Source organism: Armigeres subalbatus, chromosome 2 (assembly GCF_024139115.2).
Source record: "Armigeres subalbatus isolate Guangzhou_Male chromosome 2, GZ_Asu_2, whole genome shotgun sequence".
Taxonomy (NCBI): Eukaryota; Metazoa; Arthropoda; class Insecta; order Diptera; family Culicidae; genus Armigeres; species Armigeres subalbatus.
Genome location: NC_085140.1, coordinates 272,786,702 through 272,930,880, shown reverse-complemented (window position 1 = coordinate 272,930,880; position 144,179 = coordinate 272,786,702). Strand labels below are relative to the sequence as shown.

General features: G+C 39.7%; 2 protein-coding genes across 23 annotated transcripts; one reads left to right on the top strand and one right to left on the bottom strand.

Moving 5' to 3' along the window:
* Positions 1-40,070: 40,070 nt before the first annotated feature.
* Positions 40,071-143,221, bottom strand: LOC134212252 (pancreatic triacylglycerol lipase). Of its 22 annotated transcripts, none has more exons than XM_062689920.1 (6): positions 142,848-143,221; positions 141,699-142,091; positions 130,025-130,636; positions 54,284-54,988; positions 46,085-46,253; positions 40,071-46,025 (listed from the first exon to the last, which is right to left on the bottom strand). In XM_062689920.1, the coding sequence occupies exons 3-6, from the start codon at positions 130,116-130,118 to the stop codon at positions 45,908-45,910; spliced, it is 1,086 nt and encodes a 361-aa protein (XP_062545904.1). In that variant the 5' UTR covers positions 130,119-130,636; positions 141,699-142,091; positions 142,848-143,221; the 3' UTR covers positions 40,071-45,907. The 22 variants fall into 22 exon arrangements, with proteins under 22 accessions (XP_062545904.1, XP_062545907.1, XP_062545910.1 ...); XM_062689923.1 differs by having other exon boundaries at positions 130,025-130,582; XM_062689926.1 differs by having other exon boundaries at positions 130,025-130,582; positions 141,779-142,091.
* Positions 97,691-100,438, top strand: LOC134216067 (uncharacterized). Its single transcript, XM_062695084.1, has one exon. The coding sequence runs from the start codon at positions 97,691-97,693 to the stop codon at positions 100,436-100,438; it is 2,748 nt and encodes a 915-aa protein (XP_062551068.1).
* Positions 143,222-144,179: the final 958 nt, after the last annotated feature.

Sequence of the window (144,179 nt, the reverse complement as noted above, 5' to 3'; positions counted from 1 at the left end):
AACATGCAAGCATATAACAAAAATACGCAATCTTATACGCAGTTACCTACCCGAATATTCAAGCGTCGTTGGACATGTGGTCTACATACCGGCCTTCCACCTCGACGTCCATGGTTCGAATCCAGTCTGTTGCACTTTACTTTTTTTTTAAATGAAAATCAGCATTCATAAGGCAACATTTTGAAATTCATACCGATCGCGATTCCTGTGGCAAATTTTTATGAGGCGTTTGATTGAAAATCATACGTTCATTGTCCTCAGTGAGTGATTAAACGATGGAATTATTTTTATGTAGGTATACGGTGTAAAGGCAGGGCGATTATTTTTCTGAATTTTGTCTACCCTTCGATTTCAATTTGAAATAAAAAGTACAATGTTGTATCAGAGACACGACCGCAAATTCAACGTAGAATTACGTATAGTGCGGTAGTAAGTGCGGAATTTAATCAACATTTTGTACGTGTTCACACCAGATGGCTGAAAGCCGAAATGTAGGCAATTTACAACAAATAGTTAAATTTAAACATTGCCTGGCAAAATTCATTTTTTCAATAGTTTAGAGCATTTAATCCATTGTTTTTAATAGTTGGGCAAAATCTTAGGGAATTTGTCGATCGATTGATACCATAATATTTTAAATCGGTTGGAAGACGGCTGAGTTATTAGCCCATACTTCCTGACCACTTTTCGTGACGGTCTCACATTGCATTCTGCAGAATGGCCCCCCTATCTTTTCCCGAAGGACGTAATCCTACGTCAAAACAGCAAAAAGTATTGGTAATTCGAGGACGTGTAAACGACGACGTTCAATTAAATTAGATTAAATTTTACAAGCGGCGCGGTTTGAACTTATTTCGATTCTAAAAAACAGTAAGTTTGATTAAATGTTGCACTTATTTGCATGCTCCAATCATTTGCATGAAAATAATTTTAAACTACAACATACTTTTATCTGTGGAATTATTTACTAAAACTTTTTTTTTCGAACTAAAAAAACAACTTTTGATAGAAGGGCTCATAGACCAATAGTATTAAAATAACGATTGAGTTCGTAGAATGAAATCCGTCAACATAAAGTTGTTTTAAATTTACACGGTCAGTAATTCCACAGTTCATATTTTAATGAAATGATAAAAATAAGATCAATATGGAATCGAACTTTAGACCGCCAAGTTAGAGCCTATCTCCTTAGCCCCTCGGGCGTTTCCACTCCGCAGAAAAACGTTGATCAAGATGTAACAGGTTCAGCGTTTTTGTGATTCAATTGTTCTTCACCAAACTGAACGATAGTTTAAATTTACATGACACGGAAACTTCTTCGACAGGTTTGAGTTTCAGTATGCTGAATGCAGCACAGATTTCTCATCAAAATGTTTGAAAAGCATTGAGTTACAGCGATGAAATGCTGCGTCATGATGGAAACTTTATTGGCATATGCAAAAATGACGGAAAAAGTATTCGTGGTTAAAAGGTTCATGAACAAAACCCAATTGATCTCAATTTCTGTTCACTAAAACACATCATTGTTTTTGGTTTGTTTACAAAAATAGAGCAAATAACGTAAAATGTATTAAAAAGGCTAGGAAAAAAAGTAATCGCGGAAGGGCCTTTTTAATTAAAACAAAGTTTCGTAAACTAGTTTTCAGTAATCCATATGTAGTTTTTTGTCATAAATAACAACTTTCAAGTAATTGAGAATTGAATGTACCATTTTTGCCTTTCTCGTATACTTAGTACACGTAAAAGCTAAATGTACGCTCCAAAAACAAACTTTTTATAGAAGGCCCGGAGATTCATAGTGTTATATACCAATCGAGTAAATTCGGCGAATTGAGGTGATGTCTGTGTGTTTGTGTGTGTGCGCAAACTTCTCAAAAAGCGTCACTCATTTTTTGGCACTTGCCTTTAACCGATTTGCTCGTAACAAGTTGCATTCGACGCAGAATCCTGGTGCCGCATTGCGCATCTCGATTCGACAGCATTTTCGTACGAACGCTTATATGGTTTGCTCGTTTCGAGTCGAGGTGCGCAATGCCACCCCTGGTCCCATCGTTTCGTTTTATTGAAAATTAGACGAATCGGACTATGGCCTCGGAAATTACGCTCAAATTCAATTTCTTACGCAAACTCTCGTAAAAAGCGTCACTCATTGCAGATGTGAAAAATAAGTCCTATCTACCTAATAGTGTTATTTCAGACTCTACTCATATTTTTCTCAACCCTTTTGAAAGAGCGAGAAAGGCATCATCACCGCTAGGTGGATTAATTAGGGTTTTTTTTTTTTCAAATTTCCCTTGCAATTTTAAACGAAATTCCAAGGAATTTCCTATATGGACCTTCCCAAGAATTTTGAATAATTTTTCGTAGAAATTCGGCATAAATTCCAATGGAAATTCAGTGGATTTTTCGCAAAAAATTTGAATAAATTTCCATGAAAACTACAAGGGTTTTTATGCGGGAATTGCGAATAGTCTTTTCTGGAAATTCGAATGATTTTTCATAAACATGTACGTCTAAGTTTGGAAGATGATGATATTAGCATTTCCATATCATAATACCAAATAGTTTTGTCGAAAAAGCCCCTACTTTCAAGAAATTCAACGTTAGATGTCTTTCTTAGAAATTAGACATATTTTCAGGAATTCCACTGGATATTCTTTCCGGAATTCCACCGAAAATTCTTTCTGTAATTCCTCAGATAAATTCTCCAGAAATTCCTTCACAAAATCCTGGATTTCCTCCTTAAGTTCCTCCAGGAATTTCTCCTTAAGTTCCTTCAGCAATGCCTCCGGAAGTTCCATTAGCGATTCCCCGGAAGTTCCTTCAGAAAACCTTTGGATGTTCCAACAGAAATTCTCCGGAAATTCCTGCAGGAGTTCCTCCAGAAGTTCCTTCAGGAAAACCACCGGAAGTTCTATCAGGAATTTATTCGGAAGTTCCTCCAGCAATTCCTTGGGAAGTTCCATCAGAAAATCCTTTGGATCTTCCTTCAGGTATTTCACGGTAGATTCTTCTAAAGATAATTCTACTAAAAAGAAATTTGTAAGAGTTCCACGTGGAAATCCACACACTTAAAAATTCTGAAAATTACAGGCTACGGAAAAATTTGAACCTAGAATATTGTGTTCAATAGCTGCCAAATTTACATCCAACTTTTTCTTGCACGCAATATTGAATACAAGCTCCATAGTAACGACGGCCTGTAATTTTAAAAAGTGATGGAAAAATGAGTCGAATCGAATGGAGCCTTTTTGTTACATCATATATGCTGTAACATTTTTATACTGTGCAGTTTGAAAAAAGCCGGTGGAATTTTTATTAAACAGCCAGTAGAAAATCCAAAGGAAACTCGTTATTTACATTACATTCAAGCGAAAGTTAAATATGAAATTCGTTCGAATTCTATCAATTTTAATGTTAAAAAAATAAACGTTCCCACATCAAAAGAACAAGGAGATAAATGAATTCACAAACCTATTGGATTTTGAATTTTCTCGTCGATAATCATGATTTTGATATTGAAGACATTTGAAGACATTTTTACTCCAATGTGAAGACATTTGGAAATAACACCTGGCATCCCTGTTCTGAACTTGATACTAGCAAAAGACATGTAACTCTAGCGATAGATAAAAGCGCAAATAAAGGAATGTTTACAATCGATGAAGTGCACGGTTAGAAAAAAAGTACGTAATATTAGGTACTTTTCACTCAAATCGGGGGTTAGTGTGAGTAGCCAAAATAGACGAATCCAAGTAAAAATAAGTAGAAGATAACCCACGGCTCAGCATAGGGAGCTAAGTTTAAAATGCTTTTAATAAATTCTAGACAAAATTTAGTTAAAATCTGATTGATGTACGATACGGAAAAAGTTCTAAACTATATAATGGATGCATTTCCGGAATTTTTTGAAAAAATGAAATAAGCTGCCAAATATGTGCTTTTAGAATTTTTCTGTATCGTACATCAATTTCAATTATATTTAGTCTAGAATGAGCTCCCTATGCTGAGCCGTGGGATCTGTCAAAGTTTAACACCGTCGGTTGTCTTCTTCTTATGTTTACTTGGATTCGTCTATTTTGGCTACTCACACTAACCCCCGATTTGAGTGAAAAGTACTTAATATTACGTACTTTTTTCTAACCGTGCACTTAATCGATTGTAAACATCCCTTTATTTGCGCTTTTATCTATCGCTAGAGTTACATGTCTTTCGCTGGTATCAAGTTCAGAATGAATTTCGTTCAGATCATTTTACCAGCTCAGAAAGTTTTCGATCATCAAAATAATGCGTCACATGCTTTACTGCCACAAATGTGGCGAGATAAATTTTTATGAACCCCCTGCGCCAAGGGGTGGGAATAGGCGCGGGGGGGGTAGGGGGGCGGGGGGCAAGGCGCAGGTCGGCCACCTGGTTTGCGGCAGCAGGTGGTTGACCTGCGCCGTGAATTAGATGAGCTGCGCAACCAGCAGCAACAGCAGCAACAGCAGCAATAAAAGCTGAAAAATAAAAGCTGAAAAAAAAAAGCTGAAAAAAAAAAAATAAATAAAAAAAATAAAAAAAAAAAAAAAAATAAAAAAAAAATAAAAAAAAATAAAAAAAAAAACAAACAAAAATAAAAAAAAATTGATATATATATATATATATATATATATATATATATATATATACACGAAGAACAAACAGTATAGTTTGAAACAAACAAAATGTTGGTTGAATATCAAACTAACTTTTTGGTTGTTTTTAAGTCTGAGTTGTTTGATTCAAAGTTCGATAAACAGTTTGAAAGAAATTCCTTTTTTGGTTTGTTCCTAACCTCAAATGTATGATTACTACAACCTTGATTATGTTGGTTTCAATTTTTAGTTTGTTTCTACCAGAAATTGGGTTGTATTTAATTGCGGTAAGTTTCATGATCCAAATTTCGATATTAGGTTGTTTCAACTAATTTAACATATTGAATCAACTTGAATTATTGCTCAGTGAAAAACGAACCTAAAAGATAGTTTGAGATACACTAGTCTTTGAGGTTGCTTTTTAACAGCTAGCGCTCTGTCATTAAATTGTTTGTTGAACTTGCTAGTGCTGAATTCTAGTATTGAATTCCGATTTAAATCACTTTTGTACTTAAATTTGCGACAGCTTTAACGTTGATCGATATAGTGCTGCAATGGATGTCTCGGCAATCTCATCCGTCCTATCTATGTGAGTAAAACTCTCGAAGAAATAGACGGATTTACTTTTAATTTTCTGCTTACTCCAGGCAAGGTGATCTACTCACAACCGAGTAGCAGCCACTTGAACTTTTGCTGCGAAATTGGAACCCTTGGAACCAGCCGCCGGAATGTTACACCAGGAAACCGGATTCCATCGGTCCGAAGCAGTTGAACCAAGTTAAACGCAGTAGATTGTTTCATATAATCCCATAAATTACTTTTCCTGACACCCAGCAAACTAATGTCATAATAACGAACATCTTCAATTTCTTCTAGTGAAAAGGCGAACCTATATATTAAATAAAGTTAAATATAATATCATGATTTACTTGATTTGAAAAAAGGAATAAAAGTAATCTAGCATTTATTACAACCATAACATTGATTGATTCAAACAAGAAAATAATGTTGCTTCAACGTAAATTTTGTTAGTAACAAACTAATCTGTTTGGTTGAATCAACCCAAAACTATGCTTATTTCCGTAGTTGTCAAATCAAAACAACCAAAATCGTGGTTGTTTCAAACAAACGTTGGTTAAACTTAACTATAAGATCTCAAAACTGACAACATAAAACTTTAGTTAATTTCAACCAATGAATACATTTTATTCAAATTGAAGTTTTGTTTGTGCTTAATTCAACCCAAACTTTTGGTTGAAGCAACATAAACTTTGTTTGAGTTTACCATAGGGGCTGTCCACAAACCACGTAGACTCAATTTTCACATTTTCAGACCCCCTCCTCTGGTAGAGTTTCGTAGACTTTTCCAAAACCCCTCCCCCACCCCCTTGAAGTCTACGTAGACTTTTCCAAATTTTTCAAAATATTATATGTATTGTGCATTTCGAAATAATATGTAGGTTATTTGAACCGTTTGTTTGACAAACTGCATATGTAACATTTTTGCTAAAATGAGATTTTTATATATTCTGAATCCTCGTCCAAAAATACGTGTTCTGACAAAAAATACGAAAAAAAAAATTTTGTTCGGAAATGTATGAAATTTTTTTCGTTTGTTTGAGAAACTACACAAGTACACGCGCTTTGAAGAGCAATTACGGAACTCAGATGGCTATTTCCGAACTGAAAGTGCCCCAGGGGGTAGAGTTTTGCCTAAAACTATTGACCTGCATCGAAGAAATTGAAAGATTCTGTGCCAATTTGTTCAAAAACAGTATTTTGTTGTTCTCTCGGAATTATGTAAAATGGATATGTGCAGTTTCTCAAACAAATGATTCATTTACGTGTTAAGCCATTTAGTTAATTAAATCCGTTTTAGTATTAAAAACATAACAACATAAATCAAGTTTTACATCGAATAAAATAAAACTAAATAAAACGAACAAGACAAAATGAGTTGAAAACAAAATTAAATTTAATCCTCTGTCCATGGCTGCAGAACCCAGATTTCGAAGCCAACTAAAATATCCTGATTGATAACACTAAAACTTCCCAAAATACTTCAAAGAATTCTCTTAGGAAATTCCGATGTTTCCTGAAATCTCCTTGCAATACCATGTTGAAATTTCGAACAACTTTTTGTAAAAATAAGAAGAAAATTCCATCCAATGCATTTCGGGAATGAGTGAGTTCCCGAGATAATTCTCAAATATCAGCGGACATTGCAAAATATTTTCATGGTTTTGCCTTTCTCGTATACTAAGTATACGTAAAGGCTATAATATTGCTTCAAAACAAAATTTTGATAGGAGGCCCGGAGGGCCGATTTTCATATACCAATCGACTCAGCTCGACGAATTGAGGTGATGTCTGTATGTGTGTATGTATGTATGTGTGTGTGTGTATGTGTATGTGTAAAATTTTGTAGACACATTTTTTGAAGTTCCCATTGTCCGATTTGCTCGCAACAAGTAGCATTCGACGCGGAATTCAATCCCATTGTTTTCTATTGAACATTAGTTCAATAGCTCATTGCAATTTGGAGTTATGTCTGGAGTCGGAAAACTGTTTTTGCTTATAAAAAAATTGCAAAATACCCTTCATTGAACTTTTCTGGATTCGAACCATTGACCTCTGGAACGGAAAGCGCTTGCCTTACCATAAAACCATCGGAACACACACGATATATGTGAATATAAATCGTATCCTATTCAACGAATTAGGTATGTGATCATTGCATTTCAATGTCACAGAGTTCATTCTGATAGGGTAACGGTTCCAATATTGGAAGTTTTATTGAACCGACGAAAGAAAGTTTATACATATATTTTCAAAATGAGTATTTTAATACAACTGGTCGGGGTTCAGCCAAATCGCACCAAGCGCCAACAAAAAATTACCCATTTTTCTGCCCAATTTTTCTTTTAGCAAATTTAGTTGATTACGAATCGTATCGGATGTCCTCAGTCCCATAACTGAGGATATCCAGCAACACATGTACGTATAAATTGATATGAAATGATTTCCGTTTGCTTTTTACGAACAAAATATCAAAAGTCAGTTGAAAAGCCGCTTGGTGCGTTGTGGCTGAACCCCGACCAACTAATACTTTGTGCAATGTACCTGAATTAACTTGAATTAATTGAATTTAATATGAAATTATTGACTTTTAAATGATTAATTCAATTAAAAGTACTTTTATTGAGGTACGTTGGCATGCCATGCAATTGTGACAAACTTGGAGTATCCTAGAATGTCCCCCATGGGTCAGAAGGACATTTGAGGTCGATTTGTGCAATGTACCTGAATTAACTTGAATTATATGAATTTAATATGAAATAATTGACTTTTAATTGATTAATTCAATTAAAAGTACTTTTATCGAGGTACGTTGGCATGCCATGCAATTGCGACAAATTCGGGGTATCCTAGAATGCCCCCCATGGGTCAGAAGGACATTTGAGGTCGATTTGTGCAATGTACCTGAATTAACTTGAATTAATTGAATTCAATATGAAATAATTGACTTTTTAATTCATTATTTCAATTAAAATTACTTTCATCGAGGTACGTTGGCATGCCATGCAATTGTGACAAACTTGGAGTATCCTAGAATGTCCCCCATGGGTCAGAAGGACATTTGAGGTCGATTTGTGCAATGGACCTAAGTTAACTTGAATTAATTGAATTCAATATGAAATAATTGACTTTTTAATTCATTATTTCAATTAAAATTACTTTCATCGAGGTACGTTGGCATGCCATGCAATTGTGACAAACTTGAGTATCCTAGAATGTCCCCATGGGTCAGAAGGACATTTGAGGTCGATTTGTGCAATGTACCTAAGTTAACTTGAATTAATTGAATTCAATATGAAATAATTGACTTTTAATTCATTAATTCAATTAAAATTACTTTCATCGAGGTACGTTGGCATGCCATGCAATTGTGACAAACTTGAGTATCCTAGAATGTCCCCATGGGTCAGAAGGACATTTGAGGTCGATTTGTGCAATGTACCTAAGTTAACTTGAATTAATTGAATTCAATATGAAATAATTGACTTTTTAATTCATTATTTCAATTAAAATTACTTTCATCGAGGTACGTTGGCATGCCATGCAATTGTGACAAACTTGGAGTATCCTAGAATGTCCCCCATGGGTCAGAAGGACATTTGAGGTCGATTTGTGCAATGGACCTAAGTTAACTTGAATTAATTGAATTCAATATGAAATAATTGACTTTTTAATTCATTATTTCAATTAAAATTACTTTCATCGAGGTACGTTGGCATGCCATGCAATTGTGACAAACTTGGAGTATCCTAGAATGTCCCCCATGGGTCAGAAGGACATTTGAGGTCGATTTGTGCAATGTACCTGAATTAACTTGAATTAATTGAATTTAATATGAAATAATTGACTTTTTAATTCATTAATTCAATTAAAATTACTTTCATCGAGGTACGTTGGCATGCCATGCAATTGCGACAAATTCGGGGTATCCTAGAATGCCCCCCATGGGTCAGAAGGACATTTGAGGTCGATTTGTGCAATGTACCTGAATTAACTTGAATTATATGAATTCAATATGAAATAATTGACTTTTTAATTCATTATTTCAATTAAAATTACTTTCATCGAGGTACGTTGGCATGCCATGCAATTGTGACAAACTTGGAGTATCCTAGAATGTCCCCATGGGTCAGAAGGACATTTGAGGTCGATTTGTGCAATGGACCTAAGTTAACTTGAATTAATTGAATTCAATATGAAATAATTGACTTTTTAATTCATTATTTCAATTAAAATTACTTTCATCGAGGTACGTTGGCATGCCATGCAATTGTGACAAACTTGGAGTATCCTAGAATGTCCCCCATGGGTCAGAAGGACATTTGAGGTCGATTTGTGCAATGGACCTAAGTTAACTTGAATTAATTGAATTCAATATGAAATAATTGACTTTTTAATTCATTAATTCAATTAAAATTACTTTCATCGAGGTACGTTGGCATGCCATGCAATTGCGACAAACTTGGGGTATCCTAGAATGTCCCCATGGGTCAGAAGGACATTTGAGGTCGATTTGTGCAATGGACCTAAGTTAACTTGAATTAATTGAATTCAATATGAAATAATTGACTTTTTAATTCATTATTTCAATTAAAATTACTAAATAAACTAAATAAAATAAACTAAACCACTTGGGACCTTCATAGTACTTCCCTTGATGAGGCCACGGTGTGACTGAAGTGCCTAAAACGCTCTAACTATCGATTATTTGCAATAGTTGTCCTATCTCCATATACCGGTGCTATGTCAATTATGCGACTATTTCTCAGCCCCTTAGGCCTAGCCCGGTAAACTAAACCACTTGGGACCTTCATAGTGTTTCCCTTGATGAGGCCACGGGGTGACTGAAGTGCCTAAAACGTTCTAACTGCCGATTATTTGCAATAGTTGTCCTATCTCCATATACCGGTGCTATGTCAATTATGCGACTATTTCTCAGCCCCTTAGGCCTAGCACGGTAAACTAAACCACTTGGGACCTTCATAGTACTTCCCTTGATGAGGCCACGGTGTGACTGAAGTGCCTAAAACGCTCTAACTATCGATTATTTGCAATAGTTGTCCTATGTCCATATACCGGTGCTATGACAATTATGCGACTATTTCTCAGCCCCTTAGGCCTAGCCCGGTAAACTAAACCACTTGGGACTTTCATAGTGTTTCCCTTGATGAGGCCATGGGGTGACGGAGGTGCCGAAAACGCTCTAACTATTGATTATTTGCAATAGTTGTCCTATGTCCATATACCGGTGCTATGTCAATTATGCGACTATTTCTCAGCCCCTTAGGCCTAGCCCGGTAACCCAAACCACTTGGGACCTTCATAGTACTTCCCTTGATGAGGCCACGGTGTGACTGAAGTGCCTAAAACGCTCTAACTATCGATTATTTGCAATAGTTGTCCTATGTCCATATACCGGTGCTATGACAATTATGCGACTATTTCTCAGCCCCTTAGGCCTAGCCCGGTAAACTAAACCACTTGGGACTTTCATAGTGTTTCCCTTGATGAGGCCATGGGGTGACTGAAGTGCCTAAAACGCTCTAACTATTGATTATTTGCAATAGTTGTCCTATCTCCATATACCAGTGCTATGTCAATTATGCGACTATTTCTCAGCCCCTTAGGCCTAGCCCGGTAAACTAAACCACTTGGGACCTTCATAGTACTTCCCTTGATGAGGCCACGGGGTGACTGAAGTGCCTAAAACGCTCTAACTATCGATTATTTGCAATAGTTGTCCTATGTCCATATACCGGTGCTATGTCAGTTATGCGACTATTTCTCAGCCCCTTAGGCTCAGCCCGGTAAACTAAACCACTTGGGACCTTCATAGTGTTTCCTTGATGAGGCCACGGGGTGACTGAAGTGCCTAAAACGTTCTAACTGCCGATTATTTGCAATAGTTGTCCTATCTCCATATACCGGTGCTATGTCAATTATGCGACTATTTCTCAGCCCCTTAGGCCTAGCCCGGTAAACTAAACCACTTGGGACTTTCATAGTGTTTCCCTTGATGAGGCCATGGGGTGACTGAAGTGCCTAAAACGCTCTAACTATTGATTATTTGCAATAGTTGTCCTATCTCCATATACCGGTGCTATGTCAATTATGCGACTATTTCTCAGCCCCTTAGGCCTAGCCCGGTAAACTAAACCACTTGGGACCTTCATAGTGTTTCCCTTGATGAGGCCACGGTGTGACTGAAGTGCCTAAAACGCTCTAACTATCGATTATTTGCAATAGTTGTCCTATGTCCATATACCGGTGCTATGACAATTATGCGACTATTTCTCAGCCCCTTAGGCCTAGCCCGGTAAACTAAACCACTTGGGACTTTCATAGTGTTTCCCTTGATGAGGCCATGGGGTGACTGAAGTGCCTAAAACGCTCTAACTATTGATTATTTGCAATAGTTGTCCTATGTCCATATACCGGTGCTATGTCAATTATGCGACTATTTCTCAGCCCCTTAGGCCTAGCCCGGTAAACTAAACCACTTGGGACCTTCATAGTACTTCCCTTGATGAGGCCACGGTGTGACTGAAGTGCCTAAAACGCTCTAACTATCGATTATTTGCAATAGTTGTCCTATGTCCATATACCGGTGCTATGTCAATTATGCGACTATTTCTCAGCCCCTTAGGCTCAGCCCGGTAAACTAAACCACTTGGGACTTTCATAGTGTTTCCCTTGATGAGGCCATGGGGTGACTGAAGTGCCTAAAACGCTCTAACTATTGATTATTTGCAATAGTTGTCCTATCTCCATATACCAGTGCTATGTCAATTATGCGACTATTTCTCAGCCCTTAGGCCTAGCCCGGTAAACTAAACCACTTGGGACCTTCATAGTACTTCCCTTGATGAGGCCACAGGGGTGACTGAAGTGCCTAAAACGCTCTAACTATCGATTATTTGCAATAGTTGTCCTATGTCCATATACCGGTGCTATGTCAGTTATGCGACTATTTCTCAGCCCCTTAGGCCTAGCACGGTAAACTAAACCACTTGGGACCTTCATAGTACTTCCCTTGATGAGGCCACGGTGTGACTGAAGTGCCTAAAACGCTCTAACTATCGATTATTTGCAATAGTTGTCCTATGTCCATATACCGGTGCTATGACAATTATGCGACTATTTCTCAGCCCCTTAGGCCTAGCCCGGTAAACTAAACCACTTGGGACCTTCATAGTGTTTCCCTTGATGAGGCCACGGTGTGACTGAAGTGCCTAAAACGTTCTAACTGCCGATTATTTGCAATAGTTGTCCTATCTCCATATACCGGTGCTATGTCAATTATGCGACTATTTCTCAGCCCCTTAGGCCTAGCCCGGTAAACTAAACCACTTGGGACTTTCATAGTGTTTCCCTTGATGAGGCCATGGGGTGACTGAAGTGCCTAAAACGCTCTAACTATTGATTATTTGCAATAGTTGTCCTATCTCCATATACCAGTGCTATGTCAATTATGCGACTATTTCTCAGCCCCTTAGGCCTAGCCCGGTAAACTAAACCACTTGGGACCTTCATAGTACTTCCCTTGATGAGGCCACGGGGTGACTGAAGTGCCTAAAACGCTCTAACTATTGATTATTTGCAATAGTTGTCCTATCTCCATATACCAGTGCTATGTCAATTATGCGACTATTTCTCAGCCCCTTAGGCCTAGCCCGGTAAACTAAACCACTTGGGACCTTCATAGTACTTCCCTTGATGAGGCCACGGGGTGACTGAAGTGCCTAAAACGCTCTAACTATCGATTATTTGCAATAGTTGTCCTATGTCCATATACCGGTGCTATGTCAGTTATGCGACTATTTCTCAGCCCCTTAGGCCTAGCCCGGTAAACTAAACCACTTGGGACCTTCATAGTGTTTCCCTTGATGAGGCCACGGGGTGACTGAAGTGCCTAAAACGCTCTAACTATCGATTATTTGCAATAGTTGTCCTATGTCCATATACCGGTGCTATGTCAATTATGCGACTATTTCTCAGCCCCTTAGGCCTAGCCCGGTAAACTAAACCACTTGGGACCTTCATAGTACTTCCCTTGATGAGGCCACGGTGTGACTGAAGTGCCTAAAACGCTCTAACTATCGATTATTTGCAATAGTTGTCCTATGTCCATATACCGGTGCTATGACAATTATGCGACTATTTCTCAGCCCCTTAGGCCTAGCCCGGTAAACTAAACCACTTGGGACTTTCATAGTGTTTCCCTTGATGAGGCCATGGGGTGACGGAAGTGCCTAAAACGCTCTAACTATCGATTATTTGCAATAGTTGTCCTATGTCCATATACCGGTGCTATGTCAATTATGCGACTATTTCTCAGCCCCTTAGGCCTAGCCCGGTAAACTAAACCACTTGGGACCTTCATAGTGTTTCCCTAGCCCGGTAAACTAAACCACTTGGGACCTTCATAGTACTTCCCTTGATGAGGCCACGGGGTGACTGAAGTGCCTAAAACGCTCTAACTATCGATTATTTGCAATAGTTGTCCTATGTCCATATACCGGTGCTATGTCAGTTATGCGACTATTTCTCAGCCCCTTAGGCCTAGCACGGTAAACTAAACCACTTGGGACCTTCATAGTACTTCCCTTGATGAGGCCACGGTGTGACTGAAGTGCCTAAAACGCTCTAACTATCGATTATTTGCAATAGTTGTCCTATGTCCATATACCGGTGCTATGACAATTATGCGACTATTTCTCAGCCCCTTAGGCTCAGCCCAGTAAACTAAACCACTTGGGACTTTCATAGTGTTTCCCTTGATGAGGCCATGGGGTGACTGAAGTGCCTAAAACGCGCTAACTATGGATTATTTGCAATAGTGGTCCTATCTCCGTATACCAGTGCTATGTCAATTATGCGACTATTTCTCAGCCCTTAGGCCCAGCCCGGTAAACTAAACCACTTGGGACCTTCATAGTGTTTCCCTTGATGAGGCCACGGGGTGACTGAAGTGCCTAAAACGTTCTAACTGCCGATTATTTGCAATAGTTGTCCTATCTCCATATACCGGTGCTATGTCAATTATGCGACTATTTCTCAGCCCCTTCGCCCCAGCCCGGCGAACTAAACCACTTGGGACCTTCATAGTGTTTCCCTTGATGAGGCCACGGGGTGACTGAAGTGCCTAAAACGCTCTAACTATCGATTATTTGCAATAGTTGTCCTATGTCCATATACCGGTGCTATGTCAATTATGCGACTATTTCTCAGTCCCTTAGGCCTAGCCAGTAAACTAAACCACTTGGGACCTTCATAGTGTTTCCCTAGCCCGGTAAACTAAACCACTTGGGACCTTCATAGTACTTCCCTTGATGAGGCCACGGGGTGACTGAAGTGCCTAAAACGCTCTAACTATCGATTATTTGCAATAGTTGTCCTATGTCCATATACCGGTGCTATGTCAGTTATGCGACTATTTCTCAGCCCCTTAGGCCTAGCACGGTAAACTAAACCACTTGGGACCTTCATAGTACTTCCCTTGATGAGGCCACGGTGTGACTGAAGTGCCTAAAACGCTCTAACTATCGATTATTTGCAATAGTTGTCCTATGTCCATATACCGGTGCTATGACAATTATGCGACTATTTCTCAGCCCCTTAGGCCTAGCCCGGTAAACTAAACCACTTGGGACCTTCATAGTGTTTCCCTTGATGAGGCCACGGGGTGACTGAAGTGCCTAAAACGCTCTAACTATCGATTATTTGCAATAGTTGTCCTATGTCCATATACCGGTGCTATGACAATTATGCGACTATTTCTCAGCCCCTTAGGCCTAGCCCGGTAAACTAAACCACTTGGGACCTTCATAGTGTTTCCCTTGATGAGGCCACGGGGTGACTGAAGTGCCTAAAACGTTCTAACTGCCGATTATTTGCAATAGTTGTCCTATCTCCATATACCGGTGCTATGTCAATTATGCGACTATTTCTCAGCCCCTTAGGCCTAGCCCGGTAAACTAAACCACTTGGGACTTTCATAGTGTTTCTCTTGATGAGGCCATGGGGTGACTGAAGTGCCTAAAACGCTCTAACTATTGATTATTTGCAATAGTTGTCCTATCTCCATATACCAGTGCTAAGTCAATTATGCGACTATTTCTCAGCCCCTTAGGCCTAGCCCGGTAAACTAAACCACTTGGGACCTTCATAGTGTTTCCCTTGATGAGGCCACGGGGTGACTGAAGTGCCTAAAACGCTCTAACTATCGATTATTTGCAATAGTTGTCCTATGTCCATATACCGGTGCTATGTAAACTCTGCGCCTATTTCTCAGCCCCCCAGGCTTAGCCCGGTAAACTAAACCACTTGGGACCTTCATAGTGTTTCCCTTGATGAGGCCACGGTGTGACTGGAAGTGCCTAAAACGCTCTAACTATCGATTATTTGCAATAGTTGTCCTATCTCCATATACCAGTGCTATGTCAATTATGCGACTATTTCTCAGCCCCTTAGGCCTAGCCCGGTAAACTAAACCACTTGGGACCTTCATAGTACTTCCCTTGATGAGGCCACGGGTGACTGAAGTGCCTAAAACGCTCTACCGATCGATTATTTGCAATAGTTGTCCTATGTCCATATACCGGTGCTATGTCAATTATGCGACTATTTCTCAGCCCCTTAGGCCTAGCCCGGTAAACCAAACCACTTGGGACCTTCATAGCGTTTCCATTGATGAGGCCACGGGGTGACTGAAGTGCCTAAAACGCTCTAACTATCGATTATTTGCAATAGTTGTCCTATGTCCATATACCGGTGCTATGTCAATTATGCGACTATTTCTCAGCCCCTTAGGCCTAGCCCGGTAAACTAAACCACTTGGGACCTTCATAGTGTTTCCCTTGATGAGGCCACGGGGTGACTGAAGTGCCTAAAACGCTCTAACTATCAATTATTTGCAATAGTTGTCCTATCTCCATATACCGGTGCTATGTCAATTATGCGACTATTTCTCAGCCCTTAGGCCTAGCCCGGTAAACTAAACCACTTGGGACCTTCATAGTACTTCCCTTGACGAGGCCACGGGGTGACTGAAGTGCCTAAAACGCTCTAACTATCGATTATTTGCAATAGTTGTCCTATCTCCATATACCAGTGCTATGTCAATTATGCGACTATTTCTCAGCCCCTTAGGCCTAGCCCGGTAAACTAAACCACTTGGGACCTTCATAGTACTTCCTTGATGAGGCCACGGGGTGACTGAAGTGCCTAAAACGCTCTAACTATCGATTATTTGCAATAGTTTTCCTATGTCCATATACCGGTGCTATGTCAATTATGCGACTATTTCTCAGCCCCTTAGGCCTAGCCCGGTAAACTAAACCACTTGGGACCTTCATAGTGTTTCCTTGATGAGGCCACGGGGTGACTGAAGTGCCTAAAACGTTCTAACTATCGATTATTTGCAATAGTTGTCCTATCTCCATATACCGGTGCTATGTCAATTATGCGACTATTTCTCAGCCCCTTAGGCCTAGCCCGGTAAACTAAACCACTTGGGACCTTCATAGTGTTTCCCTTGATGAGGCCACGGGGTGACTGAAGTGCCTAAAACGCTCTAACTATCGATTATTTGCAATAGTTGTCCTATGTCCATATACCAGTGCTATGTCAATTATGCGACTATTTCTCAGCCCCTTAGGCCTAGCCCGGTAAACTAAACCACTTGGGACCTTCATAGTGTTTCCCTTGATGAGGCCACGGGGTGACTGAAGTGCCTAAAACGTTCTAACTATCGATTATTTGCAATAGTTGTCCTATCTCCATATACCGGTGCTATGTCAATTATGCGACTATTTCTCAGCCCCTTAGGCCTAGCCCGGTAAACTAAACCACTTGGGACCTTCATAGTGTTTCCCTTGATGAGGCCACGGGGTGACTGAAGTGCCTAAAACGCTCTAACTATCAATTATTTGCAATAGTTGTCCTATCTCCATATACCGGTGCTATGTCAATTATGCGACTATTTCTCAGCCCCTTAGGCCTAGCCCGGTAAACTAAACCACTTGGGACTTTCATAGTGTTTCCTTGATGAGGCCATGGGGTGACTGAAGTGCCTAAAACGCTCTAACTATCGATTACTTGCAATACTTGTCCCATCTCCACAGACCAGCGCCATGTCAATTATGCGACTATTTCTCAGCCCCTTAGGCCTAGCCCGGTAAACTAAACCACTTGAGACCTTCATAGTGTTTCCCTTGATGAGGCCATGGGGTGACTGAAGTGCCTAAAACGCTCTAACTATCGATTGCGAATAATACTTAAGTCTAAATACTTAGGTGGGATGTCAAATCAGGTTTGGGTTCCAATGGCCAATGTTTATTGCGGTCTTAGGACTATTCTACGGTATTAACACAAAAGTGTACAACTTTGTAAGAAATCAGATTGTGACCACAAATGATGTGCACTTTTGTCTGAATTTCGCAACTCATGGCGGTCATTGGTATCTGTGAAACTGGTTTTGTGTATCCCACAGTATCCAAATCTGATTTGGCATACTTAGTACTTTTTGCTCATGGTGATGTTGATGACCACTTAGCAGTAATACCAAAAATTAATAGGCAGAATACTTCAGTCATACTCTGTTATTACAATACCAAACATATAACAATTTATTATTCGTTGGGTATTAAAATACCTTAGCATGTTATGCCTGAAGTAGTTTGCATATTAGTTTTTGGTATTTTACCTCTTATGCAATGCTAGTTCATATCAACTTCTGCTATCGAGGTCGTCACTCCTGCTCGGGTACTCCTAGTATGCTACCTCTATGTATCACTGCAAAATTTTCTATTCTTAATAGTATTTTGGATTTATTTGTTTCGATTAAATCGTTCTAAATTTAAAACAAAATATAATGTTTGTCGTTTCTTCCTCTTCCCATATAGCTGCGCGGAGAAAGACATTATCACCTTTTGGGTGGATTAACTTCCGGGACTCGCTTCGTTGTAAAAAGTACAACACCTTCGAAAAAAGCTCGCTTATCGTTCACAGGAGGGGCGGTCTGCATAGGTCTGCATGAGTGATCCAGGACTATGCGAGTCCCGGAAGGTCAATCATTTTTTTTGTGGATCAGTCATATCCAAATGTAGGAATAATATAGAAAAGAATGATTGGGTTTCAGTTTTATTGTACTACATCCAATTTTTATTATTATTTATTAATTTCTTTATTAATTAAACATACCTATTAGATTTAATTAGCTCAACATTGCGGCAAAATTTGAAGATTTGCGCGAGCATCTTGCATGCAAGTCATACTATGCTCGGGCACAACTGCTCGCGCACTTTATTTTGCTCGCGCACTTTCATGCTGCCCCCCCTTTTTTGTTGCTCATGGTGAAGTTGACTGCTCGCGCACTTCGACCGCTCGCGCATTTAACAGCGATGTGGGACACCTGCGGAACACTCCAACGGTACCATTTTGCTCCGTAACGAACCCGAAACACGAAAATTTTCCACTTTTCTACGTTTTCCACACGCGAACCGAGTTTTCCGCGACGACGTTGTTTTGACGTTTTCTTTTATTGTTGACCTGTATGCTTGATAGACTGGTATGAGTGGCGATGAATGAATGAAGTAATTCATCAGAGTTCATTTATTTTGAATGCGAGGGGTGCATGGATGGTATTTATTTTGTGTTAATGTTTTAGAAAAATTTCTTTGAGAATTTTGTTGTCGGGTAAAGCCCGGCGTGAAAAATTCTTTCAAGAAGATAATTTGCGTTCCGATTTCAGAATGAGCATTAATCGCGGATGTGAATCCGTGGCTGCAAATTCTGAATAGGTACAGTATTTATGGTGGGAAGAAATCGAATCTCGCACGCTCGCTTCGTGTTGGGCTTGAGGTTGCAATTTCGACCCATCGGTTCCGCGTCCACTTTTGTGGGATTTTCGTGTGCACTGTCTTCGCTAATCGGCATATGTCCTGGTGTAGAAGATAGTGTACCAGTTCGTTTCGTTTACCGCGTTAGCTCACTCATGTTTGTCGACAACATTGAGGTGATGCCTTTTAAATGTAGTTTTCGTTTATGTATCGTTATTTTTCTAATTTTGCGTGTATGTGGTCATCAACAATAAAAACAAATAAACTTCTTCAAATTATGTTCTCAATAGCTTTTTCCGTTCAAATCAAAATCCATTGTTAGTACATGTTTGTAATTGGTACATTGAGTCTTTCAAGTTCATTTTCGCTGGAGACTGGAGACTTAATGTCGTTGATAGTCAGTAGCAGGCAGGTTCCGTGATAGAAACTGTGCTGTAAGCAGAGATGGAGTTAGCCCAGGCTAACGATGAATCTATATGACCCCGAAAATTGAACAGATTGCTTCATGCACTATTGTAAATATGTAAATGAAAATGTCTTGTGGACTGTGTTTGGCCTACGAAAATTTGATTGGTAATTGTTATCTCCATTCCAATGCCAATCAAATTTTCGTACTTTTAGTGGGGAATGATGTAACGAGCATGTCCGTTCTTTAAATGTTTTCGTATTTCCTTCAGCATAAATTATCCGTATTATTAGATTAGTTTGAACCAGTCTAGTACTGGAAAGTTCACCCACTGCATGAATCTTGTTTCATATTCACGAGTAGCGTCCCACAGACAGTCATTTAAATGAGTTCCTACCCTAGCCAACTCGCACATGCTTTAACCGCCCAAAAGGGAAAAGCGATAACAGCAAATATGAAATTTGCATCGCTCGTCGCTGTCCAATGACCCCGGAGGAATGCATTCAGGGATATTGAACTTGGATCCACTCTCTCAGATTTAGCGAGCCGTTTGATGTAAGCCTTTCGGCGAAGACTAATCCCTCCCTTTAACCTTGGTCGTTTCGCGAGCGTGGGAATTATTCAACCTTCGGATTTCCGCTCCGGATTTCCCTGAAGGTTATGATTGCGAAACTAATTAATAATGCGCACCTTGATCTGAGGAAAAATTGACCTCGATCGATCACTTCGTTCTGGCTAGTGGAAGAGGCAGGAGTGATCGATTTTAAGTGTCGCGCCGTGATGTGTTGTTAAAGGTTTATATTAGCATGCTTGTCTTTGATTAATTTTAATTAAGTCTTTCCCGTTTAGATTTGTTGAGTGTAACTTGTTGAGTGCAACGTTATATTGCGTAAAGTTATTAGCAGCTTCGTGCGTGTGGTTAAAATTGTGCAGGTAATTAGTTGGTCAAATTTATGTGCAATTTGTGTGTGTTAATCGTGTCGTCGTACGACACCACGTGATTTGAACCAGGTTTGTGGCATTCTGCGGAGCCCCATTCTGCAGCTACCCCGAAAAGTGAAAATCGTGGGTTTGAATGGTGTTAAGCTGCAGATAGCTCACCACAAAAAGAAGATGCTATTAGTCAGCAACTGCAAAGCGATCCAGCGATTGGAGATCGTCTTCGGAGGCCATTTGATTGCTGATAATCGACGATCGGCTAAATTTCAACAGCCACGTTGACTATGCCTGTGAAAACTCGGCGAAGACTATGAACGCAATAGCGAGGATCATGCCAAACGTAGGCGGGCCAAGAAGTAACACGAGGCGTCTGCTAGCTAGTGTCTCATCATCGATACTGTGGTATGGGGTTCCTGCTTGGGGCAATGCACTGCAAACCAAGCGGAACCGGAAAAAGCTGAAAAGTGTGTTCATTCTGCGGAGCCGTACACATCACACCAAAAGTCAACGATCGCTTCTGACCCCACCGTCAGCGACGAGGGTTTTCCCGGAAGTTCGTCAACCGGAAGAGGGTTTGCGAACATTCATCGCGCCCTAGGCAAGGCTAGCAGATACCCGGATTCATCGCGAAATTGCGCCAATCGTCTACAGTTCATCGCCGCGACGACCGTACCCGTTCATCGCCGCCGCGTGAAGCCCACAGACCGGAGGGAATCATCTGCGTCAACGTCATCGACGCGAACATCAATCAACGCGTCCGTTCGAATGAACGACCGTTTGATTCCCGTAAAATCCCCTTCAAGCGTACGCAAACCGTGAGTAAATCATGCATGATTATTAAGTAAGTCCATGCGCATGGCTCAGTTTCCGCCGCTACCGAAACAATCAAAGTAAGTAGCGTGCCAAGCAATATTTCACGTGGCTGTCCTTAGCCCAAGCGCTTGCGCTGACAGCCACTCTGAGCACACACACCAACCGACCTGGAATGAAAACACTGCACGCATAGCACTCAACACACCCCCCGAATGAAGACAGAGGTAGATAGAGAAAGAGAGTAGCAAGGAAAGCACACAGTAGGCCTAGGCAGAAGTAGTATGTAGAAACATAAATACGAAATACATGTATGAATTGGATGAACATTTGTAGTGGGATGTTATTATTGTAATGCTGGTAGAGTAAATGCAGGGGGTAATATGCGGTACATCGCGCCTCCTCTGCATGTAGTATGAAGCAAATGTGAATAAACAATCCCACATTTTTTTTCGTTAATCAGCAGTAGTGTAGGTTAACCAATATCCTACAAGATTCCAGTTCGAAAAATGTTACACTTGCAAGCAGGGTGGCCCAGGGTGGCCTGACTTTCCCAAGCGGCGAGGCCCGGATAATACATCTTAGGTAGGCTTGATTTGTTCGTGGATGACAGGCTTACTCCCCCTGAGTAAATGCAGGCGAACCGCCGTTTAAGGAAAACCTATCCTGAATAGCATGTGATAATAAAGTTGGTTAAAGTTTAGCATGTTAATCGGTCGTTAATTTATTATTATTATTTATTATATTTTGCTGGGGCGGTTCCCCGAAACAACCACGATTTCTCCCTATTCTTTCCTAGCAGGATTCGCAGGATTGGTCAGGTCATCCAGTGATGATAAAAAGGGCGTAAGTATTGTTTCGTAATCGCCTAATTCCAACGCTTGTAAAGTCGATTTCCCTTCCCCGTTTCCCCTACATTGTTTTCCCCCCAGTCTTACGTCACCCGATTCGTTCCCACTCTGAAAACGGGAGTAACTAAACCCATTCCCTGGGGGTCTCAGCGGCCGGGCAGCCCTATATCTGGAAGGTGGTCTCCGAAAGGAGTGGCGCTTAAACCACCTATCTTATTTCCCCGGGAAACGTGCGGGTTGGCGGGTTATATAGTGCTCGAGAGTGCTGAGAAGGCGTCCAAGCAGAAGAGACGAAGAGATCGGTACTGCGCAGTGGTCACGATAGACGTGAAGAACGCGTTCAACAGCGCCAGCTTTGAAGTTATCGCGGCGACGCTGCACAGTAGACTGGCCCAGCTTAATATGGGGAGAAAAAAATGTTGTCGAATTCCACGGGGCACCCCCTAGGATTGTGTTTTAAGGTGAGAAAATCAATCTGTCAAAATTTCAGCTCAATCGCTTGTTGCATGAGCTGGCGCAATTGATTTGAAGTTTGTATGGGAATTTCAGTCAAAATGTATAGGAAAATACACCCCCGTCACTTATTCGTTCTGGAAATTGGTTCTGATTGCTCGATTGACCTCAGAATTGCAAAAACGGCAGTTGGTATGCTACAGAAAAATTTCACAGTACATTGTATGATGATTAAATGAACTTTTATATAGTTTTCGACTGATTTATTAGGAGCTAAATTGTGTATTTTTGAAATTATTGGTCGAATCGCATCAGCCGAAACCTGTATAAAAGTTCATTTAATCATCATACAATGTTCTGTGGAATTGTTCTGTAACATACCAACTGCCGTTTTTGCAATTCTGAGCTCAATCGTTCTGATTACCAATTTCCAGATCGAATAAGTGACGGAGGTGTATTTTCCTATACATTTTGGATGAAATCCCCATACAAACTTCAAATCAAATGCGCCAGCTTATGCAACAAGCGATTGAGCTGAAATTTTCAGAGATTGATTTTCTCACCCAAAGACAGAATCCTGGGGGGTGCCCTGTGAATTAGCCAACTTTTGTTTCCTGGGCCAATAGTCTACTGCACAGAATGCGGATCCCCAACTATCTGTGCAATATACTGAAAAGTTATTTTCAGGGTAGAGTTCTGATGTACAAGACGAACGAAGGACAAAAATCTATGCGCGTTACAGCGGGTGTTCCCCAGGGCTCCATACTCGGTTTTTGGAACGGGATGTATGACGGAGTGTTGACTTTGCAGCTACCCCGAAAAGTGAAAATCGTGGGTTTGAATGGTGTTAAGCTGCAGATAGCTCACCACAAAAAGAAGATGCTATTAGTCAGCAACTGCAAAGCGATCCAGCGAATGGAGATCGTCTTCGGAGGCCATTTGATTGCTGATAATCGACGATCGGCTAAATTTCAACAGCCACGTTGACTATGCCTGCGAAAACTCGGCGAAGACCATGAACGCAATAGCGAGGATCATGCCAAACGTAGGCGGGCCAAGAAGTAACACGAGGCGTCTGATAGCTAGTGTCTCATCATCGATACTGTGGTATGGGGTTCCTGCTTGGGGCAATGCGGCAAGCGGAACCGGAAAAAGCTGAAAAGTGTGTTCCGGCTGATGGCCATTCGAGTCGCGAACGCATACAGAACGATATCGTCGGAGGCAGTATGCGTTATTGCTAGGATGTTACCAATCTGCATCACTCAGGAGGAAGATATTGAGTGTTATCGGCGAAGAGACACCAGAAACGGAGGTGATTATAATTTTTATTCGGAACGTAATCCGTTCGATGGCGAGATGGCAACAAGAGTGGGACAGTGCGGAGAAATGGAGGAGGACCCACCGGCTCATCCAAACCTGTCGATTAGGGTGGCTCAAAAAACACTTTTTCACATTTTTTCATGGGCCGCCTTCTTATTCGGTTCTATTTGATGCCCTGATGCTCTGGACCAAATTTCAGCCAAATCGGTCAACGTTTAGGCGGTGCTAAACTCGTTGGAAGTTTATATGGAAAAATGTATGCAGAAACATCCAAAAACAGTGATTTACAGTTGGACGGCACAATTTACGATCAAGAACCATGATACTCATTCAGTTCTTGTAGACTTAAATACAGAATGTTATGTTGAAAACCGCGAGAAGATTAGAGTTTATTACGCAAAGATATTAGCATTTTACTGGAGTGCTGTAGGCGTGAATTTATTTCTTTTCAAAGGTAAAAGAAACGAAATTCGCTCAAACCCCACTCCAGAGAAATGCTAATAACTTAGCCGGGCAAACTCTAATCTTCTCGCGGTTTTCTGCATAACATTCTGTATTTAATTCTCCGAGATCTGTATGAGTATCATAGTTCTTCATCGTAAAATGTGTAGTCCAGCTGCAATTTACTGTTTTGGATGTTTCTGCATACATTTTTGCATATAAACTTCCAACGAGTTTAGCACCACCCAAACGTTGACCGATTTGGCTGAAATTTTGTCCAGAGCATCAGCGCATCAAATAGGATCGAATAAAAGGGCGGCCCATCAAAAAAATTGAAAAAAGTTTTTCCCATACTAATTTGAGCCACCCTACTGTCGGTGTGGAAAAACAGAAAGCATAGTGAAGTAAACTTCCACCTGACGCAGTTTCTGTCGGGTCACGGATGCTTCCGGAAGTACTCACATCGGTTTGGACATACATGGGACATAGTCGTGACGCAAATACTGTCAGAGCTGCAGAGCAGATGGAGAAGTGACCAGCGAATAAGCGTAGTCTCGGGGAAAAATCCAGGGCAGTGAGCAGTGTTTGGCCTCGGGTCGTCGAGGCACCAGCGATCCGGAAGTCTTCTGCCAACCGGAATCGTCGAACCGACCTTGGCACTCAAACAGCCAACCTGCTGAAAAAAGAAGAAGAAAGCGCTTCGGGTATGTAGGGCTCCGGCTGTGCGGACGTCATCCACCACAGGAACTGCCGGATCGCTTCTGCAACCCGAAGACGAAATAGGCGCAATGCACGAAAGCGTCCCCTGCAATAGCCGCTGGTAGTCGGAGTATCATCAGTGCGGAAGTTTCCTTCGCCAGAACTGGTGGACCACCCTTGACGTCGTGGGGAGTCAGGACCCTAGTAACATTTTGGTTTTATGGTGGTTTTATAACACTCTTGTAGAGTAGATTATGGTCTTCAAGAGCGTTATAAAACTTAAAATGTTACTTAGTTAGGAAGTTTGTGGCACGACCGCCGAGGGATCGAGTAGCAGCGGATCAGCCAGCCAGTCGGCGAACTAGCCTACGCTAGGAGCCGGAATTTTAGAAGAAGTGTATGAGCACGGACATAAATATTCGCGCGGCTACAAAGCAAGACCATGCTGAGGGTGGCTGGGTTCTATTCCCGGTGCCGGTTTAGGCAATTTTCGGATTGGAGATTGTCTCGACTTCCCTGGGCATAAAAGTATCATCGTGCTAGCCCCATGATATACAAATGCAAAAATGGTAACATGGCTTAGAAACCTCGCAGTTAATAACTGTGGAAGTGCTTAATGAACACTAAGCTGCGAGGCGGCTCTGTCCCAGTGTGGGGATGTAATGCCAATAAGAAGAAGAAGAAGAAGAAGAAGAAGAAGAAGAAGAAGAAGAAGAAGAAGAAGATATTCAATTACGAAAACTTCAGTTACCATTGACTGAACGGTTGATTAGAATACGTTTTATTGTGATTCCACTGTTATGTCAACATTAAAATGTATTGTGAATTTATGGTTAACAATAGAAATGTTACATTACGTCATATTGTTTTTCTATTATAATTTTTATTCGGAACGTAAGCCTTTTGAGCGGAAAAAATAAATTTCAAACAAAAACTTATTAAACTCACTCCAGTAACACTTGGCTTACCTTGCAATCAACACGTAGTAAACTCAATGGAATGCACTTGATACAAATGGAAGCTATAAATAACCCTTTCTTCAGGTGATACCTTTTCGTCAAAATTTTGCGCCAGAACAATAATGAAATAATAAAGACAAAGAGTTCGCGAATTTGTTGAGCTTCGCGAATTTGTTGAAAAACCGAGCATATGAAACAGTATGGAGTTAAATTCAATTCCAGTATAAATCACCAACTCTAAAAATGTAGTCAGTAAATCTGATCTTTGAATTCGAATCCTTAGATCCCATCCCCAGATCAATTCTGAAATCCAATCTACAATCCGTTTCTTTGAATACATGGGTTTCGTTAGGATCTTAATATAATAACATAATATTATAATGAGACGTGAGACACTAAAAGCCATTATCTGTTCCTCTTCATAACAAAATTGATTGTTTCTAGATTTTAAAATCAATCACGATAAACCCATCTACATTGAACAGGACAAAAAATTCCTCTCTCCTAGTGCTGTCTGGTTGCCTTGGTTAGCAAATTCCGCATTGTTACCATGTTTCACATTCCTTTCGCCATGCTCTCTATTATGTTACTCTCCTATATGTATGCAGCGAGGGAGTCGCACTTACAAATAGGTTACCCTTTCCCCTACAAACATTCGTTGGGATTCTTGGCGGGAAGGTTCCCCATATAAGGATGCAATCACAAATACCCTTCATTCGCATTCGTTATGGCAGCTTTCTCGTTTGAATGATGTCTGAAATATTTGAGATCGTTAGTTGGCTTCGCAACTCCATCCGGGGTTGGCATGAAGCCATGTGAATAAAGTACTCTCTATTAACAAGTAACAGATTTATGAGTTATGTAAGGAATTCCTCGCTGGCTATGAGTGAATGGGGCTTCATAGGGTTCGTTCGGGTGGAATTCCGCTGATTGGGAAGTTAATCGATGTCTGTTTTCCCTATTTTTACAGCCAAAATCCTGCTGGTCCACCGTGTTTATGATAGCAGCCACGGTCCATCTGGTAGGTATCACATTCTACGGTATATTCGCATCAGGGGAATTGCAACCGTGGGCTGAACCGACAATCGAGGAACAGAAAGCGTGGGATCCAATGGCCAGTGGGTACGAGAAGGAAACGACATTCAACGACACCACCGCCGGCGCAGGTGGGGCACCAATGGTTGCCAGCATGGATCCTTCGGCGCAGATCAACAGCACCAAGACGGTAAGCTACGGAGCGGTTTCGCACGTGGCAGGCAATCCGTTTGCCTACCCGAATGTGATCAACGAGGAACCGGTGCAGCCGGAAGCCAAGGACACCTACTTACACGGCAACCCGGACGAACGTTCGTATTGACCTGCGCGACTTAAGAAAACCGTAACGTTCAGTTGTAACTAGATAGAGTCGTTAGGATTTGAGGTCACCCCCGAGGTGGCTGTTGCTTTGTTCATTGTGATCTTAGGTAGACTATTGTTTCCGTACAAGTGTCTCTCTGGAACGAATTATCTGTGTTAGACAAGGTGGTGGGAAAAGCGATGAACTGCAATAAAAGTCTTGTGGGAAGAGTTCAGCATTTTATGGTATACAATATCAAATTAGTAAGTATTTCGGTTGATAATTATAATTCTAATAGTATCTTGAAACAAAATGGAAAAAATTAACCCTGCTTAAGCAATTATAACTTAGATAGTTCTAACAAATACTGGAGCAACTGACGGTGTAAGATCAAGATTATTTAAGTGAAAGTTACAAAGAATATGTAGATCGATATTATTCGCTGTATCTTATAAATAGTAATGTATTACAATTACCTAAACCAACATTGTAAATATTGCTGTGAAACGACAATAACGAAACATAGCACGCAAGTAGGGCAAAGCATTTGTTAATCTGAAGCACAATGAATGCTTGTAGTAGGCAACATAACCAATTGAAAATCTTAGAATCAATCATACATAATTGTACATTATCCCCCTGCATATTAGTTATGAAAACGATTGTAGTTCGCCTGTTCACTATCCACCCTCTCCTAATCAGGTAATACATACATTTATTAACTACATATTGATGGGATTAGTTATCTAGTGGGAGTATGCTTTCGGTTTTGTAAAATACGCGCATTTCTTTCAACTAAAAGAGTCAATTTACTAACTTGTACGTACACTTGTAGACCTAACTGATAAATGCGTTGCAGTTGAATGAAGATACACGAAGGGAAGAACATAGTTCGGAGCTGCCCGAAGGTAGCTCGTGCTGCACAACTTAGGACAAATAATATAGTAGTCAATATTGGGTATGAGTGGTAGCGCTGACAAATATTTTGTTGAAGTTCTACTCTGAATACTGTTGGACGAATGGAAGTGTGTGGTCATGGAGATTGTGGTTATTTAGACACATTTTTGGTTACGCAAAGATCATCTTAATATACATATAGTTAATGTTTTATATGTTCAATTTATTTGTGCAGTTTCAATTTTTAGGTTTATCATAAATCTTTCGAATGTTTTATTTGACCGATGATTTATTATTCCATCTGACTTGAAGCCTTAATGGTATTTTTCTTCCGATGAGGGAAACTGTATTTTGAGTTGACATTGTTGATCATACTCAAATTGGTATAAAAAGCCCATATCCTTTCTTAAATTAATTTACCATGCAGTAATCAAATATTTGTTTATTTGAATCTTCAATTTATAGATTGCACAGCATTTATAGAGCGTTCCTGTATTCTCACGACGCGGTCAACGTGAACGGAATGATACGGAGCCCTGGGGTTGGCATTGTGCACCTAAACTCGAAACGAGTAAACCATGCAAACTGTCATACGAAAGAGCTGTCGAAAGGAGATACGCAATGAGGCCCCAGTTTTGTACCTCATACTCGAGTATGCTATGAATATTGTGCATTAAACAATACAGCGATTTGAGAGCATGGGCATCATCTAACTGTACTGAGTTACGCCGTAAGAATCCCAGCATAGCGTTTGCCTTAGCGATGGTAACTAACACATCCCAAGCAACACCACTTGTTTCTCAGTGAGTAACAACAACTGTCGTGTGACTTACTAAAGGTCTGACTTATGCACAACGCGTCGTATTTGGAACTCCTTTGTGACACAAAAAGCGCAAGAGGAGAAGCCTATTTGCAACATCTTGCGGCTACAATGAAAATAAAAACACAAAAACCAACCGGGAATCGAACCATGGACCTTGAGATTTGCAACCTTGTACTATAACCATCACACCAACAATTCTATTAAGAGATTCTGCTACAAGTGCACTACATAAACAACAAAGTCATGTGTAACTTCATTGTAACTTATACGGAACATGCAGGGGACTATCAAAAATAAAATACTGCTCAGCTGAGCTCAAAGTGTTTTGCAACATATCAGAAATAATGTCGTAACAGCAATGAGTGTTATTGATTCTGAAACTCATCTGTTTTGTATCTGATATGAAACACATCGAATTTTAAACCACCCAAGAAGTCAGATGGGTAGAATATTGCGACGCCACTTAAACGGAAATGAAACATTGTGTTTTTCTGAAACTGGGAAGTGGCTTTAATGTAACTCGATGTATTGCCAGTGTCTTCAATGCAATTTATTAGGATCAAACACCCATTTCAAAGATGTTGCGCGTGCAGCTTGGGATGACCCTCCTGAAAATCAGGAACATCAGGAAAATGCCAAATTATTAAATAACATTGCAAAGCACCATTTGCGATGACATTATTAGAATGGAAATTATTTCATTTCATTTATTCAAACTAAGGCCAGTGGTCGCTGCAGGGATCTTTTGGAAAATCCGGATCATCCATTCAATCGTGAGGACAAGCACAATTTTTCTTACAATGAGTATGGAGCTGGTGTTGTAATTCATGTACGGCCCACCTATGGTGGTTAGCCATTTTTTCCTATATATATATATATATATATATATATATAAAATATATATATATATATATATTCCGGCATGAGTCCCAATACCAACGCTGTATTCAGAATGAACTTCCAAAGTTTTCAAAAAAAAATCGGTGCTTTGAAATGAAGTTCATGAATTTGCCATCTTTATGAATGTTTAATTTTGGATCGCTTAGAAAAGCGAGAAAGGCACTATCAACACTAGGTGGATTAGTCTGGCTTTTTGTTATAAGTCTGGCACATATTGGGTACGTTACGGCTGCGTTTGCCTTGGTTTTTTGTTATGTTGTGCTAAACACGAGTAATATTTTTATCTTTGTATAATGGGTAAATATATGACTTCGGATAATCCAACCATTTTCTCTGGTTAATCGAGCCTTCGGATAATCGAGTTCGCCCTGTATGACAATAAGTGCAAAAAAAAGCTTTTTCCAAAAATTGCTCTGTCGGAACCTCTAAACTATTTTTTAGAATTTTGGGTTGTTCTACAGAAATGCTCCAGATGCGATTTTCCTTCATATAAAGCTTGAGTACCATGACTTTTCAAAAATAATGCTTTTTTGGACACCCTAATATACATACGTGCAAAGCCTTGGTTGTTCTGTTAGATAACTTGGGTTCTACTCGAGAACGCTTTGGAGTTCTTCGAACATCTCGTATTCCTGAATATTGATCACTGTCTCATCGATCAGGATGACTGAACTTAATTGAGTGTTTATAATTATCAAACAATGAGGTATAGGATCCGAAAATCTCAGATTCATCTGCGTGCTCTTTGAAGCGAAATCTTCCCAAGGTTTTGGCTATCTGAGTCTTCAGGGTATAGTCAAACTTAACCTCAGACCTCCTCTTCGTAGATTTTTCACAGCCAGTCTAAAACGCTGGGCATACATGACCCATTCTTGAAAGGGTTAAGGTAAAGATAATCGCAACACTAGTCAGCAAATTTTAAAATAAAGTCTTGTTGTCTGCTGGCACTAATTACGATATCTAGATAATGCTGCTTTAAAGACAGGCTTGAATGAAGAGTTATACCCAGGTCACGTACACTGCCAAAAGGGTTTCATGCATGTCGGATTGGTAGTAGAAAAGATTCTTTTTGTGGTGGAAGATAAGAACATTACACTTGTGTACATTCAGCGTGTCAGTAAATTTATAGAACATACCGGAATACACAATTGCAAAAATCGAAGAGCGTCTCGAAAATATGATAGACTTTGAACGTTTTTTCTCAGCCGTTTATCGGCGGATATTTTTTCGACCATTCGATCAAGGAAGAGTCAACACTTATATTGTTAAAAAGTTCACAAAAAGGCAAACCAACCAATCCCGTTCATGCATCGCAAGCACAGACATTAAAACCGTACCATCAACATCGGTTGTGGTTGCTGCTGAGAGTTCAACCTCAACGTCTTCTGCAGTTGAGCGGTAAATCATCGTGTGGTCAGACGCAGCTCTCAAGTAGTAGTAGTAAAATCTTTCTTTATTTACACATTTTTGACGTAGGACTTACGTCTCTCTTTACTATACCGGGTGTCATTTCAAAATTTCTAAATCGGCCGCGTTACGCTGTGTTGAAAGATTTCAAACGTTAATAGCTTTTATCCTAGTAAACAGATTTCTGCAGTTAACCCCTCAATCGACAGCTTTCAAGTATGCCTTTCATATTAATGCTTGATAATATCCGAAAACTTGTTTCAATAGGCCTAAAACTGTTTTCAAAGTAAAACATTGAATTCACGAAAACCCTCTAAATATGGGTACCGCATCATTCTTGGATCATTCCATTACCACGTTCTGATTGGTGCAGACGTCAACGAATGAGCTCACGCTAGGTCTGCTAAGAAGGCATAAAATAGCGCAGCGCGAATTTCTCCTCTCAATCTGACCGAAACAGGCAAAGCAATAACAGCATCGCATCGTCGAAATTTTTGAACGGTTGCATCATCGTCTCAGCCACGCATTCGCAAACCTAAAGCCTTTTTAAGAGCAAGGCAGAATCGTCAGCATTCTCAGGTCAGCATCATCGGCATTTTCAGCCCGGCATTGTCGAGAAGCCAACAGTAAGCGCGGCACGGCGGTGTGTGACGATAGAGTGTCGACGACAACACTACTGATCAAGTTTTCTCGGCCGATGGCAGCAGCGGTTAAGCATTTGGTATTCCTGCAGACATCGATTCATAATGTTTTAAACAATCATCCCAGTTGAACCGCTCAAGAGGAAATTTACATCTAACATTGTGAATGGATCTTTTCAGAACCACTAATATACTTACTAAAGAATTTTTCGCATTAGAATCATTTTGAAAATGTAGTACAATCAACTAATTAGAGAGCGTTTGCGTGACAATTTTATTAATTCGCGTTCATGGCGATGAATTGTTACAAAATTCTGTCTTCCTCGCTCACGACAAAAGAAAATGCGTTTCTTATTCTAAGATTTCAACGAAAGTTCTTGAAATTTCTCCATTAGAATTCAAAAAATTGTCACTGTTTTGAGTCTAAATATTTCAATTTAAAATTTGATTTATTTGTTGATGTGCATAGGTAAATAGCTACTGATTTTTGTGTAACTTTCAAACGTTGGTATAAAGCTTTTGAATATTCTTGGTTAACGTGATTTTGTGTTTCAGCAAGTATACTCTACTACCACTATTACCACTCTAACTAATTTGAAGAGTTAACGCAGTAGCGTCGCGGTATCACAAAAGACAAGCAATGTACGAGCGCAGGCACGGTTGGGTAATTTCGAATAAGTGTGTTTTTCCACTTTTTCACAGTGTACCACGTGAATTTGACGTCACAGGCTCCTTTGCTTGGATTGAAATTGTGACGTCATGCTCGTTTGGCTACACTAACTGACAGTTCGTTTGGCTACACTCACCTTCGCCTCAGCTCGTCTATGGAACCTATAGTGTCTATAGTGAAGAGACATTGCGAGGGTGCTTAAACGTATAATTCAATGTGCAGCATAACATGTCGAAATAATGTGCTAGAAATCATCATATGATCCCATTTTGTAATCTTAGTTTAAAAATGAAATGTTGAAAAATGTAATTAAAATTTTCAAAAATTGTAAAATTAGTGTAATACTAAGGACACACCTGTGGTACTTGTACCATGGTACAAGAGAACAAGAAAATTATTCCAAGACTATCTTTGATAAAGACAATAATTGGTATGGTACTCATTTCAAGATTCTTGTACCATGGTACTTATACCACCAGTGTGTCATTAGTATAATATTTGCAATTATCGCACCCCTGGCAATCATTTTTAGGCGTTAGTCATCTTTGGTAACCCAAGATGGTGTGAATGTGCTGTCTGCTGCCCAATATATGGGGATTCTCGAAGTGGACCATGTTGTTAATATACTATACTATATACTATATATGTGACAAATCATTTTTGCTTGGTTGGTCAACGTAAAGGTAGAACCAACAAATGTTTTGCGATGTATTCATCAAAGAGGTGGAACATCGGCTTAAGTTGCAATGCTATAATGAAGAAATCATTCGCTTTATTGATCAATGTAAAGGTGTAGCCATCAGCTGATTTACAATGATATTATTCATCTTCGGCGGATTTCCTATGCTATAGTTCATCTTTTTTGGCAATTATGGCATTGAAAATACTTCGAATGTCCCATATATAATTATTCTGATAGTGAACTCTTTTATTTAATTAGTTATTATTTAGAAAATAATAATTTTGAAATGTTTTGTCACTCTCATTACCCACGACTAGCAGTGAGCAAACGATGTTCAATGGTTTTATTCATCAAAGAGGCGGAGCTTCGGCTAGAGTTCTGATAGAATGATACAATTTTATACGTTACGTTTATACAAGTCCTACGTCTACTCGCGGTTATGCTAAAAACATTACCCATTGCACGTTTTTGTTCTACAATTATTTTTAACATGTACAGTGATCGGCCGGCTTGGCCCTCCAACTTCAATTTTAATTATTATTATTATTATTATTATTATGTTTCTACTTAATTTTTAAAAAATAATGTATCATGACGGCCTTCAGGAGGCGCTAGTGTGTTTTTTTTTTAAATTTGATAACCTAACTACTATGTACACTAATATTTACAATACAAATTTGATAACCTAGATTGGAACTAGCGCCCTAAGCGCTTGTTGGTCCGAGTGCAAGCAACGGACCCTAAACTTTTCTTTACACTCACCAAAGCGTTCATGTAAGGTTTTTATTCCGGCCAGACGGTGAACCTCGGATGTTCTTGTCCTGGGAGGGGTGTTGAGGATCATCCTCAGGAATTTGTTTTGGACCCGTTGAAGTTTGAGGTGGTGGGTTTTAGCGCAGCTCTCCCAGACCGGCATGCCATATTCGATCACAGGAAGGATGATTTGCTTGTAGACAGCAAGCTTATTTTTCAGGGACAATGACGAACGGTGGTTGATCAAAGGGTACAGTAGTTTCAACAAGACGTTACACTTTGTAACCGTCTTGTAAACCTGTTGCCTGAAAATAAGCTTGCTGTCTAGGGCCAAGCAAAGGTAGTCGGCCTAAATGACCCATTCCACAGTCGTGCCATTGAGGATGATTTTACAGTCCCCAGGCGGAACATGTTTAGGGGATTTGGAGTGGGGCAAAATGATGACCTGGGTCTTCGCCGCGTTGATACAGATCTTCCAGTTGGTGAGGTACTCTGTCAGGGCTTCCAGGCCTCGTTGTTTTGCCACTAGCGCTCTGATCACTCTACCGTTGTAGACGATGGAGGTGTCATCTGCGAACAGAGACAGAATGCCGCCTTCTGGAGGTTCTGGCATGTCGGAGGTGAACAGATTGAAAAGCAGGGGCCCGAGGATACTGCCCTGGGGAACGCCTGCGACGATGTTGTGCGCATTGGAACTCGCTCCGCTGATTGAGACCCGGAAGGTCCTTGCCGACAGGTAATTGTTGATGATTTTCACCAGGTAGCTGGGAAGATTGTAGCGTTGTAGTTTGTACACCAGGCCATCATGCCATACATTGTCAAATGCCTTCTCGACATCGAGTAAGGCCATGGCGGATGTTTTCGAGACAAACTTGTTCCGTCTGAGGACGTTGGTAACTCGGGTCAGTTAGTGTACAGTTGACCGACCGCGTCGGAAACCAAACTGTTCCTCAAGCAAGATGTTGAGATTTTCGGCAGACTCAAGTAACCGGTGATGAATAGCTTTTTCGAATAGCTTGGATAATCCTGAGAGAAGGCTGATGGGACGATAGCTTTTGGGTGAGGAAGGATCCTTCCCAGGCTTCCGGATGGGGATGACTTTCGCTGACTTCCAGGCCGATGGGAAGTAGCTGAGCCGGAGACACTGATTGAAGATCAGCGAGAGGTGCTCAAAGAACGGCGCACTCATGTGTTTGAGCTCGAGATTCAGGATGCTGTCGAAGCCTGGGGCCTTCATATTCTTCGATGATTTGATATAGGCCGTCAATTCGCCAGCTGAGATCTCCAACTCCTCCGAGAAGTCGTTGGGAATCAAATGGATGTTGTTAGCATGCTCGTTGACGGCTGCTTCGTGTGGACTGACAATGTTCTGCCCAAGATTGTGTGAGCTGACGAAGTGACGACCTATTTCAGCGACCTTCTCTGCAGGAGTTATCAAGCGATCCTTAGAGCCGTTATTGTCTAGTGGGATCAAAGGTGGAATGGGCCGAGGCTTGGATTTTAGAATTTTGGTCATTTTCCAGAACGGCTTAGCATAATCTGGGAGAGTGCGGATCTTATTCGAGAAGTCGTTATTTTTGAGGTCCACCATTCTGGCCTTGATAATTTTTGTGATTCGATTGCAGCGTGCCTTAAGCTCAGGCAGTCCAGTACGCTGAAACTGCCTGCGAGTGACATTCCGCAAACGAATCAAATCTTTGGTGAGTGTATCGATGTTTAAGGAGTTGCTTACCTGCCGAGCCGTCGGTACGTGTTGCTCTCGGGCCGCCGTGATCGCCTCCTCGATAGCGCACAGCTGGCGGTCGATACTTTCCGGCGTCTCCGGACGCACCTCGTAGTCGACGGTGTTATCGACGCACTGCTGGAACCGCTGCCAGTTCACTCGGTGGTAGTTCCGCCGTAACTGCTGGTGCCGATTGACCGAGGAGCCCAGTTCCGCCACCACCGGATAGTGATCCGAACTGAGCTCCTGGTATACAACCGGCTGCGAGACGTGGTCACTCAGGTTTGTTATGTAGAGGTCGAGCGTTGCGTGGGCACCGGACCGACTCAGCCGAGTGGGGAAATCCGGGCTCAGTATCGCGTAGTGGCCTTCCTCCATGTCGTTGCTCCAGATGGTGCCGTTTCGATTACCGCGACTGTTGCCCCAGGCTTGATGTTTGGCATTCAAGTCGCCGGCAATGATATACTGGCCTTGCCTCCGCGTCAGCTTGACGATGTCCCTCCGAAGGGCAGCCGATGATCCATCGCCGGCTTTGGCTTGTGTTGGACAGTACGCCGCGATGAGCGCGATTGTGCCGACCGAAGTGGTGATTTCGACACCGATGGCCTCGATGACACTGAGCTGGAAGCTTGGAAGCAGACGACAGTTGATGTTGTAGCGAAGAGCGATGGCCACACCACCTCCCCTGGTCGGCCGGTCGAGTCGCACGATGCGGAAGTCCGGGATGTTGATGTTCACCTCCGGTTTTAGGTACGTTTCGGTGATGAACGCCACGTCTATTTCCTTCTCCTCAAGGAAATCCTTCAGCTCAATTATTTTGCTCTTGAGCGAGCAAGCGTTCCAGTTGACCAGGCCCACCCTAGCAGCCGTTTTCAAGAGTGAAGACCTGGTCGAAGCGGGTTTTGCAGCCGCGCAGTCGAGTGGCGAGCTGCGCGAAGATCGGCATCAGTTGTTCCGGAGTGTACAGCGGAGCAGATTCTTCCGATGGGACGGCTTCGTTCTCCGACTGCCGACGGAACCCAGGAGGAGGGAGGGGCCATTCGCTGGTGGATGGTGCCGACGATGTTGGAGCTTGGACCGATGCCGCTGCCGCTGCCAGTCGCTTGTGCGGCTGTAGCGGTGGGAGTAACGGAATCACACGACGGGAGCCGGGATGGCTGGAAAGTTCACCTCGTTGATTACGGGAACACGGTTCTTCTTCGGAATAGTCCTGGTGGAAGCCTTCTTCCGAATTTCCAGGAACTCGGCTCGCTTTGGGCAGCCCTTTGTGGTGGCGCGATGTTTGTCGCCACAGTTGGCGCACTTGGGATCGGCCACCTCCATTTTGTCGCACTCGTCCGTCGGATGGGGTTCGCCACACTTGTTGCAGCGCGGCTTCATGCGGCAGTTCCTGGTGCCGTGCCCGAAATTGAAGCAGTTGGTGCATTGCGTGACATCGCGGTGCACTGGCCGATATCGCTCCCAGTCAACGACGGTGTAATTTATAACGCCAACCAGCTTCAGGTCCTTCCAGGTAGTGGAGCCGTGCTCCAGATGGATCAGGTAAAGCTGGTCGCGATATCTTCTCGCCTTGTCGTGACGAGCGATCTTGTGGACGGCTACTGGCTTCAGTCCGCAACTTTCAAGCTCTGCTTGGAGCTCTTCCTCCTTCATGTCGTGAAGTCCTCGCAGCAAAGCCTTGAGCGGATTCGTGCCGGGGTGGTCATGAGTGTAGTACTCATACTTGTGGACCTCGAGGAACTCCTCGACGGATTGATGATGGTCCCTGTTGGCCGGCATCACTTCCACTCCCTCGCTGCAGAGCCGAAAAGTTCATTTCAGCCCCTTAGCGATCAGCTGGCGAATTTTTGGGCGTAAATCCGGCGGATTGCCCTTCACAAAAAACGGGCGAGCACTTCTCCTTCCGCTCCGGTTGCACCTGCGGCAGCTGCGATTGCTGCTTCTTCCTCTTTTTCGGCGGATTGCCGGCGTCATCAAGCGGCAACGGCGAGAACACGTTGCTCTGCAAAAGCTGCTTGGAGGGGTTACCCACGCCTCCAAGAGCAGTGCGCTTAGGCACTTTTCCCGCGACCGAATCGGCCACCGAGTCTCCCATGACGGGTCCGGGAGAAAATAACGCCAACGCGACAAGCGAAAACGTAAACAGCGAACGAACGAGAAAAAACACTTCGAAAAAATGCGCGAGCAAAAAACACGTCCGTACGTGTTGCTGTCTCGAACTGGAATGCAGCTCTCAAGTGAAATTTCCTTGAGAGTTGGCAGCCGTTGGCTGCGTTGAGATAGCGATTGGAAAGATGCATGATTAAAAGCAAATCGGTTCTTTTTACGTCCAAAAATTGTACAGAAGAAAAGAAAGAGTGAGAGAAAACCGGATAGGAAACAGGGTTAAGAGCCACGCAGAATAGGTACGTTTGCGTACGTTTCGACAGTTTTCCCATGAGAAAACTGTCAAAACACACGCTAACGTATCTTGGCCCATTACGGATGGAATCCCTGAAAGGGCCCCATTCCCAATACAGGCTTAAAAACCAGAGATAGAAACATTATTTTGTTAAGTAAAATTAAAGATTCAATCGTGGCCTATAGGTATAGGCCGAAGCGCAATAGTACATAGCAATTGCCTGCCGGGAATACCTGAAGATATCCTATCTTTGAAGGATCATTTTCAGAGTGGACGTAATAAAGGCGTCTTTTTCTATTTTGTGGAAAATCTTCGAGTATAGATTTCTGGCACTAGCATTCTGTTGTTTCCTAATTTTTTTTATATCTTTATTAGGAAGACTTTCAGCCCAAGGCTCTCTCGTCTCGTGTTTCTTAATTTCTTTGCCGTGAGAATGTGAGAGAGGATGTCGCTTTGTCACTGTTTTATCATCTTTTTTGCTTGACAATAAGCTTGCTGTATATGATCAGGCCAAGATCACGCGCTGATTGGCTCATTCAACTGTCATGTCATTTAGGGGGATTTCACAATCCTCAGCCGGAACAAGCCTGAGTGATTTTGAATGGGGGAAGATGATGATCTGAGTGGATACGTGGATACAGATCTTCCAACCGCTAAGATACTCTGTCAGGGCATCCAGGCCTAGTTGGAGTTTTGCTACTAACGTTCACTCTACCTTTGTAAACGAGAGAGTTGTGGTGGACGAGAGACATGTTGCTGTCTAGTGGAGGTTCTGCTGGCACGGCGGAGATAAACAGGTTTGAGAACAGTGGCCCAAGGATACTGCCTTGAGGATACCTGCGATGATGTCATGCGCATCGGATCTTGGTCCACTGATTGAGACCCGGAATGATGTGGTCGACAAATAGTTGTGACTGATTTTTACCTACCTGGTGATGACTGAAGCGTTCTGGTTTGTAAACCAGGCCATCATGCCAAACATTGCCTTTTCGACATCGAGTGAGTGCATGGCAGAGGTTTTAAAGACATACTTTGTTCCATTTGAGGATCTTGGTAACTGGGATTAGTTGGTGCACGGTTGATCGTCCAAGTCGGAATTCGAATTGTGGCTCGAGCAAGATGTTGTGATGTTCAGCTGATTCAAGTAGTCGACGATAGATCGCTTTTTCATAAAGCCCGGATAACTCCGAGAGAACCTGATTAGAAAAGGATAACAAAAACTGAACACAGTTTTAACCTATTGTGATATTTACAACTTACTAGGCGAACCTGCCAGAACTCGCTCGGGTTATATTTTCAATCTGCCAATTATTTAATTGATTGCAGCGTCGCACTCTAGATCGATACCAGTTCCAGCTTGGAGGCTTTCTTCAGACCTCATGGAACCGTTGCATTTTGACAATGTTCCAATGCATCAGTTGAAAAGCAAACTCATTTTTATATATAGAGATTTTGATAAAATAACTAAGTTGACAACATAAATAATCTTGATTGCCATTATCTTTCAAATGATGTAACAAGATTTTATCATAATATGATTTAAAAAGAAAATGCTTAACATCGTATTGCCCAATAGAAAGCAATGAAAATGGATACTAAGTCTACCAGGCATGGACATCGCAACGTAACTCCTCCGAGGAGTCGTTAGAAGTCAGATGGATGTTTTTTGCCTGCTAGTTAACTGTTGTTTCTTGTGGACTAAAGATGTTCCATGGTTGTGTAAGTTGACGGAATGATGTCCTATTTCAGCGGCTCGCAGCGATCCCTAGGGCCATTGTTGTCTAATGGGATCGAAAGTGCAATGTGCCGGGGCTTGGTATCAGGATGATGTAGTAGCCCTCATGTCCATCTTTGCACCAGATCACGCCATTTCAATTCAAGCGACAGTCTCCCCATGCTTGATGTTTGGTGTTGAGGTCTCCAGCGATTAAGTGTTGATCTATCCTTACCGCCGTGTAAGCTTGTCGATATGTCCCTTCGTAGATCATCAAATGTTCCATTGATCGGCGGCTTTAGCAGGGGGAACATTGATCACCGGGGTAACATTGATCAGTTACACCACTTTCAAGAAATTAATAGAATATTATTTCCTGTTATCACAATTACTTATTGTGAGTAAGGTATTAAGTTTTCCAGGCTTGGCTGTTTTTTTCTTCAGCTCTAATATAATTCTAATCCAATATTCATTCTGGAGAAGACGTTATACGAGGTACATGAGAAGAATATCTGCTTCTTCTTCTTCTTCTTATTGGCATTACATCCCCACACTGGGACAGAGCCGCCTCGCAGCTTAGTGTTCATTAAGCACTCCCACAGTTATTAACTGTGAGGTTTCTAAGCCAGGTTACCATTTTAGCATTCGTATATCATGAGGCCAACACGATGATACTTTTAGACTACGTTCAGATTATGAGCTATATCACTTGATATAGAGCATCTTGACATCAGTGTTTGTACATCTAGTTTTCACTGGAAATAATGCATATGGCATCTTATGTCAAGATTCGCTATACCAAGTGATATAGCTCATAATCTGAACGTACTATTATGCCCAGGAAAGTCGAGATAATTTCCAATCCGAAAATTGCCTAGACCGGCACCGGGAATCGAACAGAGCCACCCTCAGCATGGTCTTGATTTGTAGCCGCGCGTCTTACCGCACAGGAGAAGAATATACTCCACCATAGTATGACGAAGGCTTAAGGAGAAATTAAGGAATAGAAAAATAATTGATTTCCGAACCTTTAACAACACAACACGACCTGTTTGGCTCAATTTTATAAAGTGCTCATTATATTTCGACCATCGGAGAAGTAAATCAGGCCTAAAACGATCATTCCGGTAAGCTGGTAGAATGATACGATGACACTCTTTCGTCCTAGCGGCGTAGATTGCATTTCTAAAATAACAATTATTTCCCTTGGCTGGATTAGAATTCGAATATTTATTTTGCTTTACGGGACTGCGTTGTCCAACGATGCGAGTGATTTGTAATCTTTTTAAAGAATACTTTTTCTATCTGCATCCAGTGCAGAGTTGATAGTTGGTTTATTGGTTGGTTATTAGATCACAGATCTAACTAAGTCGATAATATTGTTTAACACTGGGAAAAGAAGTCTCTAATGAGTGTCAAATGACAATACGTTTCCTGCACGCTGCGTATCCAAATCAGCTGGAATCTACGATAACCGTCTAAGCGGTTTTGGTCTTTTTTTTAAACTAAGAGCAGAAAAATTTAAACTACATGCATGTATTATGGTGTGGTGACTCATTATCTGATGAAGTGCGTCTTATTGAGTAGCTTTTCCGAAAGGCACACGCAAACACTGCATTTCAAAGAATAAAACTCAACGGCATTCGGACCGGATGACATTCCATTTCCTAGCTGAAAAAGCGAACTGCTGCTTCACTGGTGCGTTGTTGTGATACAATTATGCACAGCTACAACCTCATGGTTTTGGTTCACCCGAGCAGCAAAAATCACAAAAAAAATGGTTACAGTTAGATTGTGACTTAATCTGGTCACATATCTTTTGGAATAACCTGTATGGAACATGCGTGCTGCTAGAGCAGTTATTCATGTTCTAAATCTGGTAACGTAAACATATAAAACCCTTCAATGATAGGCTCCCACTTCATCAACGCAGTATGAGCTTTGGCGTTGGGAAGTGTTCGTATTGTTTAGGAATCTCTTTCGATGACATTTTGTATTTTTCAGAGTTTGATCAACGTTAGTCGTATGTGGTTTTATTGAGAATCTGGAGGTTTGCCTAATTGTAAGTTGAGCCATTTTACCATGCTAAGCGGAAGCTAAACCGTCGCTTCTACTTGTTCACAGCGCCGTAGCGTGAGGCAGGCCTTAGGCGGGCACCGAAATCCAGAATTTCACTATGGGAAATGATAAAAAATATTCTCAAATTCACTGGTTCAAAGTGATTCAGTTTAAAGCTTTTATCAAACGATTTCCATCAGGGACTACATCCGTAATCAACCGTTTGAATAATTTCCGGAAAGCCCTTTTCCGTTAATAACTGATACAAGTATACAAGTATACAAGTATTTATCACATCGTCGGAACAGAAAGTATGTTCCCCTCAATTTGGGAGATTTGTATCATCCTCTGTCTTATTCATCATTTACCTGACAGAAAAGGAAGTTAAATAGAAAGACAGAAAAGGCCATTGGAAAGATACATGGAATAAGCTTTTGGGAAAGGAGCTCTAGATAAGGACTTCAATACGCTAAAGGAGAAACACAGAGTAGACTGTAAAAAACGGATCTCTTGGATCTATATAAACTAGTAAAACTTTAAACAAGGATGAATATTTGAAATGACGGCACTCATCTAACGGCATGATAAATACGAGAATCGGAATCAAGGAATTTCAGTAATGATGGTAACTGACCAAATTCAAAGTTGAAATTTACTGGTTCAACAAAATCAACCAGTGCCACCAAACCAAACCGATAGAGCCATTCCAGAAAGTTATATATCTTGATCCGAATAGGTCCAGAGTTAGTTTTTTCTTGATACGACTTTGTCCAATCACTATTAATACCAATTCACTCCAAAGCTGATTTTTATTGAAAGGTCAGTAGTTCTTTCAAACCACCGACCAAGCCACTGTATAGTTGGAGTTCATTCCACTCCAAAGTAGAGTTCTTATTGATGCGACTGGGTCCGATAGCGACCCTGCAGTTAGATTTGCATTAATTTACTGCAAGTGCATTAATTCACGACAAAAAATATTAACGATTTTTATTTTGGCAGGGCATCCACGCAATAATGGATCTAGTCTTTTTATTAGCGTCATTGAAATCGTAAAATTCCCAGAAAATAGATTTCTAAAGACGTTCTGGTCTTTTACTAAATCTTACTCACTATCTATTGGAATAATGCATTATGCAGATTAAAGAGGCTCAAGGAATTAATGACGTAAAAGCTCACTCAGTCCACAACGCAGAAAAAATCTTTGTTTTGAACATGCATGAAAGTAAGGGGCGCCAAATATAGGTTTCGCGCTGGGAGTCCACGCTATGACTCTGCTTGTTCATGATATTTATTTTCAAGAACAATAGGTGAGAATAAGAATCTTTATCCACTGGGATGTGACTGCCATCTTAGATTTAGCTTCCAAGACAGACGCTCGAGAGTGTACTCCTCGTAACTGGTGTCAGAAGGTCAGCAGGTTCCTAGATTCGTGATGGCAGGATGATTTTGCATAGATTAATATGCAATAAGGTTAACGCTCCTAGAATCCACACCATGAACCCAAATCAATACCATTCGAATCCAAAGAATTGGTGGGCAAATTGTTTTATTTTTAATTAAAAAAAAAAAACAAATTTTTATCACACGACACAAATTGAGTTACACACACGACACAAATTAAGCCTAAATTGCTTGTTTGGCAAATATTTTTGATATAGAAGGATGTTGTTAATAATGGAACAGATACCCTATGAGTTGACATGGTAATTTATTATGAAGGGAGTGTTCTCGAATCTGATTCTTCTGGTACTTTTTTAACTTGGTTTACGCAATTTTATGAAGAGACGATTAAAAATATTCTGTTTTGTTTATGAATGACTGGATTGACTGTGAATTGAATGAGTGTTTGAGGTTGAAATAAATATGTTCTCAATAAAATTACGTTAAGGACGGATAAACCAATTTGAGGTGTACTCACTCTCAAAGGCTGTGTTGACAATAACAAAACCCTAGTTCGTAAGATACCAATAATGTAGCAGAAAACTAAGTATTTGGTTACACTATGATTTGCCTGGAATTAATACGTTAATTATTCCAATTATTGTTGAGTTTCAATCGTTATGAAAATAATCGATATTATTTTTAGCATGTAAGTAAACTGAAGCAAACCCAAACAAGTTGCGAATGTGACAAATACAATAAAACCCTAGTTCGTAAGTAATAATGCAGACGATACTTTGTAATATAATAGCGGAATAAAGAGTAATGTAAACTTGTACGCCTGCAACAGAATACCAAAATAATATACTTGTAGGTAATGTTAATGAGAAGAATTGTGCATTTAATGAACTGAATAGGGACAAATATTTAAAATTGGAGCGCATTGCTGTAAATATTTTGTATCGTTGTAAGTTCAATGATTCACAATTATGCAGAGGATGTGAAGTAGTAATATAAAGACTTTACATGACAAAAATAAAGCGTATTATAAATTTTCTGTTCACATAACATCACTTAATGAAGTAAGTTGAATATTCTATAACGGGTATTACAGTTATCATTTAAGTAAATTTAATATTGTTTGTAATTGTTATTTCAAAATAAGGTTTGTTTTGACTATGTCTCTAACATGTGTTGATCGTGATTTTAGTATCGAATAAGAACGAATAAAAACTTACAGCGTAGCTAATAATGATAGGGTTATTTTTTCTGTACATTGTGTAACAAATAAGTTCAAATAGCCCAAAAAACTTCACTAAAGGATGGCAATTTCTCTTGCACAAGTTCCATCCTCCCTTTCTAGTAGCACATCCTTCCCAAAAATCGAAAAAATAAATATATACACCTATACAAGACTGACTGTTGACATGCGGTGGAATAATCGTTGAACAGTCAGACCAGTTTTCCAACTGTTTAAGTTTCGTTATATCAACTGTTGTTGTATTTAAAAATATTTATCAAAAACTCATAAACGAGAAATACATGAAAACTCCTCTCTGATATTAAAGCTCTTGACTCTTGAGTGGAGCAGAGATAAATCAGAATTCAGGCAACTGACAAACAAGAATATAAAGAAAAACATTACAAATCATCATTGTTAGATTAATTGTTTACACCGATAGCATCTACTAATAGGATATTGTATGAAATATAAAATTAAATAAGTTGAAAGTTGGATTATGCTAGTCTCCCATGTATAAAGCAAATCAAATAAAACCATTATCCTGATATGGCATTGATCGTATGTAATAACAAAAAAAATGTGAACAAAATAAGTTTCTTCTTCATCGTGTTTGGATCCGGATGTAGGCTGTAAGATAAATGTAATGAAATAAAAAAAAATCAAAAGGTAATAAATTCAAGACTCCGTGCTGAGTTTGCGAATCGCGAGGGAAGAAGTGCGGTACAACATTATAGGCTACTACAGCAATCGAAGACGAACAGCAACTATATTGAATCATTTAAGCTATGAGACAACCAATAAAGATACGTATATATTAAACTGTTGAGAATCAAAAGCGTTTTTCTTTATTAATCGTTCTACGGTAAAAAAAATAAACATTTTTATTTTCACGTCCATTCTATTGAGCACTCATAATTTTGATCACTAGAGTTTCATTCCTACCAGGTGGCATTCCTCAGAACAGGTAACACTTGTTTTTGCGCGACACTCCGCGTTCCAGTTTCTCCTGAAATCTAAAGTCTATTTGGCGAGTTACTAGTTTTAGCGTACTTTTAATTGATTTGCTTTGATCCTATTTCCACTACGGCTGTCGCTTGCATCTAACCGAAGGTGCATAAATAAATTGTCGTTCTCCTACATAGCTACTGTTTGCTTACGAACTAAGTAAGTGTTAATCCACTGCGCATTTGAACTTTCCCCAATGTTAGTCCTACATACGTTAATCACTAAACACTACATTTACAAATACGGTTTATGTCACTGATTTCGGCGTTTGGATACCCTTTGTTCTATGTTTGCTAGGTAATAACGTAACTTGTATCACAACCATTTTGCTTTCGATGACTGGACGGATGGCTGTCGGTTTCACTTCCGGCGGACGCCACTGTATTCGCTGTTCTTGGCCGTCCGGCGATTCTTCCCGGGGAAACCTCTGGCGTATGGTGGTTTCGCGTTGGTCGTAACGTAGAACACCCCTCGGGCTCTGATGGGAAACAGAAATATTAGATTTGAGCATTTCTTTTTATGAATAGTCAGACTCACCTATGGGAAAGGTGTTCCCCCATCAGAACGTAATCGGAGTCCTTGGGCTCGCACCAGCCCAACAGATAGGACACCAGTGTGGAGCAAGGCCCTGCCCAGAAACCGCGTTCGCTGTTGATCGATTCGATGAAGTATGGCGTTACCTTGGTGTGGTCACAAGCGAGCGTTTCTGAAAAAGGAAATGATGATTTTGAGTTTCAAAACACCGGAAAAAATTTGGCAATTCAATAAATAATCTTGGAAACAATAACTAAACACAGTAAAATAAAATAACTTGCTCAACCAGGGATTCCCAAAGTAAAAAAAGGAGAAAGATTTGAAAAATTTGAAATTTTTTTTAAAAGTACATTGATTTTATTCCAGTAATTACATAAATTAGTACCTTTTGGCGGTTTTTGTGATGTGAGAAGAAACCTCCCATGTTCTACTAATTTTTTAAGCAATTTGCTGGAAAACAGCTCTAGTCTTTCAACGTATTATAACAACACGAAAAATAATCTAATCATAATTATTTCTATCTCGATGTTCTTTTCTGTTCCTACAACAGATATGGCTTCAAATATTTCTTACATCACGTGTTTACTCATAGTACACATGCTGATGCATTTACCACTACATAATTACTTTAAGGCTGGATCACAATAGCGCATCACGTCGCGCTGAGCGTTCAAGTCAGCGTACTGTAGTAAAACGCGTCGCCGATGAACATGACGTGACGCACTCACAATATATGAGTAATCACACATCAGATATTTTTAAATAAGGTGAGAAAATTATTAACGGACTTTAATCAGAAAGAATATAAAATCAACTATCACAATTATTATAAAAATCCAGCATTCTTCCATAAGTTTTAGAAAACTAGAACCATACCCAAGTAACCGTAAGCATTAAAATAAGCAGTACGTGCGACTAAAGCGCTATCACAGGGCTAACAAACTTTCTACTTGCTCTATAATAGCCCTATATAGTCGAAAAGGCAAAATAAAGTGCTAATGGTTACCTGGGTACATCTGAATTTCTAAACAAATCACTTCACCAAATAATATTTGCTATAAAATAGGCAGAAAAAACAATATGCAGGGGTTCCTCCGAATAATCCCCTAGGCATTCTATCGGGAATTTCACCAGGAATTCTTCAGGAATTGATCCGAAAATTCCATTATCAATTAGTACGAGAATTCCTCCGACAAACTCCTCCAGAAGTTTTGTAGGGGATTCTTCGGATAATTCTTTCGTGCTATTTCCCGTAAAATTTCTGAAAAAATGCACTTTTGAATACTTGAGCATATTCCGTGGAAACTCCAAAGAATTATCCGTAAACATTCCTGGGAATTTCACGAAAAAATCTTTGAATTTTCTGTATAAATTCTATAAAATTTTCCGAGAAAATTTCGAATAATGTCTTGTGGGAATTTTAACGAATTTCACCAGGAGGAACTGCCGATGGAACTTCTGGAGGTTTTTTCGGAGAAAATACTGGAAGAATTTTCGAAGGAACTGCCGGTGGAACTCCTGTTGGAATTTCCGGAAAAACTACCTGCAGAATTTCCGGAGGAATGGATGAATTCCCAGAGGAACTAAAGAAATTTCAAGATGAATTGAATGATTTCCCGGAGGAACTACTGATGGAACTCCCGGATGATTTCTCATAGGAAGTTACGGAGGAACTACCAGTAGAACCCCTCAAGCAATTTTCAGAGAAACATCCAGACGAACGGCACGCCAAAAGCTGGGTAAAGCGTACCATTGGTACTTCGCGTACCAGAAGGAATAAAATAGACCTCATCTCACGGTCCTTAGCCTCTTACGAGCAACCTTAGGGAAAATCGGGTAACCAACCCCGGTGGGAACTATGGTCGTATGATGACAAAGAAAGGGGGGCGGGGTTGCTCCTCTACGGAGGTGCAAATCTTACTGAACGTCTGTTCTCTATGTCAGGATCGGCTCATAACAGCGTCTGTGCCCCATTGTTAGGGACGGCTGATCATCGTCCGAGTGCCAGCGAGGGATTCTAAGTGAAACTGTGCACCATGGTTCACCGGGAATAAGGAGGAATGATCCTCCGGAAATTTACTGAACGGAACCGATTAAATAATTGGGTATTGAATGAGAAGTTCCACACTTTCAGGCCTTTCCTGACTAGCGCTGATCTGGCTCTGAACACAAAAGTGTCAACCCTCGCATGGCCTCCCTGCATGCCGCAAGGTATGTATAGATAACCATGGGATCGTGGAGGTGACTACACCAGCATGATTCGACAGCAGCCGCAAGGGGAACCAAACAGATAGGAGCAAGTCAACTAAAATTACCAAAGCAACGCAAGATGGAGGAGTGGCGATTAGCGGCAAAGAGAATCCTTTCGCTAGACGCAGTGGCCTCGAGAGATCGCCGGAAAGGTCTGCGGGGGAAGGCCGTGGAGGGTCTGAGGAGGTGCCGGTCGAAGTGAAAATGGACGGCCCCACTCTGACCAGAGTCATTAATGCGGTGGTCAGACGATGGAGGTGATCACGGACGTTTCAGACGTGATCATGTTGTTCCTGGACAACTGCGTTAACTACAGCAAGGATCTTAAACTTGCTGTACAGGCGCTCTGCGCCCTAGTAGTGGAGGCGAAGTCCGAGTGGAGGACCCTACTAGAGGCCAGTAAGAGTGCGGAGCGAGAAATCTGCAAACTTACGGAAGAGTGGAAGCTGGCGAAACTCCAGGCGGAGAAGGACAAAGAGGCTGAATCGATGATTTGCCTCCTGGCCGAGGGAAAACGGTTGACGGAGAGCCAGACCAAGGAACTCCGTAGGCGGATGGCCGTGACAAGGGTGACTCCGAAGCTCAGTAAGGTTACGCAGGAGGCGAACCTGAAAGTAGCTACCGATAAGTCAGCAGCTCATAAGCGGGAAAACGGGAGAAGGTCGAGCGAAAGGCTGACCCTCCCAAGACGGAGAAACCAGTGCCTCTACCAGCGAGGACCACTGAAGCTCGCCGGGAGGAAGACCTACCATGGAGGGAGGTTGTGAACTCCAAAAAGACGACCCTAGCAGCACACATGTTTCACTCATATGTAACCAGATCTAGTCACAATCAAGTTGTTGCAACCATTTTTGTTTCATTTGTGCTGCTCGGGGAGAAGGAGTCGACAGCAGGCCGCAAAGAACGCGGCAGGTTGAACGGTGCGCACCACTGCTGAGAAGGAACGAGAGAAAGACGGGTGCGCCTTCCAATGGCAGTGGCAAGCGCAAAGCAAGAGACGAGGCCATCCCGGGTAGAGGTGAATAACAAACAAATAACATAATAATAACAATTCAATCAGATTTAGTTATTCTTATGTTATTCATAAATAACATAAAATAACATCTCAACAACAAGTTTTGTTATAATAGTAAAATTAGTTATTTATATGTTATTGTAAGAAAGAGCACAACAACAAATGAAGAACGTATTTTGTAATCATAGCAAAGTTTGTTATTCATTTATCATTTGCATTTTCAACATATCAATAATAACTGATTTTGATATTTTCTTTCCTTCAAATATTTTGCTATTGGTTTGTTATTATAATAGCAAAATGGGTTATTCATGAGTTATTTGCTAGTGCAATATCTGTTACTATTTTTGCTATTTTAGCAACTATATCAAACAAACTAATATCAGATTTTGCTATTCAGTTATTCATATATTAATAGTAAAATTTGATATTATTTTGCTGTTTTCTTCTACCCGGGATTATCGTCAAGACTGACGATAAAAGCTACGCTGACGTCTTGAAGGCCATGAGAATTAACGAGCTCTTTGGCCTAGGAGGGGATGTCAACTGCATCCGAAGGACGCGGAAAGGCGAGATGATGAGAAAGTTGTGACGTGCCAGAACAGACGCTGAAAAGGTCGACCGACGCCGGCTGTTTGCGCGGCTGTGCAGGATGGCGAACGACAATCCATGTGGAAATGCATACAGGATGGTGATGGCTAGGACTAACAGCGCGCCTCCTGAGATTTCCGGAAATGTTGACCAGAATAGTCGAAGGGTTGTTTACTTGGTTAATTTCCCCGATCTTCATCAGCGTCAAAGCACAAGATTTAAATATTTTCAAATCCGACGCACATTTAGTACAACAACACGTAACGCGCGACGCGCTGTTGTGGTGGTCGATTTGGAAATTGTCATTTTTAAAACAATGCTTTAACGCAATATTGTGATCCAGCCTTTATAATTTAAATTTGCATCTAAAAACCGAACTTAATACACCGAGTGATACTGCCTTTCTCGCATTTATTGAAGACTTCAACCTTATATGGCGCCAGAGCCGTAGTGTTGACCCTCAGCGCCCTTGACGAAACCCTTTTGGGCGCCGCTTTCTTACTAAGTAAAATAAAGGGCGAAATAAAATAAAAACGCATATACTCAATTTCAATCATTTTTGAGTGATGTACTTTGTGAAATCTTTCAACTTCTATAGCTTTTGTTCGTATGGGCTAGATGTACCAGTTGTCGCACTAGTGCTTTATATGCCAAATAGCCAATCAAATCACCACAAACCAAGTTCATATCCATAAAGCATATTCATATGATACGATAAAACCTTTGATCTCCTCCAATACAAGTATAATTGTAAAAATTGATTTTGCTTAATTTTAAAGTCCTTTGCACCAATTGTCGCACTAGTGGTCCCTATTTGGCCAATCCCATAAGAAAACAATGGGATTTGCCAAATGATGAACCAAAATTAAGAATAATGCCACAACTGGTAAATGCGTTCCTATTATGAATTAATCAATTTTAATGATTATAACAAATTTTATTATGGTTTTCACAGCTGTTCTAAGCAGCAGGAAGTAAAACCTTTGGCAGCTAAATAAAATTTCCATTTAAAATTAAAAAAAATTCAATTAGAAATTAAACAATTAGGAAATTGCCAATAAAAAAATCAGGGTATGAGCAATAAATAAATATAAAATTTCCACAAACAAAAAAAATTTCCATAAACAATCAAGAAATTTCCACAAAACAAAAAAAATAGCACTTTTAAAAGCAAAAATTGCAATTATAAAAGAAGAATTTTTCATAAAGAAATCAAAATTTTCCACGAAAAAAAAAACAAGTTTCCATAAATGAATCAATATTAACATTAAACAATTACAAAATTTCCCACAAAATAAATATATTTTTTCCACAAAAAAATAAAATTTTCCACAAAATAATCAATAAAGAGCAAGAAAAAATAAGACAATTTCCATGAAAAAATACAAGAAAGCAATAAAGCTGATGAAATTTTACATGAATTTTAAACGCTTTTAAAGAAGTCAACTATGCTCAATTTAATTGCTTTTTATATTTCTTTATGGAAATTTTCTTATTTTTTTTATTGCTTTTATTGATCATTTCGTGGAAAATTTTTATTTTGTTATGGAAAAATATATTTATTTTGTTGAAAATTCTGCAATTTTTTATTGCTGATATTAATTTATTTATGGAAATTTTGTATTTTTTCTGTGGAACATTTTGAGTTTTTTTATGGAAAATTCTTCTTCCAAAATTTTTGCTTTTAAAAGTGCTTATTTATTTTTGTTTTGTGGGAAATTCTTAATAGTTTATGGAAATTTTGTTTTATTTGTGGAAATTTTATAATTATTTATTGCTCATACCCTGATTTTTTTATTGGCAATTTCCTATTTTCTTATGGGAATTTTCTAATTGTTTAGGGGGAGTATTTATTTTAGTCAAAACCTTTCGCTTGATATATAAAGTCCACCAACATGCCTTTTACTTATTTTTAAAAAAATAGTTGTTCTTATGTATGGCGACAATTGGCACACCCACCCTATAAAAGTAGCAAGTAAGGATTACTAAATAGTTATACAATTTCTAGAAACCCTTGAAATTTTAACAAAAAATTGAAAGTTTCAATAAACCTACGCAAATGCAAATAAAATGATCCTATCCGTGGGTTCACGACAAGCAAGGTTCCGATTTTCATTGTTGTGAATCCTAGTACTGCTGGATCTAGTTTGTCTACGGGTTCGTCTGACTTAGATTTATTTTGTTCGTATACCCAAATTTTGACAACCGCTTACATAAAGAAAAAAAATCGGGTGGAATCGACCCAGTCACTGGGTTGTTTCCGATTAGCATGAAATCTAATTCAACTCGAATTATCACATTTATGATAGTGATCGTGGAGTTAACAAATAGTATTTAGTGCAACTAGTTGCAAAAATATGATTTTTTCAGCAAGAGTTTCACGTTTATCTAATGAGGCTTGCTTTTCTCAGAGAAAATAGTAGATTTTTTCTTTCGAAGGATGTGATCAGCATTGTGTGTTTGGAGGTTCCAGTGAAAATTTTTCGGAATTCCGTAGTAAATTTTTTAGAATTTTCCACAGGAAGATCACAGATATTTTCCAAACTGTATAACTGTATATGCATATGTTACGTGAAATTCTTAAAATTATCATGGGATGCTTTTGATGTCTTACACTACAAATTTTTTGGAGTTTTCACGGGGCATTATTCGGTATTTCAAAAGAGATTTTTTTTTATTTTCTGATAAGCTTAGCTTAGCTTGATTGACTGTACCCACAGTAGTTGCTATTCGTGATTGCCCGAGAAACAACAAGTAATGCACAGATCATCAATTGAATAGTTTTCTCGGGACTAGAAAGATATTCTCACTGTACATGCTTCGGAGTTTATTTAATTCAAGACCAATAATGATGCCGGTCACGTCCTCACAGTCAATTAGGGAAAGAAGAGGAAAATTAGTTCGACACTCATTGCTACAAGAGACCGAGGAATCCTCTACATCTCCATGAGCGCACTGGAAAGGAATAGTATGTTAGTTGGAAAGGAAATATATTGGAAATCGCCTTGGTAGTCGACTATTTTTTTTTGAACGACGCCATATTCATGATGATACAAAAACGGAAAAGCAACGCGTATCTTACGTATTTTCCCGAAGACTAATTCAATATCTTAACCTTCCGGGACTCGCTTGGTACTGGACCGCTTACGCTGTCCCGCTTCTGTTGTGAACGATCGTGGTTTTTTCGAAGGTTGTGGTACTTTTTACAACGGTGTGAGTCCCGAAGGTTAACTACGTCGCGACGACTAAAACACGCAACGGCACAACGCTTGCTCGATGGCTACTCCGAAAAAAACACGCACTGATCTGATTAACGTTATTACCAGCCGCACAATGCAAAACAAAATATTTGGGCCACTCGGAAAAACACACCGTTAGGTGGGTTTATAAGTATTTCAATAAAAAAAGTTTTTAAAATCTCAATCTATAAATAAAATCCTTAATTCAAAATATTCTCTTTTGAATAGTAAAATTTGAAAATTCAACTGCGTGGGGTCCATTTGCGATGTTTTCAACAATATAAACAAGAGTATCACGATGTTAAACTTAATCTAAAATTTAAAAAAACAACGTGCAGATGCAAAATTTACAAAATTCGCTATATTTCACAATTATCTCATATTCAAAACAACAAGGTTTTTATGACTTCCTAACGCATTCAGATTTTTTTAAATAAGTCTGAGGCAAAACACTCAAATTGGAGTGTAAAATGACTCAATTGCATGCTGCATAAAAAATATTCTAGAAAAACAATACATTGTATTGTAAAGCTATCGATCAAAACCATAAATTTGCTATACAACATATTGTAAATGCAAGCACATTAGAATGTATTGTTATAAATTATTAACTGAATTGAAAATTAAGTTTTCGCAATAGAAGTATCGTAACTAGGGGGAACGACGACTTTGGCAGGTTTTGTTCTATTATTGGCAGGGAGGTTTTTTATGACTGACTAGGCTCAAATTTGGCCTGAACATTCTTTGCATATCAAAGAATATTGTGGCCAAATTTCATAAAATTTGGTCGACAAAAACCCCCCTGCCAATAATAGAACAAAACCTGCCAAAGCCGTCTTTCCCACTATATAAAATTTGAGATTTTCCTACATTGTATGGAAATTATATTGTATACATAACCGAACAAAATGCTTAAAACACAATAGTTTGAAGTTTGAACTGTATTATTATAGTAAAGCTGTATTATTATAATAAGCTGTATTAATGTATAATTAATTGTTCGTTCATAAATGTTCTACAAAAGATTGTACATATGAGTGATTTTATGAGTGACGCTAGTGTATCCCATGGGTGCGTTATGCACTGATCTCCCCTAATCATACTTACGAAATATAGTGCTGCTCGCACACCCCGGCTGACTAGTGCCTCCATTAACATAAAAATCCGCATGACCACTCGCGCTCCATTGTCCCAGAATTCCAGCTCCGGTGTGAATAATGTCCACAAAATGCGCATCACTCGTATCTAAGTCCCGCGAATTGTTCGTGCCAGCATAGAAGAAAATCGTAGGATCCAGCCCAGTTATCCTTCCCAGCTTGCCCTCCTCCGGCGTGAGATAATTCGCCACCAATCCGGCAATGTGCGCTCCCACGCTGTACCCAATCAGATGCATACTGTCCGGGGGAACTCCCCGCGGATGCTTGGCCAAATATTTGACCAACTGGGACACGCAAAGACTTCCGAAGCGAGGTGCCCACTCGATTTGACTTAGGCACGGTTCCGTCACGGCCGAACCGTAATCCACGATGATGATGTTGTAGTTGCCCCGGATAAAGTACGCCTTCCGCATGTCGGGACTGGGTGAAAGATTGCGCCCACCACCAAATCCGTGGATAACGATTTTCACCGGATGCTTGGGGTTCCAGTGGGTGTTGTAAAGCGACTCCCGATCCAAAACGTCAATTAGCTCCGGGTTCTGCTGGGTGCGCTTGGTGTAGAGATAGAACTTGATCCGCGGGTGTGGGCAGCGGTACGGTTTCTCCAGGCAGGAACTGGTGTTGAACACATTGCTGGTGTCTTGCTGATTTTGTGCTGCATGGAAGAAAGAAGCAAAATGATGCGGAGGTTAAATGAAGTGTGTAAGTGACTTTAAATCGATGGTTTTAGTGCCGTCTTCGTCACAGTTGTTGCGGTTGTAAAGAGGTGTATTAAATATGTTACGTAAGCTAAAGAGGTAATAATCATAAACTGGTCAGCAAATGTGTGCACTGGCGATAGCGCGGCGCCTGTGAGAATTGCTCATCCTTTAGAAGCAAAGACATCAGTAAGCGAATGTCATAATGGAACAATTGTCAACTTATTTGAATGTCCAAGTAAGACGAAAATATATAATGACAAAAATTACATATACTTTTACGTCAGCACAATGATTTGAAAAAAAGAAGATTTTAGAATCGAATAGATGACAAAGCGGTTGAATACTCCCTACACTTACATTAAAAATATGTTTCATTTAGTAATCTCAGCAGTGCTTAATGCATCTTGAATCAGGGCAGTCCCTGAGCTCGTTACATAAATTATAATGCATCTAGAGCCATGATTCACTATCAACTATTCACTATTGGAAAAATGAGATTATGTCTGAAATAACATGGTATTTGATGACAAACGTTTTTTGTGGGACACGATCGTAGTCAGTCTACTTGGCTCTGACCTTCACCACAACATAAATCCGCAATGACGCGTCATACATCCGAAATGAGTAACAATTTTATTTAATAATACGCATGAATGCACACAATTGGCTACATGTTGCTTGCATTGTTTTCCAATAAATTTCTCGATGGAAGGCTTCACGAAGGGCTTGCTTGTTAAGCCAAACGGAAGGTCCACCAGATAAGCACCATAGTTCGTCGACTGTTACTGAACCGAAAACGCTCGTTGCATAATTAATGATAGACCGGTGGCGTTCAGCGCAGTATTGTTGCTTAGATGGAATTAGAAGTAGATGTGTTGCCTTATGTCATATATTGGCTTGACTATCGCTTTGATACAGGTTCCGATCATTTGAGCAAGTTACTAAGTGGAACCATTTGGAAAACAAAATTTCAAAGAAAAAGATCAATTGTATTGTATTGTAAAAAACAAATTCTATTTATAACTCAACTTATAATATAACATTTGTTTGAATCTCCGCTCCGCTGTTTGAGACCCGGAATATCCTCACCGACCGATAGTTGTTGATGATTTTCACCAGCTAGTTGGGAAGTTTGTAGCGTTGGCCACCAGGCCAACATGCCAAATTTTTTTTTTCAATCATAGCTTTATTAAACGTAGTTTTACGTAGTTTACATGGTTTTCATATTCTTTAATTCATGTACACCATCCAGTGAGCAAATTGCTCTTTGAAGGAGGTGTTTATACCGTATGCTTATCTATTCCAAGAACAAAACAAAAATTAAGTATTCTTATTCAAAGTATTTGTAACACTATGCTTTCACTATAATATAATCCAATAAAAAAAAATCAAAGGTAATTCGTTGATCAATTTAAGTATATTATAAATGGAGGATGTTATTCGTCGAGCTCGATGATCTCTATAGTGCTATGCGACACATCGCCACCGGTTGATGTTGATAGATTCCACGTATTATTGTGTGATGAAAGAAAAAATAAGGTTAGCAGATTAATTGAGTATTTACCTATATAAGAAAGTGATTAATTTTATCTTTAAAGTATTCGTTTAATTTATGTTTGAACACATTGCAGACTCGAAATCTTTTTATCGTTAAAGGCAAGGTGTTATATAGTTTACTGCCATAATATGTTATTCTTTTTCGACCAAATTCTGATCGAGGTCTTGGAAGAATGAAGTTTCCCTGCTGCCGAGATGCTCTGATTGTCTGCAGTATTGATAGACTGTAATTGTGGTGTAGGGGGTGGTTAGTTGCAATTTTATGCATCTGCATCATTATTTGAAACTCATACAAAGCCTTAATTGGTAAAACAAAGTGTGATTTGTCACTGTACAATATATTTGTGATACAAAAAGGGTTTTTTAAGAATTAATTTGAGACATCTGTTTTGAATAACTTTTAATTCTCTCAGTTGTGATTTATTTGAATTTCCCCAGTTTGAGACGAGATACGAGAGTCTAGATTGAACCAATGAAAAATAGATATTTTTTAAGCAAACAGGTGGTAAGAAAGCGGAAATGTTCTTCATAGTCCCACATAGAGAACCGATTTCATTTTTGAGCATCTCAACATGAGGTTTCCAACTCATTGTGGAGTCAATTATAAGACCTAGGAAAGTGTTCTTTGATATTTCATCTAATACTTACCCTTGTATTACTACAGGATCGTGAGCTGGAATTTGCCTCCTCGAAGAATGAATCAACATGTACTTAGTTTTCTTCAGGTTCATAGATAGAACGTTCGAATTGAAGTAATCAAGAAGTAGTGACGCATCTTGTTGAATATCTTGCAATATTGCACCACAGTCCGATCCTTTGTAGAAACTGCTGGTATCATCGGCAAACAGTCGTAGTTTTCCGGACAGGGTTAGCTTCGCCAAATCGTTAATAAAGAGCAGGAATAAGATAGGACCCAAGTTGCTGCCTTGAGGAACTCCTGTGCGAATGAACTGCATTGTAGATTTATGTTTACCAATTGATATAAATTGTTTTCTGTCCTTTAGATAATTCCCCAGCAAACACAAGATCGTATATTATGGCGAATAAGTGTACAAAGTGGAGGCCACATACGTGCACTTTGCATGCAGTCAAATGGAGTAATGCGCCTATATCGCCTCCATCTTGTATACTTATTTGCTAGTATATGCGACTTTGTGTTGGCTGGGTCTCAAGCAATAGTCCAGCTGGTCCCCTTATGCCATAACCTTCTAGTTTCGAAACGAGCAAAGCGTGGTCGACGGTGTCAAATGCCTTCTTCAAGTCAATAAACATAACCCCTCCATAAAGCCGATGATCTAATGCATCATAGATTTGATCAACCAGATCACACGAAGCCGTCAAGGTACTCGACCCCTCTCTGAAACCGTATTGATGCTCAAACAAGATATTGTAGCGTGTCAAATATTCCATCAACCTAACTACTAACAGTTTTTCAATTATCTTATCAATGACGGACAGTGTGGAAATAGGGCGGTAGTTGTTCAAGTTCTTACGGTCTCCAGATTTAAACACGGGAATTACCTTGGCTATTTTCAAAGATTCAGGGTATTGACCCGTTATAATGATTTCATTGAATATTTCGACAATAATCGATGCAAACATATTAAAATGAAGTTTAACGAAAGATACTGGAATATTGTCATGACCAGCAGATTTTTTTGCATCCAAATTATGAATTATTTGTATGATTTCATTCCTTGTAGTAGGATTTAAATACATTGAATTCTGTTGGTATTGTAACAAGTTCATTGGATGTATACTATCTCGCTTAACTTTTCAAAAGGTCCTAAGTAACATTTTTTTCATGAATTAATTTGAGTACTGCAATCAAAAGCTTTCATGTTGTTCTGTTGATTGCGCTATTCAAATTAATTCATGAAAAAAATGTTACTTAGGTCCTTTTGAAAAGTTAAGCGAGCTATGATCATTCCTAATCGCTGATGCTAGATTGTCTCCTATACTACTAAAGTAATTATTAAATATGCTACAAACTTCAACCGTATTGTTGAATAAACGGCCTTCTATTTATATTTCATATGTATTAGACACATTCCAGCGTAACGCGACACCATGAGGAGCAGACTTTCAGCGAGAAATTAAGTCTGCATTCGAAAATTAGCCTCGGCGACATATGATTAATCAGGTGTAAAATTATCCTCTCTGATGAAATATTCATTTTGAGATTTTTTGCTTTGAATATGATAAATATAGCAAGCTGCATTTCGTAACGCGACACCATCGCTGAATTGCACTTTTTCGCATTTTGAAATGCAATTGCGTTTTTCAGCTCTGGTATACGGTTTGGAGACTCGATTTATTCTAAGCATTTTTCGTATACATCAACATAAATGAGACTGAGAATTAAAATCGCAGGAAAAAACGGAAATTATAATGAAAATAACTAAATTGATATGAACACCGCCGCGTTACGCTGATCGACAAACAGTCTCCTGCAAATGGTGTCGCGTTACGCAAACGTGTTTATCGTTGATAGAATACGTAATTTCAAATATATAACTGAACCAATTCCATTCGTATCACATATTCAGTTTTAGAAACAAATTAAATGGTAATGGGTGTCTCAACCAATGTTTATCACAAGAAAGTATGCGTCGTGCCCTGAGTGCACTACTTTTAACTACATTTTTAATCTTTACGCTATCATCAACACTACTAAATACTCAATTTTGAAAATAGTGTTTATATCCTGGTGTAAAATAATTGTCTTATTATTGTATATTCATTCAGGTCAAAGCGAAGTTTATTAGGATGCCTGATATAATATGTCTTTATTAAGGTGATTATAGAATGAAGCCCGTGGTGAATTTCAAATTCACCACACGCTTATCAACATACATTTCGAAAACCCCAAACGTGGCGTAATAGGTACAGTGCCGAAACTCAAATTATGATTGTTCAGCATAACTAAGCAAAAGATGTACCATTATGTCTGCCCCATACGCGTTATGGTTCTTTCATCTCGTGCTCTTGAAAAAAATATTGGAAAAGCACGTGGTTTACAAAATGGCCGAATTCTGGCTTCATTCTATAATCACCTTAACGAACCAGCCCAATGCTGGTTCATCTCGATTAATATAAAATGGATTTTTTTTTTCAATTTATCGCTCAGCAACTCTTTGTTAACCTTTTTCGATAGGGCCTTATTCTTGCATTGGTTTGGTGAAGTTTTTTGCCTGACGCTATTCATTGTATTTTCGATTACCGGTGACCAACACTCTTAAATTATTTCACCAATATTGACTGTAAAAATCTCTGTTAAAGTTCTTAAGATGAAATATCGATTAAATTGACGTATGTTCACGGCATCTTCTTTGAGCGCTGACGTACTCGGCTGTGACGATCTTGGTCAAAGAATAAAAAATGCCGAGCTAGTGAGAGCGAACGAAAGGAAAATTAACTAAAATATTAAAAATCATCAAATTAAATGGAGAAAAGAAAACACGAGTCTTTCGGTTCCTCAATGCTAAATAGTAGTTTGTGCAACAAGTTGCAAAAAGATGATTTTTTCAGCACGAGTTGTACGTTTATCCAACGAGGCTTGCCGAGTTGGATAAATACTACGAGTGCTAAAAAAATCGAGTTTTGCAACGAGTTGCACACGCTATTTTTTGCAATGACGAAAAAGAGAATTGAATTTGATAAATTTGTACCAAAATTGTACAGTTTAATTTACTCCACATGATCATTCTTGCTAATAAATTATGTTGCTGCAGAGAACAATCAGATTCCATGTTACTGTGCCACATTGCATAGTTCGATAAGCCGTGAAGCGATAGATGTACTTGCCTTTGAAAATTTTTGATGTCATATCCATCAAACTATTTCATCTATTACTTGACGCAGAGAATACACTATTTGAACACTTACCCAAGCTCATTCAGCAAAATGTAGTCATGTAACTAGTGTTCTGACGTTGGTTTTTCATTATAGCACCCAAATGAGTGTTATAATGAATATTATGCAACCCATTTGAGTTGCATAATGTTCATTAAAGCATCCATTTCGTTGGTATGGAAAAGTAGGCCGTTTTATCACTCAAAGACGAACTGTAAACCAGATATTATGATCAGGAATTGCAAAAAATATGTTTAAAAATCAAGATAAAACTTGTATTATTGTATTATTGTGCGGCTCCGTAACACTTCACGTCAGATGAGTCTTTCAAATAAACGAACCATTGAAAAAAATATAATCATACTTGGCATCCACAAACAAGTTTGACGGTTCGTGACATGGTAGAAGGAAACCGTGTTCGTCAGCAAACTGTTAGTTACGTTTACTCATATGAGTTAACATGGTGATATTGCGTGGAAAAGAGAGAGGATTAAAAAAGCCTCACAATTTATTCGAAAAAAAAACTCAGTTTCACGTGACTTATTAAGGTGGTTATACAACAAAGCCACAAATCGGCCATCTTGGAAACCACGTGCTTTTTCTAGTGATTTTTCAAGAGCACGAATTAAGAGAACAACAACGCCCATGGGGATCGCAACATCTGTAGATCGTTTGATTACTCATGCTAAGCAATCGACTTTACTTTCAGCATTGTACAAAAAATATTACGCTGGTTTTGAACTTTTGATAATAGGAGTAGAAAACCGTGTGGTGAATTTGAAATTCACCACATGGCTTGATTGTATAATCACCTTCGGACGACCCCAACGGGGTCACCAAACACCAAACATTTGTAATTTCCCACCACTCCGTAACATTTTTGTATGGTAACCTATTTTTTGTAGTATGGAAAGTTACCAAATGACCCACCCCGTTACACCCCCAATTTTGTTACGCTATTCATGTACAAGCCCTAAATTACTTGGAAGAAACCATTGTGATACTGTATCAATAAACCGAAAGCATTTTATCCCTTATTACAGAAGCACATTCAATTCGCGTAACGCGACACCATATTTTTGTACCTAGTGTAACTTCATGGAAAATGGTCCGATTTTGGATCTTAATACACGAAAAGAAAGCTCTTGACGAGTACTAAGAGAATCCGAAATATTACATTTCTAATGTGTGTACCTTTTGTCTAGTATCAATTATACGACTATTTTCGTAACGCGACACCATTTCAATGTCACTGTTTTTAAAGTACAAATATTTCATTTATCTAAAATTTTCGAAGCAATACAATGTGCACATAAAAAGATCATTAAAAACTGTATTAAATTACGTATTCATCAATACATTTTCACCCAAATAGGCGCGATAGAGCACATTTGTGAAAAAATGATTAGGGAGTCTTTTTTTTATACTAAAAGTCTGCTACTTTGATTGGCTATTAAACAATGTTCCGAAAACATTTTTCAGTGGAAGAAATGTTTTTCTTGTAATTCAATATGTATGTTTGCCTGTCCTACAGATATTGGATCCTAATTTTTAGTTTGAAATTTTGGTCCCTTGGTGTAGAAGTGCGTGGATTGTGTCATTACTGTGCTTCGACTTTCTGATTAAAACATCATTAATCACATTCCATGCCGATTTTTGATCCCCTTTCCGCATTAGTCTATTGTAATACTCTTTTTTGTGTTGAATTTTCTTCTTGCTAAGTAATTTTGACACGTGTTCTAATAATCCTGCTATCCGCTCATCGTGCAGCCTATGCCGCTTCTTTTTTAGCAATTTGTTTTTTTTTGCTTAATCAAGTACCAAATGTCCATTGACATCCAGGGACAATGTCCCTTTACCTTCGCTTTGATTGATATAGATTTGGAGCAATGTTTTAAGCACGAATTATAAGAGTCAGTAATGTACATGATTTTATTGTTTGCTGATAGGTTCAGAGGCATGCGGTTCATTAACTGAATGAACATATCACTCAATCGAGCATGATTAACAATTTCTTTGTGAAGTATCATGTGAGACTTTTCACACTCGACATTGATTGAAGAAAGTATTAAAGAATTATAGAACACTTTCTCAACATCGAGTAAGGTCATGGTAGAGGTTATCGAGCTGCTTCCGGATGGAGATGACTTTCGAAGACTTGCAGTACGAATGGAAGCCTGCGAAAGGTGCTCGAAGAGCTTGAGTTCGAAATCCAGGATGTTGTCGTGGCCATGTTTTTTGATGATTTGATATAGGCTGGCCAATTAGCCATCTCCTACACTTCCGACATGTCGTTGGAGTTAGATGTACTAGGGTACCAATGGAATGTATGGGAAAAATTTGACAATCGAATTTCAACAACGGGTAGCGCTCAAAAGTTTCATCTCCTCTAGAAAAGTCCGCATGCAAAATTTCAGCTCAATCGGACTTCGTTAAGTGTTTGACTTTTTTGAAACACGAAAATTTCGCAAGGGGGAGGATTTCAAAATCGAATTTTTATTTTTGATGCCAAATGTCTTAGAAATGCATGAAACGTCGAGATCTGGGCCATTCAGGTGCTCCTCGTAGTGCTGCTTTCATTTTTCGATAACCACACGTTCGTCCATCAAAATGCTTCCATCCTTATCCCTATACATCTTGTCCTGCAGCACGAAGTCTTTGAGGGATACGTTGAACTTCGATAAAACTTGCGTGTTTCTTGAGAGCGGCACAGCTGTTCCACTTCCTCACAATCCGCTTCTTCCAGGCGGCGTTTCTTCTCCTGAAAAAGGTGGATCTGCTGTCTCCGCTTCCATCTAAAGCGTTCCACGTTCTGCTGGGTCTCTTGGTGCAGCGCGACTGCCCGCGGTGCGTCCTTCTCCAGAATCTGTATGCACTCTTCGTCGAACCAATCGTTCCGTCGACTTCGTCCCACATACCTGACGTTTCACGGTGGAGTAACTAGAACAAATGGTTGGCCAAAAACCCTTTCTCGTTTTTCGAACTTTTGCATAGTATTATATTTTTAGAATATTCTTCAATATTATCTCCATTATGTGTCATTGAAATTTTTACGTTTGTTCCTTATTAGTATTAATGACAACCTATCAAAAATCATGTTAATTTGATGGTTTTTAGCGTGCCGTAAAACAAAGATCAGTTACCACTGCTGACTAATCTAAACAACACATATAATGTTAGGTTTATAGTACACAAAACATCATTTATGGACTGCCCTAGGATCTCCATGAGTTGAAATGAATTATATTTAACATTAAGATATTATTTCATAAACATAAATAATAAACTTCATTATTAAAAAAGTAGAAGTACTCCCTCGTATTCCGCTACGAGATTGTACACACATGAAAATATAGGCTTTCATCTTTCCATTGCGGGTTAAAGATCATCCGCACTCGTCCGCAAACGAATTTGCGAGTAACTTCAAAATAGGTTGTTTTCATATTTTCGGCCATTGTTTTCAACAGTATATAGGCAGAAAAATTCCGCAGATAGCTTTTTCTGGATTTCGAGGCATTTGACACATAGACGTGATTGAATACAACAGTAATATGCTCTGTTTTTGTTATTCATTCGTTCATTTGGTAGGCTCAAATGCTGTAGGGCGTTACGGAGCCGATAAAAAAAAACTTTTTAATGCAATGTTGTAACCTAACCCTCAAATAATAATGTTAGTTTGGGGCATCTGCTACTCATTTAAATCTCTACAAAGCATAGCGAATGCTCTATTATCTTTCATCTCCTTCCCACTAACCAATCTTATGAAAAATCTAAATATCAATTGTATTGAATTTGGCGATTGCATTGACAACAGATATGTAAAACTCGATATAACTTAAATACATAATAGTTGATATTATGTGGACAAGTTGAAGCAAAGAAATAATATGGGGTAGGGGATAAAACGGGCAAGTGCCACTTCAAGCTAAATAAAAGCAATTCGAATAAGCAGTCTACTTGGTCTTAAGTGAAGTTACCATATGAGGCAACCTTGTACATAGGACCAAAACAGGAAATAAAAAGAAACATTTCCTCTCCAAAAATAATCAATCCTATGTTATTGTAAGATGAAGATGTTTTTAGCAGAAAGTTTATGAACGACCCATAAGGGTGCAAAAACAATAGCCAGACTTTTGTTTAATCAATTTCAAATTTTACGATGCAACTGATGTTATGCGTGAGTAATCAGTGTTGATTGTACGTTCTGGGTAGCTTTCGCTGCTAAAAATAAAACTTGTGAAATGGAAGCTGAAAATCTAATGTTTTGTTTTGAATCGATTAATGTTTACCTTTCTGTAATAGGCCCTTATCAAATGCTACGCGAGATTTTTCATTTTCCACGTTTCCCACGTGAATTAAGGACAAAAGTGTGTGAAAAAATGAACTGTCATGGAGCTGTCGCTTCTGTATCAGTTTATAATTTCATTTTTGAAAATATCAAGAAAGGTCATTTCTCACTCGTAGGTGAATTTGCACCTGTAAAAGTGTTCGAAAATCGATTGTTACTATGTTTTTGCATCATAAATGTAAAACCTACCAGAAAACGCCGAAATATAATTTTGGCCAGGATTTTGGTCCAGTTACCCCTTAGTACGTTGTTCTCCGCTGCGTCGATAAATACTGCTTCAACAATATTCCAGCAGTCCTTTAACCGATTCAATACGGATTTTTTTTCGTCGTATTTCAACATAAATTTTGGACATTCTGCTTTAAAAATGTATGCAAACCATAAAAAAGTATAAATATGGGGTAAAATATGTTTTTTGAGATCTTCTAGGGCTTCCAAACCTTCCTTGAGTTTAGATCTTGATGATCTACATGAACGACAAAGCGTTTTACGGGGCCTCAATCCTGATTTGAAGTTGGCAATGCTGCTTGAGACATAATTAAACTATTTTTATCAAATCGCAGTGTTACCAAAACATAAACAGTACTCCAAACTATTCTTGAGCTCAGATCTTGGAGGCCTACAAGACCAACAGAGTGATTGATAGGTCCCTGAGCTTGTGTGTTAGTTATAAAACCCCATGGGACGTGATTATGTCAATATATAAAAACATCCACATTCCCAGAATAGCTACGGTACTTCAAACCATTCTTGAGTTCAGATAGTGAAGTTCTACAACACCAACAGAGTGATTCATAGGGTCCTGAGCTTGTACGTTAGTTGGAGCAACCCCTTGGGACATCATTACACCAGAATATGCAAATCACAGCATTCCCAGAGTTCCTGGGGTAATCTAAATCATTCTTGAGTTCAGATATTGGAGGTCTTCAAGACCAACAGAATGATTCATTGATTTCCGAGCTTGTGTGTTAGTTGGAGAAGCCCCATGGAACATCATTACACCAGTATATCTTCTTCTTCTTATTAGCATTACGTCCCCACACTGAGACAGAGCCGCCTCGCAGCTTAGTGTTCATTAAGCACTTCCACAGTTATTAACCGTGAGGTTTCTAAGCCTCATTAACATTTTTGCTTTCGTATATCATGAGGCTAACACGATGATACTTTTATGCCCAAGGAAGTCGAGAAAACTTCTAAATCAAAAATTGCCTAGACCGGCATCGGGAATCGAACCCAGCCACCCTCAGCATGATCTTGCTTTGTAACCGCGCGTCTTACCGCACGACTAAGGAGGGCCCCAATATATACACCAATATATACATTCAAGAGTACAAGAGTGTAAATCGAACAAAAAAGAATGCGCGAATTGTAAGCAAATGAGCGTGAAGCGGAAACTAAGGATCGATACTGACCACGCTGCCTGGAGTGAAGCATGTCCGGTGCACCAGAGACAATTGGAGAAGCGTAGAAGTTACGTCGACTACTCTAAGTAGCAACCAACGGTGGAATACCAGTCTAACCGACTGACTGGTCCAGGTAAAGCTTACTTTAGTATATGTCCGCCCGAAGCAAAGCATGATACTGCACCCGCCCTCAATCGAGTTAACACGTTCCAGACTGACTCCATACACCTCGATGCAACTGTTTCCGGCACACTCTCTACCCACTTTTGCCTGGCTCCGCTCTCCGAAGCCGATCGCTTTTTGTTGCTGGATGGTCCATCTTTATCGGACTTAGGCAACCAGCTCATTCGACCAACTGGTTCAGGATGTTTGACTCCTCTGGTTTCTCCATCTCTACTGGATTCAGGACACCAGCTCAACCGACTGACTGGACCAGGTAAAGCTTACTTTAGTATATGTCCGCCCGAAGCAAAGCATGATACTGCACCTGCCCTGAATCGCGAAAACATGTTCCAGAACGACTCTTCACTGCTCGAAACAACTATTTACGGTACATCTTCTGCTCTGGTTCGTCTGCATCCGCTTTCTGACGAAGGATGTTTGACTCTGGACTCTCCATCTCTATTGGATTCAGGACACCAGCTCAACCGACTGACTGGTCCAGGTAAAGCTTACTTTAGTATATGTCCGCCCGAAGCAAAGCATGATACTGCACCCGCCCTCAATCGAGTTAACACGTTCCAGATTGACTCCATACACCTCGATACAACAATCTCCGGCACACTCTCTACCCATTTTTGTCTGGCTCCGCAACCCGATGCCGATCGCTTTTTATTGCTGGATGCTCCATCTCTATCGGACTTAGGCAACCAACTCACCAGACTATCTGGTCCAGATCTTACTTCTTCTGGATCCGTTTTCGACTCAACACCGGGACGCACACTTGCCGTTAGTATTGAGGGAGCCCCTGACCCCCCCCCCAACGCAGTCGAGCCAATGCTGCCAGCGTTCATCAGTCGTCCTGGTCCTGCGTTTGGGGTGAGGGATGGGGTCTTCCAAGCTCCTGTGATCGGCAAGTATGAACAACGTTCGAATGATTCACTACCTGACAGAGTACTGTTTTCTAGTGTTACAACTCCCGGACAACGTAATTCGTGTATCTCCATTTACTACCAGAACGTAGGTGGTATGAATAGCCTTATCAATGATTATCGTATAGCTGTTTCGGACTTATGCTACGATATAATCATCCTGACCGAAACATGGCTTGACTGTCGAACTGTCTCCAGTTACATATTCGGTGACGATTACGAGGTATTCCGTTGTGATCGGAACGATAATAACAGCAGGAAGACAACCGGAGGTGGTGTCCTCATTGCAGTGAGTTCTAGGCTGAAATCAAAAGCCATCGAGGATGACACTTGGAATTCAGTCGAACAAGTTTGGGTAGCTATAGAGCTTGGATACCGAGAATTGAAACTCTGTGCAGTTTACATACCACCGGATCGGACTCGAGACATTCAGCTAATCGAGTCACACTGTCGTTCGGTTACATCCGTAAACGACTCAGCTGCCCCATATGACGATGCTATGATCTTTGGTGATTTCAACCTAGCGAGCATTGCTTGGATTCCAACGCATAGTGGCTTTTTCCAACCTGACTATGCGATCTCTTCTCTTCATGCCGGAGCCATTAAGCTTCTCGATGGCTACAGCATTGCTACCTTGCAACAGATTAACGGCACCAGGAACGAGAACAATCGATCTTTGGATCTTTGCTTCGTCAGCGACCGTGATTTGGCTCCATACATCGCTGCTGCTCCTGTACCGTTGGAAAATGGCGCTACACCATACTCCGCTGATCGTTGCGATTGAGAGCAATGCGGATCACGATTTTGTTATTATTCCCACTGCTGTTTCATATAATTACCGGAAAGCTGATCATCGTGGAATTGCAGACGTACTTTCTAATTTGGATTGGGAGCGAGTTCTAAACCCCGTTGACGTCAACGCTGCGGCACAAACGTTTTCACACGTGTTATCTTACGTAATCGACAGACACGTACCGAAGAAGACTGCTCGCGCTGCCCCTAGCGCACCGTGGATGACGAGGGAACTCAAATCCTTAAAGACTACTAAACGGGCGGCTTTCAAAAGATTTACAAGGTCACGTACATTAACGTTGAAACAGCACTACGTTCAACTAAACCATGAATACAAGCGCTTGAGCAAATCCTGCTACCAACGATACCAGAGAAGGATCCAACGAAGGCTTAAAACTTACCCGAAATCCTTCTGGAATTTTGTGAATGAGCAGCGTAAGAAGTACGGATTACCATCCTACATGGTCCTTAGCGGTGTCACCGTTTCGTCACAACAAGACAACTGCAATTTCTTCAGTTCCATGTTTGCCAGTGTGTTTTCGGACGAGGAATTATCTGCTGACCGTATATCACTTGCTGCAGAAAATGTCCCATTGTCTAATCGAGTGATTAGTAACATCGACCTAACTGATGCGACAATTTCAGATGCCATCTCGCGATTAACAACCTCGTTCAATTCAGGACCTGACGGAATTCCTTCATCGCTGCTCAATAAACATTCCGACAGTCTTCTCTCACCACTTCAACACATTTTCAGACTTTCTCTTTCAAGTGGTACGTTTCCATCGTGTTGGAAGTCGGCCCAGATGTACCCTGTCTATAAGAAAGGAAGTAAGCGTGACATTAACAACTATCGAGGTATAACTTCGCTAAGTGCCGCATCGAAAGTTTTTGAGCTGGTGGTGTTTGATCCGATGGTTTCGTACTGAAAACAGATAATTTGCTCGGACCAACATGGGTTTTATGTTGGGCGCTCGACGACGACAAGTCTACTGTGCTTGACATCGTACATCACTGATAGTATGCACAGAAAAAAATAATGAAAAATAAACAGCGCGTAAAACTTGGCATGCGGAAATTTACGCTATTCTACGCTGAAATGGCCCTCTTGCTAACAATATTGCTTACAACTTGTATGCAATATCGACGTTTCACGTCAAATATTGTATACATTTAGGCTACTTCTCGTGTGGAAGTACGCTATTAATGACGTTCCATTTATGTGCATGATTTTCAGCGTAAATTTCAGTGCAATTTTCTATCTGTGTGAGTGAACGGACTCAAACTGACGTTTTTTACACCGATCTTTCTGCTGCTTTCGATAAAGTCAATCAACTGGACAGGCTGGGTGTCAGCGGCAATCTTCTCGAGTGGTTCCATTCCTACTTAGTTGACCGCCAACTTACAGTTGTCATAGGTGATTGTATGTCATCTACTTTCTATGCGACGTCCGACATTCCTCAGGGTAGCCACTTAGGACCATTGATTTTCTTGCTGTATTTTAATGACGTACATTTTGCTATTGAAACACCAAAGCTATCATTCGCTGATGACCTTAAAATGTACCTTAAGATTGGATCAATAGCGGACTGTCTGACTCTGCAAAAACAAGTAGATGCTATGGTTAACTGGTGCAGTTTAAACTGTATGGTTATCAACCCGGAGAAAAGCTCCGTTATTACGTTTTCGCGAAAGAGGCTGCCGATTATCTACGATTATGCACTGCAAGGTACGAAGATCGAACGTGTTCATCATGTGAAAGACTTGGGAGTTATTTTGGACGAGCAGTTGAGCTATAAACATCATATTTCTTACATCGTCGATAAGGCATCTAGATCTTTTGGAGTCATTTTCAAATTTGCGAAAGATTTCACTGACATTCATTGGGGGCCATCCAGAAACCACGTGGTCATATTTTTTTAGATTTTCAACCCCCCCTCCCCCCATGTGGTTTATCGTGGTCATTTGGCAGACCCCACCCTCCCCCCCCCCCTTGACCACGTGGTTTTTTTCAAGTACATTTTTTTTAAAAACCTTAAATAACTAAAACATATGGTTAATCCGATCAATTTTGAAGATGGACAATTTTAACTGATTCAAAATCAAACTAAACCCAGCATAAGAATTTAAAATTTGCATGAATGCGAACATTTTGTTCATGTTATCAAGTTATAATGTGTATCAGGTATTAGTATATCTAGAACTCGCACACCTTCGATGCATCAGGAGGATATAAAAAAATGTGGACTCGCGAATATGTTATAAAAATTGCGAGAAAAATTTGTAATGGTTTAGAAATATTCCAAAATATTCCTATATTTTTTATTTTTTTTATTTCTTTATTGGTGATTTTTTTTTAAATAATTATGAAGTTCATCACTGAATATCCCTATAGATTCCTAAGAGTATTAGGGACATTTCGTAGCTCTAGAGGTATTGGAAATTCTTAACCGCAGCGAAGCATCTGAACTGAACTGAAAGTTTTTCTAAGGGCATACAAGTTTTATTCAGAATCTCAAAACTCTCTTCATTATGCCAAGATTCTATGGTCCTAATCAGAACCGTTACACAATGTCCTTTATATTCCTTTGCCTGATTATACAGTTTTGGCTTCAAATGCGAGTTTCCATTTTAAATCTACAGTCTTTCATAACTTTGGGTTTCTTTTGGTATTCTAGAATTTATTGTTATATTTTGGTATTTAACCTTCTCAGGACGATTTTTTACATGGATTTAACGTATATATTTAGGATTTTCCAATCGATCTTGCCAAAACTAGTATAGAAAGAACTAAAAAGTCGTACTTTTTTCGGGTGTCATAGGCCAAACTGCTCTGAAGTACATATCCTCGAAGGTATCAAAAATCATGTCAAGAAACAAAGGCAGGATATTACGGAGCTTTGAAACGACCCGACCAACCAAGTCCTGAACGATGTATTCGTGCATCGCAGCAGGTCCATTGAGCCCATGCGATTTCATTTATTACTTTCACAAGCTACAATAGACCTTCTATGAGTCGATGTTCTAAGATACGATATCGGCTGAAATGAAAACTAAGCCTAATTTTTTTTTAAATTTCCATAACAATTAGGAAATTTCCAATAAAGAAATCATGGTATTAATAATAAAAAAATATTAAATTTTCTACAAATAATGCAAAATTTCCATTAGCAATTAAGAATTTTCCACGAAACAAAAATAAATTAACGAAAAAAAATTGCAAACATAAAAGAAGAATTTTCCATAAAGAAATCAAAATGTTCCACGGAAAAAATACAAACATTTCATAAATAAATCAATATTAGAAATAAATAATTACAAAATTTTCAACAAAATAAATATTTTTTTAACCAAAAATTAAAACCTTTCCACGAAAAAATCAATAAAGAGCATTGAAAAAAAAGGAAATTTTCCATTAAAGAATATAAAAAAGCAATAAAATTGAGCATTTTTCCATAGATTACCCCTTCTTTTAAAGCGTTTGAAGTTCATGGAAATTTTTTATCAATTTGATTGCTTTTCTTTCTTATTTTCTCATTTTTTATTGATCTTTATTGATGTGAAAGAAACCCAGCATTGGCCAGGTGTTGCAAATCTCACAATGAACTAATTGTAGCACCGCACTCTAGATCAATTTCCGTGCGTTTGTTTTGTTTTCCGTTACAGCTGACCCAAAATTGTATTTTAATGACTTTTTACATTTCCCCAACTTTTTGTATATACAAACCTTGCGAATCCCAAAACGAATCGATTAGGGAAAAATCTTGCAAATCTGTCAACCCGTTCGCGAGTTAAATCGTCAGGAAGGAAATCTCAACTCATTTTTATTATATGGAGATTATGTGGAGAAAAAAATATTAATTATGTGTACAATTTTGTAATTGTTTATTGCTAATATTGATATATTCATGAAAATTATGTATTTTTTTCGTGGAACATTTTGATTTCTTTATGGAAAATTCTTATTTCACAATTGCAATTTTTGCTTTTACAAGTGCTAATTTATTATTGTTGAAATTTTTTTCGGAATCTACGCTGGAGACGTTTTGTTTTTTTTCATTAACAATTTGTAGCAAAATTTTTCAGAAAGAATTGTTCAAATATCATTCGGAATGCCAGCACTTTATCAGGGTTGTATGAAGTAATGTCAAAGTTTTTACAGGAAATTTCTTTACTGGATTTTTCCCGAATATCCACAAGAAATTCTTTTGAAGTTTTTTTTCTTGGATTATTGTAAAAACATGAACATTTTTCAAAATCGTAGCTGCAGTCCGCTAATGCATAAGTGTCGGCGGCGTGATGCCAAAAACCATCTGCGGCGGTGGCGTGGCGTGGCTGATTTTTTTAAAAATATTTTTTCATTTTTCCTTTCCAATTTTTTTTGTGGAAATTGAGACTGAATCGCAACCTGTTTTTTCGTTTATTTTTTTATGGAAATAGGCTAAGGCTGAGATGTTCAAATAACGCAGATATGCATCGGCGTTGCGACCGACCCTGCGTTACCGGTTATTTTCGAAGCACAACACCTACGTCTTTTCAACGCTGAGTTGAAAAGACGCTACGTGGGCATCGGTCCTAAGACGCGCTTTGCGTTTAATGATTTGTATTTTTACACCGCTATTATTATTCACCAAAAGCCTTTCGTATTTTTTCGCCTTTCGCCTTTCGTAAAAAAAAAGACCACGTGGTTCGAGAGCAACACCCCCCTCCCCCCATGTGGCTTATCGTGGTCATTTTCCAAACCCCCCCCCCTCCCCCCATATATGACCACGTGGTTTCTGGACGGTCCCTTGCCTGAAATCGCTCTATTGTTCGCTAGCACGATCCACATTAGAATACTGCTCTGCAGTTTGGAGTCCGTTTTATAATAACGGCGAAGAACGCATCGAATCGATTCAGCGTCGGTTTCTTCGTTTTGCGCTTCGAAGGCTGCCTTGGAGAGACCCTTTTCGATTACCCAGCTACGAGAGCCGATGTCGCTTGATTGAACTTGAAACCCTCAGAGTGCGAAGAAATGTTTCCAGAGCTTTGACCATCGCCGATGTTCCCCAAGGTAGAACAGATTGTGAGACCATTCTCCAACTCATCGATCTGAATGTCAGGCCACGGATGCTGCGAAATAATGTTTTGTTACGACCACCGTATCGTAGGACAAATTATGGACTGGCAAGCGCAATAATTGGCTTGCAACGAAATTTCAATCGTGCGGCATCAGTTTTTGACTTCCATCTCTCACGTGAAATTTTAAAAAGAAGATTCGCTTCTGTTTTTAACGCCCAGAACTAGTGATAGCTTTTTTTATTTTTGTTTTGTATTGTTCACGTTAATCACTTGACCATGAGAGATTTGTTTGTGTCCTTGAATTACTTGTTTTTGTGTTTAAATTAAATATCATTGGGGCAGTAACAAGCCTGTTGATGTATACTATAATAAATAATAAATAAATAAAATACAATATTCCCAGAGTATCTACGGTATTCCAAATCATTCTTAAATTCAAAGGCAACTCAGCTTATGTGTTGGTTGAAAAAAACCCATGAGATATCATTACACTAGTATATGAAAATTGAAACATTCCCAGAATATCTACGGTACTCCAAACGATTTTTGAGTTCAGATATTGGAGGTCTACGAGGCCAACAGAGTGAATCATAGGATCCTGAGCGTGTGTATCAGTTGTAGAAACCCCATGGGACATCAATATACCAGTATATACAAATCATAACATTCTCGGAATATTTACGGCGCCATACATGAGCTCAGATATTGGAGGTCTAAAAGACCAACAGAGTGAGTCATAGATTCTGAAGCTTGTTTGTTAGTTGGCGTACCATAATGGAACATCATTACACCATTATACAAAAATCTTGTTAGTTGGAATTGCTCAAATGGACATCATCACGTACACAATACGTACGTACGAAAAAAAACGTGTTATTGTGATCACAAACATCGCATCCACAATTTTTTCGTTCCTTTTATCGTCAATAGTGTTATAGAATAAAGCTTGGTCGACGGGTACCACGGCGTCTCTTGATGACCGGCTAGGCTATAAATGTGAATTATTGCTACTCCATAATCGATCAGAATTAGAGTAAGTTGCACCCTGAGGGCGTTGGTACTCTCATACTTACTTGTTTCATACTTATTATAGGGGAACGGTTCGGCACTTCATCTCATAGCTCCTATTTCCATCCCATCAAAAACAAAGCAATGAAAAGGAATTTGGTTTGTTTCTTATTTTTATGATTTTTTTCACAAGTGAGCACCCGTGTTAGCAAAAAGAAGCGACGAGATTGGTGCTGTATTTCTTTGTTTTGCGATGAGATGAATATATGTACAGTGAGTTGGAAAACGGAACAGTTCCCCTACATATTATATATTTCATACGATATATTTACCATTTCTATACGTATTGGAGGGGGGCCCTCCTTAGCCGTGCGGTAAGACGCGCGGCTACAAAGCAAGACCATGCTGAGGGTGGCTGGGTTCGATTCCCGGTGCCGGTCTAGGCAATTTTCGGATTGGAAATTGTCTCGACTTCCCTGGGCATAAAAGTATCATCGTGTTAGCCTCATGATAATACGAATGCAAAAATGGTAACCTGGCTTAGAAACCTCGCAGTTAATAACTGTGGAAGTGCTTAATGAAAACTAAGCAGCGAGGCGGCTCTGTCCCAGTGTGGGGATGTAATGCCAATAAGAAGAAGAAGATACGTATTGAAACCACCAAGGAGTATCATGAGATGACAGTCTAACCAATAAATGAGGATTGCGTACCAAGAACTGAATAAAGCTCGCAGCACATTCAATCGACAATAAAATTGGAAATTTGTGTAAGGTTATTCATTTGTGTAAGGTTATTCACAAAGTGCGTCGCATCCTTACTATGACGGGGGGGGTCTGGGCAGCGTGACGAATAATAAAAAAAAACCCAGATTAATCCACCTAGCAGTGATGATGCCTTTCTCGTGCATTATAAAATATATTGAAAGAATCACATTAGAAAGGTTAAAAAAGCTCTTTAGGAGAATAGATCACATTTTTTCGATCATTTTGCATGTTTTTGCATTAGTTAAAATGTATTGCCACCATTTTCGGAAAAAAAAATTTTTTTCGGTTTTGAATTTTTTTTTCCAAGGGGGGACCCTTGGGAAAAAAACAATGATTTTTCAATAATTCAGAAATGCAATGTCCGATCGAGCCAATTTTCAATAGCAAACAATGGGACCGCATTCCCCGTCGAATGCCACTTGTTGCGAGTAAATCGGATAATGCTAAGTTCCAAAAAGTGTGTCTACAAAATTTGTACACATACACACATACACACACACACATACATACATACACACATACAGACATCACCTCAATTCGTCGAGCTGAGTCGATCGGTATATGAAAATCGGCCCTCCGGGCCTCCTATCAAAATTTTGTTTTTGAACCAATATTATAGCCTTTACGTACACTTAGTGTACGAGAAAGGCAAAAACTAGAGGTTCATTACAAGAAGTGGCAAAGTGACGAAGAGGAGAGGGGTGTTGAAAATGGTAATTGTTTCGTATGACGTACTATATCGATCTTTCCTGGATGCTTTCCTTTTTGGCGGTATATTCATGCTAGACCATCGCACATCTTCTTGTTGATCGATTTGAATATGAAGAATTGAACTCATGGACAATTTGGATTGTCGTACATGTTCAACGAATAGAATTCTATATGTGTCTATAATGATGTAACGAAGCCCTGTGGAGCTATTCCAACTTATAAAAATAGATAGGATGACGTAGATCTTCATGGTGATCGATTTGAGTATTGAGATCTGTACTCATGGGCAGTTTGGAGTGTCGTGGATGTTATGGAAACTGGTGGTGGTTTAATCCCCGGAAATAGGCAATTAATTTTGATTGAATTGTGTCGTAGATGTTCAACGAGCTCTGTGATGTGTCTTTAATGATGTATCGAAGTTCTTCTTCTTCTTCTTCTTATTGGCATTACATTCCCACACTGGGACAGAGCCGCCTCGCAGCTTAGTGTTCACTAAGCACTTCCACAGTTATTAACTGCGAGGTTTCTAAGCCAGGTTACCATTTTTGCATTCGTATATCATGAGGCTAGCACGACGATACTTTTATGCCCAGGGAAGTCGAGACAATTTCCAATCCGAAAATTGCCTAGACCGGCACCGGGAATCGAACCCAGCCACCCTCAGCATGGTCTTGCTTTGTAGCCGCGCGTCTTACCGCACGGCTAAGGAGGGCCCTCGAAGTTCCGTGGAGCTATTTCCACTCATAGAACTAATGACGACCTCAAAGATCGTTGAATTTGAATATTGGGATCTGAGCTCAAAGACAGTTTGGAGTGTCGTAGATGTCGAACGAATTCTGTGGCGTGTCTATAATAGTGTAATCAAATCCCGTGGAGCTATTCCAACTCATAAAACTAGTGGGGACATCGAAGATCTTCATGTTGATCGATTTGAATATTAAGATCTGATCTCAAGGAGAGTTTGGAGTGTCGTAGATGTCGAACGAATTCTGTGGTGTGTCTGTAATGGTGTTACGAGGTATCCTGGAGCTATTCCAACTCATAAAACTAGTGGGGACATCGAAGATCTGCATGTTGATCGATTTGAATATTAGGATCTGTACTCAAGGATAGTTTGGAGTATAATAGATGTTCAACGAATTCTGTTATGTATTTATAATGGTGTAATGAAGTCTCATGGCGTTATTCCAACTCATAAAAATTGTGGGGACATCAAAGATCTTCTAGTTGATCGATTTGAAAATAACGATCTGAGCTTGTTTGGAGTTTGGAGTGTCGTACATGTACAACGAATTCTGTGGTGTATAATTAATTGTGTGACTACGTTCCGTGGAGTTATTCCAGCTCATAACAATAGTTCAGACATCGGAGATCTTCATGTTGATCTTTTTGAATATTAAGATCTGTGCTCAAAGACAGTGTGTAGTGTCGTAGATATCGAATGAATTCTGTAATGGTGTAACAAAATCACTTGGAGCTATTCCAACTTATACAAATAGAGGGGACATCGAAGATCTTCATGTTGTTCGATTTGAATATTAAGATCTGATCTCAAGGAGAGTTTGGAGTGTCGTAGATGTCGAACGAATTCTGTGGTGTGTCTGTAATGGTGTTACGAGGTATCCTGGAGCTATTCCAACTCATAAAACTAGTGAGGACATCGCAGATCTGCATGTTGTTCGATTTGATTATTAGTTCCAACTCATAAAAATAGTGGGGACATCGTAGATCTTTTTGTTGACCGATTTGAATATTAAGATCTGAGTTCAAGAACTGTTTGGAGTATCGTAGATATTGGAAAAGATCTGTTATACCGCTGGACAGGCGCGGGGTATTATCATAAAGCATTTCAATTTCAATTATTTCACCAGAATGTGGTAAAAAATGGTGTTGATTCCTCAGAACATCAAAATTAGAACTCAAGGTAAGTTTGGATGCTCTAGATCATCCTGATGACCATAACCTGACCTGGGCAATATTTTTCCTGGATGGAACAGTTAATTTTGAACATTTTTGCTGAAGAAAGCAATGCTCTATCTCTTAAAACTGATTTTTGACAGCTGATTTTCGTCTTGGGTCATATATGACCCATCCGTATTGAATCGGTTAAAGGGGTCCCATCGGGCTCATCCTCTTTCGGCAATTGCGCTGTCTCGAGATGCTACAGTCTCTCTAGGTCCTACCGCGGTGGCCGCCGGAACCGATCATTGTTGATGACGGATAGTTTTGAGCGCAGTTTAACCATCACCAAATAGTGGTCAGAGTCGATGTTAGCGTCACGATATGTTCTGACGTCGATAATGTCGATAGTGCCGTCCATCATTCAGAACGTGGTCGATTTGTGATTCTGTCCGCAGTGGTGATCTCTCGGTGTACCGATACGGAAGGCTGTGTTGGACGTAGGTGCTGCGAATGGCCATATTCTTGGAGGCAGCAAAATCAATTAGTTGTAGGTCGTTTTCGTTTGTCAGCTGATGGGCGCATCTCGTTTGATGATTTTGACGTACTCACGTTCCTGCATCCTTATGATCATCAGTGCATCCGAAGTGTGGGCTATGGACGTTGATTTTGCTTAAGTTGAAGAACCGGCCTTTGATCCTCAACCTGCACATTCTTTCATTGGTCGGCCACCACCCGATCACGCGCCTTTGCATATCGCCCATCACTATGAAAGCTGTTCCCAGCTCATGTGTGTTGCCGCAGCTCTGGTAGATGGTATGATTACCTCTAAACGTTCGCACCATTGATCCGTTCCAACAAACCTGCTGTAGCGCTACGATGCCGAATCCACGGTCCTTGAGCACATCGGCGAGTATGCGTGTGCTCCCGATGAAGTTGAGAGATTTGCAGTTCCACGAACCGAGTTTCCAATCGCTAGTCCCTTTTAGTTGCAGTTGTCTTCGCCGATGGTTCCGGTCCGTACTCTCTTGTGGATTATTCGTCGCGTAAGTTTTTTTAAAGGCTGGCTTGCAGGGCCTGACACCAAACCCCCTAAATTTCCGGTGAACCATGGTGCACGGTTTCACTTAGAGTCCCTCGCTGGCATGATCAGCCGCCCCTAACGTGGCAAACATACGCTGTTGTGAGCCGCTCCTAACAAGGAGGACCGACGCTCAGTAAGTTTTGCACCTCCCCTTCCCTGTCAACATACGACCATAGTTTCTCACCGGGGTGGATTACCCGATCTTTCCTAAGGTTGCTCGTATCCCGGCCAGCGCCACGAGGAGGTAGGGATAGGAGCTGCTGGGTAAGAGGCTAAGAACCGCGAGATGGGGTCTATTTTATTCCTTCAGGTACGCGAAGTACCAATGGTGCGCTTTACCCAGCATTTGCTGTACCCAGCATGGAGGTTATATTAAGAAAATTATTTTGAGCTTTTTAGTGGAATGTCTCCATTTGTCATAAGACGAGTTTATACAATCCCATTGAATTCCACCACTTAATTGTATCTTGACAGATACGTATTTCGACCTCAACAGTAAGGCCGTCTTCAGTGTCTCGTACTTGACTCGACTTTTACTGGTCGAAATACGTATCTGTCAAGATACAATTAAGTGGTGGAATTCAATGGGATTGTATAAACTCGTCTTATGACAAATGGAAGTTATAGTTTCTAATATAAATGCCTATAATCAAACCCCATAAATTCAAAAGCCTAATGTAAATGCGTTAAGTTTATACGGGTTCTACGTCTACTCGCGGTTATGTTCAAAACATTAACCATTACACGCTTTTTTCAAATCGAAATAATAAATTTTAACACCTTGTACTGACATTTTTTCGATTACAAAAACAACAGTTCTTGTTTTATAATCATTTCAAGTTTTATTTCCTGTACCTAGCCGATGTGATAAGGACAAGCCTCTCGGAATCCAACTTTAAACCTACTCGCGTTTTCAAGGGCACACCCTCAATAGGGACGCAATACACAACTGTCATTTATTATTTCAGGTTTCATGTGTCGCAGCAAGCGTGAAATAATGAAATTGACAGTTGTGTATTGCTTCCGCATTGAGTGATGTGCCCTTAAAAAAACTAACGAATTTAGTATTGGATTCCGGGAGGTTTAAATTTTCGTGTACCTCATTCATTTATTTAGTTAACATCTAAACAGATAACACTGAATCAACAATTTGACGCCACAATACACGGTTCGAGGCTGCATCTCTCCATCCTCGGATACGCCCCACGCTCGCCAAGTCGTTCTGCACCTGGTCTGCCCATCTCGCTCGCTGCGCTCCACGCCGTCTCGTACCTGCCGGATCGGAAGCGAACACCATCTTTGCAGGGTTGCTGTCCGGCATTCTTGCAACATGTCCTGCCCATCGTACCCTTCCGGCTTTAGCTACCTTCTGGATACTGGGTTCGCCGTAGAGTTGGGCGAGCTCATGGTTCATTCTTCGCCGCCACACACCGTCTTCTTGCACACCGCCAAAGATGGTCCTAAGCACCCGTCTCTCGAATACTCCGAGTGCTTGCAAGTCCTCCTCGAGCATTGTCCATGTTTCATGTCCGTAGAGGACAACCGGTCTTATAAGCGTCTTGTACATGACACATTTGGTGCGGTGGCGAATCTTTTCGACCGCAGTTTCTTCTGGAGCCCGTAGTAGGCCCGACTTCCACTGATGATGCGCCTTCGTATTTCACCGCTAACGTTGTTGTCAGCCGGTAGCAAGGATCCGAGGTAGACGAATTCCTCGACCACCTCGAAGGTATCCCTGTCTATCGTAACACTGCTTCCCAGGCGGGCCCTGTCGCGCTCGGTTCCGCCCACAAGCATGTACTTTGTCTTTGACGCATTCACCACCAGTCCAACTTTTGTTGCTTCACGTTTCAGGCGGGTGTACAGTTCTGCCACCTTTGCAAATGTTCGGCCGACAATGTCCATGTCATCCGCGAAGCAAATAAATTGACTGGATCTATTGAAAATCGTACCCCGGCTGTTACACCCGGCTCTCCGCATGACACCTTCTAGCGCAATGTTGAACAACAGGCACGAAAGTCCATCACCTTGTCTTAGTCCCCGGCGCGATTCGAACGAACTGGAGTGTTCGCCCGAAATCTTCACACAGTTTTGCACACCATCCACCGTTGCTTTGATCAGTCTGGTAAGCTTCGCAGGGAAGCTGTTCTCGTCCATGATTTTCCATAGCTCTACGCGGTCTATACTGTCGTATGCCGCCTTGAAATCAACGAACAGATGGTGCGTTGGGACCTGGTATTCACGGCATTTTTGAAGGATTTGCCGTACAGTAAAGATCTGGTCCGTTGTCGAGCGGCCGTCAACGAAGCCGGCTTGATAACTTCCCACGAACTCGTTCACTAATGGTGACAGACGACGGAAGATGATCTGGGATATCACTTTGTAGGCGGCATTAAGGATGGTGATCGCTCGAAAGTTCTCACACTCCAGTTTGTCGCCTTTCTTGTAGATGGGGCATATAACCTTCCTTCCACTCCTCCGGTAGCTGTTCGGTTTCCCAGATTCTGACTATCAGTTTGTGCAGGCAAGTGGCCAGCTTTTCCGGGCCCATCTTGATGAGCTTTTCGTGTACCTAGTTTTTCTTTATTTTAATTCAACAACGAAAAACCAGCCCCCTGAAACGGCTGTCATCTGCATACAATATGATTGAAGCCGAAAACTTGGTGCTAAACTTGGTGCTAGCTGTCAAGCTGAGGCTTTAAGCACGGAACACAGTGACGCATGCGACAATATCGCTCGACAAGAAATTTAATTCGAATAAAAAAATAAAGAAACATTTTTTTTTTAAAGCGCTAAAATATGTTTCATTAATGTTAATAATTATCTCTATAGCTGATTCGTTAATTTCAGATACACATGTTTCGTTATAGCGCAAAAGTTATCAGCACTGTATTTGTCATAATAACAAATACCAAATTATTTATAATAACAAATTTGGTCTGCCTGATACCATTGTGCATTGCATTGTAATAAAGAGTGGGCCTTTAATTTCTAATGCATCGTTCTGTTAAAAAACCAAATTTTTGCAAGTAGAAAAAATAAGACTGCAAACCAATTAACTGATTGATCAGCAGTGATTTATTTTTCCTCCAAATTTAAGAACACTATTCTTGTTGGAATCTGAAGCAAAATAAAAAAACGCTGGTATCTCCAGCAGTTTTCTGTTCATGTTTAAATTTTGTTGTAATAAATAAAATAATTATTTATTTTGTCGCTCAGATATGCGGCGTAATTGCAAAGTGCATTGATCCAAATTTCGTAGTAAAAAATAACGCGTTCAATCGCCAAAACATTCAAAATTTGAATCTCGTGATTCAATCTGCAGAAGATAGAACCAAGGATGTTAACGATCATTCAGTAATTTGCGTTCGATCATTTAGTAGTTTTTCAATAACACATTCCAGAAGCTGAATTTCAAATCATGTTGTATGGTGGACTTCTAGTGCGAAGGTTTTTCTACAACTTTCCCTAATGGTTCGTTATTAGAATTCAACTAATAACGGAGTTGCGCTAGTTGCAGTAACTTAAACTAAATGATAAATTTTTTTTTATCATTTAGTCTAAGTTACTGAAACTATAGCTATAACTCCGTTACTAGTGGAATTCAAACAACGAACCATTGGGCAGAGTTGTAGAAAAACTTTTGCACTAGAAGTCCACCATACAACATATTTTGGAATACAGCTTCTGGAATGTGTTATTGACAAACTACTAAATGATCCAACGCAAATTACTGAATGATCGTTAACATCCTTGGATAGAACCAAGCTGTACAACAGTTTTGAGCTTTTGATTCTAAACTTAAATTAATCTGAGGCAGCTGCTGGGAGAATGCATGTTCCAGATTCATATTAAAATTAAATGCAGCAGAACAATTTGAATCACTACTAATCTGATTTAATACTTAGGTTACTCAGGATTCTTAAGATTAACTCATACTCATAATCGATCAAAATTCAAATGTTACACATTTGCGACATGAGCAGTATGGTTAGGTTGCTCGTCAGCTAAAAAAACTTTTTCCGGTGCATGATCATTGGCAGCTTATAATATTTTTAGTCTCTTGACTTTTACGCTAAGTCCATTATGCTTCAAAAACTATTATTCTGTCAACACACAAGTGGTCCAGTTTAAAGCGAAATTTTATCCACAATGCGACATCCACTTCCAGTTGGATCAGATCAAATGTAAAGAAAAAAGGTTCCAATAGTGTTTCATAAAACACCTGTCGGTGACACGTACAATGACTTAGTAGATTAATTTATCTTAGTTTCGACGCCCACATTATAGTGAGCTCAAGTTTGTAACCAAAGAGTTAATGCGTCAAGATCAAATAGATGATTTTTTTCGGTAAATGAGACGGACCTTAATGTTTGTTTTCACTCTGATTCTGATAAACTTATTTCTCGAAGGACCTTAGCCGGCCGTGTGATTACTGTGAAACAATATTAAATTTCCGGTTCAGGCATCCCTAAATTGTCAAAATCGAATGATAATTGTGGTCATCTACAGCATCTTACGAGCGCTAACGGCCGCTTATTTTAAGCTCTTTTAGTGGAATGTCTAGAAGTAGTTTGATTTAAAACGGAAAGCAGTACGGGGTTCGACTTTTCTCATACTGTGTATCAAGTGTGATATCACAAAATAAAATTTGAAATCGAAAAATTGCGTTTATTATGCAGTAGAAGGAAAATCCAGCCCCGTACTGCTAACCGTTTTTAATCAAATTGCTCCTAAAATTTTTGAGAAGAGTTTTAAAAAACTTCCCGTATGTTTCCTCGTGCATTTTTTTTTCAAATATTATCCTTAGACTTCTTCTTCTTCATGCAACCTTTATTCGCCAATAATGATAAATTCATGAGGATGATGATGATCGCTGCGATGACAAACGACACAAGACAAACGTCAAATAGATTGCACCTTACCAGAACATGTTAAATTGTGGCGGCTATCGAAATTAATTTATTGGCTTTTTTCAGTGATAATTTCGGCTTATTTTGATGATAATTATATTGTGGCAGCTATCACCGCACGTAAAATGCTGGATAAATGACGAAAACAGAACAATATAAATTATGTTAAATATTGAAATTTAAATGTTCACGATCGAAAATCATTATGCGATACATAATTAAATACCCGCGCGAAATGTACGGTACACTATGAACGGAGCTTTAAACTTCAAGAACAGCACTAGCGCCACACCAACAAACGGTGGCTTCAAGAACTAGTGCTTGTTTCACGGGGTTGCGAAAAACATGTCAATTTGAAGTTCTTTATTTGGTAGGCACTCTGTGTTACTTAACCGCTACTGTGCCGTGATCTACTGTAGTATTCTGCTGCCAGAATTTACACAGAATCTATTTTTAGATTTTTCCATTATTCATTGTTGTTGTCGTTAATTTGAAGTTTTTATGACCCCTTTATTGCAAACAGGGATTTAAAGTGAAATTATTACCTTCCAGTACAACTTCATTGTACGAGAAAGGCTAAGAATAAAGATTTAAAGAATCCAGTCTTGGTCTAATGAATCAAACTGGGGAAAACTTAATCACAGAACTAATCATGGTTGCCATTTTTAATGTGCAAGGCATCATCCCGATTATTCAAACTGAATTAGTTTGCATGTGGTCGGGGTTCAGCCAAAAGGCACCAAGCGCCAACGAAAAATTACCGATTTTTCTGCACAAATTTTCGTTTAGTAGATTTAATTGATCGTAAAAGGTATCGGATATCTCTCAACCCCATAACTGAGGATATCCTACAGTAAATGTACATTTAAATCGATATGAAACTATTTTCGTTGTCCTTCTACGAACAAAATATCACAAATCAGTCGAAAAGCCGCTTGGTGCGGTTTGGCTACCCCGATCATGTGATAATCGATTCTCCCAGCTTCACAAAAAAACGAGAAAAAACGTTTTGTTCGCAGGTATTTATCGTCTTGAAATACATCAAGTTCCTGTCGCTAAATCTAAGTGCCCCTTACCAATCTAATTAATTTGATGACATAACAGAAAGTGGGATGCAGAAAGTGGAAAATGCATAGCACTTCGCGTTTACGATGGAAGGTGCAAAAGAAGGAGCGTAAATTTGATGCATCATCGCGCAGATTATTGACAATCGCAGGTTTCATAACGTATAAACAGCGACAAGTATGTAGTTAATTAGATGGTAGTAAATCGAAAATTAGTAGTTATAAGTAGGTTGTGCCATGGATTTCATTATCGGTAGTTTGTTTTCCTTTCATATAGACTACTAATAGGAACTGATTTATCGGACTCAGATCTAGCGTCAAATCTATGTAATACAGTCGATTCTTTACGTCTCGACATTGAATAAGGGACCATCGAGATAGAGAGAGATCGAAGAAGAAGCAACAACAAAAATGTCATTTCATGATTTTGATTGTATTGCCCAAAGATGGTCTAGTAGCCTATTGAATATATCGACATAGGGAGAGTATATGCACACCTAAAAATAATCATGTAATTTTAGGTGCTGTGACAACGACATATTCGAGCGTCACTTTTGACGTAAAATTAGGTGATAATTTAATTTTACATCACAACTATATTGACGAAAAAATTGAAGGATTAGAACGAGGACCACAAATAAGCCCGCCGAGTGAGAGCCCAACATGTTACCACTCAGCTATCTTTGTCTCTTGAAAGAGAGGTGATCGAAGTAAAGCATGTTCCACGATTTGCACTGAACAAGTATTTCACTGCATCAGGCATCGACAGCCAGACCGTTAGGTGCGTCGCATCGGGTGCTGTGTTTGGGTTTCATGACATGTAATTTTAAATCATCTATCATTGAAAAATATGCGATTCAGTTTATGTCATGTGGTTTTGTGTCATTTTATTCACGTACGTCACCTGTAATATTCATATTTTTTTGGTGTGATGAACAAAATATAACCAGATAGATAAAGAGAGATATCGAGATAGGGAGGTAAACGAGATGTAGAAAGCAAAAATATATGTGGTTTGAGATATCGAGATGAAGAATACCGAGATGTAGAGAGTCAACTGTATTACTAAAGTTAAAAATGCTTTATACAGATCTTGTTGACGTCGAATTGATGCTATTCCACAAATTTGACCTTGGAAAACATTGTCGGGCAACCGAAGAAAATCTGTATTTACTTATCCAGGATTACTCCCCATTTGAACGAGTTTGTCATTCCTTCAAATCGATGACCATGATAGTTCGAGAAAATAGAGGTAATAAGCCAGCTTAGGTAAGGGAAGATCCATAAAGTACGTCACGCAAAAATGGGCGATTTCCAACCCCCCCTTCGTCACGCTTTTTGTATTAAACCTCTACTTTTTTTGTATGACCCATCACGCTGCTCGGAACTCCCTCCCCCCCTAGAAGCGTGACGTACTTTGTGGATGGCCCCTAATAAGTTTACCTCTATTTTCGAAAAGATGCTGAACTCAAATAGTTTGAGTTCATCATCCCATCATATCTGTTACAGAAGGTCCCCGCTACTGTTGCTGCAAATGCATTGCAATAGAATGCACCTCACCCGACACAGTCAAGTATTATTGCCATTGGGGCGGTTCCTTCATCAGTGCTGAAAAAGTTTCGAGAAAAGTAGAATCATGGAAATTTGACATGGCATGATATAGAAAATGAGGATTAAAATTCCTCTAGAACGTTATAAAAAAATTTGTTCAATCAATTTTTAGTTGGTGGGCTAGAAATTCGACAATCTAAAGCAGCGGTTCTCAACCTTTCTCATGAGTGGTACCCCTTCAGACCTTTGCATTGCTTGAGGTACCCCTTGTTTTGCCTTTCTCGTTCAACAAAGTTTTGTACAGAAAGGCTATCATTTCACTCCAAAATCGAACTTTTTATAGAAGGCTCGGAGAGCCATGATGTTATGTACCAATCGACTCGTTGGCTCGTCGAGCTGAACAAATGTCTGCCTGTCCGTGTGTATGTGTGTGTGTGTGCACACGAAAACCGAAAAACATTAGCCACTTTTTCGTATAGTAATTCTTAACCGATTTTTTCTCGCAATAAGTTGCATTCGACGGGGGACAACCTCTAGTTGATCACCATTAAATTTGATAACGATCGACCATTGCGTTTAAAAGTTATTATGAAAATGGAATCGAACTATGTAAGTGCCATATAAGGTTGGTGTCTTGGCTAAATGCGAGAAAGGCAGTGTCACCACTCGGTGAATTAAGTTGGGTTTTTATCCGACGTTTCGGTTACATATATTGTACCTCTATCAGGGAGTTAACTAAGTCCCGTTATATTGTCTACATTTGCTATGTTCGATACAAACAGAGTATTAGTTGCGCCAAAAAAGTACTGCACTATAATTCCTGGTATTCGGATAGATTTAAATCTTTCAGCCCCTACCGAACAATAGAGGGGGGGTTTGTACATAAAGTTGTGATAAAACCTTCTATGCTAAAAACAAATGTAATCAATAAAACAGGGCTTAGTTAACTCCTTGATAAAGGTACAATATATGTAACCAAAACGTCGGATAAAAACGTAAAACTCGTTTTTGAACGTAAGAAGACTGAAAGCCATAACCTCAAATAACACCATCATTATCATAGTCGATCTCTCCTAAAGGCTCATATTTAAAAAAAAAATCATCTGGTAACCGACAAAACACTTAAAACTTGGATGTTGGTTTTCGATGAAAAATAAAAAGGTTTGATATTTAAACAAATTAAATTGTTCCTGTGATATCACGATTTGCAGTGTTCCGTATTAATGTACCAACATAAACAGTTCAGACAGTTCATACGAAACCTTAGACGTGAAACGATACCAATAATTACCCACTGAGAAAGACACAATCCCCGTATTAAAACGTTCGAAATTCGATTTTTATTAGTAGGGGGAATGACGGCTTTGGCAGGTTTTGTTCTATTATTGGCAGGGTTTTTTTTTATGACTGACTAGGCTCAAATTTGGCCTGAACATTCTTTGCATATCAAAGAATATTGTGGCCAAATTTCATAAAATTTGGTCGACAAAAACCCCCTGCCAATAATAGAACAAAACCTGCCAAAGCCGTCTTTCCCCCTATCAGATAATATTTTTAAAATATGGGACACTAATTGAATCGTTGGAATTCTGTACGAAATTCCAGGAAATAAAAGGATATTACTAGGTGTCCATTTCTGACTTATTTTTTCTGACATTTTTTTTTTGTACTGCAAAATATGATAGAAGTGTTGATTTTTGATGAAAAAAAATAAGTTACTTGGGCTTTTAATTGAGAAACTAAGATTATAATACTGCGTTGTGCATCTTGAACCTTTCATAACTCATATGAATTGCTACAAAGCTGCTAGATTCAAGAGGAGAGAAGAGAGCCTAGAGAAGTCAAGTATGTAGGTATTTGGATTGTTCATATTATTTTTCATTTACAAACCGATGTAGCAGAAATCTGATTCTGAAGCTATGAAATAATAGTTTCAAATGGTTTGAAAATGTCGGCGATTTTGGTGGTATGCCTGCTTCTCATACGAGTGTGCCTGGGATCAATCTCAGTCTCCGCTGTTGATAACTTAAGAGACGAAAAACGTTAGATCATGCCTTCATTTGAATAGAAATGGATAACAATCATAGACTTTTTGCCTTTCTCGTATACTAAGTATACGCTGGGTGCTGCGGATAGAGCCGCTTTTCTGCTCTCAAGCGAGTAGCGGGATATTTTGAAATCAATCCTATAAGCAGAATTATTTTGCAGTTCTCCGGCTCAAACATTTCCCGCTCTTCGAATTTCTCTTTCCATGATGCATGTAGGCGCACGAATGCGCGAGACTCAACATGACTTTACGATGGTTTACATACATTTCTGCTCTAATCAGCTACTGAATCTCGTGAAATCTCGTGACGAGTGCTTTTTAGTTGCATTCCTACTAATTATCCACTCGAAATATAATGTGAATATATTTGTTACAAAGAATGCAAAACTCAAACTAAGTTTTTTTTTATTTTTTCCCCAAATAATAACAATACTTCTCAATATAAGATCTAAAACGAACATAACCACAATCTTCAATGTTTGGCTCCGGCACAATAGAAAATTTTGGCTTCAGTTTGACAACCAAATCGATTCTATCCGCAGCACCCAGAGTATACGTAAAAGCTATATGTTCGCTCCAAAAATGAACTTTTTATAGGAGGCCCGGAGACCCATAGTGTTATATACCAATCAACTCAGCTCGACGAATTGAGGTGATGTCTGTGTGTGTGTGCGCGCAGTAGTATTCTTTGAAATTTTAATACAACGTCCGCCATTACTCATTTTTGTCTCAGGTACCCCCGGAGACCAGCACAGGTACCCCCAGGGGTACATGTACCCCAGGTTGAGAACTGCTGATCTAAAGCATTACCTGCTTATTCGAAAAGAATATAAAAATCGAGATGTCATGTCTATTTTCGCCATGTTTGCAAACGACTGAATTTCGATTAACTGGAAGGGCTTATTTTCGGCTTGCAGTCTTTATGATGAGCTGAATGATTTTTATGTAATCATCGCCGACGAAGGTGTGGACCAAACACTGAAACGTCGGTGATGATAACATAAAAATCATTTAGCTCATCATAAACACTGCAAGCCGAAAATAAACCCTTCCATGTTTATTTTGTTTGCTTTCAAAATTCTAACCTTCTTAAACCAAGATTTTTTTGAAAAACATCTCTAACCCTTATGTTACCGACAGGGTACCCGGGTACCTTTTTCGTTTTCAAGTGGATTTTTTCAGTGTTCTAAGCATCGCAGAAACTTGAAACTCAGTGACATCTTCAAACAAAACAAAATTTAGGTTTGGGTGATATCAAAATGAATATCCAACCAAGGGGGGGGGGCTTGAGAAGGGGCTTCTGAATATTTTTACCCCGTAACGTACCGACAGGGTACAGGGCATACTGGATTTGATAGACCATGTCTCAAAAATGGATATGCTGATATTATAGATACTTTGAGAGTTGGTATAAGCTATTTCTCGAAGGGTATAAGTAGCGGTACCTTAATCTAAAGAGGCCTTACATTAAGTTTGAGAAATATCTGAATAAAAAAACGACTACTTCATTTCTTGAAATGGAGCAGAAAGACATGCACTAAACAAATGACACGGGTATACCACAAAAGTTTAATGAAATGGACGCAGTGGTTCATCCCGAACCAAAAAAAAGGCCTCAGTTATACAAGAAATCCCGGGAGAATCGCCTTAGGGGTTTTACGCGTAACAAAAGGTGGTTGGACTGTTTTCAAAAGTGTAACATTCTCTGTGTGGCCTTTTTAATAAAATGTGATCATTACATATGTTCTGTGCTATCCACGAAATCTTTAGGATAAGGCCTTAATTATACAAGAAATACCTGGAGGAAGATCTTCGAGTCTACACGCGTAACGGAAGGTGTGTCGACTAGATTCAAAAGTGACACATGTTATTTGTGGTGCTTAGAATAGAATGCGATCACAACATAAGTTCTACATTATCCAAGAAATCTCTGAATCTTTAGATTGGAATGTGATGACACTATATGTTCTGCATTATCGAAGAAATCTCCGAAGTAAGGCCTTAAGGTCTACACACGTAGCCATAGGTCTGACAACTGTGCATGAGCATTATGACCGCACAATTCGTAGTTGCTACTCCGTGATTGACTGAACTTGCGAAATTGTACAGAGAACACAATGAATGGGGCTTGGGATTAGCTACCCATTCTCAATGTGCACGTTTCGGCAGCTCAAATATTTAAAGTCAATTATTTTAAGTCAATAAAGTCAATAAGGCGAATAGAAAGGATTGTTAGTCCGACTCTCGTTGCTACTAGAGACCGAGTATACCTCTGCATCTCTACGATTGTCTTGGGATAGGATGTCGTTTTAGTTACAAAGGATAATTTATCTGAATTCACTTTGGTAAGCGATACGATCTATGGGATAGGAAATAACACTAATTCGAGTTAAAAGTTAAAACATGCACGCCCGGTGGCATATAAAAACTGAGGAGATTCGCGTTTTGGACGACCGCACGGAAGCGCAGCACTCTGTACTCACTTGCTCGATGGCTACATCAAACTATTGAAGAACGTGCTTTTTTCGTCCGCGCGCGACATGCGCATGAGGCACCGAACACAAGATATATATTTTATTTCTTTCCCGACGACTAAAACACGTACTGCACTTACTTGTTCGATGGCTACTCTTATTACCGTCCGCGCAATGCAGAACACAATATTTCGACCGATCACGCGATCGTTCTGCGGTCCGTAACACGAAAAATCTCGCACTGAACTGATTTTTATTACCGGCGGCGCAATGCAGAACACAATATTTCGGCCGAACGCGCGATCGTTCTGCTGTCCGAAAAAAGAGAAATCACGCACTCCGTAACCATAGGCCTGTCAACTGGTTTCAAAAGTGGTGTATGCTTCTGTAGTCCTAAGGATAATATGTGGGATTGTTGTATAACAGAGGTCTTACTCCAGATAATTCTTGAATAATGCAGAACAGGCATTGAAAGCCACGGTGCCCCGGTAGACCGTTATTATAAAATAAAAATGTCCACCAAAACCGAGTACTGGGCTCGTTTCCTTTGATAATTCTGCACCTCTGGACCAATTAAAAAAAATCTAGGAGGAATCTCGAGAAATCTTGATTTGAAGTTTTTAGCTAAGAAATTTTAAAAGAATCCATATAAGAATCCAAAAATATCACCAAAACCCTGATTTGTTTCTTCTAGATAGATGTCCTTCAATTCTTCTTGAACCTGCCGGTCGGAAGTAACCACCAACTTTGCAGGGTTGCTGTCCGGCATTCTTAAAATATGCCCTGCCCATCGTACCCTTCCAGCTTTAGCTACCTTCTGGGTACTGGGTTCGCCGTAGAGCTGGGCGAGCTCTTGTTTCATCCTTCGTCGCTACACACCATTCTGTTGCACAACGCCAAAGATGGCCCTAAGCACGCGTTGCCGTTATTAGAACTATAAATATTTTTACTGAAAGGTAAAAATTAATTTTAATTTAGTGTTTATATTCATTATGGAGAGAAGTAATTCCAGAGTTCGTGTAGAATAATAGTAGTTAGAAGCTGTTATACCCGATCACAGCACTTATTAACCGATCTTTGCTACCAAATCTCGCCAAAGTTCTAATCAACGGACTAGAAAAGCATGTTTTATATGTAAGATAAACCTATTCCGGTACCTCTACAGAACTCTGAAACATGATAATTCAAGATATGGTACTTTGACGTGAATGGAAGCTACGGCTTTTTCCAGCTGCTAGCAAACCCATCACTTGTTTCCTCAAAACTATGCTCGAGTTTCAAAGAGTTGTATGCCGCTAACCGCAAGTCGAGCACATATGTATATGGACGCCATATACAGATGTGCTCGACTTGCGATTAGCGGCAGTGTATCTTGCGTACACTTTTTTGAAATCATTCAGAACCTGCTGATTGGAATATTAATTAGAAAATTGTTAATGTTTACGCAGAGTAATGACGTAATCCGAAAGATCGGGATTCTAGTGAACTTTGTGCAATTTGTTGATGCCTCATCTGTACTTGGTTCACCCATAAATTTACTTAATATGGCGCTTCTCGAGCAACTTTAAAATCGTATTAACAATTCCGAACTAGATGTGTAGTGTCGGAGATTAGCAAAGGTTCATTTTTTTCTTTATTAAAGTGTTTTATAAAGTTCAAAAATTGAATATTATTTCTTCGTCGTAACCGAAAACCCAAAATAATATGCACAAAGCTTGTACATTTTTTCTTTCTTTCTTGTGCATTTTCCTGATGTTTTCCTTTTGGTTCTCGAGATCTCATTCTACCGTGAGGCATCGAAATCCGTACACTTAAGCACCTTTTAGTATATGAAAAGTCATTAGAAAATAGGAATCGTCCACCGTGGACGGTGCACTATGCTCTACCCGAAAACAAAATGACGGCACAAACTCCGCGTTTGGTGGGTGGAGATTTGTTTATGATTTTTGTTGTTTTATTTTCAAAGCTTTCTTTCCAATTCTATGCCCTAAAAGTTTACTGTCAAGTATCTGAACAGGGTAAGATTAATTATTTCAACATTAATTACCTTTAACTTCCTTTAATTTATTGATACCTCATGAGGTGGACGGATTTCGGTGCTGTACGGATCTCGGTCCCGCACGGTATATGCCGAGCTCACTCTTGAAAATCGTAGCTTTTCCTTACCGCCATCTTAGGAGTCATTACTAGTCCGATGATCCTTTTGCGAGGAAATCTCAGAATATGATAAAGCTCAGTCAATTCAATTATTACAGCATCTGACGAAGATCAAACCTGTTATATAATGCTAAACAACTACACCACTTTAAACAAATCTTTAAGCTTCTGATGCTTGAATACATTTGTGAATACAATAAAAAAAATACAAACTTTAATCTGAATTCAACATTCAACAAAGAACCTGCAGCCTGCACGTGAATTCATGAATGGTTCTGAACGAGAGGTAACATTCTTGAAGATAGACGGCTTCAAGCCATACAAAAATCATACCTAAGTCAGTTTGGTGAGCTTAATCAGTTGTTAAAATTTATAATTGTTATAAAGGCAATAAATGCATACTGGTTGAAATCAACTTGGACCACTTTTTGGACGGCTTTGAAGGTTGAATTGAATTAAAATATAGATTCTTTTGAAATTTCTGAATTAAAAACATCAAATCAAGATTTCTCGAGATTCCTCCTAGGGATTTTTTTAAAAATTGGTCCAGAGGTTCAGAATTACCACAGGAATCGAGCCCTGTACTTGGTTTTTATGGACATTTTTATTTTATAATAACGGTCTACCGGGGCACCGTGAAAGCGTGAGTGAAGCAGACGAGTATTGACAGCCTTGCTCAGATGGATACAAACCGACGATTATGAGCGATCGTTGCTGCGTAAACAACGAGCAACAAAGTTCGCAAAGCCTACCTTGGTATGGTATCCATGGAAACTACGACGATGAGCATTCGTTTCACGCTTGCTCTACTAGAATGAAACTTAAACATCAAAACACATCAGCTGTTCTGTTTTATTCACTCTGCTTTCAAATTGCTGGGATAGAGGAGTGTAAGTATCGAAGCCTCCCATGCAGTGTATTAGAGTTCCATACTTATAGCGGATTTAATTTTTCCTGATGTCTATTTTTTTTCTAGCGGCTTGTGGTAACAACACTTATTGCTAGGTTAGCAAGTGGTTTGCTTTGCTTAGTTGTCTCCCATTGGTGAGCGATGAAGATCTTTAAACTTTGAATCAACGAACGCCAAATTTCAACGATCAAGAAAGCTTCATCGATTAAGCCCCAGTAGAGCATCAATTTGGTACCCGAGTGGCACAACTCACACTGATTTAGTTGGAGCCAGTGTTGGTAAAATCAGTCATAAATCTCAATCAACGAGCGCTCCCGTACGAACGAAATCGTCGGCGATTTTAAAGGAATGCATCACGCTTGAATTTTTCATGCTAAAACGCATCATTTACTCCTTTCCCAAAAAATCATTTTGGTTTAAAAACGTATTTGAAATCAATTTATGGGCAATTTATTGCTTATACATGGAGGAGTGTTTAATATTTTATGCGACAAACGTCAATTCACCGTTTTTAACGAAGGAGAACAAAAGAAAACCTACGATGATTCAAATGGATGATTCAACTCATCCATGAGTTTTCTGTGCTGAGTTTGGTGCGTTTCAGCTCACGCTTGATTTGAATCATCCATGAGTTTTGAGATTTTGAGTTTTTACCAACACTGGTTGGAGCAACTCAAATTGGTTGTATATGATTTACTATAACTTCTCTACAACGTGTGTGCTGTTTGGGCATGAATTTAGCAGATTTATACTCATGAACTGTTTTTTTTCAATTCCTGATGCCGGACATATGCTGTGATCATATTCTATTCCAACGACCACAGATTGCTACCTAGTCGATAGACTTTTGGTTACGCGTGTAGATCTTAGAGTCGTACATTAGAGATACGTTGTATTTGCATTCTATTCTAATGACCACAAAGAGCATGTGCCACTTATGAACCTGTTCGATAGACCTTTGGTTACGCGTGTGGAAGGTCTTTCTTCTAAAATTTAATGGATAACGCAGAACATATGCAGTAATCACATTCTATTCTAATAATCACAGAAAAGCATGTACCAATGTTGAAACAAATCTATAGACTTCTGTATACGCATATACTCTTTAATGCCTTGCTTCTCAGATTTCTCGGATGATGCAGAACATATACTATGAAAGCGTTCTATGCTAAGTATCACTAAGAACATGTGCCACATTTGAATTTGAACGATAGACCTTTGGTTACGCTGACAGATTATAAGGCTTTACTTACGCGTGTATACTCTAAGGCCTTACTTTTGATATTTCTTGGATAAGGCTGTAAAGCTTCGGAGTGGCCAAAAAGCATATGAGTTTCTGTTTCCAAAATGGTCAAAATTATCAAAATCTGTTGAACATTGTTAAAGATATGAAAAATGATAATTTATGGGAACGCGGGTACCCTGTCGGCCATCCATATGGTAATCAATATCATATGCCCCTCCCCACTTCCCCCCTCACCGTATCAACGCGATTTTTTCACAGATGCTACATTTCGCCATGTTTTTAGATGTCACCGAGTTTCAGCTTTCCAGCCAATTGAAATATCACCACTTGAAGTTCAAATAGGAACACGGGTACCCCGTCGGCCGCAAGGGTTAAGCATATTCCTAATAGAAAATGAAAATCGCCAAAAAAAGTACATGGGACTATTTGTGCGAATTGGAGGAGATCACACGTCCTAAGGTCCCCAATATAACAACGGTATCTATGTGGAAATGACGCAATTGCTTAGTGTATCCATATTACTCCTATCCCCCCTACCACGGCAACTTTAAAATATTTTACAATGTTATGAAAACTCATATGTGAATATGTACGTTATGTGGAAGATATTGATTTGGAAAATGTATGGGAGGTAACCACTTTCCCTTCGATGGGACTCGAACCCATGACCCAAAGTAAAATATTCTTTGGCAAACTACTTAAGCCTGTAGTACACTCTTTGTCATGATGAAAAATATTTGTTCATCCACACAACTATCAAACAGGTTAGACATCGAAATGGATTTCAGACAGAGGTTATTAATTAATATTTGCAAATTTGACCTTGACCACTGTCGCATTAGAAAAAAATGATTTCTGTATTGAAATATCATTGATTGATGTTGATTGATATCATTGAATAATGTGTCACAATATCTTAGTTGGGGATACTTATTCAATTAAAAAAAGTCAAGTGAATCACACCGAATACAGGAAAGTCTTTGGCCCGCATTATTCACCTACACGTAAGCCTTAAATCTGGTTCAGTTATTCGTATGGGAAAGCACCGATTAAGAATTAGGGTTCCCCCAAATACATTTGAAGCGATTGTCGCTGTAGCTGGGCGACTATCGTCGCGATTCCATTGTTGAGTCACTGCATGCAAGGCTCCATTCACGCTTCCATACCAATCCGATAGACAAACGCATTCGTCTAGCGGCACCGACCTTCGCATCGCGTAGGTTTGGGGGAACCTTTAAATTGAGAGGAGGCAGTTGGCCCTTAATATAAACCATGTTTACTGCCGTTGCAGGCTTAACTGCCCCATGGTGATATGGCTTACTTATCAATGTGGAACAGTTAAGCTTCTATGAGCAGATTTTTAATATCGAAATATTTTGACATTGTGTTCATTGATAAGGAGAGATCATCCTGTGCTGGACATATAAGCCATTTAACAAAAGCTTTTCAGGCTATCCGAATTATCTTTTCTGGTACACCATATGCACAAAATATAATGATGATGAATCATACAAACCATATTTGAGCATTTGAACATGTTTTTCAATGATGTATTTTGATGATGAACTTTGGTGGTAAATTTCACGGTTCATAAAAGTGTCCCCTAGTGCCGGACACTGTTGCTCCTATTCAAATATGACCATGTTCCTAATCCACGAGTGGTGACAACATTTAGAACAGTAATATTTTTTATTTGCTTAAGTTGTAGATAATAAAATGTGTTAACGGGACTTATTTGAATCACCAACTAAATTTCTTACTTCTACAGCAAATTCCCATCGAGGAAGAAAAAACAATTGAATTTAAAACCTTTTTAAGTAATGCAAAGCACTAAAGTTATGAGCAAATTTTTTCAACCTTCAATTTTGAACAAAGTTGATATTCGATGCAGATAAAGGACTTTTAAATAGCTTACTTTTGCACTACATACGATAATGGAGGGACCCTTGCAAGTGTCGTATTGGAAGGTGTTCGATTCTGGGGGACTTCTTCCTACATTCCAGACTTATTACACTGTTTGATGTGTGTTTATGCAGTTTGGCTAAGGAATGATGACCAAAGTTATCGATTGGATACAAGATAAACCCCCTGTCAGATAGATTGGACCAGAGGTACCCCAATTTTTTCGGTATGAGGTCCGAACAGCATTACAGCATCGAAAAATAAATGGTGGGTATAAGAAGTCAGCACAATCTAGTTGAACGGCGGGCTATGTCAGTCAGGGGCGGGGTCCGGTGTATTAAAAGAAAAGATATTTTAGTTACAAGATAAAGATTGTCGCTTCGGTTTCCTTTGTTCTGCTATCCGAAACATGTGTGGTACATAACTGTCAAATCGTATGTATGTTTCCTTTATTGACATTTAGCACCCCATCCTCACCAGCAAAAGATGTTCCGGACAGCGACGACAGCGACAATCTTTATCTGGTAACTAAAATATCTTTTATTAAAAGTAATATTTTGCACCAATCAGTTTTTTTAAACTGTATTCCATTTAGATTATTGTAGTGTGATGGCATCAAATCACACAGTTTGGGAACCAATGGTGTAGATAAACTCAGATACGTTCCGTTCGATTATTTCAGTTATCTATTTTTTCGCAACATCTTATCATGTCTGGCTACTGGATAAACGTCACTGTGATAAATTTTACAAAACTGCATCTTTCGACCGCCTGTTGCGCAGTTTTCATTCTAGATTAGGACAGCACTAGAAGCCTAGCATGCTCGTTTCCGTATTATACGCAGCAGTAATATCTGCCACGTTCACAGCTCCCGTCTTTTCACAAAACCTGAATAGCTCCATTTGCAATGGAACCATATCTGGAATCGTCCCTCATCCGGATCCTCGCCTGTGTCAGATGTTCGTTTCGTGTGTATTCGGAACGGGTTCGCTGCATCAGTGCGACGAAGGGCACATATTCAACGTAACCATCCCGCAGTGTGTCCCCGGCGATTGGAATGATTGTAGACCCAAAGCTGACCCAGAACTTGAGCCCATTTGTGCTAATGTGTCGTATGGAGTTTTTGAACATCAAAACGACTGCGGAAAGTTTGTTTTCTGCGAACGAGGAAGGCCATCGGTGATTGACTGTTTGGATAATGAGATATGGTTCCAGCCGGAAGGGTCTTGTGTGCCTGGCGACAGAGGAACTTGTCTGCCGAATGACGAGTTTTGCAAGGGTGAACCGGATGGAGCAATTCCACACCCGGATGGGTGTCACTTATTCATCGAATGTGTTGATGGGCACAGTACTGTGGTGGAATGTGACAGGGGAAATGTTTTTGTTGAAGGAGGCGCAAGCTGCACCGTTGGAAGCTCACAAACATGCTTGTCTTTGGAAGGTGTTTGCGTTGTTAATCCTGATTCGTTGCAGCCTCACCCGGAATGGTGCGATCTTGCAATAAGATGCAATGGAACCGATGCGCAGTTGATAACTTGTGGAGTTAATGAAATTTTTCGACCAGACATTCAGTTTTGTGTCCCAGGGAACCCGATTACATGTACTCCAAGTAGACCGGAAGTTGCCTGTGAAGGACGACCTGATGGAATAGTTCCGCATCCAGATGAATGTAATCTTTACATTGAATGCAGAGATGGAAGTTCAACTGTGCAGAGCTGTAGCACCGGTCAGATACTTCGGCCAGAGATTCCGATTTGTGTGACTGGAAATCAGGACACTTGTGAGTTTTTGGATGGAGTTTGTGCGGATCGCCCTGATCGATACGTCATTGAGCATCCAAACTATTGTGGGTGGCATATTTGGTGCATTAACGGGCAGGCCCAAGTGGTACAATGCCCTCCTAATGAAATATTACGACCGGATATGCAGTTTTGTGTTCCAGGAAACGTTGATACTTGCGAGACTGCCGAGATAGATGAAATGTGTGAAGGACGCCTTGGTTTGGTGATTTACCCGCACCCTTATTACTGTGATCAATACATTCGCTGTACTCAAGGAGAAGTCGTAATCAATCAGTGTCCACCGTATAATGTTGTGCAGCCTGGAACTATTCAATGCGTTCCTGGCAACACCGAAACTTGTAAGCTGTACATCGAATACTGTCAAGGGCGTCCTGATGGAATTATTCCGCATCCTTCCGGGTGTCATCTTTTCATAGAATGTAGATCCGAAGTGGTTATTGTTACATCATGCCCTGATGGCCACATCTTCGATACGTCCGAATCGCAATGTGTTCCCGGCAACTCCGAAACATGTGATCATCTGATAGAATACTGTATTGATCGACCGAATGGAGTGATTCCACACCCCAATAGATGTGATTTATTTATGGTTTGCTATAATGGAGTTACGTCGGTGGAATCGTGTCCTTGGGGAGAAATTCTTCGTCCAGATATGCAGGTATGCGTACCTGGGAACAGCGAAACTTGCCTATTCACTCCAATAGAGCAGATATGTGACAATCGAGACGGGTCGACAGTTTATCCTCATCCGAATGACTGTACGCTTTTCATCAGATGCCAGCAGGGTCAAACCATCATTGAGTCATGCCAAGAGGGAACTATTCTGCAACCAGGAACGATTCAATGTGTAGTTGGAAACGCAGATACTTGTGAGTTCTATACCGATATATGCATAGGTGTCGGGGAAGATGTAATTCCACATCCGTCCGGATGTCACGTGTTCATACACTGCGAAAATAATCAAGTAACTTCTGTTGAATCGTGCACTCGAGGAATGGTTCTCGTTAATCGGACATGTGTCATAGGAGATCGAGAGTCGTGTGAGTCTTGGCAAGATATATGTGTAAACAAAGATGATCAGATAGTGGAGCATCCCAATTTTTGTGATTTGTTCATAGAATGTCGTTGGAGTCTTACCCACTTGGGGTCATGCACAACCGGATTGATCCTGCATCCTAACATGCAAGTTTGCTCTCCTGGGGATCAGGAAACTTGCCAATTCTACCCGGAAGACGGAATGTGTATTGGTCGAGCGCAGGGACGGTTCCCAACACCTGATCAAACACAGTGCACAGAATTCGTTACATGTACAAATGGAGTAGGAACGGTTGATGCCTGCGAGGACGGAGCCGTCCTAAGGCCCCGTTTCATCGATTGCGTTCCTGGAAACGAAGTCACGTGCGTCTCGTATCCGCATATCTGCCTTTTCCGTCCAAATGAGTTCATCCCTCACCCAGTCAGATGCGATATGTTTATATCGTGTATTTCGGAACGCCCAAATGTTGTTCCTTGTCCGCGAGGAGAGATATACAACCCTGACAGATTTATCTGTGTTCCAGGGAGCGCGGAGACCTGTATATCCTTCGAAGCAATATGTGCTGATCAAGTTGATGGGCGTCTACCGCATTTGACGGATTGTGATTTATACATTGAATGCAGGTCTGGGTCCGCTACGGTGGGTGCTTGTCCCAGTGGACAGATTTTCGTTTCGGGTTTGCAGTTGTGTGTTCCAGGGAACAGGGAAACGTGCGTGGCTTATGCGTAATTTATTTCCAACATTGATAGATATGAAAGTGGAATTAATTTCCTAACCCATGATATTACTCAAACTCAAGAAAAGCTCTTTTGTGGAACGGTCCCGTTGCGAACAAGACAGCAGCAATAATGCAAACGTAATTAAAAAAAATCGCGTGAACTTAAGTTTAAAAATGTTTGTTTGACTATTTATAATGTTGAATATTATAATAAATAAACGATTGAAATACAACAAATTTGATGTTTTTTTTAGAATATATGCATGATGAAACATCTGAAGATTTATACATACCCCATTTCAATGAAAAAAGGGGCTAAACAACTAATTTAAATGTTTTATACACTGGGCCTAACATAAGTTTTTAGTATTCCCTCTCCTCCTTATGACTAGAGATGTGCAAAGGTCTGAATATTATCAGCAGTCTGACAAAAACACGGAAGTTCATCGAGGGAAACATGAATCGGGGTGTGTTTCACTTTTCCGTATTTTCTTTAAATTTATTACTAAGTTTTCACTCATTCTACTTTTTCAAATTTTCTTTGGAAATCCTTTACACTTTTGCCGCAAAATTACTGTAAATATCTTGGAAATATTCTTCTGAAAAATCTCAAGGAGCTTCGGCGAAAAGTGAGAGAGTCATACTAAGCACATCCTGGGTCTCAACTAGGAGCTCTCCGAATACAAGGTATTTCTTGGAATACTAATTAGATTAACCCTCATCGTCATTACTCCTCAATTTCTCAACTGATTTCTACGATCCACAAAGGCCCTGGGTTGACCAACTACCAGGAGAGCTGTTTAAACACGGTGGTGAAGCACTGGCTAGAGCGCTGCATTGGGTGATTACCAAGGTTTGGGAGGATGAGGTTCTGCCGCAGGAGGGGATGGAAGGTGTCGTGTGTCCCATCTACAAAAAGGGCGATAAGCTGGATTGTAGCAACTACCGCGCAATCACATTGCTGAACGCCGCCTACAAGGTACTCTCCCAAATTTTATGCCGTCGCCTAACACCAATTGCAAGAGAGTTCGTGGGGCAGTACCAGGCGGGATTTATGGGTGAACGCTCTACCACAGACCAGGTGTTCGCCATACGTCAGGTATTGCAGAAATGCCGCGAATACAACGTTCCCACACATCATCTATTTATCGACTTCAAAGCCGCATATGATACAATCGAACAAGACCAGCCATGGCAGCTAATGCACGAAAACGGATTTCGGATAAACTGATACGGTTGATCAAGTCGACGATGGATCGGGTGATGTGCGTAGTTCGAGTTTCAGGGGCATTCTCGAGTCCCTTCGAAACCCGTAGAGGGTTACGGCAAGGTGATGGTCTTTCGTGTCTGCTATTCAACATCGCTTTGGAGAGAGTAATACGAAGGGCAGGGATTGACACGAGTGGTACGATTTTCACGAAGTCCGTCCAGTTATTTGGTTTCGCCGACGACATTGATATCATGGCACGTAACTTTGAGAGGATGGAGGAAGCCTACATCAGACTGAAAAGCGAAGCTAAACGGATTGGACTAGTCATCAACACGTCGAAGACGAAGTACATGATAGGAAGAGGCTCAAGAGAGGTCAATGTGAGCCACCCACCACGAGTTTCTATCGGTGGTGACGAAATCGAGGTGGTTGAAGAATTCGTGTACTTGGGCTCACTGGTGACCGCCGATAACGATACCAGCAGAGAAATTCGGAGACGCATAGTGGCTGGAAATCGTACGTACTTTGGACTCCGCAAGACGCTCCGATCGAATAGAGTTCGCCGCCGTACCAAACTACAAAACGCTTATAAGACCGGTAGTTCTCTACGGACACGAGACCTGGACGATGCTCGTGGAGGACCAACGCGCACTGGGAGTTTTCGAAAGGAAAGTGTTGCGTACCATCTATGGTGGGTTGCAGATGGCGGACGGTACGTGGATGAGGCGGATGAACCACGAGTTGCATCAGCTGTTGAAAGAACCATCCATCGTTCGCACCGCGAAAATCGGACTACTGCGGTGGGCCGGGCACGTAGCCAGAATGTCGGACAGTAATCCGGTGAAAATGGTTCTCGACAACGATCCGACGGGAACAAGAAGGCGAGGTGCACAGTGGGCAAGGTGGATCGATCAGGTGGAGGACGACTTGCGGACCCTCCGCAGACTGCGTGGTTGGCGAAGTGCAGCCATGAACCGAGCTGAATGGAGAAGTCTTTTATGTGCAGCACAGGCCACTCCGGCCTTAGTCTGATGATAAATAAATTCTACGATCCATCCACCAAACGAATCGATTAGATCTCTAGTTTTCTAAAGGCTCTGGAAAGAAATTTGCAATTGACCTTCTAATACCGGATTTGGAAATCTTGCGGAACTTCTTCAACACCACACAGGAACCTTACCAAGGGCTTTATGAAACGAAATCATGAAGCTTAACATGTCGCAAGAAAGGTTTCAAATCAGCTTAGCTTTGACTGATTACACATATCTATGGTTATACTCCGTGATTGACCAGAATCAGTGAAATTGCACAAATAATCAACTGGATGATTGACTAGGATTGTGCAAATTTCAGTAACTCGAATGTTCAAATGAGCAATAACGGCGCAGGGCACGTCCTTATAGCCAGTTAGGATGAGGAAAGGAATATTAGTAGTTGGTTTTTGTTATTTGAAGACCGTGTTTACCTCTGCGTCTCCACAAAAACCACAGGACGGATTATCAATTAGTCGTTTGGCATCATTGGATTTGGGTTCACTCTGATAAATGATACGACCGTGTCATCCTTCTTACACAATGATTTTAACTAACCATGATTCGGCCGCACAAAGCAGAACAAAGCGCATGATCCATTATCAAATTACATATTTTTTTAATCTCTCGATTGATACTGCAAGCTATAGAAGGTCGCAGTTGTTCTTCGCAAGAAAGTATTCAAATCTCATCAAAAAGTGCTTCCCAAGGGAAACCAGGGAATGCCGTGGAACCTGCCTAAAACCATTCAGGATCTTCACCAAGGGCTCTATTGAGCATGTCTCGCAAAATCATGAAGTTTGACTTGTTGCAAGATGGGTTTCAGATCATATCAAAAAGTAGCCAGATCATCTGGGGAACCAGCTTACCGGAATGCCGCGGAACCTCCTTTACACCACCCAGGAACTTGACCAATGGCTCCATTAAACATGACTCGCAAGAGAGAGATTGACTGGAAGATTTGTTCTGGATTTTTTGGCTTTCTCAGTCTTATGTATTCAATACGATGTGTTTTATTTTGCCCGACGTTTCGGCCTTTTATTTTGGCCTTTTTCAAGGGTGGCTTCATACTTTTTCACCCTTGAAAAAGGCCAAAATAAAATGCCGAAACGTCGGGCAAAACAAAACACATCGTTTTAAATACATAAGACTGAGAAAGCCAAATAATTCCACAAAAGAATAATTTAACAAAATTCAGCAAGGTCATTAAAATAAAAAAATAAAACTTACCCCACTAGACCCCGAGATTATTCCGAAACCATGTGTGCAATTCCAATTCCCGGATTCCAGATTTAAAAACAATAGACATAACGAGTTCGTTTAGTAGGTAGAACGTGGAAATCGGTTAAGAAATAAAGGAGTTATGATTTATAGTGGCCAAAAAATTTCAAGGATGTATGAAGGTTTAACAATGGATACTAATAAAACCGGAAGCTTAGAACTAAAACATTAAAAAATGTATAATTTTGTGGAAATAATGAAATGCTAGACGACATGGACGGAACATTTTGGTGCTTCCATGAATTCCATGCACAGATTGCACTAGACTGCGGCTCATTCACAGATTGCATCAAGTCAATATAGCAAGTCAATGCATTAGGTTGCTGGTCACGAGAAAAACAAACTAGGAATGTGTTTGTGTCTACATAGAATCTATTTTTAAACTTCCGTCGAGGAACAAATTTAAGACGAGAATTGAATCTAAGCCCTTCACCAAGCCTAGTGCTATTCTACTGACGCGCCAGCCATCTGGACTATACACCAGATGATAGAAGCAGTGATGGAAGACTATTATAATCCTCGTTATATACTATGTGAATGGGATAATTATCTTATGATCACAAGTAAAAGAGAATAGAGATAGCAGAGGGTGATGATTGTGGAATTGGCACTACGCTTGTCTGGGTCCTTGACCGCCATCCCGGGCAGAAGCCATGAACAGAATAACAAAACATGATATGGACTTGATTGATATAAAAGATAAAAGATCAGACGACAATATCAAAAATTTGCACCGAAATATCATTTAAATATCAAGATATGCTATGGATAAGAACAAAATAATGGCACATGATATTAATAACTTCTTACAAATAGCATTACTTGATCTTCTCATGATATTTAAGTGCAAAATATTTCCCGTAACACGGTAGATCACTTTGACGTAGTGTGTTGCGGTGTAAGATCTACCAAACAGAGCCCTAGCCTAATTCATTTTTCTAACTAGGGCAATAAGTTGTGGTATTTAAGGATTCATCGTATTTAGTCCTCGCTACCAACAACAGTCTCAGAAATAAAACATAATTAATGTTACCTTGCTGACTCGAATTCCTCTTGTTTGAGGCTAAACTGTAAAATAGCACTTTAGGTAAATGTCTAAATTAAAAAAATTGAATTAAATCACTTGCACTTTGAAAAAGGCAAACAAAAACGTTTGTTGTGTTTGTGTTTTTTTTTCGTAAAAAAAAAATGATTTGTTCCTAGTTCAAAGTAGAGATCCCCATCCGGTTTGATATTGAGCACAAAACATCATGTTACAATAGCAAACTAATAACGGTTGTCAGAATGACAGCATCTGTTATCTGTCAAAAGATACGTAGGGGTGCCCATAACCGAACGATGCCCACAACCGAACCTCCTCCCCTACTAATTTTTGTTATCGAGGTCGTCGCTCTTGCTCAGGATGGATCTGCTTCTCGCTGGCGTCTTCCCTCTTTGGCTTACATCGGCAAAGCCCAGGACGATACCGGAATGGCTTTACCGAGAGGAGTCCTCTTTTACGGTTAGGGCCCGAGGAGTTAGTCTTTGACGAATTATAGCCGCGCACGGCAAGAGCGTTAAGATGTCCTTTACGGTTTAGGCGTAGTGGCCAGCTAGGGACCACTAGGCCGATCGTGTGCTTCGCCAACCGTAGGTTGGCACACAAAATGGCTTTGTACCGTGAGGTACCACAAAAGGTCCTGTTCGAGCTTAATCACACACCCGTATTTCAACCACCCACTCTATCACTAGGACACTTTGAAAAAATACTTCTTTCGATCCGAAGCACACGAAAGCCAGAACTAAAGTGAGAGATGGCGGATTCTCATTGCGCCTCAATCCATCCCAAGATGATGTTTTTTTTTATCACTCGCTTTTGTTTCAGGATTTGCGCGCGCCTGCATGTCGTGTTATTGCACCCATTGATGTTCAACATGTCTCCTTGTACCCACACTACTGTTATACAATTCAAATTAACAAAAACACTAACGCTACTAACAATAATTTTAATTTTTTAACTTGTTAACATTACTAACCCAACACTAAAAAACCTTAGGAACGTGACAATAACAAAATACATTTAGCACATTTTAAAAACTAAAAATCATATAACACTTGGTCAGGGACAGAAAAAGTCATTTCAACTACACTCAAACAGCTGACATCCAATACACAATCAAGTTGCTAGTCCTTCCCGAATTTGAATGTGCGAATGAATAGGACGGCATTTGCACGAACAGCAGCAAGCGCTGAATCTCGGTGTCAGCGTCGTTTTGTGCGGTGTCAAAATGAATCTTACAAAACAGATCGTGATTTTTTTGAATTCCATTGGCTATACCTTGCCGTGGTAAATTTTTGTGATTCTATTTCTTCTCTGATAACAGCATTCATTCAGTTCTCCTAGCCTTCAAAGAGCGCAAAAATAAAGAACTATTGTACACAAAATAAAAGAATTTTATCAGTTACAGGGCCAGTGGCGTAGCCACGGGGGTGGTTTTGGACATAAACCCCCCTCCCAGAGACAAAATTTTTAGAAGAAAATTTTTTTAATGGAAAAGAAATGTTCAGAAAACCACCCTCCAGACCAATTTTCTGGCTACGCCACTGTACAGGACCAAATAATAACAATCCGACTACAAAGTCTAAAGATCAATGGTGATGATATTTTAGATAATTTAGATCAAACGTACATTTTTTTTTATCTCAAGTAAGCATGTCAAATTATTTGGTCTTAGTTTTGTTCACTATTTCGATGATTTTTTTGAGACTTTCGGAACCATAGTTACAAGGGGCCATGAAAAAGTCGAAATATCTCGTTTTAAAAAAGTAATTTGAAAATTGTGAATCGGATTATTTCCATTTTTGAACACTATTTCTGTCACCGGCTAATTGACCAAATTCGAAATACCCTTTTCGTTTCATTCAGAAAACTACAAATCATTCAGCTTATGGGCAGTGGTAATGTACCTTGTTCAAATGAGTACTCTAGTGTTCATTTCTCAAGACTCTCGTAGATTAGCGAAATTCATCCGCCGTACACACAGCATGTGCTATCAAAGCACTCATCGCTTCATTTACCAATTGACCCTCTTGCTTCCAATGGGGATATCGACCATAAAACCCATTCTAAAGTTTGATCTTACTTGATCAGAATTCGACCATGGACCGATCCATTTCAGGGCTGGATTTTCTTGGCCCAATCTTCTAGAATTTGTATATTATTTGTCACGTTTTTAAAATCCTCCTTCTCCGTGATGTAATTTACAGCACGTCAGTTCTTTCGATTCAGTGCGAGCTGAAAGAAATCATGAGTAAAGAACTTTCAGCAATTTGTATGATCTTTCAGCAGCAAAAATTTACTGTACGAATTACTGTGTATATGTGAAATTTTTAGCCAAAATGAATAAAAAATTCTGATTCCTCGTCCAAAAATAAGTATTCTGACATAAACATTTTTGTTTGCTTGAGATACTACGTAATTACGCGCACCTCGAAGAGCAATTGTGAAGCACTGCTTTCCGTTTTCGAACTGAAAGTGCCCCATGGCACTAACTAAAACTATTGATCTGTATCGACAAAATCAGTCTCTCACTTATCATCTCTGTATGTAGGGGAGGAGGTTCGGTTGTGGGCACCCCTATGTATCTTTTGACAGATAAGAGATGCTGTCATTCTGAAACCCGTCATTTGTTTGCTATAATAGCATGATGTTTTGTGCTCAATATCAAACCGGATGGGCATCTCTACTTTGTACTAGAAACAAATAAATTTTTTGTTCAAGAAGAACAGCACGAAAGTTTTTTTTGGTCTTTTTCAAAGTGACTTAAATTGAAGTGATTTAATTCAAAAAGTGAGTTCTAATGCGTATTTACACAGTAAATTAAGTGTAATTTGAGGCCCAATGTCGATTGCCATCAAAATTTTAGCGCGACATTTTTTTTCTTCACATTCCAAAAAGGCTGCGAAATTCGGTTGTGGGCACCCTCATTTTATTGATAAATCATTCAATATCGTTTTAGTTGTCCCTTAACTTTTTTTAATAACGTTAAAACGTTATGAATATTAATGTAATATTAATATTAATTAATTAACGTCATGCATATTAAAATGCAGTTTTTATAATTATTTTGACATAATTGTTCGAAATAATGAGTATACTTAATATTTTTGTTCTTGTCAATATTTTCGATGAAATCATACTAATTTCTTTCCTAGTAGTAAGGTTATTCGTTTAGCTTTCCATTGCTATGCAAATGTCGACATAAGATCAACCAAAAAAGCTTAAAACGCTCCAAACGCGGGGAGCACTGGTTCTTATGATGCATTTCAACTAGTTCTACACAGCTGTGCGGCCCCCAACACAAATTGAGTGAGAACAAAGTGGAGGGGGGGGGGTCTGCCTATCCGATTCTGGTTTTCCGCACATGTATACAAATTTAATAAATTTTGATAAGAAAATTATTTTGAGCTTTTTAGTGGAATGTCTACTAGAGTAGAAGTAAGCACCGTAGTAAATGTAACTAGATAAGTACCTAGATAAATTATTATACCTACGCATAGTATAAATAGTGTAAGCTCCGATCATTTTCTTCAAGTCGAGTCAAGTACGAGACACTGAAGACGGCCTTACTGTTGAGGTCGAAATACGTATCTGTCAAGATACAATTAAGTGGTGGAATTCAATGGGATTGTATTAACTCGTCTTATGACAAGTTAATAAATTTGTTATCATGGCTTGTTATAATTCAGAACAGTTTTTGCCTTTCTTTTATCGTTGTTTATTATATAGGGGAACGGTTCGCCACTTCATCTCATAGCTCCTATTTCAATCCCATCAAAAACAAAGCAATGAAAAGGAATTTGGTTTGTTTTTTATTTTTGTGATTTTTTTCAGCAGTGAGCACGCATGTTGACAAAAAGAAGCGACGAATTTGGTGCCGTATTTCTTTGTTTAGCGATGAGATGGATATATGTACAGTGAGATGGAGATCGGAACAGTTCCCCTAGGCATTGTGAGCGATTTCTGCAAACTTTGCCCTTTGCACTACAATACCCTTTCTTTTATTTGTTATTACTATTTTCGTGATGACATCAATTCAGTCTATGAAGCTATTTCTCTGTATGTTATATTTATGGAATTTCTTATACATTTGTTGACCTATTATTTTTTTAAAAATATTTATGATATTAAAATCAAGAGTGAGAGTTTGTAATGTATAATAGCCTAATATCATCCTTTTGGACAGGAAAGTGAGTGAATCGTACTGGACTGGCCAAAAAAGCGGTGTTACCTCATGAGATGTAGAGGAAACTGTATTGGTCAATTTTTTATTTCTTAGTTCATGATTACATGATTACGGAAACACGTCGAAAACACAAAAACAAAAATAGATGCACATTAGTTAGTGTGAGATGAGGAGAATACATTGTTCTAACATAAGGGATAGCCAGAAATGTTTTAGAAGCGCAGAATATAAACACTGTATATTAGACCAGGCACAGATAACACTGTATATTAGTTTAGACGATTTCCAATGTTTATGGAGACGCATAATTACTCACCATGGGGTTGTATGGTGAATCGAAGATTATTTCGGTTTTATTTTTTTAAACCCAGATTAATCCACCTAGCGGTGACGATTCAATCCATTGGGGTCGCCTACCTTGCGGCTCTTCAAACGCTGTACACCCGATTTTTTTACATGGGGATGCGTGCCGTTTGAAAAGACTCCGTGTAAAATAATCTGTGTTATTTTGAGAAACCGTGTACAAAAATTCGTTTTATTCCATAAGTCCGTGTATAAAAGCCGTGCAAAAAAGTGACCGGGTTTAGTAAATAAGCGGGATGCGTTCCGTGTAAAAAAAAACGTTTTAATTCGAAAATCCTTGCAAAAAAAGCCCTGTTAAACACCCGTGTGAAAAAAGAATCGTGTGTTTATATAGCGAGTTGACCAACCAACCACGATTTGTGTTTTTTTTCAACTCATTCGTAAGATTTTTGTTCAATCCGTGAATGTTTAAGAGCAACCAGGCGTTCACCGTTTATTTTTCATGCAAGTATCACAGCAAAAAAAATATTAATATGCTGCGACGCAATTTTGGTTGATGTACTCAAAAAGTCTACGTAATAATCAATTTGTTGTATTTTTAAGCTATTTCGATGTTTTATTACATTACTCAACGTAAAATCTGACGGGCAATAGTAGTTTGTGCAACTAGTTGCAAAAAGATGATTTTTTCAGCACGAGTTGTACGTTTATCCAACGAGGCTTGCCGAGTTGGATAAATACTACGAGTGCTGAAAAAATCGAGTTTTGCAACGAGTTGCACACGCTATTTTTTGCAATGACAAAAAATGGGCTTTAATATGATAAATCTGTACCAAAATGGTACAATTTTATTTACTTCACATGATCAATCTTGCCAAAATATCATGCTGCTGCTGGAAACAAACATATTCCATGTTATCGTGCCCCATTGTATGCTCGACAGACCATAAAGCGATAGATAAACCTGCCTTTGGAGAATTTGATGTCATGCCCATTAAATTATTTCATTTATTATGTGACACGGAGAATACACCATTTAAACACTCACCCAAGCTAATTGAGCTAAATGTGGTCATGTAACTACTGTTCTAATGCTGGTTTTTCATTATAGCACTCAAATGAGTGCTATAATGGATTTTATGCAACCCATTTGAGTTGCATAATGTTCATTAAAGCACCGATTTCATTGGTATGGAAAAGTAGGCCGTTTCATCACTCAAATGTCAACTGTAAACCAGGTATTATGATCCGGAATTGCAAAAAATATATTTTTCTGTTACGTTTAAAGTACACAAAATTACCAGTATAAATCGGTATTTTATTACATAAAAATGATGCACATCATGCCAGTTGAAAATGTTGCACATTATTACCTATTCTGATATATTATTGTGTATAATCAATGTAAAATTGCATAAAAATGGTGCGATCGCGCCCGAACTAACCCCAGGACGAACTGTCAAACAGATTGAATTTTCTCTCGTGCTGCTTGTTTAGTAAAAATGTTTTAGTGCGGAAAAAGACTTTTTATGCAGTTAATTAAGTGCGTTTTCAGTAAACTAGTGGTGCGCTGAACGTCCACAACCGGAGTAGTGATTTCTATCATTGTGTTTCACAACTGAAAATACGGGATCCGTCATCGAGATACTTTATTCGGAAGTTCATTTGAAGCATGAAGGTAAGTTTCCGATCAGCGGGAACTGCATTTCATTTCAAATTGTACATACGATAATATACTCTTTTCATTGCAGTCATCGCAGGATTTGGCGAACTTTTTCTCACGAACGATTTGATTGCAGGACGCTGTAAAGAGATCATTCCGATAGGTAAGTACCCCATCGTTGATTATGAATCGGAAGTCATTTTTTTTGGTTTTGTCAGACAGCAAGGCGAAGGAGAACTGGTGCTACCTCGACACAACGATTGCTCGAATAAAGTGGACAATCCCGCGGATACTCGAGAGGGTGAGCATTTCCAACCAGAATGTGCGACGCTGCCAAGTCAAAACCCAATTTTCAAAACGACTTATCTGCTTTTGTAAACAAAGATTGAAACATCGATTCTACTAATCTTATTGCACTCCCACGCAAACCAACACTATCAATAGGCAGGTGAAGGCTTGAACTACCTGTTGGTGGTGTTGGTTTGCGTGGGAGTGCTCTCAGATTCGTCAAATCGACGTTCGAATTTTTGTTTACAAAAGCAGAAAAGTAGTTTTGAAGATTTTGTATTGAAGTAAAGTTTTTATGAATGATCCAATTCATCCCAATTATTCCCATGAATGATATGGCTCTTTCAAACGAACAAGATTACCATCAGATTTAAACGCAAATTTCTGTACAGGGCTGTTTCGCCACCATGAACACAATGCTGTTAATTTAAAAAAATAAACTTTTAAAGAATATAAAAATTTAAAAAAATTTATATCCACAAATTTGAAAATTTACAAATTCAATTGAAACTTTTAAAATTTAAAAATCAATATTCAAAAATAAAAAATAAAATAAAAATTAGAACACCAAAAATTTAAAATTTATAAATCTAAGAAAATAAAAATTTAAAAATTTTAGGATTCTTAAATTTGAAAATTAAAAAAACTTAAAATTTAAAAACTAGAAAAATTTAAAAAAAAATTAAAATTTAAAAGTAATTAAAAGTTTAAAAATTTAAAAATCTTAGAAAACAAAATTTTAGGATTTTAAAATTAGAAAATCAAAAAATAATTCAAAAATTTAAAAAATTTTAAACTATAAAAATTTAAAAATTTTGAAATTTAAAATTTGGGAATGGCTTTGGCAAGTTTTGTTTTTAAGTCTCGCTAATAAAGACAAAAAAAAGTTTTGTTCTATTATTGTCTGGGGAGTTTTTGTCGACCAAATTTTATGAAATTTGGCCACAATATTCTTTGATAGGGGAACTGTACCGTTTTTGGCCATGTTCCTAATTTGGCAAATTTTGTGAATAGCTCCAAAAATGAAGCAATTCACGAGGGTTTCATTAGTTCCAACAAGAGATACATCTCTCACACTTCTACGCTGCTTTTAACTGACCGATTATTTTGGAAAAATATGTATTTTTCAGGGTTGGATAAATTAGGCACTAAGGTGGCCAAAACCGGTGCACTTCCCCTATGCAAAGAATGTTTGAGCATAATCAGTCATAAAAAAACCCTGACAATACTCGAACAAAACCTACCGAAGCCGTAATTCCCCCTATTTATAAATTTTAAAATTTAGGGACTTAAAAATTAAAAAAAATAGGAATTTAAAAATTTATGAATTGAGGTTTCTCTAGGAATTTCTTAGGTTGTTCCTCCGAGAAATCCTTCGGATTTTCTTCCAGGAATTCTTTCGGAAATTCCTCCAGGAATTCCTTCGGAAGTTTATCCAGGAATTCCTTCGGAAGTTTATCCAGGAATTCCTTCGGAAGTTCCTCCAGGAATTCCTTCGGATGTTCCTCCAGGAATTCCTTCGGAAATTCCTCCAGAAATTCCTTCGGAAGTTTCTCCAGGAATTCCTTTGAAGTTTCTCCAGGAATTCTTTCCGATGTTCCTCCAGGAAATCCTTCGAAAGTTCCTCCAGGAATTCCATCGGATGTTCCTCCAGGAATTCTTTCGAATGTTCCTCGAGGAATTCATTCGGAAGTTTTCCAGGAATTCCTTCGGATGTTCCTCCAGGAATTCTTTCGGAAGTTCCTCCAGGAATTCTTTCGGAAGTTCCTCCAGGAATTCCTTCTGAAGTTCCTCCAGGAATTCTTTCCAAAGTTCCTCCAGGAGTTCTTTCGGATGTTCCTCCAGGAATTCCTTCAGATGTTCCTCCAGGAATTCTTTCGGATGTTCCCCCAGGAATTCTTTCGGAAATTTCTCCAGGAGTTCCTTCGGAAGTTCCTCCAGGAATTTCTCCGTAAGTTTCTCCTGGAATTCCTTCGGAAGTTCCTCTTGCATTTCTTCAGAAGTTCCTCCAGGAATTCCTCCGGAAGTTACTCCATAAATTCTCTCGGATGTTCCTCCAGGAATTCCTTCGGAAAATCGCCCAAGAATTTCTTCAAAAGTTTCTCCAGGAATTCCTTCAGAAGTTTCTCCAGGAATTCTTTCGGAAGTTCCTCCAGGGATTCCTTCGGAAGTTCCTCCAGCAATTTCTTCTGAAGTTCCTCCAGGAATTCCTTCGGAAGTTTCTCCAGGAATTCCTTCGGATGTTCCTCCAGGAATTCCTTCGGAAGTTCCTCCAGGAATTCTTTCGGATGTTCCTCCAGGAATTCCTTCGGAAGTTCCTCCAGGAATTCCTTCGGAAGTTCCTCCAGGAATTCCTTCGGAAGTTCCTCCAGGGATTCTTTCGGAAATTCCTCCAGGAATTCCTTTGGAAGTTCCTCCAGGGATTCTTTCGGTATTTCCTCCAGGAATTCCTTCGGAAGTACCTCCAGAAATTCCTTCGGAAGTACCTCCGGGAATTCTTTCGGAAGTTCCTCCAAAAATTCCTTCGGGAATTCCTCCACAAAATCCCTTTGGAAATTCTTCTAGAAATTCTTTCAGAAATTTATTTTTTTTAAATTTTAAATCATCAAAATTTTTTAATTTTTTGAATTTATGAAATTTTAAAATAAAAAAATGAAAAGTTAAAAAAATAATGAATTTAAAATTCAAAAATTTCAATTTAAAAAAAAAATAAGGTCTAAAAATATAAAAACAAATTAAAATTCCAAAATTTCAAAATTTTTAAAGTTAAAAAAGTAGAAACTTTCAAAATTTTAAAATTTCAATATTCTAATATTTCAAAACATCAAAATTTTAAAATTTTAAAATTAAAAAAATTAAAAAACTTCAAAATTTCAAAATTTCAAAACTTTAAAATTTAAAATTCTAAAATTGAAAATTTCAAGAATTCTATAGAAATTTCCGAAGGAATTTCTAGAGGAATTCCCGAAAGAATTTTTAAAGGAATTTCTGAAGGAATTCCTGGAGGAACAACCGAAAGAATCCCTGGAGAAACACCCCAAAGAGTTTCGGGAGAATCTTCAGAAGGAATTCCTGGAGGAACATCCTAAAGAATCCCTGGAGGAACTTTCGAAGGAATTCCTGGAGGAACTTTCGAAGGAATTCCTGGAAGAACTTTCGAAGGAACTCCTGGAGAACTTCCGATATAATTCCTGGAGGAACTTCCGAGGGAACTCCTGGAGGAACTTCCGTAAGAATTCCTGGAGGAACTTCCGTAAGAATTCCTGGAGGAACTTCCGTAAGAATTCCTGGAGGAACTTCCGAAAAAGTTCTTGGATGAACTTCCGAAGGAATTCCTGGAGGAACATCCGAAGGAATTCCTGGAGGAACATCCGAAGTAATTCCTGGAGGAAATTCCGAAAAAATTCCTGGAGGAAATTCCGAAAGAATTCCTGGAAGAAATTCCGAAGGAATTCCTGGAGGAACTTCCTGGAGGAACTTCCGAAGGAATTACTGGAGGAACTTCCGAAGGAATTCCTGGAGAAACTTCCGAAGGAATTCCTGAAGAAACTTCCGAAGGAATTCCTGAAAGAACTTCCGAAGGAATTCCTGAAGAAACTTCCAAAGAAATTCCCGAAGGAGCTTCCAAAGGAATTCCTGGAGGATTTTTCATAGTAACTTTAGAAGGAATTTCTGAAGAAACTTTCGAAAGAATTTCTGGAGGAATTTCTGAAGGAATTCTTGGAGGAACATCCGGAAGAATTCCTGGAGGAACTTCCGAAGGAATACCTGGAGGAATTTCAGAACAACATCCTGAAGAAAATTCCGAAAGAATTCCTGGAGGAATTTCCAAAAGAATTCCTGGAGAAACTTCCGAAGCAATTCCTGGAGGAACTTCCGAAGGAATTCTTGGAAGAACTTCCGAAAGAATTCCTGGAGAAACTACCGAAGGAATTCCTTGAGGAACTTCCGACGGAATTTCTGAAACAACATCCGAAGGAATTCCTGGAGGAACATCCGAAGGAATTTCTGGAGGAACTTCCGAAGGAGTTCCTGGAGGAGCTTTCGAAGGAATTTCTGGAGGAACTTCCAAAGGAATTTCTGGAGGAACTTCCGATGAAATTCCTGGAGGAACTTCCGATGGAATTCTTGGAGGAACTTCCGAAGGAATTCCTGGAGGATCTTCCGAAGGAATTCCTGGAGGAACTTCCGAAGGAATTCCTGGAGGAACTTCCGAAGGAATTCCTGGAGGAACTTCCGAAGGAATTCCTGGAGGAACTTCCGGAGAAATTCCTGGAGGAACTTCCGAAGAAATTCCTGGAGGAACACTGAAAGAAATTCCGAAAGAATTCTTGGAGGAACTTCTTGTGGAGCTTTTGGAGAAATTCTATAGAATTTTTAATGCATGAAACATGCGAAAGCCGACCCACTTTGCTGCACTTGGCTCGAAAAATCTATCACGCCGCCGCAAAGGAAGCAGAGACAAAAATATTCTGGCAATTCCATTGAGTTTTTAAATAAAAATTTGAGAATTTATTCATCCATGCATCCAAAAATATCTTAAGCCATAAATTTTTATCAATGTTAAGCAATGTTGAAAAATAAGTCTCATAATAAATTGTTTTTAATTGATACTAATGAATTTTTTACTATGAAAGAAAATTCCCGATCCCCCAAAACCCACTGCACAAAATCCACTGGCTTTTACATCGATCTTGCCATTACGTCGAATATATTACGTCGCTTATTCATTACATCGCCTCATTTTGAAAGCAAAATAGGAAGTACGTCACTTTTTTGTCGCTCATATATGATGTAATATTACAAAGCATTTACGACGGGGATGATGTGCAGCAAATCGAGTGTAATATTACTTTTTATTTTTTACTGTGATGTCATGTTTCACCACCTTCACTGTGATTCGCCACAAGCCCCAAGTGTATTTTTTAAACGCATTTCTAATGCTTTAGGAAGTTAAAAAGTTCTAGTTATTTTGTCCTTTGTTATTTTAAATGTAACTGTTTTTGTAAATTTGCCTACCATTTCATCCGAGTTTAAGCAACTTTACTTTCTTACCTGCATGGAAATGTTGGATGAAAGCAGAAGTGACATATCACCGATAAGGATTAAATACAAACGCCAGTATAAAGAGAATCTTCATCGTATTTTTTGATATTCTCTAATGACAAGACCCTCCATAGGCTGGTTTCGATTCCCGGTGCCGAACTAGACAATTTTCGGTTTGGAAATTGTCTCGACTTCCATGGGCATAAAAGTATCATCGTGTTAGCCTCATGATATACGAATGCAAAAATGGTAACTTGGCTTAGAAACCTCGCGGTTATTAACTGTGGAAGTGCTGAATGAACACTGCGAGGCGGCAATGTCCCAGTGGGGAATGTAATGCCAAGAAGAAGAAGAAGAATGACATTTCAACCCAGTAGGAAATATTATCCAGTAGAAATGCATATGCAAATGCAAAATTTATTTCGAGAATTCTAAAATCACCCACTTGAGTCGACTTCCGACTCTTGGTTTCCCCTGTTCACCCTTCCCGGCTTTTCATCTCGAAAATCATAACGCGCCAAATGCACCTCAACCGTGTTCACTTTTTTTTCACCTTCCCAATCTTGACAATGAAAACTGATTGTTTATTCTCAATGCAAACCTGCTAGCCAGCCGCAGCAGATCGTTGCCGAAGCCGGTATACGTTGCGATTTGTTGCTCGAGGGTAGAAACACGGAACAAACGTCGGCAACCTCACCTCAGGTCAACGAATGATCGATCAGAAGTTTGAAGCGGCGATGTTAACATACAAACATAGAGGCCCACCTAAATATGGTGCAATCTAACGAGCAACCTATAGCAACACCGTTTTTTTTCCACACATTTGAGGTCAACGATGACAAATTTCAAAACCTTAAAGGTATGCATTTGGGTGACATTTGTGTGGCCCTTACTATGTTGTAAATTTTAAATAGTATGATCGTATGATAAAATATTCAACGATGCTGAAATGTTTGTTAATTATTCGGATGAGGGCTAAACCGGTTCCAGTAAGCACGCGAATGCAGTTCGAAAACTGCGTTCACGGCTAATTTACGGTTCCGTGCACAGAGCTGGCTACGCAGATTCGTTTCCAGCATTTCAAGGTCAGATCGGATCAACTTTTTTTTCAAGTGATTGGCATTGAAATCAGGAGGTTTTCACTTTGGGTGGTGAATATTTGTTCATGTGAGCAACTAACTTAGCCAAATGGAACAACTTAGCCAATAGCCAATTATTTTTGTTTTCTATAGGATAAATGCTAAGTTTCTCAGATAAACCGGATTTGTCACAAAATTCAGTTTATTTGTAATGACAAGTTGATAACACTTTATTAATATACATTAGGGTGGTTCAAAATCGATTTTGCTCCACTACGCTTATCTGTTTCTGTTTAAGTGCCTTAGGAAAATTAGAACTTATTGCTTTTTCTATTTCTTGTACATTTTTTCATTTTTTTTGCTCTTTATTATTTATTTTGCGGAAATTTCTTATTTTTGGAAAATAATATATATTTTGTTGGAAATTTTGTGATTGTTTATTGCTAATATTGGTTTATTGATGTAAATTAATATATTTTATTTTAATTCTTCTTTTATAATTGCAATTTTTGATTATTAGAAGGCTAATTTTGTTTTGTGATAAATTTGTAATTATTTATGGAAATTTCGCATGATTTTGGGAACTTTTATACTTATTTATAGCTTATGTCCTGATTTCTTTATAGACAAAAAATTTTAATTTTGAAGGGAAATTTTATTTTGCTGCCACGCATTTGTGATTCAACCATAGTAACCTATATTTTTATAAATGGTTTGTTCAGTTGAATACCAAATTTATTGTTTTGGTTTGCTTATTACCAAGTATGAAAATTGGGCTACTGTGATGAAAACATAGATATCTGACACATAAAATACCGTCTTGAATAAATCATGTTGATCCTTGTGCTGATCACAAGATTTAAAGTGCCATTAGCAATCTAATATGTATCCATCTACTGTGCTGTCTCTCGAGCCAAGAGCAGCAATATTGCCTGTTGAGTAGTTACGCAATTAGCTCCAGAAAACTTCGATATAGAATAAATTCGATTAATAACTCTGTGAACGATTAATGATGAGGTTTTTTGATGAGTGGAAGCCCTAAAGTATTCTTTTTAGCTTTGTCGGCTTTCTTTCCGCCTGCGTTGAAAGGGAAAGCGCTATACTCAGTATAATGAAATATTCATAGGGAGAATGATCCGATAGTCGTTCCTATAGTTGACGTAATACAGTATGCGGAAAATCTAAGAATCAAACGCAGCAACGCACTACGCCCAATAATAATTTTTTTTAAATACAACCCAAATTAAAACAGTATTGATTATTCTGATAAACTGGTAAATAACTTCAAAAAACTTTACTCAGTTTTTGCCTTTGCTCCAATAGTTGGAGTAGGGGGAAGGGCCGTTTGACCGAATACCGTTCGGCCGAATGCCATTTGGCCGAAGGCCAATAAGCCGAAAATTGTTTGGCCGAATATACCATTTGGCCGAACAGACTATTAGGCCGAAAGTCATTTGGCCGAAAGGGTCAATTGGCTGGAAGAGTCATTTGGCCGGACGGGTCATTTGACCGAAAGGGTCATTTGGCCGAAAGGTTCATTTGGCCGAAAGGTTCACTTGGCCGAAAAGGTCATCCGGCGAATTGGTAATTTGGCGGCAGCCCTTACTTTACACCGTTCAATGTGCAAAAACCGATCCATAAAAAAATGAAAAACGATCCATAAATAGCATCTGAATGTTCCATAAAACGCTACCATAAATCCATAAAATAGTTCGGGAGATTCCATAAAGAATAATTTTATGATCCATAAATCTTTGAAAAATGATCCATAAAAACTATATTTTGATCCATAAAATTTCAAATTTGCGCAATTTTTATCCTGATGATGATCCATAATTTCAGTAATATGATCCATAATTTTGGTCATATGATCCATAATTTTGTTTATATGATCCATAATGCTTGGAAAGAAGGCCAATGAATATTATGAATATATTAATTGATCCACACATTTTATAAAATCTATGGATCATTTGCCAAAATTTATGGATCATATCACCAAAACTATGGATCATTTGAACAAAGCTATGGGTCAAATGGCCAGAGTTATGGATCATGTGACTAAAATGATGGATCATATTACTGAAATTATGGATCGTCATTACGATAAAAAAATGCGCAAATTTGAAGTTTTATGGATCAAAATATAGTTTTTATTGATAATTTTCCAAAGATTTATGGATTATTTGTCATGGTAACGTTCACGTTCATGGTGAAATAGCAGGAATTGTATTGTTTTTCTTGACTATGTTAATGGAACATATTTTCCCATTAATTGCTAAATTTTAGTTTAGTTATGGATCTGAAAATTATTCTTTTTGGGTACTCCTGAACTATTTTATGGATTTATTGAAGCGTTTTATGGAACATTCAGAAGTGATTTATGAATCGATTTTCGTTTTTTTGAGGATCTGTCTTTATTGTTTATATGCAAAAGTATGTTTTGCCTCATTTGGCTGAAAAGGTCTTTTAGCCAAAAAGGTCATTTGGCCGTAAGGGTCATTTGGCCGAATAGGACATTTGGCCCTCCTTAGCCGTGCGGTAAGACGCGCGGCTACAAAGCAAGACCATGCTGAGGGTGGCTGGGTTCGATTCCCGGTGCCGGTCTAGACAATTTTCGGATTGGAAATTGTCTCGACTTCCTTGGGCATAAAAGTATCATCGTGTTAGCTTCATGATATACGAATGCAGAAATGGTAACTTGGCTTAGAAACCTCGCAGTTAATAACTGTTGCTAATTGCTAAGTGCTAATTGAACACTAAGCTGCGAGGCGGCAATGTCTCAATGGGGGATGTAATGCCAATGAAGAGAGAGGTCATTTGGCCGAGAGTGTCATTTGACCGAAAGGACCAATTCGGCCTGATGACTCTTTCGACCAAATTAGTTTCGGCCTAATGGTTTGTTCAGCCTAGTGGCATTCGTCCAAATGGCTTTCGGCCGACTGGGTTTCAGCCAAATGACCCTTCCCCGTTGTGGTAGTGTTCGTATAGTTGCGAGTCCCGTAGGAAAACAATGTACCAATAATTGGAGTTATCATTTAAGGACGGAATACATGGAATGCATGTGACGGAAGCATTTTCCTTTAAAATTTCGAATATATATCCAAGGTATTTCTTTCAAAGTTAATTGCATATGGCCACCCAGAGGGGAAACAAATTATTATGTCTTAAACTCGATTTATGCATATGCACAACATGTGATAGATTTAGTTCGAAGATGGTGTTGGAAGGTAACCACTCCCTTTGGTGGGGTTTGATCCCACGAAACCAGTACGCTAGACAGGTGTTTTCCTTACTAAGCTACGAAGGACCTCCTCCGTCGTCCTCCGCAGCTTAGCGAGTGCTGATGAAACCAAATTCCCAGCACCGGGCACGTAGCCGTACTCTCGCAACCCATTTTCAGAACTAACTCTCTCATATCTATTTTTGTACGATGCCAACCAAGTAGAGTGAGTATTTAGTGTTGTCTGGCTCATTGCTTTATCAACAACTGCGCTCGATGAAATAGGAAATGATTGAATGTGACGTAGTAACCAAAAACACATACATTTCAACAAGTAATTAGGTTCAGATGCTCATTATTGCTAGTTGCCATACAAATGATAGCTACATGTAATTATAATTGTTTGGTAATAGATGAGATGAAGTTTACGCAAAACGTTTAGTCACAAGACCACCACTTGCACCATGCGTCTCCATCCATATGCTCATGATGGTGATTATTTTAAATATCCCTACTTACCCTACACTGCCCCATTGATTCCTATTCAAAATAGGATGGCTATTTAAACCATGAAAAAAAAACTATTTGGATTCTGGATATGTTTTTGGGGTATATTGAAAAAAGACTTATTTTTAATTGATCAACAAAAATGTTTGTAGAAGTTTTTATTTTCAAATGGAACATTTTTACTAACTTCTCGAAGTATTGCTGCCACAGAAATTAATCGCGAAACGACCCCGTCATTCAATTCACTACGATTACCGTTTATTACACCAAGCCGATCGATATCAAAAGCCACCATCGGCGTCGTTTAAAAAAATGCAATTCATAAAAGCAACAACCCAGCCAACCGTGCAAAACAGTTTGTTACATCATATGTAAAGTCGCAAAGCCAGTTCACACGCGTGTAGTTGCTATTCACATGCAGTTGCAGCAGCAGCAGCAGTCAGTCAGTGAGTGAGGCAGTGGGTTTGTCCCACCCAACAACATACACGCTGAGTCTGCGCAAACCCCGCACTAGCAGTGCTCTCAACTACTTACCTACTTATGTAGCACAAAGCTGCACGATCAAGGAGTCATCAAGTGTTAATCCAACGTATGTATGAACAGTGAAGATACGAGTTGTTTTGAGTCCACTTCAGAGTGCGTATCCGGATTCCAAGACAGTCACTCGTCAGTTGTCATTGAAATTTCGTTTAGGTTTTTGACTCCTTCGTAGTGTACTAACAGCGGGTGTACAACGAAGAGTCACTTTTTTCAACCAAACTACAAAATGAACTAAGTGCTAATTACCCACCAGTCATGGGTCAACATGTTATCAAATGTTTTAGTAATTTACTTGACAGTGATGTTTCTGTCGTTAACGCATTATAGGACTTGACATTTTCTCGGTCAGCGGCAGTAGGGTTAAGAAGATGGCGAGAGCATTTACTTTATTGCCACGAAAGTGGGTTTTGCACTGGCCAAGGTCGGCTTTTTGTGACCATGATGTCGTCAAATATTTTATTATGGAAATATCCAACCACAGGTTGTGACATTATTATGGGCATATGTTTCCGCAAGTTGGATGTGAAATTTTACGGGAAAGAATATTGTCTACAACAAAAACTTGTATTTATAAAAGTCATGACGCAAGATTTAACCCTTTTTGCCTTTTACACACAACAGGGTGTAACGAAAAATCCATATAATCACTTCAAAAATGAATGTTTGATAGGAGGACTTTCATATACCAATTAACTCAGCTTGACGAATTAAAGTGATGTCTGTTTGTGTGTATGCATGTGCGAAAAAGAACTCAATCACTTTTTAAACATTCAACCTCATTTAACCTAAGTCGAGTCAAGTACGAGACACTGAAGACGGCCTTACTGTTGAGGTCGAAATACGTATCTGTCAAGATACAATTAAGTGGTGGAATTCAATGGGACTGTATAAACTCGTCTTATGACAGGTGATTTAACCTCAACCAATTTACTCGCAACAAATTGCATTCGATTGAAAATCGTGTCCCATTGCTTTCTATTGAAAAATGAGGCAGATCGGAGCTCAAAAGTTAAGTTAAAATACTATTTTTAAATAATTTCCGGTTTTTATTTTTTGTTGGTTTTACATTCGCAAATTCGTTCTGATATGTTACCACCTCGCCACTAAAATACCAGTACCTATTTCCACGGTCATCAACTGCAAGATTCCTTAGAATTTTTTTACAGATAATCTTCGATGTAACGTTATGCAATGCGCTATTTAATGCGCGCCAGCGTCCACCTTCTCCCCTCTGGTGGGATGACGAGTGCACCAAAGTTTATTGAGGAAAATCCGACGCGTTCAAGGACTATCGGAAGCGCGGTACGCGGGATAATTACGACCAGTATATCTCTCTTGGACGCAAATTTAAGAGCCTGGTAAATGCCAAGAAGCGCGGCTACTGGTGGAATTTCGTTAATGGGCTTTGGATCGTTGATAGAAGAATACGCAACGCGTCGTCGGTTAATAAAGATCAAGAAAAAAATCCTTTCGGTGGATTTTCCCCTTCCAAAGAAGGTATGCCCTGATTCTGTCCCAAGCTGAGCGTGCTATAAACGTTGAGCGAAACGAGATGGATGTTCCCTTATTGATAGTTGAATTCTCACTTGCTCTCTTTTCATGTAACAATACTGCTCCAGGAATGGACGGAGTCAAGTTCAACCTGCTTAAAAAGAACCTCCCAGAAGTCGCGAAGAGGCGCTTGTTGAATTTATTAATTCAACTTCTTGAAGGCAATGTTGTCTCGGATTAGTGGAGACAAGTAAGGGTGATTGCCATGAAAATAAAACCAGAACAATCTGAGTTAGATCATAATTCTTACCGTCCAATCGCGTTGTTATCATGTAAGCTGCTTAAGAAAATGATTCTCAACCGGCTCGACAAATGAGTTGAATCAAATGGCTTCTTCAGATACCTAATTTGGATTCCGCAGAGGCAATGGAACGAACAATTGTCTCGCGTTGCTTACTACTGAAATACAACTGGCCCGATCACAAAAAAAAATTTAAAAAAAAATCAATGGGTGCAATGTACTTGGATATTAAGGAGGCTTTTCACTCAGATTGAGTTAGCGTCCTTTCAGACAAAGTCCACGAATGTGAGCTTTCAACAATCTTGAGCAACTATTTGTACAGCTTATTGTCAGTGAAACATATGAGCTTCTCTCATGAACACTCAACAACTTCAAGAATCAGTTACATGGGTTTCCCCCAGGGCTCATGTTTAAGCCCCCTTCTTTATAATTTTTACGTCAGAGACATCGACAGATGTCTCATGGAGAATTGCATGCTAAGACAACTTGTGAATGACGCTGTTGTATCCCTTACAGGGACAGGGGTGGGCGATCTGCAAGGACTTTTGCAAGATACTTTACACCATTTTTCAACTTGGGCTATAAAGATAGGCATCGAATTCTCTCTGGAGAAAACAGAGCTGATTGTCTTTTCTACTGCCCATGATTTTATAGTTGACGTATCAACCGTTCGAAATTTCAGTAATTCAACCGCTGCAACATCGATGCGTTGCTTGTTTCAAGCCTCATTTAAGTGCTTACGGATTGAAATGTTTTAAATTTGCGATGTTTGTCCCTAAATTATTCGAAATACATGCGGAAGTGCAATGGTTGTTACGTCCACTATGAAATCATGGCATGAGCAAGAGCCAGCCAAACTTAAGCTTCATCTCATAGGTGAGAAAATCACTTAAGGCAATTCACACAGATATTTAGGGGTCTGGTTCGATTCGAAAAGCACCTGTGGAATGCACATTAGACATCTGAACAGAAATGCACACAACGAATCAACTTCATGTGCACAATTACCGGGACATGGTGGGATACTCACCTTGAGGATCTGATAAAGCTTTATCGCCCAACGATCCTCTCGGTCCTCGAATACGGTAGTTTTTGTTTCCAATCCGCGAAAACTCACATCTTAAAACTCAAAAGTATCCAGTAGAGTTGCCTCTGTATCGCGTTAGGTTGTATAAACTCGACTCATACAATGAGTTTAGAAGTACTTACTGGAGCACTTCCTTTATCAGATCATTTCGCGGAATTGTAGTATAAATTCCTCATTCGGTGCGACGTTTCAAATCCATTGGTAATTGCAAATTTTGAGAAGCTAATCGAACGAAACTTCCAAGCTGAATTTATGACACTGTACTACTGCTATATAAGCCTGGAGATTGACCCTTCTTCTTTTGATCCCAATCGTAGTTGTTTCTTAGACACTTTCAGCTCTACTGGAGTTTTTGATCTGACGATGAGACAAGATCCGCTCCGATTGGAGCACACACCGCGAATTTTCGGGAGTAAATACAGCCATGTCAATTGCAACAAAGCATTTTGAGCGACGGTCAAAACAAATGAATCCACTGGATTTGGTGTCTTCAATGAATTTCGCAGAATTAGCGGCTATACAGTGCGCATTAGAGCAAACCTCTGATCAATACTTCATTTTCACGGATAGCCTTAGCTATTCGTTCAATGGGGCCGGGTCAGTACTCACCGTATTTTCTAGGCAAAATACGAAATATGCTGAATGCTTTTCACAATCACCTTGGTATGGGTCCCTTCACATTGCTCGATTCCGGGCAATGAGAAAGCGGACTCACTCGCCAAGGTGGGTGGGTGCTATGGAAGGCGATATATGGGCGTCAAATCGCCTTTAGTGATTTTTTCTCAATTGCTCGTCAGCAAGCCTTGCTCAGTTGGCGACGAAAATGAGATGAAGGAGATTTGGGTAGGTGGTTACATTCTATTCTCCCACAGGTATCGAGGAAATCCTGATTCGAGGGGTTGGACATCAGTCGAGACTTTATTAAGGTAATGTCTAGGCTGATGTCAAACCATTACTCATTAAATGCGCTTTCCTATCGAATAGGCCTCGCAGACAGCAATCACTGCGGCTGCGGTGCAGGCTATCAAGATATCAATCACGTTGTCCGCAACTATCACGAATACGAAGCTGTCAGGTCCGATTCATGTGCATCCCTCCGGGCTCAAGGGAAAACAGACAACGAAGACATTAGAGGTGTGCTGGGTAAGCTTGACCTTGACTATCAATGTTTTCATCTAGCCCTCCGGATAACGGATTTTTTTAATCGTTGAGGTCCATCCTACGTGATCACTATATCCAGATGCAGGGAAAACACCGCAACAACGCTACTTAATGACAATGTTAAAATCTCTCGTCCCTATCCTATCCTATTTTAAAATTTTGTACTCCTTAACCTCGACTAAGCCGCGAGCTTTCGGCTCCCAAAAACTAACCACTAGAAATAAGACACAGAATATGAAATTGAAAATAAAACATTTAAAAAGAATTGCGCCTCGTAATCCCTTTTGGTGCTTGAGCCTTTCAATAAAGAAGAAGAAAATTGCTCAGGTTTCGAAAAAATTGATGTCGATCAATAATATATACTTTAATGTATGTTTCAATATGGTTCAAAGTTAATTTTCATAATTTTATACATTACAAAAAAATTAATAAAAAATTATTTTTTTTCGATCCTTCGTGTTTTTGCTCGAATACCTTTGAAAAGTGAAATATTTGTAGTTTTTTTCCACAACTAATCCTTTTCGAAAGAGGCTATAGTGGTGACTGGAACACTATAAAATATTTATGTAACTATTCAAACGGAAAATAAAAATAGAACCCTGAAAATAAAAAAATGCAATAAGTCGACTTTGAACGGGAATTTTTGAACTCTTAATAGGGTAAAAGACCCAATAGTGGAGGAACTAAGCACGTTCCACCACTATTTGTTGGTTCCCACCAAGTCTATACTTCATATCACTTACCTCAAGCGTGCATATGAAAGGTTATTACTTATATTTCATCCGACATGTGTTCCAATTGCAGTAACATCTACATTGCCTTCTAAAATGGAACCTCCAATTAATGGTGCAGCGTTCCAATAGTTGCGATAATTTTTAATTCGGGTTCCTATAGTTGCGAATCCCATTGTTTTCATATGGGACACGCAATTATGGGAACACTACCGCAACTATTGGTACAAAGCCAAGAAAAAGATAAGGTATTTTAATGATACTTTACCGATTTTGCGGGAAATCCAAACCTGATTTCATTTATTTTGTCTAATGACAGGTCAACAAATTGATGGACTAGATGGGTTGCTGCGTTTAATACGTAGATTTTGTTAAAACAGCTCTACCGCAACTATAGGAACACCCACGACTATCGGATCTTTCACCCTATGTTGAAAAATCAAAAAAGATGAATAGTGTCAAGAAATTATTTTACTGGATGAAAAACTTTTAAAACAAAATTCTATAAATTCAAAATGTGGAAATGATGAAATTACGAATTTAAAAATTTTTGCCCATAACGTGTTTAGATGAATTTTAACAAGTAAAATAGCGATTTTGAGCTAAAACAAAAATTTGGGTTAGGGCTAAAGATTTCCTTCAGAAATTCTTCCCGGGGATTCATTTGAAAACTCCTCCGGACGCAACTTCGGAACTAAATATAAAAATTAATTTTCAAACTCCTCAGGATGTTGCTTCGAGAATTGAAAAAAGGAATTTAAAGAACTACTTCAGAAATGTATATTCTGTTTGGAATTCAAAACTTCCTCCTGGATTTTTTTTCGGAAATTCTTAAAATCATTCAGTTAGAACCACATTTACGAATTCCTTTAGGAATTTCTTGGGAAATATCTACCGAAGCTCCTCAAGAAATACCTATGGAAAATATTTCGGAAATTTTATTGGAAATTCCTTCGAAAATTCCTTAGGAGATTCTTTCGGGATTCTTTTGGAAAATTCTTTAGCTTTCGAAAATTCGCGTAGAAATTTCTTCAGCAATTGCTTTAGATATTTTATATCTATTTTATTTCTATATTTAGGAAATTGAATAAATGAGGAATTTATTTTGAAATTATTTCCGGAGTACATGAAAAAAATCGTCAAAAAATTCTGTTATTACTTTTACCAACAAATCTTGCAGAACTTCCTCCATTACTTTTACCAACAAATCTTGCAGATCCATTATGGAATTACTTTTTTTACCCTCAACTGACACCCGAACCAAAAAGCTCGCATTGAGATCCTCCTGGTATTACTTACTTAGGACATTCCTCAGATTTTTCCCAGCAACTCTTTCTAAAATTTTGTAAGGAATTCCTCTAGAAATTGAGGAGGAATTCGTTCGGATTTTTTCATAATTTTCATAGATAATTGCTATAGAAATTCGGAGTTCATTTAAGCATTTCTTAGGAGATTTTCCTTGAAATTTTTTTTTTCGGAAATACGTTTGGAAAATCCTTCGAAAATTCATTTAAAAATTCTAGTCTAGTCTACACATACACAGCCAGTTCATGACAGAATCCTGGAAAGTGATAGATTCGACTACATCTATCACTTTACTTGTCAATATTTATGTTTGAAGCACATCATACTGTACCGATCATAAAAAAATCTACTCTTCCGCTGATTTTTTGTCGTAACGGGAAATACGCGCCAGATAGTCGCCTAAGAAAAACATACCTTCAGAAAAAAATTGATATTGATATTGATATTTTTTCAAATTTGGCCGCCACGTGGTGCATTCCGGCGGTGAATGCTTGGATAGCACGTGCTATATGAGCTGCGGAGAAATTTTTCACATCTATGAGAGCCTTGGAAAATGATCACGAAAGTTGTCATTTTGTGTGCAAGGCACAATAAATGCAGTTCAAACATGAAAGCGGCCAGGCCTACTGTGCAGCGTTGTTGTAAATACCTGTGAAAATCAATTCTTTCACAATTAAGCCATAGAACGGGGACATCTCGTACCAACCACTCCGTTTACATTATTAGATGGTTGTTGTTGAATCGTTGAGAGTAACTTAGTTAAGATGGGTAATGTTCACTCCTTGGGCCCACAACGTCTTGGGATGGGACACAGTTTTTAGTCTAGTGCCGTGGCTTGTACAATAATGGACAAAAAATTCGTAGGAATTTCTACAGATTACTATAAAAACAAGACGTATATTTATGACTATCAGTGTACATATCGAAAATTCATCTAAAAATTCTCTGGATTTTTTAGGAATTTATTTAGAAAATAATTTGTAAAAAAATCCGTTTCAAATTTCTTCTAAATCCTTTTTATGAAATGTTCGACTATTCCGTTAAAAAATCCATTAAAAATACCTTCAAAGTTCTTTTTGTATTCCTTCGGGAATCAATTCAAGGATTCCTTCGGAAAGTCCTTCAAGTGCTCCTTCGGAAATAATTTAGGAATCCCATTAGAAATTATACCATTCTTCAGTACACTAAATTTCTGGAAAAATTCTTCCAACAAATTATCGGATAGTGTTCAGGTATTTTGTATGGTTTTACTACAGGAAAGAATACCTAATGGAATTTTTAAAGAAATTCTCAATGGTATCAAGTGCTTCAGGAATGCCTTTGGGAGTTTATCGAAACAAAAATCCTGGTTTAAATCCGCTAAAGATTGCAAATAACCAATTTATGAATATTCATGCAAACAGTGTAGTGAAAAGCAAGCCTTGTGTTTGCAAATTATTTCCTTGGTTTTTAATCTGAGATCTTTAATAAATAATAATATTGGATTCAATTTCAGGGTCATTTTTCTTTTCGGTGATTTATTTGGTATTACAGCCTGGTTTTTAATCATAAACAACATATAGTTTTTCATTCAAAAACCAGACTGAAACGCCAAATAAATTACCGAAAAGTACAAAGAAAGCAGTCGACATAATCAAAACAAGGACCATTTTTCTAAAAATCGAACAAGATTGCAGGAGTTGTTTGCAAGAAAAGCTATTCCACACTGCTACCTAAACCTTATGCTAGTAAAATAAATATTCGCCCATAAATTCAAGTACTGTAATATGAGGATGATTATTCATGCTTCAATATAACGTACAATTCAATATAACGTACAACTTTGAAATCGAAATGTAAGTTAACTCAAATTTATGGCAAGACTAGAATCTATTATGGTTTGAATGAGAGCCGCTGTATTGATTTATATATTGATCCTTATATTTTATTTAAAGGCAAAGTGGCTGGCTATGATGAAATGAATACAAAAAAGCAAAATAGAACGCAAGGTCACGACCAAACGAGACCACCAAAATCAAGCCATCGGTGTCCGCAAATTCATTGTCACGTCCGTCAGCATAAGAAAGCTTCGATCCACCACCTGACAAACAAAAACTCAGTCAACAGTTACACCCGGCACACTTACCTTGAATTGGTTTCACAAGCAGGGTGAGGCAAATCAGTCCAATTGCGACCGCCGGGGCGCATGACACCATGGATGCCACGCCAGGAAGCTGCATCTTGGATCAGGGTACGCGTCCGCCAATTATGCCCGCGGTAGTGTCGAATTACACTTGTTTAATTTTTAAGGAAATGAGTCTCAGCTCGATTTCCTACTCCTCTCCGGGTACACTTGTGTAGGGTAAACGAGCTGGCCACTCAACTCTAATGCAAACACCGTCGTCGTCGTCGTTCTCAAAACCACTACGCAGCATCGGCAACGGCAGCAGCACCCTAGGAAGTCAAACCCGTCCAGTCATAGTCGGTCGCCACTCCTTAATCACACAAACTCGATTAAGTAATACACTGCCTCGGCTAGGTTGGTCGCGTCGCCGTGATTGGGGCCACAGCACACAAACCGCAGAAAGCCGGTCTTCTCCGCAGTCTTTCACTTTTGTTTGAACTACAAAGTGTCACCACCCGGTCGTGGTCTGCAAAACGCTCAAATCACTGCACTTCACGGTTTGTTGGTAAAGCAAATACGCTGAGTAAACGATCGGTGCGTCTCGTTAATGTTAGTCTTTCGGAATTAGGCAGCCTTAGTGGCATTTATTGGAACGATCTCCGCGGTGAGCATTGCATACACTCTTAATATCTAATTCCTTAGACCAAAAGAAAATGCATCGAATTCCCAACATGAACGTTATTTGGTTATATGTGGGAAGCGTGTGTGGACAGATTTTCCATGTTTTGATTTTGTAATTGGTGAAATTCACTGTATGTAAACGGACTACCAAAAAGTCCTGTTGTTGGAAAATAGAAGTAATTTTCTAATAAATTTTATTCACTTTGTATTGATACTGCCATTCTCTTGACTGAAAAAGACACAAATCTTTTTGAATCGTTCACTCTTTTTACTATAATTTTTGAACGCAGACGGCTGATTACGATTAAATTCAATAGTGATCAGCTAGACTTAATCTCCCATCGTTTGCTAGGTACTTGTTGCGAGAAAATTAGCGGCGATCTGAACGACGGGAAGTTTCCCGTTCCAGAATGTAGTGAGCACGAGGGACGAGTGTCTAATGAGATGAATACAAGAAAAGGTACATAAATGGTGTGTTCAACGACGACTCCCGACGAAGAACGTTTCAGTGAACCGAAGTATAATCGATTATCGACGTAACGATCTGCAGTCCAAGATGACCTGTAGCGGAGAGTGGGTGATGGTTACACTCATTCCGACCATTTGGTTATCCGCTACAAGATGGACAGCGAGGTACTGTGAGAAAGCCAGAAAGCTAATCCTACAACCTGGGCGTGGGAGGTCTACCATTTCTATTTATAATGGAACCTTCAGGGAAGCTCTGGGACGGCAAGCCTGAGCGGTAATTAACTACTTGCGATTCTGTCAGCAGATTACGACACTAGCATGTCGACAAAGACGAGACCGTGGAATAGCAGACGACCGGCGTACTGATGGTGGAGCGAGCAAATTGCAGCTCTGCATGTAATCTGCCTCAGAGCTAGAAGATGAATGCAAAGGACTCAATCGACAAATGTGAGGAACGAACTCAGCGAGCTAGACAAGGCCATCAAATAAAGCAAGAAATTTTCAAGAAAGTCAGACAACACCAGCAGAACCTTAACATGAACAAATGGGTTAAGCCTATCGGGTAGTGATGGTTGTCTGTTGGTTCGGCTGTTCGGCCACATTGAGAGTTGACGTAAAGTCAATGTCAACTTCGCTCCACGAACAGCCTAGATAGCCGTGTGGTGTCGGCAGCCGGAATAACGCTACGGATGGCCTGTTCCAGTGGTAGAAGTCCACCATACAGATGACCCCTAATTCTTGGTGTGATGCGGCTTTATGCTTACCGTGCCTACGAATGTATGGTTAGGGGGTCTAATAAAAACCTAACCGCTCACGGAGCCTGTGAAGCACCAGGGCACCCTTCACAGTATTAAGCCCTTACTGCGCTAACCGGAGCTATGGCGTAGTTGACTTATTGCTTCTCCGGAATAATCGGCTACTCTTATTCAATCTCAACTTGAAGTTAAATAAGGGTGGGATTATGAGTATGTTTTTATTTAGTTTTACATCAAATTGTCACCTATATGGATTCGCTTTATGCGTTTTTCACAGTGTACTATGTGTTTCGTCTTTGACGTTCTTGATACGATACCGACTTGGTTTCATCGTTGCTGTTCACATAAATGTTGAAGTTGTGGAGTGTATTATCGTAATTCGCAATGGCTACAGTTAGGATAGCTCAAATCAATCTTCAGCACAAAAGAACAGCAACGATTAATCTTTGTAGACTTATGCAAAATGGCAAATCCCAAGTGGCTTTGGTGCAGGAACCCTATTTTCGCAAGGGTAGCTTCTACCTAGGTAACCTAGTGAACCCGGTTTTTGCTGCTTTCAGTAAAGAAATGGCAAACTCTCGATCAATGCCGCGTGCATGTGTACTTGTTAACAACGCTATCGTTGCTACACTTATCTCTGAACTAACAACCAGAGATGTATGTGCTGTCACAATTGATGCAACTGGCGGATCACCCGTCAGGAAATACGTCTATTGTTCGGTTTATTTACCACATGATGAACCATCCCCTACGGATGCTTTCAAACAAGTGGTCAGTTATTGCACGTCAAAAGGCCTTCCGCTAATTGTCGGTAGTGATGCTAATGCTCATCACATCATCTGGGGTAGCTCGGATATCAATCTGAGAGGCTCCAGCTTGATGGAATACTTAAGTAGTACCGAACTTGGTTTACTTAACATAGGCAATCGCCCAACCTTTATGGTATCTAATAGAGCAGAAGTATTAGACATAACTCTCTGCTCCAATAGAATCAGTCACGAGTTGACGAATTGGCATGTGTCAGATGAGGAATCCATATCTGACCATCGCTACATCTATTTTGATCAGTTGAATGTTTCTTCGCAGACCTTGCGTTTTAGAAATCCCCGTTCAACCAACTGGGATCTCTATACAGAGTTGCTCTCGACAAAATTTCATGGATATCTACCATCCATTGAAACTCCTACCGACTTGGATGATGCCGTTGATACTACAACGTTGCATATCGTAGAAGCTTTTGAAGAAGCTTGCCCCTCGCGTTCTGTGAAAACCTCAAGAGGAACCCCGTGGTGGAATTCCGATTTGGCTAAGCTCAGGAAGCAGTGTAGAAGGAGTTGGAACAGACGCCATTCAGCAGGGACGGATTCTTTCAAGTTGGCTCGCAAAGTTTACAAGAAGGCTCTACGATCTGCTGAACGATTCGGCTGGAAAAACCTTTGTGCAAATGTTTCCAATTTGAGTGAAGCCACTCGATTGAACAAAATTCTTGCGAGATCCAAGGATTTCCAAGTTGGCGAAATTCGCAAGCCAAATGGCGACTACACTTCTTCTGACGAAGAAGCGTTAGAGCACTTATTTGATACACACTTCCCTGGATGTGTAGATATTGCATCTTCGGATGTTCCTGATGTCTTTTCATGTAGTTATGGGTCTTGGGCTCAGGCTCGTAGAATCATAACTACTGAATCGATTCAATGGGCTCTTAATAGTTTTGCTCCTTACAAATCTCCAGGGGAAGATGGGATCTATCCCGTTCTTCTTCAGAAGGGTTTTGAGCATATCAAACATGTTTTGAAAAAACTTTTAGTATGCAGTTTTGCTACTGGGTATATTCCCATATCCTGGCGGGATGTCACTGTAAAGTTTATCCCAAAAGGAGGACGTGCTTCGTATGAAGAAGCAAAGAGTTTTAGACCCATCAGTCTGACCTCATTTCTTCTGAAATGCTTAGAACGCATTATCGATCATCACATTCGTGATGACTGTTTGGCAATCATGCCTCTTCATGTTAATCAACATGCTTACCAATCTGGAAAGTCCACCGTGACTCTTCTACACAAGGTTGTCTACGACATCGAAAAAGCATTTGCTCAAAAGCAATCATGCTTGGGTGCGTTCTTAGATATTGAGGGTGCTTTTGACAACGTGTCTTTCGATGCAATATTGGAAGCCGCACGTTGTCATGGGCTACCTAATATAATTACCAAATGGATTCACCAGATGCTTAAAAACCGACATCTCTACTCGACATTACGTCAAGCAACGATTAGGAAATTAAGTGTCTGTGGCTGCCCTCAAGGGGGAGTATTATCTCCACTTTTGTGGAACCTCGTTGCAGATACGCTATTGAGATTACTCAATAATGGCGGTTTTCCTACCTATGGATTTGCCGACGACTATCTAATATTAATAGCCGGTTTGTGTATTACTACTTTATTCGACCTGATGCAAAATGCTCTTCAGGCAGTCGAAAGTTGGTGTCGCCAATATGGCCTTTCGGTTAATCCGAATAAAACATCTATTGTACTTTTCACGGAAAAACGTAACCGTAATGGTATTCGCCCATTACATCTTTTTCATCAAATCAATGTAACGGATCAGGTAAAGTATGTGGGACTAATTCTTGATTCCAAGCTCTCCTGGACTCCTAACATTGAGTTCAGAGTCAAAAAGGCGTGTATGGCTTTCGGTCAATGCCGACGAACTTTTGGTAAAACTTGGGGTCTTAAACCTAAATATATCAAATGGATTTACACAACAGTTGTACGACCAATTTTGGCTTATGGATGTCTTGTGTGGTGGCAAAAGGGTGAAGTGAGGACAATTCAGTCTAAATTAGGCCATCTTCAAAGGATGTGCCTAATGGCAATGACTGGTGCGTTCTCTTCGACTCCACGGCTGCTCTCGAGGTTCTTCTCGACGTTGTCCCACTACACATACATCTCAAACAAGAAGCACTTCCTTGTACCTACCGATTATGGGTTCTCGGTTTTATGGAAGAGAATCCTGTAAGCCGCAGTTCTACACACACTTCGTTGTTACAGTTCATGGTTGATTGGGACAGAACTGTCCTCACACCAAATGATCTCACACACGATAGTAGTTTTCCTTATAGGACATTTTCAACACAATTCCCCTCGCGGGATGAGTGGACATCTGGCTATTTGGAGAGAAGTATGTCGGACAGCATTGTTTGTTACACTGACGGCTCCCTCTTCGAAGGTAGAGCGGGTGCAGGTGTCTACTCGCGTGAGCTGAGATTGGAACAGTCCCACTCACTGGGTACACACTGCACTGTCTTTCAAGCGGAAATATTTGCCATCATGTGTGGAGTGCAATCTGCACTGCAGCAACGCATTATGGGCAAAGTAATATACTTCTGTTCAGATAGCCAAGCAGCTATTAAAGCTCTCGCCTCGGCCAACTCAAGGTCGAAGTTAGTAATCGCATGTCGAACTCAAATTGAGGAACTGAATTCAGTAAATACTTTACACCTTATATGGGTACCTGGCCATTTTTCCATAGCTGGAAACGAATTGGCTGATGAGTTAGCTCGTAATGGAGCATCGCATGACTTTATTGGTCCTGAGCCAGCTATTCCAATATCCAAGTGTTGGGTGAAGCTTTTGATCAACTCTTGGGCTGTCACTCAGCACAAATGGCATTGGAGTAGTCTGGATTCATGTCATCAAACAAAATTGTACATCCGGGAGCCATCTCCGGTAGTAGCAAGCTATTTAGCTAATCTGTCTAAACAGAATTGCAGTGTCTTAGTCAAGGCCTTGACAGGTCACTGCCGACTGAACTATCACATGGCAAATATTCAACGCGTTGAATCATCTGTTTGTGATAGTTGTGAATCCGATTATGGAACTTCTTATCATCTAATATGTAACTGCCCAGTCTATGCACAATTGCGCTTCCAAATATTTGGTAAACACTTACTTAGTGAAATTGACTTCAGAAACCTGAACCTTCAGAGTATTTTGTTGTTCATAACCCGTTGTGGTAAGGAGCTATAAGCTCTTGTACGCTAATGCGTTGTATGCCCTCTTCAAGGGCCCTTTTCCAAACATTCCCTTTGTTCTCCCATCCACATTCCTTTCCTTTTGTTCACTTCCTTTTCCGTCAGGTGTGTGATGAAAAAGGCTGTGAAGGCGATGGCACAAATCTCCCAAATTGAGGTGAACGTGCCCCTGGAGCCGACGTTCTGATACCTGATACCTGATACGTAACGATCTGCAGTCCAAGATGACCTGTAGTGGAGAATGGGTGATGGTTACACTCATTCCGACCATGTGGTTATCCGCTACAAGATGGACAGCGAGGTACTGTGAGAAAGCCAGAAAGCTAATCCTACAACCTGAACGTGGAAGGTCTACCATTTCTATTCATAATGAAACCTTCAGGGAAGCTCTGGGACGGCAAGCCTGAGCGGTAATTAACTACTTGCGATTCTGTCAGCAGATTACGACACTAGCATGTCGACAAAGACGAGACCGTGGAATAGCAGACGACCGGCGTACTGATGTTGGAGCGAGCAAATTGCAACTCTGCATGTAATCTGCCTCAGAGCTAGAAGATGAATGCAAAGGACTCAATCGGCGAATATGAGACAAAGCGCTGAGATTAGCTCTAAACAAAGCCATCAAATAAAGCAAGAAATTTTCAAGAAAGTCAGACAACACCAGCAGAACCTTAACATGAACAAATGGGTTAAGCCTATCGGGTAGTGATGGTTGTCCAACAAAGCTGAAGGCGATAATTGAAATGTTTTTCTCACACCGCGGCCGTCGATAAGGTGACGGTACTGGAGTCACTCGTCCCAAATAAAACACATAGCGTTCAAGTCAGTCATAATAGCCGATCCGGGCATGTTCAGGTGAGCCATGTAGAGGTGCCTGGATGAGCAGAGCATACATTCCCGGGAAAATTGCAGAGACAGCATTTGGTCCTGTTACCGATGCCGGGTAAGCTCTCGGGGTACAGACCGATCTGTCTGGTAGCCACTGTAGTGGAACTTATGGAGAAGTTAACCCTACACAGGAATTCCTCGTACGTGGATGAGGCGGGAGAATTATCAAACGAGTGATTTGGTGGCTGGCACTGCCGAGGTCGCCATCGAGTTTAAGCGCTAAGTAATTCCTTACTGCGCGGCGATACCGCTACAAATGGTGGCAGTACCGATAGGGTTGTACAAGATTCTGGAAAGCTACTTTCGGTATTGAATACTGATCTATGAGACAGATAAAACCTTGGCTAGCGTCTCATCATAAAAATATTTCTAGTTCTCCGTTTTTTCGTTCGTTTCCCGAGTAGACGATAATAGTTGAATAATATCAAATGTTGATAAGATAGCAAAATGAGATATGGACATGATTGATACAAGAGATAAAAGATCAGACGACAATATCAATATATTGCACTAAAATATCACGAGGAGATCAAGATTAGCTATTTGTAAGAAGTGATCAATATCATGTGCCTTTAGTTTGCTCTTATCCATAGCATATCTTGATATTAGAATGATACTTCGGTGCAACGTTCTAATATTGTTGCCAGTTCTTTTATCTCTTATATCAATCATTTATCGTTTGAAGTCAGCAACCCGCTAGAAAAATACGAAGGTAACAAGTAACAACAATCGCAATTGCAGCAGGGGGCGATTCAAATATGACGTCCACTATTTTTTGGGATTTTTAGACCCCCTCCCCCTCTGTCACGCTTTTTTGTATACCTACTACATGGACTGTCACAAATTCTTAGACCCCCTCCCCCCTAAAACCTGTGACACAATGAATGGCAGATCATAATACCTATAATTCTGTATAAGAACAATTTTGGCATATATAATTTCGGAAGATTCTAATACAATCATTATTGAATTGAAATCTAACAATTTTGTATTATTTTATTACAATATCTGTATAAAAAGTTTACATTTCTTGCAATAAAACCTTGCAGAATTATATATGTCAAGGTTTTATAATTGTGAGTTTTGTTTTTTTAGGGCGTACAATTAGAACGAAAGGAGAAGTCCCCGCCTTCATATTTAAGAAGGGTGATCCGCTGGATTTGGCCCTGAAGATACGTTATCTCGTTGCTGGGTAGTGGGAGTAAAGTGAACAGGAGGGATAAAAAAATGAGCATCGGCTTGTATATCCCATATTTTTAGATTTATCGTATTTTTCCAAGCTACACCATGGTTCAAGTATTTCATACTTTCCGAGCTATCATGAAATAACTATTTAACAGCGAGATTTCAGCCACATTATGTGCGCTTTCCCGAAATCCTAGTTTGGTGTAATTTCAGCACTGTGGCCAGCATTCAGGCCATGCAAACTTTGAGTAAGTAGTTCTAAACCAATGTATCATTGACATCGTTTATTTTACTTGTTATGATGCGAGTTTTTTTTAATTTAGCTGTGACTTGAAAAACACAGAAGTAGGGGGGTAAATTGGTCATGTCGCCTAGGGTCAAAGTGATCAATGTTCTGACAAATATATGGAGACAAACTAGTTCAAATTTCAATCTTAAACGGTTCGGTTGACAAAGAAACAGGGATTATTTATAAATCAGATTGTTACAGGATAGACAGGGATTGAGAGAAATTGGACCTGGTCGTTCACGCTTCATACATATTTTCGTATAATAAATACTGAAAGGTGGAAGGATGCACTCTGAACAGAAACCCTCACCAAACCAGCGCCAGCGGACGGCAGATATTAATACAATTCTGTATAAGAACCTTACAGAAACTGTATAAAATTTGGTATATACAATTGATAGCAAAATAAAATTTCCATGTAAAATTAGAAATTTTACATAAAAAATAAGAAAATTGTTAATGAAGAACTCAAGGTATGAGCAATAAATGAATATAAAATTCCCACAAATAATGTAAAAGTTCCACAAACAATTAAGAATTTTTCACATAACAAACAATAGCACTTTAAAAAAGCAAGAATTGCAATTAAAGAAGAATTTTTTTCAAGAAACACGCAAGTTCGTGCCTCGCGCCGAAATGTGTGGTGATCGAAAGGTGGAAGCAGCACTACGAGGAACATTTGAATGGCGCTGAGAGTACAGGCAGTGAAAGTCAATGCAGCGGAGGAGATGATTACGTCAGCTTAACGGACGATGGAAGCCAACCAGCCTCCACCTTGAGGGAAGTTAAGGATGCCATCCAACAGCTAAAGACCAATAAAGCAGCTGGTTAGGATGGTATCGGAGCTGAGCTCATCAAGATGGGCCCGGAAAAGCTAGCCAACTGATAGTCAGAATCTGGGAAACTGAACAGCTACCGGAGGAGTGGAAGGAAGGGGCAATATGCCCCATCTACAAGAAAGGCGATAAGCTGGAGTGTGATATGTGTGATATGCCTACAAAGTGATATGCTAGGTCATCTTCCGACGTCTGTGACCATTAGTGAATGAGTTCGTGGGAAGTTACCAAGCCGGCTTCGTTGACGGCCGCTCGACAACGGACTAGATCTTTATTGTACGGCAAATCCTTCAAAAATGCCGTGAATGCTGTTCTTGGATTTGAAGGCGGCATACGACAGTATACACCGCTTACAGCTATGGAAAATTATGGACGAGAACAGCTTCCCTGGGAAGCTTACCAGACTGACTGAAAGCAACGGTGGATGGTGTGTAAAGCTGTGCGAAGATTTCGGGCGAACACTCCAGTTCGTTCGAATTGCGCCTGGGACTAAGACAAGGTGATAGACTTTCGTGCCTGTTGTTCAACATTGCGCTAGAAGGTAACATGCGGAGAGCCGGGTGTAACAGCAGGGGTACGATTTTCAACTGATCCAGTCAATTTATTTATTTCGGGGATGACATGGACATTGTCGACGAAACATTTGCAAAGGTGGCAGAGCTGTACACCCGCCGGAAACGTGAAGCAACAAAAGTTGGACTGGTGGTGAATGCGTCAAAGACAAAGTACATGCTTGTGGGCGGAACTGAGCGCGACATGGCCCGCCTGGGAAGCAGTGTTACGATAAACGGGGATACCTACGATAAACGATAAACGATTACGATTACGAAACGATTACGATAAACGGGGATACAGGGATACCTACGATTTAGACGGGGATACCTTCTAGGTGGTCGAGGAATTCGTCTACCTCGGATCCTTGCTAACGGCCGATAACAATGTTAGTCGTGAAATACGAAGGCGCATCATCTGTGGAAGTTGGGCCTACTACGGGCTCTAAAAGAAACTGCGGTCAAAAAAGATTCGCCACCGCACCAAATATGTCATGTACAAGACGCTAATAAGACCGGTAGTCCTCTACGGACATGAAACATGGACAATGCTCGAGATGAGATGATGCAATGTATTCGAGAGACGGGTGCTCAGAACCATCTTTGGCGGTGGGCAAGAAGACGGTGTGTGGCGGCGAAGAATGAACCACGAGCTCGCCCAGCTCTACGGCGAACTCAGTATCCAGAAGGTAGCTAAAGTCGGAAGGGTACCATGGGCAGGACATGTTGCAAGAATGCCGGACAGCAACCCTGCAAAGATGGTGTTCGCTTCCGATCCGGCAGGTACAAGACGGCGTGGAGCGCAGCGAGCGAGATGGGCAGACCAGGTGCAAAACGACTTGGCGAGCGTGGGGCGTATCCGAGGATGGAGAGATGCGGCCTCGAACCGTGCATTGTGGCGTCAAATTGTTGATTCAGTGTTATCTGTTTAGATGTTAACTAAATAAATGAAATGAACATACTTGACCATAGTATCCGGAAACAGGTTTACTGAAATGACCATATCTTGGATGTTTTTCAACGGATCTTAGCGCAACCGCCCGCATTCAATTTTCAATAAGATTTAGTTTCTAGGAAAATAGTGTTCATCGATGTAACTTCAAACAAAAATACGAGCGGCAGAAAAAATGTGGTTTTGACATGGCCTCCGAAAATCCGGAACATCTCCGGTGGCCAGTATTCGTGACCATGCATGTTCCTAAATCTTGACTAAATTTGCAGTCGAATGCTTCCGGTTTTATCCAATTTCATCAATTTTTCAAAAAGTTATAAGGATTTGAATTTGGGCCAAATTTTGCCTATCTCAATCATTTTGCCTCCACTGGCAAAAGGAAGGTGGTTTGATTTGCTCATATGCCACGTGGAAAATCAATAGCATATGAGCAAATCAAAACACCTTCTTCTTCCAAACTTAGGGAAGATGACATTAGCATTTCCATATCATTGTAAATCGTTTAACTTCACGTAGAAGTAATACACTCAAATCATTAATTAGCATGAGAATCAATTGAGAAATAACAGAAAGCAGCTGGAATGGTAGCTGTTCAAAAGGCCTGGGGGAAACGCCAATTGAAAAGTTTTTTTTTGTAGAACAGGCATGTCTACAGTTCCGGTGTATATCTTAATTATTGTATGACAAAGAGAAAAGACTGTCGTAGGTTCTTTGTTATTTGGCAATCTAATCTCATTGCACTCCACATGAGAACTATTTTGGAGAACTATGTAAACAAATTGAAAAAATTGTTGATTTGATGACACATTGTTACATTATGTTTTGTAAAACGACACTATTTATTATTATTATTTCAGCCGTTGGCTGGCTCACCTCTGAAGGGACATTATTTAGGCAGACACAGTATCGCGTGACAGTTTTCATTGAAAGGGATTGGTAACTTTGCAAATAACATCATCAGCTAATATGACGATGCACTGATACGATCTATTGACATCACAGTTTCACAATGCAAAACAAAAGAGTTGCAAACATGAACAAACCACCGATTACTTATGCTCACCAACGAAGATCGCGTGTACACCGTTAAGCATTAGTCTTTTTTAAGTCGGCTATCATTCATCCATTCATGTAACCGCGCACCAGCTCGATTGCATTCACCACTCGTTTGCCCATTTTCCAGAAACCGAAGTTGAAACAAAAGCCTTTCTGCGCTCTCTTCATCGCAGTGTGACCGAATAGTGAACCCAAAGTCGAGTGCTAGTAGCAATATCGTTTCGGTTTTCCTGCTCACGCTCGTCACTTATTACTTCATCGCAATCACTGTCTTCTGGCGCGACACGACGATCACTTCCAATGCTTACCGATGGTTTACTTTCGATTGCGCGCGCTCACTACCGCGAGGGCACTTCTCAGGGTGACGAAAAAACTGGCAAATTTAAATTTCAGGAATCAGCTACGTAATGCACAAAACATTTATTTGGTTTAATATATGATATGAATTACTGGGCCAAAACAAATGAAACTAACTCAGGTTCAGTTCAGTAAAGAGAAACTGTATAATTAGAATCTTGTAACTATCAGAATATGAATGAAAGCTTTCCAAAATTGTAGATTGCTAAGAAGTTTTGAGAAAAAAATGCAAATTTAGATATTCTATAGAGAATTCAAATTTTTAAATCATACTAGTTGACCCGGCATACGTTGTCCTGCATAGTAGGCGAGAATGTGCATTCCGAACTGCCCATGCAAAGTTCGCATAGGAATCACAATTTTAGTTATTCACGGTTTGCTCAACCTTACTCGTAATTTTTCCATTAGGAAATATCATATAAACCCGTCGGAAACTATAACGAATGTTTCTGCTGAAGAAATGAAAAAAATCCATCCAGCCGTTTTCGAGTTATGCGGATACGAACACAGGCCATTTCATTTTTATATATAAGATTTAGAAATAAATTTTGAATAAATCTCTTGATCCTAAATTTTGCACAGAAGCAATTGTTTTGTCCGTTCAAATATGATTTTGGAAAGTTAATGTGTACATTTGTCCGTTAAGCGATTGTCACCCTAGCGTAGCTTTTTTCGGTCACGTTCAACACAGTTCATAGCAGTTACAAATTCGAAGCAAAAACAACAATCATTGTATTTCACGAAGCCCCAAAAAGAGCGCCAATTTTGAAACTGTCCTAAAAGTGGAATGACCACGAACCGCAATTATTAATTAATGGTAATTCATTTGCGAAGACGGCTCATAAAAAAGGTTTTGACCTTCCTCAAGCCTCGCGTGAATTGACCAGAAACCGTCGCTATTTCACTGCCGAATCTGATTTTGCTGCAGTCTCTCACGCCGAATACGACATCTCAGACGACCGTGAAGGACGATAAACTTGTTATCGCTGAACTACACACCGATATGTACATTAATATTAAACTATTTTGCACGTTTCGGGGACGTTCGATGCTAGCCGCTGTTGTTATGATGTTACGCGATCAACTGTCGAGGCTGTTGCTGAACGAAACCGACTTAAGTTGCGGCGCGATGCCACAGGGCAGTTGACTGGTGATCGTTGGGTAAGTCCGATCGCGACGACGGCTGAAGGAAAACTGAAGCATAATGCTTTCCCTCGCGAACCGCGTGGTGATCGTCATGAGAAGCTGTCGGAGTTGACTGGGCGAGTGGCGCGCGTATGGTATGGTGTGATACCGGCGCCGGCGTCCGCTAAAGTTGTTGCAGTATGCAACGCCTACTGAACTCAATTTAAGCCCAACAGAGAGTGAGAGTGTTGAGCAGCCTATGGAGTGCACAAGGAGTGAATTAACTCCGACGGATGCCTTAGCTTTGTTGATCAATACCTATTCTCAGTTCAATGCAAATTGTGCAAACAATTATGTTTTTGTTTTGTTTTGCTTTTTCATGCTCACTCTTTTCTGATAGTAGAAAATGAATGCTTCCAGCTTGGGAGGGAGAAGCAGATACGAAAAATATGTGTGTCAAGCTGAGCCGAAATCTAGCTGTCTGTGTGAGCCGAAAACGAAACTCTCGGCAAGCGATTTTTGAAGGCAATTATAACAACAATAACACGGAATTTAGTCTTTTCAGGTGGCACCTACGTTAATTGTTTTTTCTTGTTGAAAATTTACTTGTTGCACGACGACAGTATATAATTATTTGATGTGTAGTATCGAGAGCTCCCTCCCAGCTTCCAGCCACTTTATCCACATAAGCCAAAAGCTACTTATTTATAATTTTCTAGTAATCACTCTCACAAGAAAAATCTACATACTTTCAATATGCATATTGAAAGCGTTTAAATAAAATAAAATAAATATATTCGGAGTCTGTACTGCCTGTAATTGCATATCTATCCCATCTTTGTTTGGTTTCCTATTCATATGGGACAAACATGCGACTACATGCGGTATATGTTCACTTAGTCCAGCACTTTTAAAAGATTTTTTCAAATAAATTGTTATGGAAAACACCTAAGCCTTTCTCAAAATCACTCTTTAAAGGTAACGACCTCAACACCAGTGGATTTTT

Coding starts and splice junctions, on each gene's coding strand:
- LOC134212252 (XM_062689920.1), bottom strand. CDS start 130,118: ATGCAGCTTCCTGGCGTGGCATCCATGGTGTCATGCGCCCCGGCGGTC. Junction 46,254..54,283: donor TGCGAGCAGCACTATATTTC/GTAAGTATGATT, acceptor TTCCTTTTTCAG/AAACGCTCGCTTGTGACCAC. Junction 46,026..46,084: donor GGGGAACACCTTTCCCATAG/GTGAGTCTGACT, acceptor GTTTCCCATCAG/AGCCCGAGGGGTGTTCTACG.
- LOC134216067 (XM_062695084.1), top strand. CDS start 97,691: ATGCTCGTTTCCGTATTATACGCAGCAGTAATATCTGCCACGTTCACA.